Source organism: Lygodium microphyllum, chromosome 8 (genome assembly GCF_053477565.2).
Source record: "Lygodium microphyllum isolate KBCC chromosome 8, Lygodium_microphyllum_v1.1.10, whole genome shotgun sequence".
In the NCBI taxonomy this organism is placed as follows: Eukaryota; Viridiplantae; Streptophyta; class Polypodiopsida; order Schizaeales; family Lygodiaceae; genus Lygodium; species Lygodium microphyllum.
The window spans coordinates 120,298,230-120,442,408 of record NC_141142.1 but is presented as its reverse complement, the minus strand read 5'-3'; the positions used below and the strand labels follow the sequence as shown (position 1 = coordinate 120,442,408).

General features: G+C 41.1%; 1 protein-coding gene across 1 annotated transcript; it reads right to left on the bottom strand.

The window, feature by feature from the left end:
- Window positions 1-55,279: 55,279 nt before the first annotated feature.
- Window positions 55,280-112,054, bottom strand: LOC148032803 (vacuolar ATP synthase subunit H family protein). The gene is made up of 11 exons (XM_087683474.1): window positions 111,900-112,054; window positions 111,696-111,821; window positions 92,551-92,653; window positions 75,670-75,742; window positions 75,339-75,404; window positions 75,144-75,252; window positions 57,205-57,366; window positions 56,530-56,655; window positions 56,295-56,420; window positions 56,011-56,190; window positions 55,280-55,722 (listed from the first exon to the last, which is right to left on the bottom strand). Exons 1-11 carry the CDS (start codon window positions 111,927-111,929, stop codon window positions 55,474-55,476), a joined length of 1,350 nt encoding a protein of 449 aa, XP_087539600.1. The 5' UTR covers window positions 111,930-112,054; the 3' UTR covers window positions 55,280-55,473.
- Between the last annotated feature and the right edge of the window lie 32,125 nt (window positions 112,055-144,179).

The window sequence follows — 144,179 nt, the reverse complement described above, 5'->3', positions numbered from 1 at the left end:
CAAAATATAGGCGTAGCGCCTATCAAAATATAATCCAAAGGTCGAATACTCGCTAAACTCCAATGCTTTCCTCCGCCACTACTGCTATCTCTACACATCAACTGAAGCATTCACAATCGTTAGTAAAATAATACAATTAAACCGACAAAAGTGAATACCTAGCAGTCTTCAGCTACATAAATAAATCAACTGGTTAGAAATAAATCCTAACCTTAATTTATTACGAGTGCGCACTCTAAACTCATAAACGTTTATTAATTTAATATGCATTTTGCAGAATCACCCGCTATGGAATCACCCACGTACACACTAAATTAATGAAACGCCCGAAAAGGACAGGCGTCCCCATCAACTTCTCGCACAAAGAATCCTCTTTGTGTATGAGCCCCAGTCATCTAAGTTTACGGAATCCACTGTAAAACCTCACGGAATCCACCGTGGAATGTGCCTCCTGGCATCACTTCGGCCATGCTACCTTCTGGCTGAGCTCGTTGTCGCACAAAGCTTTTCAGGGTTTTCATGAAGTGCTCCAAGAAGAACATCCATCCCGTATGGGTAGGTCCAGCAATCTCCACTTCGTCCACAAGATGCACAAGAAGGTGGACTTGTATCGTGAGCATGCTAGTGGGCAGGTATTTCTCAAAGAGACAGACCATCTCCACTGCTCCCGCCTCATGGATTCAATAGAGGACGTCTTAATCTCTTTCTATGAGATCCATTGCACCAAAGTCGACAACTTGTAAATGGCCCCGCGAATTTCTGGAGTAAGGCATCCTATGATTGCGATCGATAGGACAAACTGCCACAAATGAGAAAGCATTATGAATAATGATCACTTTTCAAATTGCAAAATGCCCACGCTAATTACAATCCATTCGTAGCACAAACCTGACATATCTTATACCAATCATGGGATTTTAGCCCCGACAATTGGTCATCTTTAGAAAATGCGGACCTAAGAGAACGCATCATGCCTGTCGGAGTGCAGATAGACTTGATTACTTGCTTCACAATGCGCTCTTCTTTAGTGGACATAACCCAAGGAGCGTGAGGAAGCTCACGTGACCATCAACACTCAACTGCGGCCAAAGCGCCTCCATCTTACCTACCTCCTTCAAATCCATTCGTGCCCCTATAGTGTCTCTCTTTCCTGTAATGTGGTCCCATAGCAAGCTGCCCACATTCTTGAAAATATGTATGGGATCCAACAAGTGGTTGACCTGTAAGTGGGTCCAATATGGCAACTCGTAGAAAATTGAGAACCGTCGTATTCCATTTGGATGCGATTCCAGGTTTACCATTTTCAGCTCGTACTAGCTTGCGGCGTTCATACGTGTTGGAGGTCGTCCAAGGAAACCTTCCCTGAGTTCATGATCCTCCGGCAAGAAAGCAGCGTGTCCTTGATATACCATCTTCTTCATGGTTCGTGACCTTCGGGAGTCTAACTATGGCCCACACAATGGACATGCATGATAACCTGAGGTAACCAGACCTGTAAGGCGAGCCACGACCTAGTGAATACTTGATTGAATGAGATAAAATATAGATATTACCAACAAGAACGAAGGTCTGCTCACCTGAGCACTCTCCTAATCCCGGAAAGTCATTCATCGTCCACATGAGAATGGCTCGAATGTTGGCTGACCGCCGTCGACCATCACACCTGCTCATATCTTGCACAGTGATCCCGTCCTCCCACAAAATCTTAAGCTCATTGACTAATGGACGAAGATACATGCCCATATTTTTACTTTGTAGCGGCCTGGGACAAGCAAGCTAAGGATGAGATGTCCTTTCTTCGTAGAAAGCCATGGAGGGATGTTGTAGTTGACAAGGTTGGAATATTATTCTCCACACTTGCAAGTCATGGAACTTGTCTGAGGAAGGATCATCTTGTGGCCTTTTGTTGAGACATCATTTGCACATTCCTCATCCAACTCTTTCATTATCGATCCAAATTCTTATGATGCAAAGCTCAATATAAAACCCTTTTACGTGGCTCGACCCATTAGTAAAGAGAAGATAAAATTAACCTCTCCAGTATCCTCAATGGTCAACTATTTTAGTAGCCTTCTTGCTGGATTCATTTTCCTCAAGCCCTCAAGTCTTCAGAATGGAAACCTGCATGTGAATCAATTTTCCATGAATGTGCCCTATCAAGAATATGCTTTTGAAAAGAACTTCGTGCCCAGTCATTCATGTAGTTTGCAAATTAGAATCTATGCTATGCAATCAATCAAACGATGCTTCCACACAAAAAATTATGAATGCATTGAAGAAGTTGTGCCTAGCCTAACTACTTGGGCTCGTGCATCATGCAAATGCAAACACAAAAGAAACACACGACAGAAAATAATGACACTGACTTAAGAGTCCAAAATCTTGGTAGAAAATACCGCCCTTAGGTTTGCAGTGGTAGGCATGCAATGTCACGACATCTACCCCCTCCAAACTTGCACATTCTCCGAATGGGCCACAACTACCTATCCCCATCACCGCCAAGCTCGACGGTTAATGCAATCACATCATCTTCTATAAAAACATCTTCAATATCCACATCTTTATCTTCATCTTCTCCTTGCTCAAGTCCATCACAATTCTCATCTTCCAACTCCTCGATTGCATAGGTTGTAGCATCTCTTCTCTTGAAGAGTTTGATTCTCTTCCCTACAATGGGAATCCACAAGGTCGTACCATCAAGTTCTGCTAAGGAATATGTAGCATTGTCATGGACATGTTACACTAAATAAGCCCTAAACCATCATTTGGAAACTTCGCAGATAGCACTATACTGATTGTATAGACTGCTGTCATAGACCAACACCCAATCTCCCTCTTTAATCTCTTTAGGCCTCAATCTGTGTCTATTATCAAAGTGGTCTTTATTGCAAATTCTGGCCTCTTTGAGCTTTTGAATTTCTCTCTCAATATCTTCAGGTCTTCTCTCCAACTGACAAATACGAAGAGTCAAAAGATCTTCTCTAGACATGTCTTCTTGCTGCCAAGCACTCCAAGTAAATGTGCAAATCTCTGTAGGCATGACCGGCTTCTATCCATACATCAACTCAATTGGCATATATCCTATAGTCACACTGTAAGTAGTGCGATCAGCCCATAAGGCATAAAGCAACAACCTAGGCCACTCCTGAACCCATCCACCACATGCTTTGGCCAAGGCTTTCACAATCGGCGGTTGGCCTCTTTCGCTCTTTCCATTGCCTTCTGGATTATATGCTGAATTCAAAGTAAATTTAATGCCAAGGTGGGAGAAAAACTCTCTAGCCTCATCAACATCCAACTCACCTCTATTTGCAGTAACTTTCCCAATACATCCATACGTGCAAAAAGCATCCTCCAATAGAAACTTACAAACTACTAAAGTAGACTTTGTTCGTAATGCTCTTCCTTCCACTTGATTTGTGAGATCTTCTCGTGCAAAAACAATATAACTCATCCACTATAAGATATAGACCTTATACCGATGTTTAAAGTGATGAAAATACAAACAATAAAATTTGCCCCCGTCGTCGCAAAAAGCGTCGTTATTGACGACGCCATCGAAACGTCGCTATTGGCGTTGCTATATGCGTCGCTATATGCGTCGCATTTGCGACGCAAATAGTATAGCGATGCAACCAGTGAATTTGTGATGCGCATAGCGAGGCCAATAGCGACGTGAGCAGTAAATTTACGATGCAAATAGCGATGGTCAGGGAAAAAAAATTTGTCTATGTGATGTATGAGAGCCATAAAAAATAGTTTCTGCATTGCTGCATACAAAGCGCTTGCAAACAAAAAGAATGTATATTGAAATCATAAAACTGATACATTAAATAAATACATGATCACATAAAATGCGATTGGTACAATCATGAAAGGATATCACTAATACATAGAAAATGTTTACATAGATCAGGCGACTAAAAACTAAAGGTGTGTGAGCTCCAAGGATCCAAGGGCGAGCTAGAAATCCTCGTCCCCCGAAAGCTCGTCCCACCGCAAAGGAGCATCAAACGGATTCTACAGAAAAAGAAACAACATATCAATCCATCATACAATAATGCATTCAAATATCTCATGGTAACTACGGACAAGAAAGATGAGTAACTTACAGGGCCGCCGCGTCTATACAATCAGTCGATCAATGCATTGAGACCGTGCCTCTCTGCATATCGAGTCTCAAGGCCTTGCGGATCGCGATTTGTAATGGAGTGCTGCAAAGAAAACAAAATACTAACTGTTAGAAACATGATTGTTAGTACAAAGAATATTTCAAAAAAACAAATAAGCAAAACAAAAGAGAAACTTACAAAGTCCTCCAAATATGTCCTGTGGCCGCCACTCCCAAGATGATGGACCACTCTGGCCTCGAGTCGTGCTCTCGGCACCTCCCGCTGTTGACTCCAACGTCCTGGCGAATCTGTAGCCTCCTCCCTCAGTCGGCGCCAATCGTCTGCATCTAACCACTCGGGCTTTGCAGCCCCACTCTTGATTGCCTTGCATGCATCGGATCGTCTATGTGACATGTATGCACGCATGCAATCCATCATCCAGCCCGTAGAGAATCTATCTACTGCGGCTAGCACCGGAAACTCCTCGTGCAAGGATGCTACTATGTAGTCCTTGCTCCCCTCCGGTATGTTCTTCCAATGATCCAGGACGTTGTGCCGAAAAACTTGTTGGGACAACTCTCTCATGCGAACCATCACCCTCCTCCCCTCATCATTCATGATGATGGCTCCTGACCTACTATCAACTAGGTATCTATAACCCCTAGGAGTCTGCCTAAGATGGGTCCTCTCCCATCTCCGTCCACGATCCTGGGCATATCCAGGAGACCCCTGTACATCCAGTGTACCGACGGGGGTGACCTCTCTCGGAGTGGCACTCAAAGGGGTGCCACCAAAGGGGGTGCCACCAAAAGAGGTATCACCTGCTGACGGCTGTGCAAAAGCCAGAGTAACTGGAGTAGACGTCCCCATAGGTGTGACAAATCCTAGAGGTGACGTAGCTCCAGCTGAACAACGAGACGGAGACACCACATTCGTGTCTCCACAGCAGCACCCCCCTGATCGCAATGCACTCCCTCCCTTTGGCCCAAGTCATTAGCGTCGAGATCGTCTGCTCGAAGCTGAAGCATCTAATCGCGCTGAAGCAGATCTAGCAGAGCGCCCTGACGAAGAATGAGACAGCTCCTGGTCTGCCATCTCTCTGAATCTCGCGAGCGTGTCTGGAGACATGCGTGCCATCATGTCCTGAAACTCCTCATCCCTCATCCCTCGACTCATCCTGAAAATATTGTCAAGATTGTGGGAGAGAAGGAAGGAGTCTCACTTGTAGCTTTCTTGCTTGCACAATTGGGGAATACACACAATGGTGGAGGCTGAAAATAGTTTTCCTCTTCTTAGTTGTGTAAGCCAAAAGAACTCTCATACAAAGAAATAGAATAACCCTATATATGGGTCTCAAAACCAAACTCAAATAACTAAGGTGGCATACTAATTGAGCCACAAACTAGAGTAGATAAGGATAGCTATCATCTAGCTATTATTCATGGGTGGTGTACCAACCGCATCTGCAACTGACAAGTCGGTGACATAAATGCACAACCGTCACCCTGGCATATCACGAGTGGAGCTCGATATCTCAACACTCCCCCTCGAGCTCAATCCCAATCCCTGCACACCAAGCAAGTCTCCGAACTTGCGCAGCTTCTCTACACGCAATGCCTTCGTGAATATGTCAGCTACCTGATCCTCTGTGCTGACATAAACTAAATCAATAAGACCTAGTAAAACCCTCTCCCGCACATAGTGATAATGCACCTCAATGTGCTTTGTTCTAGCATGATAGACTGGGTTATTTGCCAAGTGTATACTACTCATGTTGTCACAATAAATGACAACTGGCCCATCTGTAGACTGATGCATATCATAAAGTAGCTTATGCAACCAAGCTACCTCACATGCAGCCATTGCTACACCCCTGTACTCAGCCTCTGTGCTCGACAAGGCAACTGTAGGCTATTTCTTGCTGCTCCAAGTGACTGCAGCACTCCCAAAAGAGAACACATACCCACTGGTAGATCGTCTATTAGAAATACTACCAGCCCAATCAGCATCAGTGTATCCATGCAACTGTATCTGAACCCCAGTCTCATAAAATAGTCCATATTGCAATGTGGACTTCACATACCTGAGTATGCGTCTAGCCGCATCCAAATGCGATTTCCTTGGAGCCTGCATAAATTGACTTACCAATCCAACACCATAGCTCAAATCTGGCCTGGTAATAGTCATATAAATCAAACTTCCTACTATGCGTCTGTACATAGTAGGGTCTTCCAGAAGCTCACATGCATCTGCGCTCAGCTTCACATTCTGTTCCAAAGGAACTGAAATAGGCTTACAGCCTGTCATCCCATATTTGGACAGCATGTCCAATCCATACTGCCTCTGCAAGAGCTGTATCCCACTTGGTGATCTAATCACCTCAATGCCCAAGAAATAACGCAGCTCTCCCAAATCCTTCATCTCAAACTTCTGCTTCAATAGCATTTTCACATGAAGGATATCTTCATCACTGTCACCTGTCATAATCAAATCATCAACATAAATGACAAGTAGCATGACACTTTTCTCTGTTTTTCTCACATAAAGTGAGAAATCTGCCTTGGAAATCTGAAAGCCAATAGTGACAAGATACTGTCCTATCTTGTCAGACCATGCTCTAGGTGCTTGCTTCAAGCCATACAATGTTTTCTTCAACCTGCAAACAAACTCAGGATGAACAGCATGCACATAACCTGGTGGCTGCTCCATATATACCTCTTCTTGCAAATCACCATGCAAGAAGGTATTCTTTACATCCATCTGATGTAAAGACCATCCCTTTGATGCAGCCATAGCAATGACTGCTCTTACGGTTTCCATCCTTGCAACCGGACTGAATGTTTCTTCATAATCAATGCCATATGTTTGTGCATACCCCTTGACTACTAATCTTGCCTTGTATCTATTCACAAAACCATCTGCATTGTGCTTCACCTTATAAACCCACTTACAGCCAATTGCATTCTTACCTTTAGGCAAAGGTACCAACTCCCATGTAGCATTTGCTTCCAAGGCATCCATTTCTTCATCCATGGCTTTCTGTCATTTTTATTTTTCCATGGCTTGCTCAAAAGAAGTGGGTTCTGGTTCATGTATCACTTTGACCATATATGCATAGTGGATGGCTATAAATCCATCATATTTCAGCATATCCACAGGACACCTAGCTTTGGTAGACCTATGCAAAGTAGGCTCACTTCTAGGTGCTCTCAAAACATCCCTGGTCTTCCTTACTCCAGGTGTAACAATAGAGGGGATACCCAACTCATCATCAATGCTCTGTTCTGAGCCACTGGATTCACCATCCATATAAGAGTGACCTACATTCACATCAAACATGGGCTGATCTACCTTCTCTTTTCCTTTTCGTGAAACCTGCATACCACTATCTGCATTGCTTTGAGAAGATTCTCCTGATCTCAATCTGCCTATCCATGGCGAAGAATGTGAACCACTGCTAGAGGACACTCCATGTCCACTAATATTTTGTGACTGCTGCTGTGAATTCTGTGCAGCATTACCATTTTGTGCATCTACATCATCAATCACATTTACTAGTTTATACCAGCTACTCATCTCATCAAAAACAACATCTCTGCTCACTATAAACTTATGAGTAGAAGGGTTATAGCATCTATACCCTTTCTGCTGCTGCACAGAGTAACCAATAAAGATGCACTTCTCAGCTTTTGGATCCAACTTGGATCTCAACTCATCTGGCACATGAACATAGGCAATGCAACCAAAGATTTTCAAATGAGAAATATCTGGTTTCCTACCAGTATACCTCTCCTCTGGAGTCATTCCATGTATTGCTGCAGTGGGAGTCCTATTCATTATGTAGACTGTTGTAGCAACTGCTTCAGCCCAATAAAAATCTGGCAAGTCTTTTTCATTGAGCATGGGATGAGATACCTCTCCAATATGCCTATTTTTTCTTTTTGCAATTCCATTTTGCTGTGGGGTATGACTGCATGAATATTGCTGCTTTATGCCATGCTCCTACAAGAACCTTGCAAACTCATTTGAGAGGTACTCTCCCCCTCCATCTGACCTTAGGCATTTTATTTGCAGGCCTGTTTCTTTTTCAACCATAGCTTTAAGAGTTTTGAAATGCCCAAAAACTTTACTTTTCTTTTTCATAAAATACACCCAAACTTTTCTGCTATAGTCATTAATAAAAGTAACAAAATAATGATAGCCTCCAAGAGATGCAGCTTTAGTAGTCCACACATCAGAGTGGATTAATTCCAATGGCTTCTTACTCTCTTGAACATGTCTAGGAAATGGTTTCCTTGCCTGTTTTCCAAACTGACAGGCTTCACATACCTTATGCATTTCTGCAACCTTGAATCTAGGCAATCCTGCAACAATATTTTGGGCCTGCATTGATTTAAGTCGCTGTACATTAACATGACCAATGCGTTTATGCCAGATATCAATATCTGCAACTACACCGGTCCCATGTGCAAACATTGCTGCACTCAATTCAGACATGTCTGCATCCAACGTAAACATTCTGCCCTTCTTCTTTCCTTTTACTATCAAGCGACCTTTATTTTTCATATCCTCAACAAAGCATCCATGAGGATTAAATCTGACCTGCAAGCCCTGCTCAACCATTTGACCAACAAAAACCAGATTCTTGGTGATATTCAGGACATGAAATACATCGGACAGGTATTTCTTTTTCCCATCCTGCATAAACAAGGGAATTTTTCCAATCTGCACAATAGGATGTGCAGTATCATCACCAGTCTCCACAAATCCTGGTTTTTCCATTTTCCTTGCATCCTCCATCCATTCTGCATGACTTGTCATGTGGTTTGATGCACCTGAGTCAACATACCATACATCGTTGCTTTCTTCTGCACTTGTAACAGAATTATTCATGTGCTGCACCATAAACAAATGCTCATTTCTGTCATCACCCTATCTACTAGAATATGCATAATTTCCTTGTTGCAGTTTTCCATTCATGATGTCATTCTGCTTTTTATAGCAGTCTTTAGCCATATGACCCATTTTACCACAGTAGTAGCATTCAACATTGATGTTTGCATTTTGCCCTCTTTGCCATCCACCACGACCTCTTTGGCTCCCCTTGCCTCTAGAGTTACCACGTCCTCCTCCATAGGACTGGTTTTCTTGAGTTTGCTGCATATTCTGATTTCTACCACGGCCTCCAGATCGGCCTCCTCTACCTCTGCCTCTACCTCTTCCAGCATTTGAGTAGAAGACAGCTTCTTTTGAAGTTCCTCCTGAAGAATATGCATCACCATTTCTTTGCTCCTCAGAAATTAGAAGAGCAATCAACTCCTCAAAATCAGGAAATCTTTTACGGACGGAAATGGATGTTCGAAACTGTGCATAATCCTTTCCTAGACCATTCAAGGTCACAGAAACTAAATCATCATCTTCCACTGGCGACCCAATGGAAGCAAGTGCATCTGCAATCTTCTTCACCTTCATGTGGTAGTCATTGATGCTCATATTTTCTCTTTGCACATTATGCAACTCTTGCTTGAGCTGTATTTTTCTGGCTTGAGTATTTGTGCTATACATTTTGACAAAGTATCCCATGCCTCCTTTGGCGTACTTGCATCCTGAATATGCACAATCATAGAGTCTGAAATACTGATAGACAGTCAGTACATAACTTTCCTGGCTCTCTCATGCCATGCTTTAAATGCCTGCATTTGCTGTTGATTGGGAACATCAGGAAGAATTGGTTCTTCTTCATTTCCTGCAACAAATTTCCAATATCCTTTTCCCATAAGGAAATTCGTCATTCTAAACTTCCATGCTTGGAAGTTGTTCTTGTCAAGCTTTCCAGTGACAATCTGTGAAAGAGAATCAGACGCCATTACAGAACACTGCAAAAAATTCTGTCACTGCAAAGAACACAACTTCAGTCTCACAAGGGTAAATTTGCAAAACTGACAAAAGTGGTATTTGACCACACAGTCACTTCCTAGTGACGATTTTGCATCAACAGGCAACAGGGATGATTCTGTAACTCCCAATGTCTCTACGCACAGGCATACAATGCAATTTCTATAGTAACTTTTCACTGACCTGTAGAACAGTGGCTGCACAGCATAAAACTGGGCCTTTTCCTGAGTGCATGCAGAAAACTTCCGCCTCCAAAACAGGCCCCGAAATGGCCTCAAATCAAAAAAACAGGGTCGTTAAGGGCTAAAGCCCTAACCGGCAGCATATACTACCCTCTTGCTTCACCGCGAAGGGCGTTTCAACCTGAGACAATGCACTCTTGCAATTTTCGGCTGTGCTACCTGCAGAGATCTGCTCCCAAAACAGAAAATGAAAGCAACACTGCTTCTCTTACCAGAACACCGCGAGCTTGGCTTGCTTTCTTGAGCTCCTTACCACGAACAAGACTCTGATATCATGTCAAGATTGTGGGAGAGAAGGAAGGAGTCTCACTTGTAGCTTTCTTGCTTGCACAATTGGGGAATACACACAAGGGTGGAGGCTGAAAACAGTTTTCCTCTTCTTAGTTGTGTAAGCCAAAAGAACTCTCATACAAAGAAATAGAAGAACCCTATATATGGGTCTCAAAACCAAACTCAAATAACTAAGGTGGCATACTAACTGAGCCACGAACTAGAGTAGATAAGGATAGCTGTCATCTAGCTATTATTCATGGGCGGTGTACCAACCGCATCTGCAACTGACAAGTCGGTGACATAAATGCACAACGGTCACCCTGGCATATCATGAGTGGAGCTCGATATCTCAACAAATATCACCTGCACAGATAAAAAATGGTGTTAGAATAATCAATTTAAACTATACAAAGCACAGTAATATAAATCATTTTTGAAAAATCCCTCTTAAAATGCATATCTTATATACCTTTATGGAAGATCTAAACAACGAATTGAGTAATACAATTCTCCAAGAATGAAGTATTCTATGGTCCCATGTTAATCTCCTGACACAACTCTGCATACACTAGAAGGTCGATAGATATGTCACCACAAAAGAACGAGTCTGCCTCGTTCTTAAAAAATTCTTGGACTACTATATTTCCATCATTGTTAGCCGATGCGGGCTCCAAGCTTGCGGTGGCCTCCACCCCTTGTAATATCAACCCCTCTATTTGCATATTTTCTTCATCTGTGCCCGGAACATCGCTTTGATCATATACTCTCGCACTTCGAGGAGTTGAAGGTATAACATACCACCATTGAGGTTGTCGGGGGTTTGGATAGAAGATTACATATTCACAAACACGTACAAAGCGAGTTCAAACCATTGTGACATAAACCATGTCGTATTACAATTAGCAAGCAAATGACTCTATGCACCTGTTCACAATGGGCCGGCAACACAAAGGTGTCACGCAAATCCGTCCATTTTTTTTCGGAATCTATTTCGAGAAATCCAGATGGACCTCGTTGAACTGTTGCTCCAGCTCCTCCAAGTACCACTTTGAACCACTACACATCGAATAGTATCATGGAGAAGCTATGGTAATCCACCGTAATAATACTTTGCAAGTTCCCAAAATACTCCATCTCATCCACAACCATGTTCGGATCCGTTGCTCGTCGCCGGCTCTCTTGCTCAAACCTTGCCATGATACCACAGTCCATTGTGGAGCGCAGTTTGTCAATATGCTCCACGCGAAAATGCCGTCCGTACGACCATGCTGCACTATATATTTTGTACTGTACATTGAAACACTCAAATTAGATGTCGCATATAAAATTTAGATACTACACATTCTAAACCCCTCATCACCTTTGGACTACATCCCCTCGAGAACTCCCACTCCTCCATTGAGACCTCTGTCCCTTCACTGGATGCTGCGGTCAAGGCTCCATGCAACCATCCTGTTGACATAAACTGCGGCATCTCCTCCATGCCTTCAGGATATCGAATCGGTCAATGACGCGTACTGCGTCGGAATTCAGCTCACGCTTCCTCTCCATCTTGCCTTGCAATCTGGTACTTGGCGAGCCACGTCTCCATGGAGGCATGGTGCAACATACAAAAGCGATTCATCTTCTCTTCCATTGAGGCATCCATTCTTTTTTCTACCCCATTTCCAACCACCACATCTCCAGTCAGTCTAGCATCGTCCTTCAGTGTCCATAGCATTTCATTGTCCGGTTCCACCGTTGGTAGCCATTGTGAGATATGCACTAACACCTCTGACACTAACCAACCTTCCGCCATGCTACCTTCTAGAAGAGCTCGTTGTCGCACAAAGCCTTTTAGGGTTTTCATGAAGTGCTCCAGGAAGAACATCCATCGCGTATGGATAGGTCCAGAAATCTCCACTTCGTCCACAAGATGCACAAGAAGGTGAACTTGTATCATGAGCATGCTGGTGGGTAGGTATTTCTCAAAGAGACAGACCATCTCCACTACTCCCCGCCTTGCGGATTCAATAGAGGATGTTTTAATCTCTTTCTGTGAGATCCATTGCACCAAAGTCGACAACTTGTAAATGGCCCCGCGAATTTCTGGAGTAAGGCATCCTGCGATCGCGATCGGTAGGACAAACTACCACAAATGAGAAAGCATTATGAATCATGGCCACTTTTCAAATTGCATGATAACCTGAGGTAACCAGACCTATAAGGTGAGCACAATGGACATGCATGATAACCTGAGATAACCAGACCTGTAAGGCGAGCCACGACCTAGTGAATACCTGATTGAATGAAATAAAATATAGATATTACCAGCAAGAACGGAGGTTTGCTCACCTGAGCACTCTCCCAATCCGGAAAAGTCATGCATCGTCCACATGAGAATGGCTCGAATGTTGGCTGACCGCCGACCATCGCACCTGCTTATATCTTGCACAATGACCCCCTCCTCCCACAAAATCTTAAGCACATCGACTAATGGACGAAGATAGACGTCCATATTTTTTACTTTGTAGCGGCCCGGGACGAGCAAGCTAAGGATGAGATGTCCTTTCTTCGTAGAAAGCCATGGAGGGATGTTGTAGTTGACAAGCACTATAGGCCACACACTGTAAGAAGTCGAGCGCAGACCGAATGGGTTCACGCCATCCATGGCGAGACTGAGCCGAAGATTCCTTGGCTCTCACGCAAAGCCTGGGAAGGTAGAGTCAATGTGGCTCCATGCACACGAATCCGCTGATATTCGTTGAACTCCATCCGTGGACCTATTCTGCACATGCCACGTTGTCAAGCTTGCCATGCCAAACGTGCGAAACATGTGGTTTATGCGGGGGATGAGCGGAAAGTGTCTGAGAACTTTTTGAGAGATGGTTTGCCCTTGCAAGTCCTGTCGATACCTGTGAGCACCACACTTTGGACATGTCTCCATAGTCTCGTATTCATCTCAAAACAGTATGCAATCGTTGATACATGCATGGATGTTATTGTATTCCATGCCAAGCTTTCGTAAAACATGTCGTGCATTATCACGAGACTCAAGCATGGTATTTGCAGGTGGTAATATATGATATTTCAATAACCTGAAAAAAATCATAAAACACCTTGAAAAAGCACAAATGTTTGCAATAATACTGTAGTAAAAAAAAAATCAATGAAGCCTATGTGCAAGGTACCTGAATAACTCAGTCACACTCGTATCGCTCCAACCGTATTTTGCTTGCACACTTAAGAGTGCAATCAATGTCTTCAACCAAGATACTCAGCACCCATCATATAATGGTATGGATGCTTCCTCTCTGAGCGGGTCAGATGTCTCAACATCCATGGGAATCAATGCATCGATCATTGCCTCCATCTCAGGCTCCAAGATTGTAGGTAGGTCGGGAAGGTTGTCTGTCTCGTCTGGCATTGACGGTATAGATAGGCCTTGCGAGTGGTGGATTGGCTTCTACAATCTATCCATCGCTCGTCCACGAACTCTTCTAATTGGCCGCAAAGGGTGCACTCCCCCTTGGGTCGAGACATCACCCCCCTCGATAGAAAATTTGCCAACAAGACCCAATCTTATTGTGTATGGTTTTCAATTAGCTTGCGAGTACAATACATGATTAATATTAACTTCAAATTACCGTTTGTTGAAAATCCGCAATCGCCTGATCAATTATCTCAGATTGAAACTCGCCAAATCATCGTACGTGTTCTATAGACAATCGACGTTTTCGTCTAATTGCCAACTTGCATTGAGAGCAAGGACCACGACAAGATATAGACCTTATACCGATGTTTAAAGTGACGAAAATACAAACAACAAAATTTGCCCCCATCGTCGCAAAAAGTGTCGTTATTGACGATGCCATAGAATCGTCGCTATTGGCATCGCTATAAGGGTCGCAAATGCGACGCATATAGCGGCGCCAATAGCGATGCATATAGCGACGCAACCAGAGAATTTGCGACGCTGATAGTGACGCCAATAGCGACGAGAGCAGTAAATTTGCAATGCAAATAGCGACGGTAACAGAGAGAAAAAAATTTGTGGCAGGGCAGCTTGCACTATGTGCTGTATGAGAGCCATATAAAATAGTTTCTACACTGCTGCATACAAAGCGCTTGCAAACAAAAAGAATGTATACTGAAATCATAAAACTGATACATGAAATAAATACATGATCGCATAAAATGCGATTGGTACAATCATGAAACGATATCACTAATACATAGAAAATGTCTACATAGATCAGGCGACTAAAAAATAAAGGTGTGTAAGCTCTAAGGATCCAAGGGCAAGCTACAAATCCTCATCCCCCGAAAGCTTGTCCCGCCACAAAGGAGCATCAAACGGTTTCTGCAGAAAAAGAAAAAACATATCAATCCATCATACAATAATGCATTCAAATATCTCATGGTAACTACGGACAAAAAAGATAAGTGACTTACAGGGCCGCCGCGTCTATAAATCGGTCGATCAATGCCCTGAGACCGTGCCTCTCTGCATATCGAGTCTCAAGGCCTTGCGGATCGCGATTTGTAATGGAGTGCTGCAAAGGAAACAAAATGCTAACTGTTAGAAACATGATTGTCAGTACAAAGAATATTTTAAAAAAACAAATAAGCAAAACAAAAGAGAAACTTACAAAGTCCTCCAAATATGTCCTGTGGCCGCCACTCCCAAGATGATGCACCGCTCCGGCCTCGATTCGTGCCCTCGCCGCCTCCCGCTGCTGACTCCAACGTCCTGGCGAATCTGTAGCCTGCTCCCTCAGTCGGCGCCAGTCGCCTGCATCTAACCACTCAGGCTTTGGAGCCCCACTCTTAATAATCAATTTAAACTATACAAAGCACAGTAATATAAATCATTTTTAAAAAAACCCTCTTAAAATGCATATCTTATCTACCTTTATGGAAGATCTAAACAACGAATTGAGTAATACAATTCTCCAAGAATGAAGTATTCTATGCTCCCATGTTAATCTCCTGACACAACTCTGCATACACTGGAAGATCGATAGACATGTCACCACAAAAGAACGAGTCTGCCTCCTCAAAAAATTCTACGACTTCTGTATTTCCATCATTGTTAGCTGATGCAGGCTCCAAGCTTGCGGTGGCCCTCCACCCCTTGTAATATCGACCCCTCTATTTGCATATTTTCTTCATCTATGCCTAGAACATCGCTTTGATCATATACTCTCGCACCTCGAGGAGTTGAAGGTATAACATACCACCATCGAGGTTGTCAGGGGTTTGGATAGAAGATTACCTATTCACAAACACTTACAAAGCGAGTTCAAACCATTGTGACATAAATCATGTCGTATTACAATTAGCAAGTAAATGACTATTTGCACCTGTTCACAATGGGCCAGCAACACAAAGGTGTCGCACAAATCCGTCCATTTTTTTTCGGAATCTATTTCGAGAAATCCAGATGGACCTCGTCGAACTGTTGCTCCAGCTCCTCCAAGTACCACTTTGAACCACTACACATCGAATAGTATCATGGAGAAGCTACGGTAATCCACCGTAATAATACTTTGCAAGTTCCCAAAATACTCCATCTCATCCACAACCGTGTTCGGATCTATTGCTCATCGTCGGCTCTCTTGCTCAAACCTTGCCATGACACCACAGTCCATTGTGGAGCACATTTTTTCAATACGCTCCACCCGAAAATGCCGTCCGCGACCACGCTGCACTATATATTTTGTACTGTACATTGAAACACTCAAATTAGATGTAGCAAGCAAATTTAGATACGACACATTCTAAACCCCTCATTACCTTTGGATGACATCCCCTCGAGAACTCCCACTCCTCCATTGAGACCTCTATCCCTTCACTGGATGTTGCGGTCAAGGCTCCATACAACCATCGTGTTGACATAAACCGGGGCATCTCCTCCATGCCTTCGGGATATCGAATCGGTCGGTGACACATACTGCATCGGAATTCAGCTCGCGCTTCCTCACGATCTTGCCTTGCAATCTAGTACTTGGCGAGCCACGTCTCCATGGAGGCATGGTACAACCATTAGGAGAAATATGGACTCTCTTTTTTGCCCCTTAAGGGGTTTCTCTCACCTCTCTCTCTCTCTAAAAAGAGATTCCAAAATAATATTATAAAAAGAGATCTTCTACAATCAAGAAAATCTCGTTTTTGTGTTTTCAATAGATTTCACCTATTATTTTATTCCCAAACTGCAGGATAAGGTCACTTTTTCTCAAAATCCTCATAACTAAAAAAATACAATTCTATTTTTTCTAAAAACGCAGCCAATCGTTCTTTAATGCCCTCATGACTCTTTAATGCCCTCTTTAGTGCCCTCATGACTTTTCAATCATTCTCATTCTCACTTCTTAAAAGGGCGGAAGTTAAAAAACGATATAAAATGACATACACATCATATTTTAAGATTATTTTTTACCCAGAGACACCTAGTTGACTTATAGCAAGACCATTGTTCCTTCACTGATAGATTCCTGCAGTACAAAAACAAAAGAAATCTTGGGTCAACGCATACATATAACTTATATAGGCTTTGTCCAAATGCGTTGAAATTTAACCATGGAATAGTAGTAAAAAATGGCAATATACCTGTGGCTTTCTCTGCAAAAAATCCCAAAGATGTTGTAGAAGTTGAGTTCTTAATAAATCATTGTTCTTCACCCTCGGAGATTCTTGGAGTAAAAAAACAAAGGAAAGCTCAGTATGCATGTAACTTGTATACATTTTGTCTAAACGAGATAAAATTTAACAGTGGAGCAAAAAAAAAACAAGACAATATACCTGTAACTTTGTTTACAGAGAAACCCTAAGATGTTGAAGAAGAAGTTGAGTGTTCAAAATCCCAAAGATGTTGTAGAAGTTTAGTTCTTAATAAATCATTGTTCTTCACCCTCGGAGATTCTTGGAGTAAAAAAACAAAGGAAAGCTCAGTATGCATGTAACTTGTATACATTTTGTCTAAAGGAGATAAAATTTAACAGTGGAGCAACAAAAAAACAAGACAATATACCTGTAACTTTGTTTACAGAGAAACCCTAAGATGTTGAAGAAGAAGTTGAGTGTTCAAAATCCCAAAGATGTTGTAGAAGTTGAGTTCTTAATAAATCATTGTTCTTCACCCTCGGAGATTCTTGGAGTAAAAAAACAAAGGAAAGCTCAGTATGCATGTAACTTGTATACATTTTGTCTAAACGAGATAAAATTTAACAGTGGAGCAACAAAAAAACAAGACAATATACATGTAACTTTGTTTACAGAGAAACCCTAAGATGTTGAAGAAGAAGTTGAGTGTTCAAAATATCACTATTCTTGACTGTAAGAGACTCCTAAAGCATCAAAACAAAAGAAATTACATGTCAGAGAATGCACATAACTTGCACAGGTTTTCTCCAAACGAGATAAAACTTTACCATAGAACATCTATGGAAGAGAAAAATATACCTGTAGAGTTTTGTGAAGAGAATCTTAGGGCTTTGGTAAAACAAGCTCTGCTATCATAAAACTCATGAAACTCTCTCTGTGCTTGTGCAAAGCAAATGAAATTTTACAGGGTTACAGACAGGGCAAGCAACAGTGAGGCTGTAAAATTTCGTCAGGAAAGAAGCAGCGGGGAAAGAGATATGACAAATTTGAGTTCTGCCTAAGAAAGAGGAGGAAACTAAAAAGGGGAGAAAAGAAAAGTCAAACATAAACAATAAGGAAATGAAAATTCGAGGCACAAAATCCCAAGAAGTGACAGCATTGTACTCCCCATATTTTCCCTTATTTTATTGCTAAGGGAAGATTTGGTCCAAGATATGGCTAGAAGATTCATGTTACATGAATCTGGAATCCCATCTCTCTCATTGATTAGGCCTATATTTGTTTATTCACTCCTTAAGGGGCAAAAAAGAGAGTCTATATTTCTCCTAATGATACAAAAGCGATTCACCTTCTCTTCCATTGAGGCATCCATTCTTTTTTCTACCCCATTTCCAACCACCACATCTCCAGTCAGCCTATCATCGTCCTTCAACGTCCATAGCATTTCATTGTCTAGTTCCACCGTTGGTAGCCATTGTGAGATATGCACTAACGCCTCTGACACCAACCAATCTTCCGCCATGCTACTTTCTGGACGAGCTCGTTGTCGCACAAAGCCTTTCAGGGTTTTCATGAAGCGCTTCAGGAAGAACATCCATCGCGTATGGACAGGTCCAGCAATCTCCACTTCGTCCACAAGATGCACAAGAAGGTGAACTTGTATCGTGAGCATGCTAGTGGGCAGGTATTTCTCAAAGAGACAGACCGTCTCAACTGCTCCCCGCCTTGCGAATTCAATAGAGGACGTCTTAATCTCTTTCTGTGAGATCCATTGCACCAAAGTCGACAACTTGTAAATGGCCCCACGAATTTCTAGAGTAAGGCATCCTACGATCGCGATCGGTAGGACAAACTACCACAAATGAGAAAGCATTATGAATAATGGCCACTTTTCAAATTGCAAAATGTCCACGCTAATTAAAATCCATTCTATTCACAAACCTGACATATCTTATGCCAATCATGGGATTTTAGCGTAGACATTTGGTCATCTTTAGAAAATGTGGACCTGAGAGAACGCATCATACCCGTCGGAGTGCGGATAGACTTGATTACTTGCTTCACAATGCACTCTTCTTTGGTAGACAAAACCCAGGGAGTGCGAGGAAGCTGCACTCCCCCTTCAGCACTCGACTGCGGCCAAAGCGCCTCCATCTTACCTACCTCCTTTAAATCCATTAGTGACCCTATAGTGTCTCTCTTTCTTGTGATGTGGTCCCATAGCAAGCTGCCCACATTCTTGAAAATATGCATGGGATCCAACAAGTGGTTGACCTGTAAGTGGGTCCAATATGGCAACTTGTAGAAAACTGAGAACCGTCGCATTCCATTTGGATGTGATTCCGGGTTTACCATTTTCAGCTGATACCAGCTTGCAGCATTCATACGTGCTGGAGGTCATCCAAGAAAACCTTCCCTGAGTTCATGATCCTCCGGCAAGAAAGCGGCGTGTCCTTGATATACCATCTTCTTCATGGTTCGTGACCTTCGAGAGTCTAACTGTGGCCCACACAATGGACATGCATGATAACCTGAGGTAACCAGACCTGTAAGGCGAGCCATGACCTAGTGAATACTTGATTGAATGAAATAAAATATAGATATTACCAGCGAGAACAAAGGTTTGCTCACCTGAGTACTCTCTCAATCTCGAAAAGTCATGCATCGTCCACATGAGAATGGCTCGAATGTTGGCTGACCGCCGACCATCGCGCCTGCTCATATCTTGCACAGTGACCCCCTCCTCCCACAAAATCTTAAGCTCATCGACTAATGGAAGAAGATACATGTCCATATTTTTTACTTTGTAACGGCCCGGGACGAGCAAGCTAAGGATGAGATGTCCTTTCTTCGTAGAAAGCCATGGAGGGATGTTGTAGTTGACAAGCATTATAGGCCACACACTGTAAGAAGTCGAGCGCAGACCGAATGGGTTCACACCATCCATGGCAAGACCGAGACGAAGATTCCTTGGCTCTCACGCAAAGCCTGGGAAGGTAGAGTCGATGTGGCTCCATGCGCGCGAATCCGCTGATATTCGTTGAACTTCATCCGTGGACCTATTCTGCACATGCCACGTTGTCAAGCTTGCCATGCCAAACGTGCGAAACATGTGGTTTATGCGGGGGATGAGCGGAAAGTGTTTGAGAACTTTTTGAGGGATGGTTTGCCCTTGCAAGTCCTGTCGATACCTGTGAGCACCACACTTTGGACATGTCTCCATAGTCTCGTATTCATCTCAAAACAATATGTAGTCGTTGATACATGTATGGATGTTATTGTAGTCCATGCCAAGCTTCCGTAAAACATGTCATGCATCATCACGAGACTCAAGCATGGTATTTGTAGGTGGTAATATATGATATTTCAATAACCTGAAAAAAATCATAAAATACCTTGAAAAAACACAAATGTTTGCAATAATACTATAGTAAAAAAAAAATCAATGAAGCCTATGTGCAAGGTACCTGAATAACTCAGTCACACTCGTATCGCTCCAACCGCATTTTGCTTGCATACTTAAGAGTGCAAGCAATGTCTTCAGCCGAGATACTCGGCACCCATCATATAATGGTATGGATGCTTCCTCTCTAAGTGGGTCAGATGTCTCAACATCCATGGGAATCAATGCATCGATCATTGCCTCCATCTCAGGCTCCAAGATTGTAGGTAGGTCAGGAAGGTTGTCTGTCTCCTTTGGCATTGACGGTATAGATGGGCCTTGCGAGTGGTCGATTGGCTCCTGTAATCCATCTATCGCACATCCACGAACTCTTCTAATTGGCCGCAAAGGGTGCACTCCCCCTTGGGTCGAGACATCACCCCCCTGGATAGAAAATTTGCCAACAAGACCTAATCTTATTGTGTATGGTTTTCAATTAGCTTGAGAGTACAATGCATGATTAATATTAACTTCAAATTACCATTTGTTGAAAATCTGCAATCGCCTGATCAATGATCTCTGATTGAAACTCGCCAAATCGTCGTACGTGTTCTATAGACAATCGGCGTTTTCGTCTAATTGCCAACTTGCATTGAGAGCAAGGACATGGGACATGCTGATTAAGATACGTCTCGCGGTTTTGAACAATAAGACCTTCTTTGTTTTCCATCTTATCTACATTACAGCAAACGAGGCTTAAATGGATAGCTTTATGGAGATGTACGTCAAGTTGCAAGTTAACCATAAATCTTGCATTGTATATAGTAGTTGAGAGATTTTCCGATGTTATATCTCGGCCTTGTATCATGCTCAAGGATTTGTTTGTCCCGGTAGATAATTATTTGTTATATCTCGGCTTTGAGTATAACTAACCCATTTTGAGCATCATTGAGGATCTCTTAGTCTAATAATAAATCAGTCTCAACAAAAAGCATCTTAGAAATGTGGTTTTTTTGTCCTAGGATCGCGTATTAAAATTAATGCCATCTATGAAATTTATCAACTATAGTAATAAAATTTATTTCAATCAATTCTACTCATAGTCATAAGACCTGAGAGAAAATATCATATACTCAATTTAAGGGATTCTTCTTCTATAACAATACTTTTGGGTTCATTTTGATGAAGTACGGTAATGACCATTAGCTAGGGTATCATTTTCTTTTAGTCCTTCCGTTGACTAGTTGGCATGATTTCTAATTTGTTATGCCTATAAAGTTAATACAAAAATAATGAATTATGCATATCACAATTAGATCCCCTACTTGGACATTATGAAGGACATGACCAATTTTAAGCCATCTTAAAGAGTCACCAATGTACGTGGCCCATGGCAAAGCACATTGCATACCATTATCGATAAGTCTATTATCTTAAATTTCCTTCCCCTCCCTCTCTCTCTCTTTCTCTCCCTCTCTCTCCCTCTCCCTCTCTTTCTCTCTTTCTCTCTCATTTCCTCTCCTAAACAAGCAAAAAAGAAAGTGATTCAAACAACAAACAACCAAACCCGTCGTGAGAGAGAGAATGCACTCTCTCTCTCTCACCCTCACCCTCTCCCTCTCGTTCTCTCCCTCTCCCTCTCTCATTTCCTTCCCCTCCCTCTCCCTCTCCCTCTCTTTCTCTTTCTCTTTTTCTCCCTCTCCCTCTCTATCTCTCTTTCTCTCTCATTTCCTAAACAAGCAAAAAATAAAGTGATTTAAACATCCTCCAAGCAAAAGGGAGAGGGAGAGAGACAATGCACTCTCCCTCTCTTTCTCTTTCTATCCCTCTCTCATTTCCTTCCCCTCCCTCTCCCTCTCCCTCTCTTTCTCTCTCATTTCCTCTCCTAAACAAGCAAAAAAGAAAGTGATTTAAATATTAAACAAGCAAAAGGGAGAGGGAGAGAGAGAATGCACTCTCCCTCCTTCTCCCTCTCTTTCTCTTTCTCTCCCTCTCTCATTTCCTCCCCCTCCCTCTCCCTCTCCCTCTCTTTCTCTCCCTCTCCCTCTCCCTCTCCCTCTCCCTCTCTTACTCTCTCGTTTCCTCTCCTAAACAAGCAAAAAAGAAAGTGATTTAAACATTAAACAAGCAAAAGGGAGAGGGAGAGAGAGAATGCACTCTCCCTCTCTTTCTCTTTCTCTTTCTCTCCCTCTCCCTCTCCCTCTCTTTCTCTTTCTCTCCCTCTCTCATTTCCTTCCCCTCCCTCTCCCTCTCCCTCTCTTTCTCTTTCTCTTTCTCTTTCTCTCCCTCTCTATCTCTCTTTCTCTCTCATTTCCTAAACAAGCAAAAAATAAAGTGATTTAAACATTAAACAAACAAAAGGGAGAGGGAGAGAGACAATGCACTCTCCCTCTCTTTTTCTTTCTCTCCCTCTCTCATTTCCTTCCCCTCCCTCTCCCTCTCCCTCTCTTTCTCTCTCATTTCCTCTCCTAAACAAGCAAAAAAGAAAGTGATTTAAACATTAAACAAGCAAAAGGGAGAGGGAGAGAGAGAATGCACTCTCCCTCCCTCTCCCTCTCTTTTTCTTTCTCTCCCTCTCTCATTTCCTCCCCCTCCCTCTCCCTCTCCCTCTCCCTCTCTTTCTCTCGTACTCTCTCATTTCCTCTCCTAAACAAGCAAAAAAGAAAGTGATTTAAACATTAAACAAGCAAAAGGGAGAGGGAGAGAGAGAATGCACTCTCCCTCTCTTTCTCTCCCTCTCCCTCTCCCTCTCCCTCTCTTTCTCTTTCTCTTTCATTTCCTCTCCTAAACAAGCAAAAGAGAGTGATTTAAACCTTGAACAAGCAAAAGAAAGAGAGAGGGAGACTCACCAATGAGATATGGCGAGTGTGGGGCGGCTTCTCTTTGCGATGAAGGCTCCTCCTCTCCTTCGCGAACAACGGCGGTGGCGGCGGCGGCGGCGGTGGCAAGTCTTCTTCCTCTTCTTCTCTCACGACATCGCTCTCTCCCTCGCTCTCGCTCTCAAAACTCGAAGCAAAAGAAATGAAAACCGCGCTCGGGTTTCAACCACATTTTTTCCCTGCGGCCCATCGCTATTGGCGTCGCTATTTGCATCGCAAATAGCGACGCAAATAGCAACGCTATTAGCGATGCCAATAGCGACGCCAATATCCGTCGTCGCTAATCGGCGTCGCTAATGGCCCAAATCATTGTAGTGGACATGGGACGCGCTGATTAAGATACGTCTCGTGGTCTTGAACAATAAGACCTTCTTTGTTTTCCATCTTATCTACATTACAGCAAACGAGGCTTAAATGAATAGCTTTATGGAGATGTACATCAAGTTGCAAGTTGACCATAAATCTTGCATTGTACATAGTAGTTGAGAGATTTTTTTATGTTATATCTTGGCCTTGTATCATGCTCGAGGATTTGTTTGTCCCGGTAGATAATTATTCGTTATTGTAAAAACTTGCACTAGAGGGCTTTGAGTATAAGTAATCCATTTATGAGCATCATTGAGGATCTCTTAGTCTAATAATAAATCACTCTCAACAAAAAGCATCTTAGAAATGTGGTTTTTTTGTCCTAGGATCGTGTATTAAAATTAATGCCATCTATGAAATTTATCAACTATAGTAATAAAATTTATTTCAATCAATTCTACTCATAGTCATAAGACCTGAGAGAAAATATCCTATACTCAATTTAAGGGATTCTTCTTCTATAACAATACTTTTGGGTTCATTTTGATGAAGTACGGTAATGACCATTAGCTAGGGTATCATTTTCTTTTAGTCCTTCCGTTGACTAGTTGGCATGATTTCTAATTTGTTATGCCTATAAAGTTAATACAAAAACAATGAATTATGCATATCACAATTAGATCCCCTACTTGGACATTATGAAGGACATGACCAATTTTAAGCCATCTTAAAGAGTCACCAATGTACGTGGCCCATGGCAAAGCACATTTCATACCATTATCAATAAGTCTATTATCTTAAATTTCCTTCCCCTCCCTCTCTCTCTCTTTCTCTCCCTCTCTCTCCCTCTCCCTCTCTTTCTCTCTCATTTCCTCTCCTAAACAAGCAAAAAAAAAGTGATTCAAACATTAAACAAGCAAGAGGGAGAGTGAGAGAGAGAATACACTCTCCCTCCCTCTCCCTCTCCCTCTCCCTCTCTTTCTCTTTCTCTTTCTCTCCCTCTCTCATTTCCTTCCCCTCCCTCTCCCTCTCCCTCTCTTTCTCTCCCTCTCTATCTCTCTTTATCTCTCATTTTCTAAACAAGCAAAAAATAAAGTGATTTAAACATTAAACAAGCAAAAGGAAGAGGGAGAGAGACAATGCACTCTCCCTCTCTTTCTCTTTCTCTCCCTCTCTCATTTCCTTCCCCTCCCTCTCCCTCTCCCCCTCTTTCTCTCTCATTTCCTCTCCTAAACAAGCAAAAACTAAAGTGATTTAAACATTAAACAAGCAAAAGAGAGAGGGAGAGAGAGAATACACTATCCCTCCCTCTCCCTCTCTTTCTCTTTCTCTCCCTCTCTCATTTCCTCCCCCTCCATCTCCCTCTCTTTCTCTTTCTCTTTCTCTTTCTCTCCCTCTCTCTCCCTCTCCCTCTCCCTCTCTTTCTCTCTTACTCTCTCGTTTCCTCTCCTAAACAAGCAAAAAAGAAAGTGATTTAAACATTAAACAAGCAAAAGGGAGAGGGAGAGAGAGAATGCACTCTCCCTCTCCCTCTCTTTCTCTTTCTCTCCCTCTCTCATTTCCTCTCCCTCTCCCTCTCCCTCTCCCTCTCCCTCTCCCTCTCTTTCTCTCTCTCCCTCTCCCTCTCTTTCTCTCTCATTTCCTCTCCTAAACAAGCAAAAGAGAGTGATTTAAACCTTAAACAAGCAAAAGAAAGAGAGAGGGAGACTCACCGATAAGATATGCGAGCGTGGGGCGGCTCCTCTTTGCCATGAAGGCTCCTCCTCTTCTTCGCGAACAACAGCGGCGGCGGCGGCGGCGGCGGCAAGTCTTCTTCCTCTCTTTCTCTCACGACGGTTGCTCTCTCCCTCGCTCTCGCTCTCAAAACTCACAATGGAGCAAACACGAAATGAAAACCGTGCTCGGTTTCGGCCGCTTTTTTTCCCTGTGGAGCGTCGCTAATAGTGACAGCACTATCCGTCATCGCTAATTGGCGTCGCTACTAGCTCAAATCCTTGTAGTGATCTACCATAAACCAACAAGCATAGTAATCAAATCAAGAACCCACTTGTAATGAATTCATAGCGGGTAGGTAGGATGAAGCTCATCTCTATGTCTCACTGAAGAGAACAACTGACAATCATGGCATGTCTCAATAAATTGTGAGACATCTCTATACATGCCTTTCCACCAATAACACTCTTTGATCTTCTCATAGGGCGCCCAAACAGCTCGATGCCCAGCCCAAAGGCTTTCATGGAATTCTTTCATGATACATACCTGACAAGCTCTATCACAAACAACTCTCAATGGCCATCCTCCTCGCTTTCATGGATGCTTCCAAAGGAGCCAAGTTTTCAAGAAGAAACCATAATCTTTTCTTCTAATCTTCTTGAAGTCTACATCAGTCCATCGATCATGTCTAGACATAGTACTCAAATAACGACCAATCTACAAATACTCTCCTGTATACAAAGACTCATCAAAGCTTTTCAAAGTAGTCATATGAAAAATATGGTTAGCATACATGGCTAAAAGATCAGCCCCATCATCAACATCATCAATGCAAGAAAAATCCATATCATCATATCTCGCTCATGAAAGCATATTAGCTACTAGGTTGTCTTTACCTGCTATGTGCCTGAACTCATGATTCATGGATTTTATGTACCCAATCCACCTAAGCATGGGAGTATCTAGAGTAGAACAACTCATGATCATATCTCAACCACCACAGTAGCTCCAATGAAGTACTCTCTGTCATTCTTGAGAACCATGACAACTCCCAACAACTCTCTTTTAATTTGTGGATATCTTCGTTGTCGCTCATTTAGGACTTCTGCCCCAAACCGAATAGCATACCTATTCACATCTGTATCATCTTGGCCAATAGCCCATCCAATGTCGATAGGACTAGTATCAACAGTAAGCACAATAGATCTTCCACACTCATATTTTGCCTTTCGAAGATTTGGAGGCGGCTCTCAATAATTTCTTCAGTTTCTGCATGGCCTTAGTATGTTTTATGTCCCAAAAAAAATGTTCCCCTTTTCTCAAGAGCTGATAAAGATCATCTGCAATATGAGCAAAGTGAGAAATCCAAATAATATAAAACACACAAGCTCCAAGAAACCTGAGAACCTCCAAAGTAGAGGTGCAAGTCTCAACAATCTTTTCAATGGCATCAACCTTCGTAGGAGAAGGATTCTTGCCATAATATCCACACATATGATCGATAATCATAACTTCTCTGGCACCAAAAATAGACTTCAACCCTGACAAGGTTAAATTCACTTCCTCCAGTCTGCAAAGAATCCTCTCAACATCTCTAATATGCGAAGCCACAAAGAATTTGCATTCATGATCATCTAAAGAATCATCTTTACCTTCTTCCAAACATCCCTTGATAGGTAAGTCATCAATGAAAGGCATAGTAATCTCAGGAGTAAAATCTCATAGAACCGTGTTCATCCCATTGATCATATGAGTAACTGAATTAGTAGCTCCTTGTGGAAGCGTACACATTCGGACAATACCTAGAGGTGTCTTCATCGTAGTCAAATCTCTGCTTTTTCAAGGGCAAGCTGGAACTGATCATATCTAGAATAAAGATCACCAAGACAATAGATAGCACGACCAACAAACTCATCCACAATAGGTCCTTCACCAACATTTCGAATAGTGACCTAGTTTATTGGTTGTAGGTCCTATATGAATCTGAGTGTCCCATTCTTTTTAGGAACTATGAACCACCTATTGGAATATGGAGCTAAAGATGGCTCTAGAATTCCTATCCTGATCCGCTCATTCAAGAGCTCTACTAGTTTGGGCAAGTGAACCCTTGGCACAAGAATAGGCCGTAGATTCCAAGGGACATGTGGAATGGTAAAAATAACCATAGGCGTCACAACCCTAGGATCAACGCATCCAATCTCATGTGGAAAGAAAGCAAAAGCTTTTTCATGTATACATAATATCTCTTCAAAACATCTTACCTCTTCAGTGTTGAGATGGCAAGCTCAACACGTGCGGACATTGATGATGGACCCCCTGGCTAGATGAGTCCACACGTCTACACTTAGCATGTTGGTGGTCATTATGATACTCACATAGCCCATTGACTTATCACTTATTATATTTATTTTGTTACACATACCTACAGCTGGCAAAAGATATAGCGCCAATCAATTAGTGTAGCCTGTTATGCACTATTTGACTTAGTAGGCCACTTTTCTTTATGTTGTATCTTATCTATACTTTGTGTACATTGTATAGTGTGTGGAAGAAGAAGAAGAAATTAGCAAGAAAACATTTTGGCCTCCATCTCTCTTCTTGTATTCTTGAGTGAGCTTCCTCTTGTGCATGCAGTGTGTGTTTGGCGTAGCAGCTCAAGCAAGTCTCCCCACCATGCGATTCTTGATATTTAGAAAGTAGAAAATCCTCAGTCCCAATCTTCATCTCTTTCAATGTCTCAACTGAAAACTTATGTCCAATGCATGCAGGATCTCGCAAAGGAGGTTGCATAGCAGCTCTTCTAATCATCTCATCACTGTCCAAATGTAGCGGTCTTGCAATTGGTCAAACCTTCTTGTCAATTGTCTTATATTTTGTCTAAACTCTGGCTACATTGCTACAACCTATAGATTTCATTCCTCGATAAAAATACCCTGGTAAACACAAATTTTTCTGTGTATAAACACCAACACCCAAATCTTTTTGCTGAAATATGTCAGCAAGGAATTCTTTTTGCTGAGAAACCTCAGCACCCAAATTCTTTTGAAGCATGAAATTAGCAATCTCACAATACATTGCCAGAGAATGAACTTGTAAGACATAGGACATCTCTTGATTTTTAGCATTTAGCAAAACCAAAAGTTCTTCCATGGTATCTGAGCATCAAAAGCCATCATAGAGACCATCTAACCGATCTTCTTCTTGCAAAACACCTATAATCATTAATTCATTTTCTTTTCTTTTTACATACTGCCTGGCAGCTCTAGGCATATCAGAAATATGCTGAAAACACAAAGTACTTGCAGTGGATACACCATAAACACATGAGGAAAAATTGCCACTGCCAGGAGGCAAGAGCTTTCCCTAACTCATACCACCATCGTTCGCAAGACAGTGGTACCTAGCAAAAATCTGGCTCTCCTACTGGAAGAGGGGAATCCCTCAAAGAATCTTTATTCTGCTAATGATTGATGCAAATGGTCATGAACTGGATGGCTCTCTTCTCATCCTTGCTTTGGATCCATGCATAGGCAGACCCATCTTCCAGAATCTTAGTCTCCATCCAAGACTCAGCAATAAATGGCTGCCCCAAAATAATAGGATAAGAACAAGATTTTTGTACAAAGAAATGATAAGACTCACCCACATCTCCAATAGAAATCTTCATATTTGGACAAGCAACATGTAAATCTCTTGCAGTGTTGTTGGCTGCACGCATGCACTAACCATGATCAACATCAAGTGGCCATCTACCAGTATCATATAAACCTCGCACAATTGTTGAGATATCGAGCTCCACTCATGATATGCTAGGGTGACCGTTGTGCATTTATGTCACCGATTTGTTAGCTTGCAGATGCGGTTGGTACACCACCCATGAATAATAGCTAGATGACAGCTATCCTTATCTACTCTAGTTCGTGGCTCAGTTGGTATGCCGCCTTAGTTAGTTGAGTTTGGTTTGAGACCCATATATAGGGTTCTTCTATTTCTCTATACTAGAGTTCTTTTGGCTTACACAACTAAGAAGAGGAAAACTATTTTCAGCCTCCACCTTTATGTGTATTCCCCCGTTGTGTAAGTGAGAAAGCTACAAGTGAGACTCCTCCCTTCTCTCCCACAATCTTGACATGGTATCAGAGCCTGGTTCATGGTAAGGAGCTCAAGAAAGCAAGCCAAGTTCGTGGCGTTCTGGTAAAAGGACCAGTATTGCTTTCATTTTTCAAGTTTGGGAGCAAGTCTCTGCAGGCAGCACAGCCGGAAAGTGGAAGAGTGCATTGTCTCAGATTGAGATGCCCTTCGCGGTGTAGCAAGAGGGCAGTATATGCTGCGGATAAGGGCTTTAGCCCTTGGTTGCTCTGTTTTTTTTATTCGAGGCCATTTCGGGGCCTGTTTTGGAGGCGGAAGTTTTCCACACGCACTCAGGAAAAGGCTATGTTTTTTGCTGTGCGACCACTGTTCTACAGGTCGGTGAAAAGTTTCCGTAGAAATTGCATCGTATGCCTATGCGCAGATACATTGGGAGTTACAGAATCATCCTTGTTGCCTGTTGATGCAAAATCGTCACTAGGAAGTGACTGTGTGGTCAAATACCACTTTCGTCAGTTTTGCAGATTTGCCCTTGTGAGGCTGAAGCTGTGTTTTTTGCAGTGATAGAATTTTTTGCAATGTTCTGTAATGGCGTTTGATTCTCTTTCACAAATTGTCACTGAAAAGCTTGACAAGAATAACTTCCAAGCATGGAAGTTTAGAATGACGAACTTTCTTATGGGAAAAGGATATTGGGAATTCGTTTGCAGGAAACGAAGAAGAACCAATTCTTCCCGATGTTCCCAATCAACAACAAATGCAGGTATTTAAAGGATGGCATGAGAGAGCCAGAAAAGTTATGTACTGGCTGTCTATCAGTATTTCAGACTCTATGATTGTGCATATTCAAGATGCAAGTACGCCAGAGGCATGGGATACTTTGTCAAAAATGTATAGCACAAATACGCAAGCCAGGAAAATGCAACTCAAGCAAGAGTTGCACAATGTGCAAAGAGAAAGTATGAGCACCAATGACTACCACATGAAGGTGAAGAAGATTGCAGATGCACTTGCTTCCATTGGGTCGCCGGTGGAAGATGATGATTTAGTTTCTGTGACCTTGAATGGTCTAGGAAAGGATTATGCGCAGTTTCGACCATCGATTTCCATCCATGAAAGATTTCCTGATTTTGAGGAGTTGATTGCTCTTCTAATTTCTGAGGAGCAGAGAAATGGTGGTACATCTTCTTCAGGAGGAACTTCAAAAGAAGCTGTCTTCTACTCAAATGCTGGAAAAGGTAGAGACAGAGGTAGAGGAGGCCGATCTGGAGGCCGTGGTAGAAATCAGAATCTGTAGCAAACTCAAGAAAACCAGTCCTATGGAGGAGGACGTGGTAACTCTAGAGGCAGGGGGAGCCAAAGAGGTCGTGGTGGATGGCAAAGAGGCCAAAATGTAAACAGCAATGTTGAATGCTACTACTGTGGTAAAATGGGCCATATGGCTAAAGACTGCTATAAAAAGCAAAATGACATCATGAATGAAAAATTGCAATAAGGGAATTATGCATCTTCTAGTAGACAGGGCGATGACAAAAATAAGCATTTATTTATAGTGCAGCACATGGCCAATTCCGTGACAAGTGCAGAAGAAAGCAACAATGTATGGTATGTTGACTCAGGTGCATCAAACCACATGACAGGTCATACAGAATGGATGTAGGATGCAAGGAAAATGGAAAAACCAGGATTTGTGGAGATTGGTGATGATACTACACATCCTATTGTGCAGATTGGAAATATTCCTTTGTTTATGCAGGATGGTAAAAAGAAATACCTGTCGGATGTATTTTATATCTCGAATATCACCAAGAACCTGGTTTTTGTTGGTCAAATGGTTGAGCACGGCTTGCAGGTCAGATTTAATTCTCATGGATGCTTTGTTGAGGATATGAAAAATAAAGATCGCTTGATAGCAAAAGGAAAGAAGAAGGGCAGAATGTTTACGTTGGATGCAGACATGCCTAAATTGAGTGCAGCAATGTTTGCACATGGGATCGATGTAGTTGTAGATATTGATATCTGGCATAAATGCATTGGTCATGTTAATGTATAGCGACTTAAATCAATGCAAGCCCAAAATATTGTTGCAGGATTGCCTAAATTCAAGGTTGCAGAAATACATAAGGTATGTGAAGCCTGTCAATTTGGAAAATAGGCAAGGAAACCATTTCCTAGACATGTTCAAGAGAGTAAGAAACCATTGTAATTAATCCACTCTGATGTGTGGACTACTAAAGCTGCATCTATTGGAGGCTGTCATTATTTTGTCACTTTTATTAATGACTATAGTTAGTAGAAAAGTTTGGGTATATTTTATGAAAAAGAAAAGTGAAGTGTTTGGGTATTTCAAAACTCTTAAAGCTATAGTTGAGGCCTGCAAATAAAATGCCTAAGGTCAGATGGAGGGGGAGAGTACCTCTCAAATGAGTTTGCAAGGTTCCTGCAGGAGCATGGCATAAAGTAGCAATATTCATGCAGTCATACCCCACAACAAAATGGAATTGCATAAAGAAAAAACAGGCATATTGGAGAGGTATCTCATGCCATGCTCAAGGAAAAAGACTTGCCTGATTTTTACTGGGCTGAAGCAGTGCTACAGCAGTCTACATAATGAACAGGACTCCCACTGCAGCAATACATGGGATGACTCCAGAGGAGATGTATACTAGTAGGAAACCAGATATTTCTCATTTGAAGATTTTTTGTTGCATTGCCTATGTTCATGTGCCAGATAAGTTGAGATCCAAGTTGCATCCAAAAGCTGAGAAGTGCATCTTTATCGGTTACTCTCTGCAGCCAGTAGAAAGGATATAGATGCTATAACCCTTCTACTCGTAAGTTTACAGTGAGCAGAGATATTGTTTTTTATGAGATGAGTAGCTGGTATAAACCAGTAAATGTGATTGATAATATAGATGCACAAAATGGTAATGCTACACAGAATTCACAGTAGCAGTCACAAAATATTAGTGGACCTGGAGTGTCCTCTAGTAGTGGTTCATATTCTTCGCCATGGACAGGCAGATTGAGATCAGGAGAATCTCCTCAAAACAATACAGATAGTGGTATGCAGGTTTCACGAAAAGAAAAAGAGAAGGTAGATCAGCCCATGTTTGATGTAAATGCAGGTCACTCTTATGTGGATGGTGAATCCAGTGGCTCAGAACAGAGCATTGATGATGAGTTGGGTATTCCTTCTGTTGTTACACCTAGAGTAAGGAAGACCAGGGATGTTTTGAGAGCACCTGGGAATGAACCTACTTTGCGCAAGTCTACCAGAGCTAGGTATCCTTTGGATAGGCTGAAATATGATGGATTTATAGCCATTCACTATGCCTATATGGTCAAAGTGATACAAGAACCAGAACCCACTTCTTTTGAGCAAGCCATGGAAAAAGAAAAATGGGAGAAATCCATGGATAAAGAAATGGATGCCTTGGAAGCAAAGACTATATGGGAATTTGTACCTTTGCCTAAAGATAAGAATGCAATTGGTTGTAAGTGGGTTTATAAGTGAAACACAATGCAGATGGTTCTGTGAATAGATACAAGGCAAGATTAGTAGTCAAGGGGTATGCACAAACATATGGCATTGATTATGAAGAAACATTCAGTCCGGTTGCAAGGATGGCAACTGTAAGAGCAGTCATTGCTATGGCTGCATCAAAGGGATGGTCTTTACATCAGATGGATGTAAAGAATGCCTTCTTGCATGGTTATTTGCAAGAAGATGTTTATATGGAGCAGCCACCAGGTTATGTGTATGCTCTTCATCCTGAGTTTGTTTGCAAGTTGAAGAAAGCCTTGTATGGCTTGAAGCAAGCACCTAGAGCATGGTCTGACAAGATAGGACAGTATCTTGTCACTATTGGCTTTCAGATTTCCAAGGCAGATTTCTCACTTTGTGTGAGAAAAACAGAGAAAGGTATTATGCTACTTGTCATTTATGTTGATGATTTGATTATGACAGGTGATAGTGATGAAGATATCCTTCATGTGAAAATGCTATTGAAGCACAAGTTTGAGATGAAGGATTTGGGAGAGCTGCGTTATTTCTTGGGCATTGAGGTGATTACATCACCAAGTGGGATACGGCTCTTGCAGAGGCAATATGGATTGGATATGCTGTCCAAATATGGGATAACAGGCTGTAAGCCTATTTCAGTTCCTTTGGAGCAGAATGTGAAGCTGAGTGTAGATGCAGGTGAGCTTCTGGAAGACCCTACTATGTACAGACGCATAGTAGGAAGTTTGATTTATATGACTATTACCATGCCAGATTTGAGCTATGCTATTGGATTGGTAAGTCAGTTTATGCAGGCTTTAAGGAAACCGCATTTGGATGCAGCTAGATGCATACTCAAGTATGTGAAGTCCACATTGCAATATGGACTATTTTATGAGACTAGGGTTCAGATACAGTTGCATGGATACACTAATGCTAATTGGGCTGATAGTATTTCTAATAGACGATCTACCAGTGGATATGTTTCTCTTTTGGGAATGCTGCTGTCACTTGGAGCAGCAAGAAACAACCTACAGTTGCCTTGTCGAGCACAGAGGCTGAGTACAGGGGTGCAGCAATGGCTGCATGTGAGGTAGCTTGGTTGCATAAGCTACTTTATGATATGCATCAGCCTACAGATGGGCCAGTTGTCATTTATTGTGACAACATGAGCAGTATACACTTGGCAAATAACCCAGTCTATCATGCTAGAACAAAGCACATTGAGGTACATTATCACTATGTGCGGGAGAGGGTTTTACTAGGTCTTATTGATCTAGTTTATGTCAGCACAGAGGATTAGATGGCTGACATATTCACGAAGGCATTGGGCGCAGAGAAGTTGCGCAAGTTCAGAGACCTGCTTGGTGTGCAGGAATTGAGATTGAGCTCGAGGGGGAGTGTTGAGATATCGAGCTCCACTCGTGATATGCCAGGGTGACTGTTGTGCATTTATGTCATCGACTTGTTAGCTGCAGATGCGGTTGGTACACCGCCCATGAATAATAACTAGATGACAGCTATCCTTATCTACTCTAGTTCGTGGCTCAGTTGGTATGCCACCTTAGTTAGTTGACTTTGGTTTGAGACCCATATATAGGGTTCTTCTATTTCTCTGTACTAGAGTTCTTTTGGCTTACACAACTAAGAAGAGGAAAACTGTTTTCAGCCTCCACCTTTGTGTGTATTCCCCCATTGTGTAAGTGAGAAAGCTACAAGTGAGACTCCTCCCTTCTCTCCCACAATCTTGACAACAATTACATTAATCTCGGAACCATGATCCAAAAGAGCAATACAAGGAATCTCAGTCTCACCAAGCTTGATGACAATTTCTGTAGTCCCACGATCCCAGTGACTTTGAGAAAAATGGCTACAAGGCACCAATCTAGGCGCATCTTCACTCTCATCATACTGTACAGGCTGAAGTGAAGGATGAAGAGACTTCTTGGACTGCACACATAGAGCTCCATCTGTAGGCTTCTCAAAGGTCTCTTCTTCAGAATCAACCTCCTGAATTTGTAATCCATAGGGAATAGCCTTGGCAACAGGTACAGCCTCCCGATGGATCATATCATGTGTTGGCTCTTCAATAATTTGGCGCTTTCTTTTTATGATGTCAATGATAACATCATGGAACTCTCTCTTGGAAATCCCCAAAACTTCTCCAAGTGTAAATTCAATTTTGCAATTAAGAATTTGATCTCAAGTACCTTTTTCAAGTCTATGAAAGTCTCGATGTCAAATAGCAGCTTGAATCGAGGTTGCTTATTCGGCTTCGAATCCTTTAACTTTGGGGCCTTTTGGTTTTCTTGCACTTTTGTCTTTTGCACTCAGCCATATTCTGCTCCGGACCTGAAGAAGAAGACTGAAGAATTGGCTCACTTCTCCTAGTTGTCTTCTTTGATCCTTCAAGTTGATCATTATCTCCTTTGCATTTTTCTTCAACAAGTGCTTCAAACCCTTGAGATTTTGCAATATAAGCATAGATAGAGAAGACATTTGCCTGATCATTCCATCCATTTCCTTTTCTAATGGCATATCCTATGAATGAAAGTTCAGAGGATGAAGCTTTACCTTTCTTTTCTGCATGTAGTGCATAGGACCATAAAGGAGACTTATCAGAGGATGAAGCTTTACCTTTCTTTTCTGCATGTAGTGCATAGGACCATAAAGGAGACTTATCTTTCGATAACTACTCTAATTGAAGACCATAGGCAACAACTTCTCTTGCCACCTCTTACTTCATATAAGAAGAATGTAAGAGAGTTTCCTCCAATAATTTCGTCATACCTCCTTTGCCGAATTTTGTTTTGAGTGGTTGCTCTATGTCTCCGAAACATATCATCTAGTCCTTCCACACCACCAACTTCAGTCTTTTCGCCTCTTCAAAGTCTTGATAGTCCTTGCACTCATGGTCTGGACTATCGCACCATATACAACGGTGTACTCGATCAATCCTGGAAGAATTCATAGGAGTAGAAGAGGATGGAACAGAAGTTGGAGCTGGGTTAAGTAGTTGTTGATCTCTTCTTGCCATCTTTATCTAAAGATCCTTCAAGTTCTTTGAAATTTCTTCCACCATGTCTTCAATAGTTGATTTGGCAAATGGCCTGACAACTGCCACAGGAATAGGCATAAAAGTAGGCATAGACATGGGATGTGAAGTAGGAGAGGAAGTGGAAGGAGCAGCAGGAGAAGTAGGAGAAGTGGAGGTAGGAGAAGACATCATTAGGGGAGTTTTCATACCGTTTTGTAGGCGAGCCTTCCATCTTTGCCTCTTCGTCAATGTGGAAACCGCATCAACAGTATCTTGCCAATCTGGCTTCAATCCCATAGGTTGCATATGATCAACTACCTGCAAAAATAACTCCGCTTTCTCCGAGTATAAGGCTCTTTGCTCAGGTGCATCCAACTAGTTGTAACGTTCTTCAAACTCACGTAATAACTCAGAAACAACAAGTCTTTTTTTGGGTTGATAGACCCATTCTCTAAACATCTTCCACGTAGCAATACCATAATTCTCCAAAAAATATTCATCTTTGAGCACCTTCTTGAAGACATTCCAGTTTGAATCTTGCACAAATAAATCATTCACTCTAACCCACAAAGCAGGCATGACAAGAAGTAGGAAATAGTTTCTTGAGTTGTTGGTAGGAACTCCAAAGAAGTGCATCTGGCTTTCAAAAGTTTTAAGATAAGCTGAGACATTCCGGCCATCAAATAATTTACATTCACTTACCATGGTCTCGATCGCTTTGGTTGCTCCATGTGTATGCTCTTGTTCTTGATGCAGCATTCGTTGTTGATCCAATTGTTGCTAATGTAATTCCTGTTGCTACTGCATAGATAACTGCATATGCTGATTCTGCACCATAATTGTCGAAGAAAGAGTTTGCAATAAATTCTTCATCTCATCAGTCAAAAAGGAAGAAGCACTCAATGATGAAGTGGGTGGAGTATTTGAAGATTCTACCATCTCAACAATCAGAAGCGACACTTTCACATCGGGTTCACCAGGTGTCCCACAGGTTTATGCGTAGGGGTTTGTGAAGTCGCTCGCCACAGGGACGCTTTGAGATGGGAGAAAAGATGATAAAGAGTATCAAGTCAAATTCATGAAGAAAAGAAGTTTAGATGAAGTAAATTCATGAGCTAGAAATGATCTTGTTTGAATAAGATGAAGCCAACATAGATTTATGTTTTCTTCAAGGCATAATTTGTCGAAAAGACATACTCCTCCAATCATAAAGCTTGGACCTTCTTAAATGTCAACAAATTCATACAAATCTTCTTTGAAGCTCTATGAATCAAGGTCCAAAACAAGGTGCTTTCACATTATCAAATTTGCAGTATAAAGAATACCCATCCTCAAGCTACATAAACCCTTCACAAAATCAGGATATCAAACTTTGAAAATGGCATAAAGAATATTCACAAAGGGGATGATGACTTTTGAACTTCTTTATTGTATCAACAAGACTAGGTACAAGATGCGGCTGAAGTAGTGATGACATCCATAAGGTAATAAAAAGTCATATTCTTTATCAATTCCTCAGGTAGTTGCTTCTCAGACTTCTAGCAAAGCAAATATAAAAAATACTGATGAAGGATCTCAGACTTCTAGCAAAGCAAATATAAAAAATACTGATGAAGGAGATCCACTCTACGTGTGTGTATAAAGGAAAGATGATATAAGCTTTCAATGATATTGCTCTTGCTGCTCCTATTCACATCCTTTGCTGATGACAACGAGGATGGATCGTGCCAATCCTCAAAATTCCAATCATCAACAAGACCTGGTGTTGTCTGCTTTTTCTGCTATATTTGGAGCTTTCTCCGCCTCTCCCGTTGTTCCATCAGGAGTTTGAGCACCTAAGCAATTCCTCAAGTGTAATAAGCTAACGCAAGAGAGCCTAGTGGAGCCCTGAGACTCTTCCAAAAACCAGGTTTCTGTTCGTGAATTGCAAACCCTTGGTGGAGCAGGGGCCTACCATTAACGGTAGACGATTCGATTTTTCCATAACTTGGGATGGGCGACCGTTGGCCAGTACAAGTGCAGTTGCCTTTGAGCTTCGAAGCCAAGCTGCAGAGAGAGGCCCTTGCAAGAAGGGCGAGTACACGAGATCTTATGTCATGGAGCAACAGGTACCTGAACAAGGTGCTTCATGGATTCACAGCATGAGTAGTAGCTTCTACTTTCCCGCATAGCAATGAGGTTTAAAGAGGAGTTACGCCAGTGTGCATTGCAGCATTTGATGGCGTGGAAGGATACAAAAGCATGCACCATCGCAGCATTGGAAGATAGCTTCAGGTCCGTCTGTCACCTCCTCCACCTCAGCTACAACTTCGCCTTCATCATCCGTCGCGGCCACATCAGGTTGATTCAGCTTTTTCTCCTCTGATTCGTCATCGACGTGTTCTTCTTCTGCCACCTTTGTGTTCTTCTCAACAACAGTACGGTGTTCTCCTTCCGCAATGTACAAGCTTAGACCAGCATGGCCTTTCGGAGCTCACGAACTCTTTGATTTGTTGATGTTGTCAGCTTCATCATTCTTTGGCGCTCGTTGCATGCTTCCACCCTCAACTTCATGTGTGCTGAAGAAGACGAAGCCTCGGTTGTTGCCTCTTCTTCATCATCGTCATTCCTCCGTTTGATCTGCGTCTTCTTCTTCGCCATCTCAATCACAGCAACATCCGCCGCTAAGATCTCCCTTCATCACCTCCTCCTTTTAAACTTATTGGCCGTGCCCCTCGTCCCGAATTGGAGTTCATGGCTCGAAAAAAAATTCACCGCTTTCTCCTCATAACAAGTTTAAGAAAAGCTTTTGGCGTTGAGGAAAATTCTTGACGTGAGTGATTACATGCAATTGCGATCTCTCATAATGCATTGGAGCCCGCTTTTTCTCTGCTTTCTTCTTCATATGTCTTCTTACGTATCAATGCCATTGAATTTTTCGTCCTTAGTCTTGAAGCCTTTAGTCGAAGAAAATACATTTTGTTCTAAAACAATGTTTTGGCGTCTATAAGCTTTTTAAGCTCTATAAGCATAATAGTTCTTGTTGTCTTGGTATCCCCAAACTAATACAACACTTTGGAATATCATTCTCCACACTTGCAAGTCATGGAACTTGTCTGAGGAAGGATCATCTTCTGGCCTTTTGTCGAGACATCATTTGCACATTCCTCGTCCAACTCCTTCATTATTGATCCAAATTCTTATGATGCAAAGTTCGATATGAACTCCTTACGTGGCTTGACCCATTAGTAAAGAGAAGATGAAATTAACCTCTCTACCATCCTCAATGGTCAACTATTTTAGTAGCCTTCTTGCTGGATTCATTTTCCTCAAGCCCTCAAGTCTTCAGAATGGAAACCTTCATGTGAACCGATTTTCCATGAATTGTGCCCTATCAAGAATATGCTTTGGGAAAGAACTTCGTGCCTAATCATTCATGTAGTTTGCAAATTAGAATCCATGCTATGCAATCAATCAAACAATGCTTTCACACAAAAAATTATGAATGCATTGAAGAAATTATGCCTAGCCTAACTACTTGTGCTCGTGCGTCATGCAAATGCAAACACAAAAGAAATACATGACAGAAAATAATGATGTTGACTTAAGAGTCCAAAATCTTGGTAGAAAATACCGCCCTCATGTTTGCAGTGGTAGACGCGCAACATCATGACAGCGGAACTACTAGTACTTGAGAGTATTCGATTCCATTGATATGAATCTTCTTCGCTTTCTTGTGATGTGGTTCTATCAAATGGTATGTTAGGACCAAGCAGTTCCACGTTTGAGCTTGATGCAATGTCTATTCCCAAATTTAGCAAAGCATTCGCCCTTTCCAACCTCTCTAGCACCCATGCCTCCTATCTGTCAAGCTGCTCGTTCCCTTGCACATTCGTCTCAAGCTTCAGTTTGTTGTTTCTATCTTTCCTCAGAACTCATCCACCACTAATTTAGTACCCACTAATGTCATACTCTACAAATTTCTTGTGACTTATATGTTTTTTCTAAAACTCCAAAGCTAGGGTTTTTGCAGTTGCATATGTGCCCAATAATTTGAGAATAGTCAACAATTCTAGATCTACTTCTCCATACGATAGTTTCTTCCGCTCCAGAATTAGACCTAAAATTTTAGCTACCTCTCTTGTGTCTTTTCTGTCAAAAGAAATTTTCAAGCCTCTGGATATACATATCTAAGGCATTCCATTCAGCCCTTCTAAACATTTAATAAGCTGTGCGATAATACCAATCAAAGTGGTATGACACACTAATCGTATTTATTTCAATTTCATCGATCAGCCCAAAATGTGCAGCTAAGAAAACAATGGTTTGTGCACATTCATTATACCCCCCAACTCCAAGAGGATAATTGTTCAACATCTACCGTGAACTGTGGACCAAAATATTTGTCTCCCTCTACTAATTCTGTGTCACTTGCCCAATCTAACACTTGCCTTTGGCAATCCTAGGGCAAATTTGAAAAATAGTCTCTTAAGAAAGAGACTTCGTAATCACTCATTAACTTCATGAAAATGTACTTAGGATTTAAATATCCTAGGGAGATTTACCAACCATTGGAGTGCACTTGACTCGTGACAAATGCACCAAAAAATAACGAGCCAAAGACTACCAAGCCACTTTTAGCCCAGTTTCCAAGCCAACTCATAAGAGTTGTTCCACTTGATTGGTATGATTTATCACTAATTTTTATACTTTTTCTAAGCCTTCCAAATATTTATTACACTCTTTTGTTGTAGTAGTCTAACAAATAACGCAAATGTCTAGGAACTAAGTAAGCCCACTCAGTTCTTTTTGTTTCCCTTTTTATAATGACTCACAACTAGGTCTCTAGATTAGGCACTAGAATTCTATCCTAAGCTAGCCATCATTTTTCCCCCATCTTGTAGGGGTGGCTCCTCATAATTTGCTTCTGCCATACTTGTGGTGATTTATCCAATTATTTATTTATTTGACTTTGAGAAGTTGGTTTCATAATATAGATCTAGTAGATCTATCAGTGTACTTCCGTTTAAGTTCCTTTTTAATTATTTTCTTTCTCCACCTTTTATATAAGTAATTGTTTTTATTTATTTAACACTAAACATTCAAAGAGATCAACTAATGTTTCAAAAATCCATCAATATTTTTAAAAAAATTCAAGTCAACCCTCTCCATAAAATACAATATTATTTTTTAATAATTAATTTATTTTCATTTTCGATAGAGACGTCCTTCTTTCCTTTCTTTGATCTAAATCACAAACAAGATAAAAACAATTTTCTTTCTCACTCTGGTGTGTATACATACATAATTCATCTTAAAACGTAGAATTTTTTTCTTAATTAATAAGTTATGCTAGTGGTTCTCCTCTCTTTACTTACTTAATTAATAAAAGTGATGTTTATATAAATAAAATAGGAAAATTTAGCATTGCTACTTTGGCTATCCTCATGCCATCACATTAATGAATTATCAATTCAGGTTTTTGTTCATGAAACATTTACATTTAATTTTAAAACTATAACTTGACCATACTATTTATTCTTATAGATAATAAACAAACTTATAAATTCCAATATTATCAAGAGGTACTTACACACTCTCCCAATTCCCATGTGTCACAAATTTATTTCTATAAAATCGTGAAAAAATCATTGAAATTCAAGAATGAATTTTTTGAATTTTTCATAAAATATCATAATTTTCTAATATGTATACATAATTATTTACTAATAAAAGCTCTTATTTTTACTCACAATGATGACTTTTTGAATTTTAGAAAATAGTGAACCTTATTAGAAAATTATCAAGAAAAGTTTACAAACTTTATATCATATAATTTATCAAAAAACATCAAAATTGATCAATATTCATTTCATAATTTTATAAAAAAATCCAAATGTAATTTCACAGTAATTTTTAAGTATTTTTGTATTTTTAAAATTAAATCAAAGATCAATAAATATCAACAATCGTTTAAAGTGAGAAATCAGGCTTTGGTGCATTGTATAAAAATTTTGAACTTAAAAAGAATTAACATCATACCATTTATTTTTCTTAAACAAAGTGAGACACTTTACTTATGGATCTTCAATCTACTACGCTTTACTTAGGGATCTTCCAGCTTCCACCTTGAATTGTGATCTATATCCATGGCAATGGCCTCTAGCTTCTCCCATGGGAACTAGGCTTTTGAAAGTCTTTTACTTAGACGGTCAATTTCAAAGGTTTGAAAAGAGGAGAGAGTATTTTCTTGATCCTCTTTCTCATGACTATGAAGGCATCCCATTGCAGGACATGGAAGACCACAACTGAGAGATTTTTCACAGCATGCAAAAACTTAATCTACGATCAGAAAGATTTATGCTTTCAATCGCTCCATGCCTCGATGAGAATGGCTTCTATTTGCAAGATGTCCCTCATGGAATTATGTTCTTGAAAATGAGATGATCAAGACAATGATGGTGAGGATGATTGTGGCAATGCCAAAGAAGAAGCCGATGATAATATGCAACAAGGCAATGATTCTTTCTCTCATCTCCTTCTTCAACAAAATGAAGACAATGATCTTAGAGATGGAGGCAATTATCATAAATATTTCCTCTCACTTCCCCCCTACCAGACAGGCACCTTTTTCTTCGTGCCTTCTCTCTCTCTCTTCATCTCGACCAAGATGGCGCCCCATGAGATCATGCCTTCCCTCCATCTCTACGATCTTTAATGGCCTCTCAATGTTTTCATCAAATTTTTCTTTTCTTTTCTAATTTTTATTTAAAACCTTACCACTATAAACACTATAATCATCCCCCTTTTAATCAATGCAAATCATAGGTGTGTGTCAATCTAATTGAATGTCATTGAATCTCATCCATACATCATCATTGAATATCATCAAACATAATCACATATATCTTCAAATATATGTATATAATTTCATCAAGTAGGTCCTTTGGTTATTTTTTTTAAACACTCTTGTGAGCTTTCCCACCATTAGGAAGGACATTGTAACTTAGATCTCTACCTTTGGTCGTAGTAAAATTCTTAATCGGTTATAGCTTGATGCATACGCTAGGAGAGCCAAGCTTCATTTCGGTAAGGTACTAGTACGAGTTGTTTTACATGCTAAGTTACTATTTGTCCTTTTTATTTTCAAGCTTATACATAGAAATGCAACTCCCCTTCTACCCTATAAATATGTCTTTCATATACACAATGGGCACAGAAATTGCCAATCCTTGAAAACATCATCAGTGATTAAAATATCACATCTGATAGTTGTAATTCGACTCATTTCCCCTACTACTACCTAGGCCATACCTGACTATAATTCTAAACCATCTATGGTTATACTATAATTAATGGATTCTATATAATACTTTCCTAAGTCCACTCTTCGTCCTAGTTCGAAACTCATTTGCATCAAAATACTAAACCCCATGAAGCTATGGCGTGCATCCTAAGCTATGGTGCAAATACTAAACCCCATGAATTTCATGTGGTTTTTCATGTGTAGTGCACTGCATGCTGCGCCCGGCTTCCTTATTTTAGAGACCAAGGTCCGATCCAAAGGCGAAGTTGCCATGCGAATGAAATTGTGCTGCCTCAGTCATAATATTGTGCTTGGTTAAAAAAACATCACAATCATAGCGTAGGTGGATCCATGCGCCGTATATAGATGCATGCAGCCATATAGCAATTCACGTACGTTAAGGCTCAGACACAACTCCGATACTGTTAAGGTTTGCGATCATCACGAGGCCTATTTACATTACGATGTAGTTTTAAAAAGGAATGGGCTGGCTTGCAGATGATCATGAGCATGTCAACCTGTGATCACGCCAATCGATAAGCCTTTAAGGTGATTAAAACCGTAATTGCAAGTTCATGGTGATGGACGTAGAGGCAAGCCGCTTCTGGCTGGCTTCTCAGACATACCATATCTCGAATCTGTCAGTCAGACGGTCAACTCATACTATTTTGAGCAAGAGTTGAGCTCCTTTCCGATCTTATATGGTTTCATGACGCGTAGGATCGGCATAGTATTCACAAGTAAAAGCATCTGCATGCATGCAACGTCTGCTCCAAGCCGGGGTGGTAACATGCATCGCCGAGCTCTACGTTAATGATTTGAGATGATATGTGAGATGCCACTCTCATGACCCACACTTTATCCTATACGAGAAGGCGCGATCAAAGCATGTGATTCCAATACCTATCTCAGTAATGATATGTTGAAATTCTATTGAAAAGCCTGATCATGAATACGCCGCCTGTGAGATATGCGTAGATCGCATAAATTCCTGATTGGAGAAGTGTAACATGATATCAGATATGTATCATGAAAGGGAAACCCGGTTAGCTAAAGTTGGAGTCGGGGGTATTACGCTCCTCACAGGCAACTGCAGGAAGAGGCTCACTCGATGGAGTTTGTGCGTATCTTCAGGAGAAGAGCGATGTAGGAGCAAAACATATCTTTTAGTATCATGTGTTGTATTCGGTATTTCCATCACAATGACTGGCCTAAATCATCTCCAAGTACCTTCAAGACTTTCCATCCACTAAAGCGTGAAATAAGGGGGGTCACCCATCATGCATACATCATTAACTACCACCCCAACCTTGGTATGCATACATCATCCACTAAGGTTGGAAATAGGAATGTCCTATATGCCTAATAAGTTCTTTACTCCCATATTATTTAGAATGTGAAGGAATTCATGGCTCGGAGTTTGTTTACTCAATGAACTTAAAGAGATATAATATCCATTTTACCTATGAGAGCAGGTGTACCTTTTGCTTCAGGACGTTAATTTTGATTGCTCAAACAATAAGGTTACCTTGCACACTGTGTGTGTGTGTGTGTGTGTGTGTGCGCGCGCGCGCGCACGTGCGCGTGTGCGTGTGAGTGTCATTTTGTGTTTGTAGATGTCTAGAGAACAAGCAAGGTACAATTGTGTATGTGTCTGTGTCTGTGTCTATGTTTGTGTGCGTGATAGCACCCCAAAGTGTAATGTTTCTAGATATCTCATGATGTAAGCAGTGCATCCTATAAGCATATGAGGTGTCTTAAAGGAAGCCAAATAAAGCTTTCTTTCTTCCTTCTAGTTTCTCTCTCCCCACTATTCTTTCTTTCTTTCTTCTTCTCTCCCCTAGACTTGAATACCTAGTCAACTTGACATATGATATTTGAACAAGATCTTGAAACTCAAGTGCTCTCTTTCTAATTTTGCTTTCCTCACCCATTTGGCTGATATAATCTCAAATCCTTTCTTTTATCCCCCCTATTAAAGATATTGATGTCCTAGGAGCGTCATAGCCCATATTTTTGTGGACTACTTTGTTTGATGGTCAACATTTGATGGCATATTAATCAATTTGGTCTCTCTTTTCTTCAGTCTTTGTATCCTAACTTAGTTAATAAAGGGTGCTCTTCTCCATAAACCTTGATTGATGGCTTGCCATTAAGGTTGAATAAAGTGATGTTTTCCTTCTATGATGCCTTTGATGCATGTTTGTTTTTCCTTTCCATGCCAAGTTTGATTTATTTAGTCTTTCATTGTGTCTTTCCACTTTGAAAGGTTGCCTTCTCATTGAGATTTTAGGTAAAGTATCCCCTTTGATAAGAATTTTGTTGAGAGCTAGGCACGGGCTAGCCTTGATTTGCCTCACTTGTATGGGGGCCTTGGCCTCAACGGGTGCACTCATAAGAAGCCCTCTATGTTAGATGCATTCAAGGATGTTTTTTAAAAAAATCCTCTATTTGATAAGAATGTTGTTGAAGTATCCCCTTTGATAGGAATGTTGTTGAAGAGCTAGGCACAGGCTAGCCTTGATTTGCCTCACTTGTATGGGGGCCTTGGCCTCAACCGGTGCACTCATAAGAAGCCCTCTTCGTTAGATGCATTCAAGGATGTTTTTTAAAAAACTCCTCTATTTGCATGTTATCAGGTAATAAAAAGACCCCTTTGTTCTTAAGAAACTTATAATGATTTTTCCAGAGTGCAACAAGATACGCCCTTCCATAAGTGTAGTCTTAATGTAGATTTTCCCTATTTTTATCAAATAAAATATCCATCCTAGTGGATTTATTGTAGTGCACCCCTTGAGGCATTGGCACCATAAAGATGTAGCATTTAAACAAAGTATCTATTTCAAACCCAAAGTGGCTCTACCACTTTTTGGGCCATAGACCCTCCTTCAATTCACCAACCCAACTAAGAATTGGTTGGGTTCCACTCCACGTGCATTCTAAGCCCTCAAATCATGGCAAAGTAATGTCAAAATCCATTGAATCTAGCACATCAATGCCTACCCTCATTTATCTGGCTATTTGGGTCTCCCATTTGGTTTACATGTTTCAAGTTTTCAAATTTCGTACAATTTTATGTTTCCAAATTAAAATACTAGTGCTTATAAGAATTCATGGTTTCCCCAAATTCAACAATTTGCTAGCACTAAACCTCATTTTTTCATGAACACTATTGAAGCCTCCCTTTTCATCTAGACCTGCCCCAACTACTTAATACTCTCTATAGACCCACCCCCAAGGTGCTCCATCTCTCTCAGATTAGCTAGATAAGACAAAACTTAGCCCATTACATGCAACCATGGTCTTCTGCATGGGCGATCATGGAAGACCTATGTTACTTAACCCATTACATGGTCTTTTGCATGGGCAATCATGGAAGACCTATGTTTTATGCTAGCCTAAATTGAAAACATTAGGATAAATCCACTATGTTTTAATTGACGAGAGTTAAAAGTGGTAAACATGAACCCATTTTAGTTATATGTTTTTAAAATGCCTTTCTAGGCCTTGGTAACAATTTAAATTATTTTAACTTGAAGGTCTCTATATAATGTCTTCAAAAATCTTTTCCATGAACATTAGGATTTTTAGATATGCCAAATGCTACCAACCTCAAAATTTGACTAAGATCATGGCTCCATGTGGAATGTGGAACTTGGCAATATGGCCTTGCTTTTTAAATATTCTAAGAGATATATTATTGAGCATTGAAAAAAGCCAAGGTCTTTCAAACATTTCTCAACTTAGGATAGCCCCACTATTATTCTATCCTAGCTTTTAATGGTTGGTTTTGTTTTTGTTTTTTGAGTTGGGTGCCTAATCAGGCTTAAAGGCGAAACCCTGTGCCACTAGCTTATGATTTCGCTACTTCCATAAGGAACATGTTCCTTGGAAGATACCACTTACCACCTAAATAACAGAGTGTGGGTAGGCACCTAGCACCCTAGTTCAGGGGTGCATGTAGTGTTGGACTCTCACCATCTAAAACCACCAATCCTAGAAAATTCCCTTAAAGGGATGCCATACCCCAAGGTTGGGCATCAGCTCGAAGTTTAATAGTTGGTGACATGGACTAAATCATTGTTCATTGTAGTAGCTACTTTGCTAATCCCATAAATTAGAGGATTCTATATTCAAATTTTCATTCTCAAATGATTAGTTAGGATCGTTTGTGTAAAGGACTTTTAAGCACAATTATCATGTAGAAAACAAAGTATCTTGTTAATATGCTAGCATCCCAAGGGATCCACCATATAGAACATGTAAGATACCACGTGAGTTCAAAAGAAATGCTATTATATTTAGTAAAATTTACAAGATTATATTTGCAAAAATGGATTTTTTTATTACAATTTGAAAAAAAAATGTAAGGTTAATCAAAGTAAAAGGGGTCATTTTAAGAGCTGCTAATTTTATATTGAATCATACTCCTAGAATTTAATTTCCTTTATATTCCCTTGAATAAAGTGTGAGTTTTGAAACCAAATAGTGCTTGCTTGAAGAGATAATTATAGTAATCATGTTTGATGAAAATTTTCCTTGTGGCATAAAATAAAAAAATAACAACCTTAAGAATGAATACAAATATATTACATTGTTATGATATCCTTACTAAAGAAGACATTATAAAAATTATATATTCTATCTCCTATCAATTTTTTGCTAACTTTAGTATCAACATAATAAGGTGATCCCTAGATCTTTATATGAACATACAAGTAATCAATATGGAGAAAAAATGGCAACCCACATGATTTAACTCATTTCACTCCTTATTTATTGAACATTCTAAACTACACTACAATTTTTTTAAAAGGATTACGTCTAGACATATTATTATCACACGATCATATCCAATCTTTGTTTATCCAAATCAAATGCCATTAAAAGGCATAACAATTATATAACTTGAGCAAAAGAAGATCTAAATCATAAAATTTGCGTTTATGGGAATAATGAAACTCGAAAAAGAGCAAAAGTAAGGGTTGTTTAACTTATGCTTGTGGAATGCACATTGAAATTTCAACGATAATTTCCGCAGTAATAATAGTAAAACCAAATATTCTTAAATTTTTGAAAATGTACATGAAATGTCAAAACTCACACAAAATATGCATCTTAAATAATACATGCAAACCCAAACACCCACAAGCAGGAGTACCTCCCTACCAAATATTAGCTAAGAGAGTGTGCAAGAGACACATTGGCAAAATCAAAGGCTCTAATGTGCAAGAGCCGTATTGGAAAGAGCCATAATGGCTCTACTGTTGATCTCTTGTCCTAAGTCTACAAAGCAATTAATGACTTTCATTTGGAAGGTAAAGCATGTATCCATGTCTGTTCCATAATGATATGGTAGAGGAGTGCAAGGAAGTGTTCTTGCAAGTAAGGCAAGTGTTTGAAGTTTCAATAGTTTCAAGCCTCCAAATTGGGAGAAATTTTTTTATGTGAATCCCTTTGTAGGAATGAATGGAATTGGAGTAATTATCTTATAAAAAAAGAGGGGTTCTTTGTATATGAGGCCATTTTATTATGCTAGCATGGTGATTACCAAGGCTTGGAGCATCGCAAATTATGGTTAGTATGGTGTTTGCTTATCAAAGGTTTTAGGCATATCTCTTGCCCAAGCCAAGTTTTTTCCTAACGAGCTACTTTGTTATTACACCTAATAGATAATGCCAAGTTGTTAGAGATATTGATTAGTTTGGTAATATAATTTGAGGATTTTCAATTTTCATTTCTATTATAGAGGAGAGCAATAGAACTATCTTGGTAGATATGTGTACCTCTAGGTAAGCTCCAAGGATGATCAAGGAAAAGGAAGTCCAAAAACCATCACCAAAACCTCTTGACATTGAGGATGCTTATGTTTTTTTATGGGTCCTATAGAAGGATGCATAAAGAATTTTCAAGAGGCCTTGCACTATATAGCCTAGATGAAAATTTGATTAGAAAACAAGGGTTTGATTTGGAAATGCAAAGAAAAAGCAAGATAAAATTTACAGTGCTAGAGAAGACATTACAATTGGTTCACCACATGGAAATTAAAAGGTTGAAGTTCATGGGAATGCTTTGATAGTTGTAAAGCAAGTTTTGGGAGTATGACAAGTGAAAAAGTATAGTTTGCAATTGATATGCAATGGGATAATAAAACTTTTGTAGAGGTTTGAAGCCTAGAGCTTAAGGCGCATTGACAGAAAAGAGAATGTTATTAATCATGAAGCAACACAATAGGTCATTGACACAATTAGGTTTATGGATGCGATGAAAGTTCCTTTGTATCAAGGGAGAGAATCATTAGCCTTAGAGGAGGAATTTATTCTTACAATTGTTGTTCCTACTAGGGTTGTGGAGAAGGGGAAAAAGTATTCCTTTATCAAGAAGGTCGACAACTATTTCATGGTAAACCACAAATTGTTCTTGAAGAGAGAAAATCTAGTCTTAAAGAAGAGTGCCATGGAAAGAGAAACTCTAGAAGATTTTGGAAGATGACCATAGGGGCCATTTTTCCTCGAAAATTACGCTTCAAAAGTTATTAAAGGAAGAGTACCATGGAAAGAGAAGCTCTACAAGATTTTGGAAGAGAACCATAATGGGAGTCTTATGGGTCATTTTGGCCTCTAAAATTACTCTTCAAATGTTGTCAAGGGCCATTGGTGCAAGCTCGGTTTACAATATCAAAGGTGGGTCAGAAGATTTTGAAGTATGAACTCAAGAGCTCTATCTTGGCTTACAATGTCTTTGAGAATGGGATATTTATGCCATCAAGCCCCTATCTATTACTACTAGAAAGAAGGTGTACACACTTATAGCAGTTGATTATCTCTCTAGATGGGTAGAGGCTAAAACTACAACCACTACTACTATGAAGAAAGACATTGGGATTTTCATCTATGAGAAGATATGTTGTAAGTTTGTGGTATCTTTAGAAATTCTATCTAACAAAGGGCCTAGTTTCCAAGGAGATTTGGTAGATTTTGTAGGTGAGAAGATGAAGATCACCAATAGGGATAGTATCTCTTACTATCCATAGTATGATGGCATGAATAAGAGGTTCAATGGAGAGTTGATTTCCTCTTGACTAGCATGACCATGGAGAATAAGTATTGGGATTTGAAATTACCGAGTGCAATGTGGCCCTATAGGATTAAAGTGGCACAAAATTTTCACCTTTCCAAATAGTATTTGTCAATGAATCTCTCCTTCTAATTGAAGTTTAGATTCCTTCCTTGAAGTTGTGGATGAATATGCATAAAGGGATCAAGGAGGCACATCACAAGAGGCTTTTGCAACTATAAGAGATGTAGCTAAGATAGAGGTTTAGCTTTAGATCATTATTAGAATATGCAAAAGAAGTGGGATGAAAGGATGAATTCGTGATACAAAGATGAGGATATCAAGGAGAGCAATGTAGTGATGTAGTAGAACAACAAGTTGGACCATACTTTCCAAAAGAAATTATATGTGAGATGGGAGGGTCCATTCAAATTAGTGAGAAGATATGATAATGGCACCTATTAGGTTGTGGTTTCAAGGTTTAAACTATGTAACAAAAGGGTAAATGGATATGAGTTGAAGAAATATGAATCTAGACCCAATCTCAGTAGTAAAGCACACATGGATGAAAGAGCGAGTATGGAGGCACCTTCTTTGGTAGAAAAGGAGTTTTCAATATATTGCCTACTTCTTTAAAACTAACACATATGTTATAACAAAAAATTGTGGGGGAAACTAAGTGAAAGAAGAAGTTAAGAAATGATTTTTTGAAGCTAACATTGAACCTTTGTCCAAATTTACATTACTTTCTACTATGATTAATAGTGACTTGCTTCTCCAAATCCCATAGTACTAAAACCATCAATGTCAATATGAGGCTTTTTATTAAACAGTACGTATGAATAGATTCATTGAAGCAAAAGAAATACATGAAAGTAATGAGAAAGCATGTGCAAGATTTCATTCAAGAGAACCCAGTGCCTAAGCAATGCAAGCAATACTTGAAAAAGCAAGCACCATCTAGCTTTATTAATATGCAAAAACAAGTGAATAATGAGGTGATTCAAGCTCTTGAAACACTATTATATGTTGCAAACATGTACTCTACAGTTGAGGGAAAGAAAAGGCCCAAGATGTAAAATGAGGGAATGTATAAGGCTTTCCTTCTCCAAGCAAGAAGATTTGTTTGTACACCAACTACAAACAATAGTCATAGAATGTGTGGGGGGGATCCTCAACAATCAAATAAAATCAATGGAAATATGCACATAATGCAGTGGTTAACTAGAGCAATAGTGGGTTGAAAGAATGAGAAAGGCTAACATATGGAGATCCATTCATTGTATATTCAAAAATTGTCAATTAAAAATGGTGGTGTGATAGGATTATGATGTTTTTTAATTAGTTGTCTTTTCTATGTTTTATGAGCATCAAAGCCTTTGAGCTACTAATCCAAGCTATACTGTGGCATTTTCTTCTTGCAATTGGCAGTGCCTTGGTTTTTGCTCTAGTGGTTATTCTTTTGGTGCTTCACAATAGCAAATAGACTAGACTTTTCCATGCATATAGTAGGAAGGTAGTATTGTTCACTTTGGATTGTACATATTTTGTAAATGCATCTATTGGATGTTTGTGCACTAGCTATGGTCATTACTATGAGTGTTTAACTTGGGCCTTTATTTGTAACACCACATCCATAAATTAATGGAGGTCTTACAAACATCTTTAATAAATCCCACCCCTCATGTACCATATTTTTTAATTATAAATCCTACCCCTCATGTACTATTTCGTACAACATTGTGCTTGATAGTGAGTCTTCTGTATTCCTTGAGTACACCATATTGATAACCTTCTATATGTTTTTCAAACCAAAGTGCATGATTATAGATAATGTGCTACCATAGTGAAAATGGTTATATAGTGGTAAAGCAATTTCTAAAGAAATATATTAAAAGTCTAAATTTATTGAAGACCCTACCATTCTTAAGTGAGCAAGTAGCATATCATGTAAGGTATGATTTTTTTATTTTTCTATACAACAATCATATTTCTCTTAAAACCATCAAATGCATTTAAAAAGCATCAAAGTCCTATCACGCCACCACTTTTCTTGAAAATTTTGAAAATATCTCATTCTTTCAACACACCATTGTTCTAGACAACTACTACATTGTGTGCATATTTCCATTGACTTTACTTGATTGTTAAGGAAACCCCACGCATTCTTCTATTATGACTAAGTTGGTGCACAAACAAATCTTCTTGCTTGGACAAGGAAATACTTTTACATCCTATGCCTTTTCTTGCCCTCAAGTGTAGAGTACATCTTTTTCAACGCATAATGGTGTTCCTACAGCTTGAATCACCTCATTAGTCACCTGTTTTTTCATATTACTAAAGATAAATGGTGCTTGCATTATCAATAAAGGCTTCCACCTGTTAAGTACTTGTTCTCTTGGATGAAATCTTGCATATAACTAAAGGTAGATTGTGCTTGCATTATCAAGAAAGGCTTGCACCTCTTAAGTACTTGTTCTCTTGGATGAAATCTTGCACATGCTTTCTCATTACTTTCATGAATTTCTTTTGCTTTAGAAAATCTACTCCATACATACTATTTTAACAAAAGGCTTATATTAACCATTGATGGTTTTTGTACTAAGCGATTAGGATGAAGCAAGTTGTTATAAATCACATTGAAATTTTATTTTAGATAAGAGGTTCAATGATAGCTCTAAAAAATCATTTTTAAATTTCTTCTTTCACTTGTGTAAACACATGTGTGCTAAGTTCTCCCACAATTTTTGGACCATTTCTCCAACCCAAGAGGTATAATTCGTTGCTTTGAGCATGTTATGCATACTAGTGCACAATAGCTTTAACTTGGAAATTGAATCTTGTGAATACAACCTACCATCCATCCCTAAGTGTTTATATATTTTTCCTTGATCATCTCATTAGGACGTGTTTTTGAAGCCTCCACAAGTTATATTTCCTAAAAACGATGTCTTCTGTGGTTTCCATGTTTTCAAGTCAATTGAACCATTGATCTCAATCATGATAGGTCCTAAAGAGCTTGTTAGAGTCTTTAGGGGATCTATACTCACCAAAAGAAAAATAAATTCAAGGAAATACCCAAAACCCTCAATATTGACAACTAGCAAAGGGTGGGCGAGGAGAGGGGGGATATTTTGCAGGTTTTCTATCATCTTGTAGCTAAAATGACCCTAGTTTACTAAAATAGTAATACTCCTCATAATTTTCAAAATTTTATTCCAATTTTAGCAATTTTTTAACACTAAACCTCACTTTTTCATGAACACTATTAAGGCCTATGTTGTCCTCCAACTCCACACCAACTATTCAATACTCTCTACGGCCTTTGAGTCACTCATTTACTATCAAAGAAGACAAGATAAAAACCTAACCAATTATATACCACCATGGTCTTATGCATGGGTGTTCATGAAAAACCTAAGTTTTGCACCATGTGAATTGCAACATCTGGGACAAATTCTCTAAATTTAGTACACGAGGTTCAAATCTAGTAAAGATGAGCTCATTTTAGCTACATTTTTTGAAATGCCATTCCAAGCCTTGAAAAAAACCTAAAGTTTTGAATTTTGAAGTTTTTTATAAACATTATAAAAAATGTTTATGTGAACATTAAAACCCATATATACCAAAAGCTACCAACCTCAAAAATTCTATTTGACATTAGAAAAGTCCAAGTCTATCTTGATCTTTAATTGTTGAGAAACAAACATCTTACAAAAACAAAACCTTCGTGGACCCTAAAAGATATTCATATAATAAATAAAAAAAGATTCCTCTATTTATCATTGACAAATCATTGTTGCTTAAGTGCAAAAGTTAGATTTGAAAATATTGTCCAACCATAAAAAGAAAGTACCTTATCTTTCAATTAGAGGTTTTTTGCAATGTTTCAACCATGGTAATTTTATCAACCTCCAAGATAAACGAGACATCAAGTTTGTACTTGGCCTCCTCTTTTGTATAGCTTTGAAATAAGGATAGTCTTCTTGTCCAAGTGGTATGCATGAACTAATTGATCTTTGTTGGTTTTAGTGTAATTTGCATTCATGAAAACCCTATATTTAGTCCCAAAAAAACCTTTTAAAAAATGTCATTTTGATCCTTTAAAAAATCATACAATTCTTTAAGTTGAGGATATTGTTAATTGATTCTCAAAAATACAAACATGATGTGAAAACCACTATAAATTATGGGCTTTTTTATGAGGTAGGTAAGGATGTACAGGTGTTTGGATACACAAATGCAAATTGGGCTAGTAGTGTGTTAAACAAAGATCTACTCACGAATTCATGTTTTTCCTTAGTAGTGTAACAATTACATGGAGCATCAAAAAGCAACCTATCAACTTTTTAAATCGTAAACTTCATTTAAATAGCTTAAACTAGAGAAGCAAACATAAATAAAGCTCTCTTTTGAGGGAGGCTTTGATGTTTGAAATTGGAAGAACCATTGTTTTTTAGTCTTTTTTTGTTGTAAGGCATGATTTTGTACCAATGTATATGATTTTCCCAAGGGACATATAATTGCGTCTCATGGTTGTTCGTGTTTTCTAAAAGCTTTGATTATTTAGCTTTCTTTCTTGACTTGTCGGATGCTCCACCTCAACTTGCATGATACTTAATGCCCATGGTTAAGAAAACATTTCTATAATGAACCTTCTATCAAAATTTTGCAATACTTTAATACTAACAATTTTGGGGATCCTCAAATCTATACAAAGAAAAAACGACAGCCCACAACTGATAACTTCACATTGCACACCTTGCAAGGCATTATCCATTATATTGGTTTTCAATAATTATACAATCTTGCACTGAATTGGTTTGAACTTAGAAACATTCTTTACAAGTCTTAATCTATGTCTTATTTTAACAATGTCTATGTTGAGCCCCTTCAAACAAAATCAACAAGCCTCATGTCTGCATGAATCAATGTTTGACTTCGATCGCATTATTAAATGCTCTGCAACAGTACATCAGCAAGCTTATGATACAAAGCTTCGTGATAACTCATGTTCATTGGCCATAGGCGGACCAAAACTTGATTGTTGGTTAAAGAAAAGAACAAACCACCCAAACTAAGGAATTACAAAAAACTTTCAAGCACTGCAACTTTTATGATTGCAAAAAGCTTAGATACTTTGCTCGGAGCAAAAGCATTTGGACACATAACAGAGCTTGTTTGCGAACTTCAGGATTATCATGCTCCATCAGATGCATTATGCGGTCCTTTGCTTTCAAATCTAGCACAATCATCCTGCCAGATGGATGATGCTGTATAAACTGACAGAGATCATGGCAAGCAACTGCCAGTGTCTTTGCATCCTTGGATGTGTTCAGAAGTGTCACAAGGATGCGAAGTACCTGAAATCACCTCTATCTCAGTCCAAAATGTTTAACCACAGGAAATCCCACATTTGTAAAACATAAGAAATAAATGCCAATCATGATTGATAGTTCGCTAATTAAATCATGTGAGCACAGATGGTGGCATGTATGGTAGTCTGGAACTTGGAGCCTTGTGTGACTATACAGATGAAGAATCTACTCAGCAGAAGCCATTCTCCACAGAAACAAGCAACTTTACTTATTAGCAAACATACCAAAGATGTCATGGCACTTGAAGAAACTTATGTTTTGAACCACCCATACCTGGAAGTCATTGTCTTCAAACTTGTTGATATTTTCACGCCAAAACCCTGGATCCTTATGCATGGGTGTCCAATCCAAGTTTCCCAGCAAAACTTCTTGCTTGTACTTGTCAAAGGAGCTCAAAGTCTTTATACTATGCTTTAGAGATTCTTCTAAAGCTGAAAGGGCCTCTGCCAAGTCCTATTGTGCAAAATAAGCCATAGAAGTGTTATCAGTACTGCCAAGTTATTGATAATAATTGACTCCCTGAGCCCAAATTAGACCCAGTAAAACGTGATTGCTACCTCATCACTCCAAGCCTGCAGTTTCAAACTCTGTACAACCTTTGTCAATCCAAGATCTACCATCTCACTGGCAAAATTAGCTTTTCCCACAAGGTTCCTCAGTGTCAACACAGCCACGCGGACAACCTGCAAAAGCATAACAAAGTCAAATGAAAGGAATTTGTCAAATGTTTTATCGCCCATAATATAACCAATCAGGATAATGAACATGATTGTAAGAATTTCATTTTCACACTTTTTCTTTTGTCGATGTCTTGGCAACATCTACTAGTCGGGGTAAAACACGATTGGCACTGACAGATTCCACAGCTGCATCATAGAATGAGAGAAGCCAAATGCAGAGTGTGGCTTCATAAAGTAGCTGCATTGGCAAAACCAATGTTCAGGACACAATCCAAACTAAAAATTATGATGAGGAGCAAAGGGGTGCAAAAATTCGTGTGTTCGTGCTTCAAGCTTCACACAGACTAGTGGACAATGGTTTAGTTTGGTTTGTTGCATGTGCATGCAGTCCTTTTCATGTAGTCCTGTTTGAGCATATATGCATGTCTGTGCACACATGCTAACATAAACAAAACTTGCAACAGTTCCTTAATGGTTACCACACTGCATCTATGTATGTGTGCATGAGTGCATGCAAGTGTGTACCTCTGGCCTCAAATGCAAGCACAAGCATGCAAAAGACTTAATTCAAGAAACGATATTCTTGGAATGGACTGAGTTATCATCTTAATATTGCTTAGAAAATATGGGCCTAAAACTATTTCACTATAGAACAGGACTTTTAGTAGCAAAAGACAAAAGGTAGCCCTTGGTAAACTAGTCCCATTTCCCACCAGATTCCATTATCCAAATTCTTGATACTCTGTAAATAACTGCACAATAAAATATTTGAAGACGAGGTGTCCACCTGAATGTTTTGCTGACTAGAGGCAGGTGCAATAAGAGGCAACAACAGTTTTACACCATCGGCAGCTACAAAAAGTTTGCGGACATTTGTTTCCCTTAATATGGTTGCCAAACAGCTCACAGCAATTGGTACTCCTCTTGTTGGATGTGTCGGCTGCTTTAACTGCAGAGAATCAACTATAAAAAAATCACTCCCCTGCATTTCTCAAAACGAACAGAGCAAAAGAAACAAAAAAAATGAAAAGAAGGCCCCTTTCTGCCCTCATGACTTTCCAACTCCTCCCCCTTCCCCACATATTTCCTTATGTAAATAATACATGGAGGTTAAAGAGTTTTCTTCTCTGAAGATCAGGCTCTATCACAAATCACATGCAAGAAATTATCCTAGATGTATGATAGCAAAAACTGCTTCCAATCAAATTGACAACATGAGACAAATGCGTAAGGCATATTCACCGGTAAATTAGGGTTTGACTGCTGCCTCTGGATGCATGCTCAGAATTGAGGGCCTAGGACTTGAACTTTAGCAACTGAAATTAAAGAACTTCAAGGAGATTTAAGAGGCCAACCAGCCAATATCAAATTTTGGGCTAAATTTGTCTCGCAAGGACCAAGATGAAGGCCAATCCCCAAGCAAAACAAGGGGCAAATTGGTTTAAAGGCTTGCTGGTTATTTATGACAGCAAGAGACACTTGGATTAGTGGAGGAGATTAGTGAATCTCAGTTGTTCTCCATCCATTTGCAATTGAAGATAAAGAAATACTGCAAGGAGCACTAATTTTGGGGCCAACAGGCTGTCCATTGTCCAAGATTAAGTAGTAACATTTGCATTTTCAATTTATATGAAATAATTTATTATCTTTATAATCTATCTAAGGGTCGATTTTTTGAGGATAACAAAGAGAGAAGGGTCTTAGCCATGGAAGTCCATTTGCCAAAAATAACCAATAAGTTGTGGTCACTAATTATTTCATTGAACAAAGGGGTCTCCAATTGTCAAACAATGGGTTGCTAAAAACAGCAATAGACTTAAATTCAAGATCAACTATCAATTTCTATAAGTAAACCTAAAAACTTGTAAGTGCTTGACAAACAAGCAAGCCAATTTGTGGCTTCGTGAAGTTTGTCTTGCAAAGATGAAACGAGCCATTGATAGCAATTAATCCATGAGGATATGGATTGCATGATGACCAACAGTATACAAAGCAATCCTATCAAAATCCATGGATATGCTAATCCATCAAGAATTGTAAGGAATGTAAGAGCATCCTATTTGTGTTAGCCGGCTTCATGGGAGTGAACTGTGACACAAAGGCACTTTCCCACATGTTAGTTATTTACGATCTCTTTGTGTGAATACACTTTATTGTGTATTAGTGTATGCATATACGTGTGAACACCTTCTACACCACCTAGTATTCAATAAGGATCAAAGGTTTGGATAAGTAACCAACCTATATATTGACACCCTATCTTCTCTACCTTCATATCCATTTGGCTTGGCCTTTTATACTTGTGCCACCCCCCCCCCCCCCCCGGGCGATACATTCAATAGCACACGCACACACTCACAATAAACAAGTGATCAACAAGAGAAGAGAGTGCTTGAAAGTCACATCCACTATGTGAGAATGAATGAAAGTACAATCCCTAAGGTACTTAGTGCCACACCTACTAATGGGTGTTTACTCATGGAAAAAACTCTTCTCCAGCTAGAAGGTAAAAAGTGCACGTGAGATCCAGCATTCACACCAAAACACAGAAGGAACACGATAAGTTTAACAAATCCCCTTGAGTGAATGAGGTGAAACTATACAAAAAATAGGCACATCAATCTCCAAACGGTATCAAGTCGAAAACTTTACGAAAGGCTTCAAACTTCTCTCTAGAGAGAGCTTTTGTAAACACGTTTGCCAAGTCATGCTATGTAGGGACACAAACCACATCAGTCTCCCCTGCATGGAGCCTCTCTCTAACATAATGATAATGCACCTCAATGTGCTTAGTGCAAGCATAAAAAACTTGATTTCTTGCAACTACCATGGCACTCTAACTGTTAGTGTAGATAGGAGCAGGTGACGGCTATCCCACACTAAGATTGACCAAAAGGCATATGAGCCATACACATTCCAATGTAGCTATAAATGCTGCCTTGTATTCAACTTCACAGCTCAATGTGGCCAATTTAGATTGCTTTTTACTCGACCAAAAAAATGCATGAATCACCAAGCATGAACAATTGCCACTAGTGGATATCCTCGAGTCAAAACAACCAGCCCAATCACTATCTGTAAATGCAAGTAAGTAAAGAGTAGTGCCTTAAGGATAAAAAAGGCCAAATGTTTGAATGCCTTTGAGATAACGAAAGACACGTTTAACTGCTTCACAATGTGTAGCACCAAGGCTGTGTATAAAACGTGCCAACTGAGAGACCCCAAATTGAATATCCGGCCATGTATTACACAAATACAATAAACAACCAACAGTCTGCTACTAAAGAGAAGCATCAAATAGTTATTCTGCATCCTCAAGTGTAAACCTATGGCCTATCTCAATGGAAGTAGAGATAGGCTTGCAATCTAGCATCTGAAAATGCTCAAGGAGCTACCTAATGTACTTAGACTACTACAAAATAATGCCCCCCCTCAACTGCAATAAACTATATGCCAAGATAGTAGTGCAAGTGGCCAAGACCTGTCACATCAAAAGCATACTGCAATTCAGCTTTCAAAGCTGAAATATGTGTCTCATGAAGTCCAGTCAACAACATGTCATCCACATAAAGAATGAGAATGAGAATCGAGAGGCTATCCCCATCCTTGCTGACATAAAGTGTGCTCTCAATGTGTGAATTACTAAAGCTAAGAGCAATCAAGTATGCATGTATCTTTTCATACCATGCCCTAGGTGCTTGCTTTAAACCACAAAGGGCCTTATGCAAACGGCACACTTTGATTTTTGACCTTCTTTGAACAAAGCCAAGAGATTGAGTGGCATAAATCTCCTTGTGAAGATCGTCGCTATTCAAAAAAGTAGTCTTCACATCCAACTTATGCACATGCCAATTACAAAGAGCAACCAAAGCAATGACGTTACGAATGGTGGTCATACATTAAGTGGGTGCAAACATCTCATCATAGTCAATCCCATGCTATCGGGCATACCCTTTGGCAACAAGACATGCCTTGTAGCGATCAATGCTACTGTCAGATTTGTGTTTTGATTTGTAAACCTACTTAGTACCTATAGCACGCTTGCCAACAAGCTAAGTAACATAACTCCCATGTGCCATTTTTATCGATAGAGTTTAACTCTAATTGCATAGCTACTATCCAAGGACCAATATTCGTTTTATAAAGCATCGTGTAAAGAAACAGATTCTCCATTGTATGCAGTAGCTATAAGTGCCTATGTAACCAAGTTACCTGTACATATCCTCCACCGACAAGACTTTTGTTAGTAGAGATGTGGTATTCGTTGAACATGTTGGTCAGCCCTTCATGGACTGCAAAGACCAGTCCAATGTGGGGCCTATGGACATGTTTGTTGCCTTTATTTCAGCAAGGTGGACTTGATTTGTTGCCTTTATTTCAACAAGGTGGACCTGATTTTGGTCAATTTCAGCAACCTATTGAGGGGTTACATCACCAAAATCAGCAGCAAACACATGCTGAACAACAGATCTTCAGCCGATTGATCAAGGCATAGCTGATTATTAAGTGGCCGATGAGAGGGTTGCTATTCGGGAAGCTAAAACAATCCATAATTAGCTTTCATTCAATTGGAAGGAGTACAACTTGAGATTCTTCAATCTCCTCCTGCTAACCAATTGCTCTTGCTGTCATAAATGACTAGCAAGCCTTTTGGGTCATTTGCCCCTTGATTCACCCAAGACTTCTTCTCCAATTTGACCCTTGGCTGGCCACATGCTGCCCCAAATCAATTCAGGATGGGCTGGCTCCTGAAATCCTTTGATAATCTTCAAGTATCAGCTGCTGATTTCAGTCCCTTGAGCCTTCAATCTCTGGCACGGATCCCAAGGTGACTGCTAAACCCTAATTTCTGCTGTAAATTAGGGTTTATTGCAGAAATTACAGATCAGCCCACCAAAAACGGCTGAGATCTCCTTCGAACAACTAAGAATTGCTCAGAATGGCTAAGCATAGACTGAAGGAGATGAGAGAATGCTATAGAGAGAGAAAATTCTGAGATTTTTTGCGAAGAACTAATCAAAATCTGCTGCTGCCCTACTGTAACAGCCCCAAACGGATGCACCAACTATTGGGTATTTGACTCACGCCTTACTTACGCCTACGCTCATACGGGAGTGTCGGTGATCAGTAGGACACTGGGGCACTTTTTACTCTCGGTAGGAGAGGTTTTTTCCCCCAGACTTATGGTCTTATTGTCGTATGTACTTATGTGCTTATGTTACACACATTAGGGCATTTAGTGTGTGTCGGGTGTGAACACCCCCCTACAACCCTAAGGTTTAAGGGTTGTACTTTGTACTTTCACATCACACTCATTCAGTCTATTATCTTGGGTGTCGTGCTTCAACTCTGTCTCTCACTCTCACACTATCTACTGAATCTCTGCTGTACCTTGATCCTCTGCTCTCACATTTGGTATCAGAGCGGTCCTCAGTCAGCAGCCAGGAATCCCCGCCAGTTTTGCCCCCGGGTCGCCAGCTCCAGACCTGCCCAGTTCTGCCCTGCGCGCAGCTCCAACAGTCAGCGCGCAACACTGCCCTGCCCAGACGCCACCTGTACCTGCACGCGCCCTGGCGCTGTTCCTCTGTGCGTGGCCTTTGCTCGAGTGACCGTCCCGTCGCCTGTCGTCCACGTCAGACCTGCCCAGACGACTCCTCTGCCAGCGCGCTGTTCGACAGCGTAGTCCTCGTCAGACGTCAGCGTCGTCAGCAGTCAGATTCCGCCACGTCGTCGTCAGATTCCGCCAGCTGCAGACGTCACTCAACGTAAACGTCTGCTCGCGACTGTTCAGCCTGACCCGCGCAGCCCGCCTGCCCGCCGTTTTAAAACGTCAGCGTCAGCAACGTCGTCTGTCAGACTCTTCAGTCAAGTCTGACATCAGCCCGCCCGTCCTACCCGCCGTTTTTGACCACGCGCAGCCTGCTCGTCTGACGATCACGTCAGGTAAAATTTTCAACAAATTTTTTTAATTTCAGCCCAGAACACAGTTCTGGAAGCGGAGGTTCACACGCGGCAAGCACAGAACAAGTGGGGGGATAAATTTCATGCAAATTTCTGGACTGGATCGTCAGAAATTTTGGGGCTTTTGTGTATTTGGAGGACAGTTGCATTTGAACTGCTGATACAGTCACAGAAAGACTGTTTTTGACAGAAATTTTGGCAAAAATTTTGGGGATTTTAACATAACAGTGTTGCAGTGCATTGTTTCCACCTTGGGAAGCGTGCATTAAAAGACAGTTTTCTGACAGAGTACGCCCTTGCACATTAATTGCAGAAACGTATTTGCTGCAATTTCTGGAAATTTGCAGATTTCCAGTTCGTACTGCTTTGACATTGCTCATTTTGTCTTTGGAAATTTGTCATCATGGCAAATCAGGGAGGTGATGTTTTTACGTATGTATCCAAGGAGGACAGACTGGACGGAAACAACTATTCCCTTTGGTCATTCATGATGAAAAATGTATTAGTGGCCAAGAATTTATGGGATTATGTCAGTGGAGAGGAAACTCGACCGGGAGTTGTAGCTCCCGTTACTCCTCCTCCCCCAGGCGCACGTGGACAACGGGGACCTCAGCCCACTCCACCTCAGCCACTTCCTCCAAGAACTGCAGCTCAAAAAGCTTGGGATACCCGTGATGCACAGGCCTTGTCGCTGATTGCTCTGGCAGTTCAGTGGTCCATCATACCTCATATCCGTTCAGCATCTTCTTCACAAGATGCATGGTTGACTTTGGAGCATATGTTTGCAGGAAAGAATGAGACTCGGATCTCTTTTTTGAAGAAAGAGTTGGAAACTCTGAAGATGCATGAAGGTGATTCTATGCAGGATCACTTAAACAAGATTCAGGACTTGAGGGAGCAGCTCATGAATGTAGATGAGTATTTTTCGGATACACTGTTGAAATCCACCACCTTGAATTCCTTACCTCCTTCGTACTTGTCTTTTCATACTGCATTGAACCTCACCATGAGGATTGCTGAGCACCCACTCACTTTTATTCAGCTGGTTAGCTTGCTTCTAGAGGAGGAGCAAGCACGGAAAAATAGTGGTGTGGATGCTATAGTCTCTGAGCAGGCTTTTGTGGCAAGACAGAAAGGCAAGAACAGCAAGGTTAAAAATGCTCCACAGAGTTCTGGCACTTCTGGCACATCGCAGAATCAGTCACAAGGGGGGACGCAAGCAAAGAAAGGAAAATGTCATTATTGTAAGAAGCCCGGCCACTATATCACTGAGTGCAAAAAGCGCATTGCCAAAGAGAAGGAGTCAGGAATGTCTGTTTCTACTACTCCTTTCACTGCTAGTGAGTCCGCGTCCTTTGTTGTGGACAGGGACTATTGTTTTTACACTTGCAGTTATGACATCTCTTGGGCCGATAGAGCACTTAGCTCTACAGAGGATGCTGACACTTGGTTCTTTGACAGTGGTGCTTCTAGACATATCACATCTCGCAGAGATTTGTTTGCTTCAGTTAGTGCACCTCCCGTTGGGAAATTGGTACAGTGTGCCAATAATGCATCATACCCTGTTCGTGGTATTGGCGAGATTCAGCTCACAGCCATTGATGGCTCTATTCTCCGCCTGCAGGATGCTTTGTTTGTGCTTGGAATAAAGAAGAATTTGCTTTCTATTTCTTCTTTGGCACGTTGTGGTATGCAGGTCACTTTTGATGATGACCGTTGCATGGTTCGAGAAAAAGAATGCATGACATTGGTCTTGACAGGATCTTTGTGTCATGGTTTATATGAGTTGGATACTCTTTCAGTAGATCAGTCAGCATACTTGACATCCACTCTTACTCCTACTATGATACAGGCGGAGTTATGGCATGCTCGTTTAGGGCATGTAAACTTGGGCAGCTTGATGCTTTTACAGCGTATTCAGATGCTGGATGGCTTACCTCTCTTGGAGAGACCTCCTGAGCACTTATGCGAGGGATGCATTTTGGGGAAAATGCATCGGTTCTCATTTCCTCGTGATGTTGCTTTCAGAGCAACAACCAGATTGCAGTTGGTGCATTCAGATATTTGTGGGCCTATACAGACCATGTCATTGGGTGGTTGTTATTATTTTGTGACATTCATTGATGACTTTACACATTTTTGCTGGGTCTATTGTTTGAAGAAGAAGTCAGAAGTGTATGATACATTTTTGGCTTTCAGTGCACTTGTTGAAAACCAATCTGGATGCCACATTAAGACTCTCCGTTCGGACCGAGGGGGGGAATACATGTCCTCTATGCTGAATTCTTTTTTGTAGCAGAAGGGCATAGTACATCAGTATACTACAGCTTATACTCCACAGCAGAATGGGGTAGCAGAGAGGAAAAATCGGTCACTCATGGAGATGGCCAGATGTATGCTGAAGGCAAAGAGCTTGCCTCATAGTTTTTGGATGGAAGCAGTCATGTGTGCTTGCCATATTTTGAACAGATGCCCTACCAAAGCCTTGAAGACCATCACACCATTTGAGGCTTGGAACAGCCGTAAACCTTCTGTTGGTCACTTTCGTACCTTTGGGTGTCTTGCCTATGCCCATATTCCACAGGTACTTAGAAGAAAATTGGACAACAAGGCTATTACGTGCATTTTTATGGGATATAGCAATGAGAGCAAAGGGTACAGACTCTATGATCCCGTTACTAAGAAGGTTTTTGTCAGCATGGATGTTGTTTTTTATGAAAAATCAGAATTATCCTTGGCTGGTTTGGACACATATCAGGCTGCCCGTGATGTTTTTGAAGGGCTGCTGCCCATTACTTTTGGTGATTCAACTGGAGGTTCACAAAATGAACCTAATGTTCAGCCAGCTGCTCCTATGGAAAGTGCAGAAATTCAGCCATTGGCTGATCAGAATATTCAGCATCATGCTGAAACAGAAATTCAGCAAGAGCTTGCACACAGCCAGGATGCTAGACAGCTACCTAGATGGTATTTGCAGACTATGCAAGATAGTCCTTTGGATGCACCCATGGCTGGTCGTACTAGAAGGCAAACTCATTTGCATGATTCAGCACATACCATGGAGTTTATTATGGCAGCAAGTACTTTTGATAATGAAGAGCCTGAATGTTATGAGGATGCACAACACAATGTGCATTGGATGGCAGCCATGCAAGCTGAATTAGATTCTATTACTAAGAATCAAACTTGGGATTTGGTGTCCTTGCCATTTGGGAAGAAAGCCATTGGAACAAAATGGGTCTACAAATTGAAAAGAAAAGCAGATGGATCCATTGATAAATACAAGGCATGGCTGGTAGCTAAAGGCTACGCACAGAAAAAGGGCATTGATTATGAGGAGACATTTGCTCCTACTTCCCGTATGACGACCATCAGGTCTATGATTTCTTTGGCTGCACATTATGGTTGGACAATACATCAGCTAGATATCAAGACTGCATTTTTACATGGGGAACTTCAGGAGGAAGTTTATGTACAGCAGCCCATTGGTTTTGCAGTTGAAGGCTCAGAACATTTGGTATGCAAGCTCAAAAAGGCACTATATGGTTTAAAACAAGCTCCTAGAGCTTGGTATGAAAAGATAGATGCTTTCTTGCTTGGTCAGGGGTTTCTAAACAGCTCATCTGAGTCTACCCTTTACGTATGTAAAGAAGGGGGATCTATGCTGATTTTATGTCTTTATGTTGATGACCTTTTGCTCACTGGAACACATGCTGATCAGATTTCAGCATTCAAACAAAATTTGCAACAAACTTTTGACATGTCTGACTTGGGAGTTTTGCATTACTACTTGGGCATCCAGTTCATACATAATGCTCGAGGTATTGGGTTATCACAGTCAAGGTATATTGGGCAGCTTCTTGAGAAATTTGGCTTACAGGATTGCAAGCCAATTAGTACTCCCATGGAACATGGACTGAAACTGTCATTACATGATGACAGTGATTTGTTTGATATACATACATATACTCCTGCAGTTGGATGTCTTATCTATCTATGCAATACTAAGCCGGACATACAGTTTGCAGTTTCAGCTTTGAGCAGGTATATGCATCAGCCACGTATGTCACATTGGCAAGCTGTCAAGTGTGTTTTTCGCTACTTGCAGGGTACTCGTTCTCTTGGGTTGCTTTATGCCAAAGGGGGACCACTGCAGTTACATGCTTACAGTGATTATGATTGGGCTGGTGATTATGATACACGTCACTCTACTAGTGGCAATTGTTTCTTTCTTGGCACTTCTTGCATTTCTTGGCTTAGCAAGAAACAATCCACTGTTGCCACATCGTCATGTGAAGCTGAATACAAGGCAGCTTTCACTACCACAGTTGAATGCGTATGGCTTAGACGCTTGCTAGCTGATTTGGATGTATCTGTTACTGAGCCTACTCCATTGTTCACTGACAGTCAGAGTGCCATTGCAGTGGCACGGAACCCAGTGTTTCATGCTCGCACGAAACACATTGAGATTCACTATCACTTTGTCAGAGAGAGGCTACATGCAGGTGATATCAGCCTTGTCTATTGTCCTACCACCAGTAATGTGACAGACATCTTCACCAAAGCTCTTCCTCGTGACAAATTTGAAGCATTTCGCGATGCTTTAAATTTGATATCCTTTGGTGGCGGATGATCCTTGTACTCTTGATCACTCTTCACTCCAGGGGGGTTTGTTGGGTATTTGACTCACGCCTTACTTACGCCTACGCTCATACGGGAGTGTCGGTGATCAGTAGGACACTGGGGCACTTTTTACTCTCGGTAGGAGAGGTTTTTTCCCCCAGACTTATGGTCTTATTGTCGTATGTACTTATGTGCTTATGTTACACACATTTGGGCATTTAGTGTGTGTCGGGTGTGAACACCACCCTACAACCCTAAGGTTTAAGGGTTGTACTTTGTACTTTCACATCACACTCATTCAGTCTATTATCTTGGGTGTCGTGCTTCAACTCTGTCTCTCACTCTCACACTGTCTACTGAATCTCTACTGTACCTTGATCCTCTGTTCTCACACCAACAACAATAGAAGCATCAGAGACTGTGATCTTCAGGAGAAAGTGCATCCGCAGCGATTACCAGCTTCCCAAGGTCAAGAATATGCAATCTCCATCACCAAAATGGTCTCCAATGGCTGGGAAATGGCCCCAAAAGTTGGTAGCAACAATCCAACCCCTCTTCCCAACAGCTCCAAAATGAAATAACGAGATTTTCCTCTCCCTTCAGCCCTATTTAGCCTTTCCCCCACTTGCATGGGAAAGCTTTGGCAAGTGGCAGCTTTTTTAATCCATTTTCAGCAATTTCCAGTCATTTAATAATTTTCAGAATTAATTAATTCTGAAAATTAATTCAGCCCTTAATCCATGCCCAGAAAATTGGCCTTGCCTATCCAAAACTTAATTGGCTAGGCCATTTGCAACCCAAAGTGGTCCCATGCATTAATTGACCCTTGGACATGCATTAATCCATTAATTAATGCCTAGGCCCTAGTATCACCACTGACACTTAATGGCCAATAATGGTTCTAGGTGCAAATTGACACCATAGTTCGCCTAAGAACCTAACGAGTATAACTTGTTACAACTTTTTGCCTTTAACACCCATCTTTTTCACAGGGTCCTTGGGCCTTCAACTATAAAAAAAGTAGCTTGCACCTCACATGTGCATATTTTAATTGCACATTTGATTAATCCCTTAATCAAATGTCAATTAAATATAAGCAAAGCATCAAATTTTCACGTCCTCGCGACACCTACAGTTTCAAATGGGATCACTAATTATTGTACACTCCACACACCTTGGCGAAAAGCCTTTGCATTCATCATTCTCCCTTGGATGGGGTGGTCAATATCAAGCTGCCATCGCACCCATTGATACCCAAGATCTACACATTTTGTCTACGTCAAGGCCTTGGATGTTTCAGCCATGACTTGATGCCTATGTCTTCACATTCTTGAGCTAGCAGCTTCTCTCTCTGAGGTTAAGTTTTGGGCATGATTAACACCCCCTGCCTACTATTCTTCCTTACAGATGTCCTTTCAAGTGGAATACTTGGATTACAAGGTGGAGAATGTCTCTTTCACTCCTACGGTGAGCTAGAAAGAGGGTGTTCAGATATCAAAGGCATTAACCTCATTATATTCCATTGATTCCTATTTTGGTTTCCATTTACAGCTCCAAAAAGGCTTTATTTGTATCATCTATTAGTGTCTAGATACCACCTCAGAGAATCAGGGTGCCACCCTAGACAGTTAAATGACTCATATCCCTATAAATAGGCATGGGAATTCATCCATCTTTACTCTACACTTACTCTCTCATTCATTCTTCAGCATTCCTTCATCACATCTTCAACCTCAGCCCTCCACCACTACTATCTGCGCCTCTACCTTGGCAAATATCTCAATTCGTGGTGCTGTCCAGCTGATCATGATGCCTTACCAATGGCAATTTCATTTTGGCAATCTTCTTCACATCCCCGTCAACTGCACACACTCCACATTACTGCGTTTTGAGTCCACACAACCTAGCAGCTTGTTCTTCATCATCTCCATTGCTGCATTTGCTGGTTTCACTCCTCCCTGGACTAGTAAATCAGATCATCTTCATCATTATTGTGTGTTTCTAGTTCCTGTTGCCATTCCAACACCCGCACGACAATTCCCCACGATTACCCACTTTATGGAGACTACATTTGCAGCATTTTCAAGCCATTTGACCTTCTACAGTAGGTTACACCTTTATCAGCCCTACATTGGATACCTACGTTTTTGTGTTTTCTTCACTCTTGAAGGGCTGCCCAACAGTTGCCTTGATAGCAGCCATCATACTCAAGAGATTTCAACATATCCTACATCTCGAACAGCTCCTAAGGGCTACATTTCAATCCCTTCATTGCGATCTTCCATCTTCCAACTTTTACTCTAACATTTCATTGCCCAAAGGACTACATTTCGCTCCCTCCATAAAGCAGCCCTTTTTCCTGTCATCGACCCCTCTACCCAAAGGATTGCGTTTCACTCCCTTCATAGTGTAGATTCCTTCCTGGTGTTGCCGCCTAATCATACAGTGCAGTCAACTCCAAGCTCCACCATTGTATAAGATGATTCAATGTTAATCATCTTTCATTCTTCTTCTTTGTTTTGAGTTTTCTTTCGTCATACCCTCTATGTTTCTCCCCACAAACGCTACATGGTATGAGAGCATACCATTCCATCTCTCAACAATTCTATCTGGAACTAGTTGTGAGGACCTCTTTTGACAACAGCCTATCAAAAAAAGATACTAGTCAATCAAGATTGCCAAAAAAGATAAACCAAAGACCTCGATGATGTTGCTAAGAGCATCAACAACTACAAGGTTGTGCCTCATAGTAGCATATCTCACAATTGAACTCTGAGATGAGTTCCATCAATCCCAACTTACAACCACGAAGGTTGGACTAAGTTGTAGAGAATGATACAAGAAATGGCGGTCCATCCATATAATGGATGCCACATGACAGCAAAATTTAAAACGTGGATGACCATCAACGACTTCTTTTCTAGTGTGGTAATTCATGTTAGCAAGATTCTTGACTCATGTGTGAGTCTGTGCATGCCAGTTGGGTTGGGCACACTAGCCATTATTTAGGGACTATTTTAGTGATTTTTATGTGGCATTTGTGGCATTTTATGCCAGTTGACCAGCATTAAATGCTGACCGACCAGCTGCCATTTTAGGCCTATCATATACCTATTTATTATGTGGCTCCTCCTCCTCCCATTCAGTCATCATCATTCTTCACATGGTCTTCCTGTTGAGAGGATCCAGTGCTAGTGCCCATGCAGCCAGTGACTCACTGTTGCATGTGTCAATCTTGTGTTTGGTATATGGATTCCATTTCTTGAGCACATCTTTGAGTTCTCTTCTTTTGCAATGTTCTCCTGTTTTCCTTCTCTTTTGTCTTGTGTTCAACAGTTTATTTCAGCACTCGTCTATACTTCCATTGCTACACCAATTCTGACATGGTATCAAATTTCAAGATCTAGGTTCTTGCTGCGATTTTTCTATTGATTACAAGTCTTTCATCCCACCATTGATCAAGCTTGCATTTTTATTTAGGCATTATTTTAGAGATTTTTGTGTGGCCTTTGTGGCATTTTATGCCAGTCGGTCAGCATTAAATGTTGGCTGACCAGCTGCCATTTTAGGCCTACTTTTTGCCTATTTATTTTGTGGCTTCTCCTTCCATTCAATCATCATTTTTCACATGGTCTTCCTATTGGAAAGAGGAGCCGGTGCCAATGCCCACACAACCAATGACTCACTATTGTGTGTCTATTCTCGTGTTTAGTATATAGATTCCCTTTCTTGAGCACATCTTTGAGTTCTCTTTCTTTTGCAATGTTTTTTTGTTTTCTCTCTTTTGTCTTGTGTTCAGCACTTTATTTGAACACTTGTCTATGCTTCCATTGCTACACCACTTTTGACAATTCTGCCATCTTGAGTGAAGATGGCATTACTAAGAGAAGTCACTCAAAGCATTGTACAATATAACACACATAAGGAAAGAAATAATACTAACGAGCAAAGGCATTGTCAAGTAAAACCTTAATGATTTGACCAAGTATGTGGGCCAAACAAGGAATTACCATCATGACAATTCCAATGTTTACATGTGTTAATAAAACAATTCTTCGGAATAAAAAGAAATCGGGTACATGGAAGTTTGATCTTCAAAGGCCATAACGCAAATAAAGAACAAAATCAACTTAACGAGTCTTGTGCAATCGAGATGTAGGCAATCAATTTCTCCAAGTAGTAAGTGTAGGAACAGTTGTGCCATCATGCTCTCCTCATGCCAGCCTCTTCCTTCCTGGAACCATGGTTGACTAACTTTCAACTGCTGCAAGGCTGATTGCCAAATGATGCTTGAAAAGAAAGGTCTTTGATCAACTCGGCCCTTGTAGGCATTCATAGATGTCTATTGAGAAACCCTTCACCCGCAGTTTGTGTTTTTGCGTTTCTGCGTTTTGCGTTTAGGGTTTGCAGCCCCAAAAAGGGGCGCCATCCTAAACTGGCTGTGCCTATTTATAGGCCACTCTCTCATTCATTCCTCATGGCTGATTCATTCAGTCTGTCACCTCTTCTCTCCATCCTCTCCACTACCCTCACACCCCTTCAGGAGGACATTGTGGTTCGTGGTTCGTGGCTGTCCTCATCATCTTCCTTGTGCTACAGCACCCTTGTTCCCTTGTATCACATTCACTCCATGATTCAGATCTTCATCATTCCATTCATCAGAGTTTCTTCTATCTTCTCTTCTCTTCTTCATGTTTGCCGAGTTCACTCCGTGTCCCTCCCTGCAAACCCTACTGTCTCGCTAGTACGTCATCTTTTGACATGGTATCACACCTGGTTCTGCTCAAACAGTGGCAAAGATCCTCCACTCCAATGACGACAAAGACCGGAGGCAGGTTCGGCATCCACTTCTCTTTTTCTTCCACTGCATCAAAATCTCATTTTTGCAGGTTTCAAGTGTTTTCAGCTTACTGCCCACACCCCTTTCGCGGAGGACATCGCAGTCTCAGCTGTCCCTTGCTGTTATCTACAGTCTGGCGCCTGTTTTCAACCTTCCACCCGCAGTTTGCAGCTGTTTATAGCCGAACGACTGTTGCTAATCACTCTCCATTTAGAAAACAATCTCGTTTTTGCAGATTTCAAGTATTTCAGCTTACTGCCCACATCCCAAACGCGGAGGACATCGTGGTCCAAGCTAGCCATTGCTATCTACAACAGTCTGGCGCCTGTTTCTAGCCTATCACACACTGTTCAGAGCTAATTTCAGCATATTGACTGCTACTGCTGTTTTTTCCTGCGTTTTTAGTCTTTCTGTCTCCTGCAGGTTGTCTTTCCTGCATTTTTAGTCTTTCTCTCACCTGTTGCCTACGTTTTTAGTATTTCTCTCTCCTACAAGCTATCCTACCTACGTTTTGTCTTTCTTTCACCTGCTACCTGCATTTTTAGTCTTTCTCTCTCCTGTAGGCTGTCATGCCTGCGTTTTTAGTCTTTCTCTCTCCTCACCTGCGTTTTTCTACTGGTTGCAACCTCTTACTGCTGGTCGCATCCTCCTCCCATTGACAGCTCACTTCCAGCCCTTCCACTACCCTCCCACCCCTTGAGACCGACATTGCGGTTCATACTTCGCACTACCCTCACACCCCTTGAGGTGGACATTGCGATTCGTGGTTCATAGTGGCTGACCTCTTCCTTCTTCAGCAAGGCACAATGGTATAAATTCTTTACCAACAGATGACCAAACTACTGGGTGCTCCTACTGTGGCATCACCGGACACATCACCGATGCTTGCCAACTTCGACCTTTGCTCCCCACCCCCCGGAGTATACACATCTTTCACCAGGCACTCCTTGTGCCACCTCTCCTTTCTGGGCCACCGAGATCGTTTTGCATCGGCTATCAGAGTACTATGCTCAAGGCAATAAGACGCATTCGATGCACACTAAGTCCTTTCAAGCACATGGAGGATCGATTGGCGCTACGACCTCCTAGAGATCGTCGCAATGCCAACGGCAGTCTTCTTCCACTTATTTTCAGGTACAATGGCTTCCACGACCTACAGAACTGCGGTCCGCTCCATAGAGAGACAGTGATTGTTTGATACTGTCTCCTCATCAATCCGCTCCTTCGAGAGACAGTGGCTGCTCGACTCCTTCCTCTTCTTCGGCTACCCAGTCTGCTCCACTGAGAGACAGCGATTGTTGCCCACCTCTTGCTCATTCTGAGCCCCACCCTTCCCCACCCTCGACTACTCAGGTTCGAGAGGCTACCTCTGGGAGCTCTTCAGAAACCCAAATACCTTCTTCGGCACAACCGGCGGCATTTCCTTCGTCATCAAACATCTCGGAGTCCGTGATCCATGAGTTTTTGGATTCCCTATCTACTTCAGAGGGGAATGTTATTTCTTTGCTCTCAGAGGGGGCATCTACTTTTTCTTCGACTTCAACAAGAGCCCGTCCATCTCCCACCTCAGAGGGGGAACCTACTCCACATCTACTGTTCTTTACTGCAACACCCTTCACCCGCAGTTTGCGTTTTTTGCGTTTCTGCGTTTTGCGTTTAGGGTTTGCAGCCCCAAAAAGGGGCGCCATGCTAGATCGACTGTACCTATTTATAGGCCACTCTCTCATTCATTCCTCACGGCTGATTCATTCAGTCTGTCACCTCTTCTCTCCAGCCTTTCCACTACCCTCACACCCCTTCAGGAGGACATTGTGGTTCGTGGTTCATGGCTATCCTCATCATCTTTCTTGTGCTACGGCACCCTTGTTCCCTTGTATCACATTCACTCCAAGATTCAGATCTTCATCATTCCATTCATCAGAGTTTCTTCTATCTTCTCTTCTCTTCTCCATATTTGCCAAGTTCACTCCGTGTTCCTCCCCGCAAACCCTACTGTCTCGCTAGTACGTCATCTTTTGACAATGTCCTCCAATATATCATGGGTTTTCACAATACCTTATGATATATTGGTGACGACCCAAGATACAAGTAGCTATAGTTCTAGATCCTTGAACCCTCACCTATATGTGCCAAGGTCACTTTTGCTCATGCCCATTTTACATATTTTATTATTATGCTTACTTATTTCTTAACTTAAAGCTGCTATACCTTTCCCTTCATTGTGATTCATAATACATAAAAATCAAACACATCAGCCACTTTGATGGTCATGTATCAGTGCTAATTAAGCATCCATATGACCACACATACAAATTGCTAATAAACAAGAAGGCCACTATGGTAGAATGGGGAAACGCATCCCCATTGAGTACACAAGAAATGGTGCTACAGCAGATGGTGCTTTCATCATCATGATCAAAAAATAATCTTTGGGACCCGTGTGTGTGTGTTGGTTGGGGGGGGGGGGGGGGGGGGGGGGGAGAGTTGGGAGTGTTCATGTGAAGAACCTCCATGCGTGCTACAGTACTTCTCAGATGGAGAAGCTTTGTGTGAAGCCATGATAGCTTAGCTAATAAGTGTTGGACAGGACTGCCTTTCCCAAACCAAATGTGCTTGGGTTCAGCAATGCAGAAGGGAGTCCTTATTGAGGAATGGACAATCAAGGCACACTAAGACACATACAAAGATCTCTCACTGACTTCTTTCAGACCAGAGCCACCTGGACTAGCACTCTTACTAGCTCTCAGACAGCAGACCTACCTGCTCATTCTAGACCTCAGATATGAAACCCAACTCTCAAAGTTGAGAGGAGCAACGATAGACAGAGCAATTGAGCTATTCTCAGCCAAATGCCCTGTACCACAAGGACTTTGCACACATGCAAGACCTTGACAAAGGAAGATCAGGGCCACCGTTGCAGATTACTGTACAGCATAGAACTTTCCCATTGTCTTGGGCCCACTACTTTCACCTCCATGCCATAGTGCCACATGACATGTATTTCGGATGATAATGTATGCATTGGAGATTTGTGATATTATTTCAACTTATAGACACCCAGGAGGACTACTTGTGCATCTCCATTCCAGAGATCCCATTTATCAAGTTCTTCTTAATGCTTTTGTTACAGTGACTGACATTTAATGGTTGCCCGACTTACTGTAGCAGCAGCTCTACAGGAATATCTTTGTTTATAGAATCCGTTCAAGCATATTTGATCAGAAAAAATGTCCTAATATTACAGTGTAGCATACATTCCTTTTCTGAAACATTGCACTGTATGTGACACTCTAGAAAGCTACCTGGTTGCAAAGCCAATCAACAAGACCCAGCATCACATCATCAAGTGCAATGTGAGCTTGTTTGCTTGATGCAGCTTTCTTAGTTTCATCTTCACCTTTTGGCCTTGCACTACAAGAATCCAAAAAAATGACAACTCAAACAAATCTAAACATGAAAATCGAATAAAGAACATGTCACATGGATAAGCAGAGAACCTTATTATAGCTGTGAGTATCTTGCAGCTTCTTTCCTGGATAAACCAATTTTTTTTTGACAACAGCCTGCAGCCAGCAGTTTGCAACCATATCCGGAAACAACCAAATCAAGCTCCTCAATGTACTTTGTATACAGGAAATATAAAACAATTATACATGTACATACAGTTGAAAAAAACCAGAATGACAAGAAAAATACAAGTCCTCATAAAAGAAACGAAAAGCTTAAGGCCTCACAAAACCAGAAAACTGATATATAATCTATAGCTGCTGTTCTCCAAAAGAACAGACTTGGGAATTTCTTTACTGTAAGTTGAACTCTGATGCCTACCTCAAAAATGGACTGTAGATATCTTCATTTGCAAAGGATTCATTATGGAACAATCTCGCTCTCTTTGGATTTGCTGGTTCAAAAAGCAAGTTTCAATCAAATTAGTCCAAAATAGACATTTAAAACTGTTGTCTTATAACTTTCTATCCTAAAAAGACACCGGTCAAGATTAATACAACACCACAAGATGTACATTGGAATTTACTTTTATTCCCAACTAGCAACTCAGCCAGGACTTATCTGTAATGCTGACATTTAAAATACCAACTTGCAATACTAAATAGCTCTTTTGAGTAGGTCAGGAATTTTGGTACATTGAGGTATCTAAGCCTCTCTTTGACTGTATCAGGGGATGAGCCAATATCCAACACTCGGTGGATTCTGTAGGGTTGTGGTTCAGTGTTGCTTAACATAGATGCATCCTCATGTTAGAATGAATCTGGAGGCAAGGCATGGGCTGAAAAGAAAAAAGCACTGATAACAAAGGCATTGAAGAAAATATGAATAAAAGCTAAAAGACATTACTGGTGTTAACATGTTGTGCACTGGCAGTGAGTACCACTGGCAGTGAGGGTACTCACAATACACGATTGCAGATGTGGGTGGCTGCAAGAATCAGCAGAAGTGGCTGATAAACATCAATATCTGAAAAGTGAACACAAACTAGGCGGCCCAAAATAGCATGGCCATAGAGACCAAAAAGAGGATATTGTCCAATACAAGAGCTTAGAGGACAGAGCTCCACTAACTCAATGATGGGGCTCACTAGCAAGAGATCACCATATTGCTCGCACAGATTCTGAATGTGCCAAAAACCCTGAGTATAATTGATGAAGAATCCAAGACAAGAAAGACATCCAAACTCATTTCCCCCTCGCTACCAAAGATACGTGTTAGAGGTCACCTCTGGACGGGCAGGCAGAGAGGTGCCAGCAGTCAGACAGAGCAGGTGCTGGCAGTACAGGTAGCATGGGCACCAGGGTGTCAGGCAGCAGGATTGCGGGCAGGTCAGGCAGACATGCCAGTCAGGCTGCCACATCAGGAGGGCAGTCAGCCAGCAATTATGGGCTGACCTGCTCCTGATTTTCCCCTCCTGCCAGCCTATTTAAATTTTATAGGCATCTGTTGTACAGTCTCCATCATCTATTGCATAGCAGCTAAGAAATGTGTTTCTTTGAATTTGAAACTTACGAAACGTTTCTTAAAGTATGAAACATTTCTGAGAGTAAAAAACGTGGGTGTTAAATGTTTTTTTTTTTAATTTTGGTGAGTTGGAACCCAAAACATGGATTTTTTGACAAAAACTTTCGGGCAATGTTAAATATGATGATGATGATGATGTGTAATGAATCGTGAGGGCTCAAGATTTTAGATGAGAGACTCATTTTTTTGTGATTTTGTTTAGTTATTGGACTTTGTCAATCTAGTATCTATTCTTGTCTTGAGATTTGAATATTATACGACTTTAGTGTCATTTATGAGTTATTTATGATATATTACAATTTATTCTCGATTTTGACATTTTGTCAGTTTGTTTTAAAATGAGAATCATGATGTTGCAACTTGACTCAATCCATATTATAGATAGGCTATTTACATGTTAATTTCAGTTTTCTTTGTATGATATGTATGAATCATAATGTTTGAGTTCTAAACCATAAAGCTTGTCTAACTTTGACATAAGTAGCAAGTCAATAATGGTTCATGGATATGTAACTTATAATGTATTATTCTCAATTGACTCTATTATCACTCAAGCTCAATTAGCCATTCTTTGTTTAAGAGAGAGTTCCATAGAGGTTTAGAACCTCTTTCCCCAGTCAAAACTACTTAAAATCCCTATATAAAAAAACCCGTGCTTCTTATTTTACCCCCTCTTGAAAGAAACTTACGAAACACGTTTCTAACGTTTTGTTTCTAAACGTTTCTGGCTGCTATGATTTGTTGGTCTTTGAGACTGTGAGATTCGTAGGCTGAGAGTAGACATGCAGACACAGAAGTCCCTTGTATATTTCTGCCCTAATCTATTCAGCCTTCAGCATGCTTCATCTTTGAGTTCTCTTGGTCTCATTCTCTTTCTCTCTGTCTCTCTGCATTCTTTAATGTTGAAAAGTCATGAGGGCATTAAAGAGTCATGTATCAATTATTGGCTCCGTTTTTAGAAAAAATAGAATTGTATTTTTTTAGTTATGAGGATTTTGAGAAAAAGTGATCTTATCCTATAGTTTGGGAATAAAATAATAGGTGAAATCTATCGAAAATACAAATACGAGATTTACTTGATTGTAGAAGACCTCTTTTTATAATATTATCTTGGAATCTCTTTTTAGAGAGAGATAGGTGAGAGAAACCCCTTAAGGGGCAAAAAAGAGAGTCCATATTTCTCCTAATGGTCTCCACATCTAGCCAATAGCAATTGAGGACAATTGCTATCCCACCCCGGGGGTATGTTGCCAGGTGGCTTTGCACACACACACACACAATGAGGTACTTCTTTTCCCCCTTCTAACACTGCACTCTAACATGGTATCAAAGCAATGAGGGGCTGATCCAAGGTGGACAGATTTGAAGAGGAGGTTTAAGCACAACACGAAGATTGTCTTTTCAGGTATGAGTGTGAGCGGGAGGGCTGCTCATCAACCTATGACTGAAGTGAGCGGAAGGCTTTAGTCCCATTCAGGAGTTGAGTTGGGAGTACCCAATGATTAGCAGATGGCATCTGGGCAAGCATAGGCAAAGCATGGTAGAGCAGGCAATGCAAACAATTAAACGACGAGATACACTACCATTTTTCCAACCATATGGTTGGGATTGGCCCATACCATAACAGTTTTCCAAACTCATCATTCATGAAATCATAAAATCCACGGAAAAGAAAAGCATAAGACTTGACATGATTACATCCTAATCTAGCATGCAAAGTACAGAGTGTGAATTTTTCTGAACCAGGTAGCATTCACAAATCCATTTGTAATTACAATGCTTGAAATGATTCACTTGTAAGAACTGGGACTATTGTACTTTAAATCTCAAAAAGGCTAGAACTATATATGATTCAAGCCTCCATCTAGAATCATACTCCAAGTTTACTTTTTACTTCTTGTGCATGACACATGAGAACATATGAAAAGACCTATGCTTGATACTGATGTTAGTACAAGATTTGCTAATCAAGGGTTGTGGTTTGAGTTGTGTCTTAAGAACAAGCATCAAGTAGCGGATGTAATAATTAAGGCTTTAGTCCCATTCAGGAGCTAAGTTTGGAGTACCCAATGATTAGCAAATGGCATCTAGGCAAGCATAGGCAAAGCATGATAGAGCACGCAATGCAAACAATTAAATGACAAGATACACCACCATTTTTCCAACCATATGGTTGGGATTGGCCCATACCGCAACAGTTTTCCAAACTCATCATTCATGAAATCATAAAATACACGGTTAAGAAAAGCATAAGACTTGACATGATTAAATCCTAGTCTAGCATGCAAAGTACAGAGTGTGAATTTTTTTGAACCAAGTAGGATGCTTTTCGTGTGCCTGGTTTGAATGGACACCTGTTAATGGCTATTTCTGGCATACAACTTGACATGATTACTGTTATAAGGTCCGAGATAAACCCTCAACTTTCTTATATACTTAAAATATATATGGTGAATATTATGCTGGCGCAGAGAGAGAACAAATGAGAGAAAAGAAAGATCTATAGAGAGAGAGAGAGAGAGAGAGAGAGAGAAAATTTGACAACACACTAGGGACTAGAAGATGGGCCAGTCCCCCCCCCTTGTGAAGTTATATTATTGACAAGGAGCAAGCTCCTCCGCTACACATAAACCAGTTCTTACTTGTAGATCTTGGAAACAAGATCACAATTCCTTGCACGATATACAACCGGCTAACACTTGCACAACTTGAAAGTTGGCATTTTGATCCTTCTTGAGTCTCCTTCTCTCCTACACAATATGTGTAGGGCTCTCCTCTTGGTACTTGATTTCAGCAAAGCTTCCGCAGCACTTGCACCTTCTCTTCTCCTCTTGGAACTTGATTCTAGCAGAGCTTCCGCAGCACTTGCACCTTCTCTTCTCCTCTTGGATGCATGCAAAGTGATGCTTCCTTCACCTCCCTCACACCCAAGGAGAGCCTCCTCTTTTATAGGCTTTCAAGAGCTTCTTTTCTTGGAGAGAGACTTGAGTTGATCTTCATGCAAGATGTGGCTATTCCAGGACCTACTCTGCAGCACCAATTTCGAGATATCTCTTTGTGTGTTGCTCGGATGAAAAAACATCCAACACGAAAGTTGTAGATGTCGTTATTTCCAATAATCCGCACGGCCCGTTTTTAGAGATCGTCTTTCTATCGCGAGATATTTTTAAAAAATGGATTCACCATGTCTTTTTTTTAAAAAACAGCTTCTGAAACTGTACTCTTAACTTGTGGTCCATGCAACCACCTTAAGGAAAGTTCATTAAATTGCCTTGGGCCTCAACCTTAAGTTTGACTTCCACACAAAAGCTTGTGTCATTTTAGACCTTAGAAAGAGAAAATCACTTCTCTCCTCACTTCTAGAGGATCATGTCTCTTGTCTTTCTTAGTGAGAGAATTACCTCTCTTGTCTTTCTTGATGAAAGAAAAGACCTTAAACCTTGACTTGTAAGGGAGAGGATGATCCCAAATGAATACAATGCTCATTACACACACAAGTAAACATTCCCAGGCGTCCCCGCATGCACACATAAATATATATATACAATGCTAATGCACTTCCTTTTCTTAGAACTCAATCCATCTTCATTTATGTGTAACTCCTTGGTTCTTGTGTACACTCTTACACTTGGCAGACACTTCTTTTCCCCTTCATGAATCATAACTTGTACTGCCTGTACCAAATATCCCTGTCACAGTGCTCTGATCACCCCATTAAGTGATGCACTAGGAATATTGGTCTCTAAATGGTCTCATGGCTATGCTAGATTATAATCAACACTTAAAGAAAAGTGAGTCATTAATTTATTGATATTTTTAAAAATAGAGAATGCGTAATAAGCAATCAATTTAGTGACATCTCTCTGGCTTCTAAACAGTTGACCTCAACTGTAGAGGGGATACATAGTCCTTAAGAAGATCTGGAAAGTCTTGTAGTTCTCTCTCAGTCATAAACTGAGCGTCCAATGAGGGATAATTCTTAAACTTAACCAGATACTTCCGTAATACCTTACCTAACCTTAGAGTATTGTCTTGATGGTGTAAAATTCTTTCAGGCACAAGGAACTCTTCTGTTTCTTCTATGTCAGGTAAATCTTCCTTGATTGGTTCCATTGGAGGTTCTCCAATATAAGGACGTAGCAAACTTATATGTAAAGTATTATGAATGTTCCAATGACTTGGGAGATCCAAACAAAAAGTCGCATCATTTATCTTATCTGTGATCTTGAAAGGGCCATAATAGCGATTAGAAAGCTTAATCACTTTACCCTTTTGACATTTCTGCTTCTTCAAGCGAGCCTTCTCAAACTTAAGAAGAACATATTGTCCCAACTTGAGATCTAACTTACGATGATACTTATCAGCTTCGCGTTTATGCTTCTCTTGTGTCCTTTGGATAGCAGCTTTTACTTGAGTGAAAGTTGTATCAATGTCTCTAACAAACTCATCTGTTGCAAAGACCCTTATCCTTCGTAAGAAAAATGGGTAGTAAATGAGGCTTACCATAGATGATCTCAAAGGGTGCCTTACCAGTACTAGAGTGCACCGTATTATTATATACAAACTCTACTAAAGACAAATACTTTTCCCATTCTCTTTGATTATCAGAGACATAGAATTTCAAAAGGTCCAAAACAATAGAATTAGCACTTTCACTTTGCCCATCCATTTGAAGATGATAAGAGGATGAAAACTTTAACTTTGTCTCAAGGTTCTCGAAGAGAGCTTGCCAAAAGAGGCTGGTCATGCGGGAATCATAATCACTTATAATGGACTTAGGCATGCCATGATGCTTGAAAATATGAGCAATGAATAGCTTAGCCATATGATCGGCTTTGATTGTCTTTCGCACAAGTATAAAGTGAGCTTGCTTACTGAATCTATCAATGATAGTCCAGTTGCATCGTTGCTTGCTTGTGTGAGAGAAAGCTCCATGATAAAGTCCATAGCTATACTTTCCCAAGGTTCAATGGGAATAGATAATGGCTTCAATAGACCAGGTGGTTTATACCTGTCATACTTTACTTTTTGGTACATCTTGCAGTCGCACACATATCTTTCAATGTCAACTCTAAGAGTGGGCCAAAAGAAATATATTTCCAATGCTTGAGTAGTGGGTAGAATACCCCTATATTCAACATATGGAGATGCATGTGCTTCATCCATTACCTTGTGTCACAATGATAATGCTATATAAATTGCTTGATGATGATACAAATAACCATCTCGAATTGAGTAAGGTGTAATTGACTGACCTAAGTTAAGTTGATCCCATATGGTTGAGAAGTTGGAATCAGTTGCATACATTTTGGGTAAATCCATGAACTCGTTATGGTAAACAGTTGTAATTGCATTCACTCGAGGTCGTCGTGATAGAGCATCTGCTACCACATTCTTAGTTTCAGATGTATGAAGGATTTGAAAATGAAACATAGATAAGAAATTTGCCCAGCGCATCTGTTTCTCTTAGAGCTTCTTCTGAGTGAGGAAGTATCTTAGACTTTGGTGATTTGTTTTAATAACAAAATCTGCACCAAGTAAATAGTGTTTCCATACTTAAAGAGCATATACCACTGCCATAAGCTGTTTTTCATATACTGGAGCATGTAGCTCATGATCCTTCAGGCGTCGGCTCTTAAATGCTATTGCACGATGCTCTTGGTTAAGCATAACTCCAATGCAATTCCCAGAAGCATCGCAATGAACTTCAAAAGGTTTTTGAAGGGAACTATGAGAATTGGTTCTTGAGTTACAACAAACTTAATTCTTTTAAAGGCTTGTAGTTACCTTGATCCCCAACGAAAAGGCATTCGCTTCTTAGTAAGGTCATGTAGAGGAGATGCAACATACGCACAATCTCGTATGAACCTCCTGTAGTATGAACATAGGCCCAAGAAACTTCCAACTTCATGTACAAAAGTAGGTATAGGCCATTCAACAATGGCTGGAATCTTCTTAGGATCCATTCTCACCAAATTGTGAGAAACAATATGGCCCATGTAATGAATTTCCGAAAGGAAGAATTCACTCTTCTTAGCATTGACCTGTAGTCTATGCTTGCGAAGCTCTTGAAAAACAGTAGATAGATGTTTTCTATACTCTTCTTCAGACCGTGAAAATATTAGAATGTCATCAAAGAAGACACCTGTGAACTTTGAGTGAGGTCTGAAAATTCTCTCCATCATTTGATTGAATGTGACAGGTGCATTAGTCAAACCAAATGGCATGACTAAAAACTCGTGTAGTCCAAATGTTGTACGAAAAGCTGTCTTATGAACATCTTCAGGTGCTATTCGTATCTGGTGATAGCCACTCTTGAGATCAATGCGACTAAAGATACTAGCCCCTTGCAACTTATCCAAGATATCATCTATCCTTGGGATAGAAAAACGATTCTTGATTGTGATCTTGTTCAAAGATCTGTAGTCTATGCACATACAAAAAGAACCATCTTTCTTTTGAACAAGTAAGACTAGAGAGCAATATGGAGAAGAGCTAGGTTGAACTAACCCTTTTTCCAATAGTTCGTTTACTTGTTTTAGGATCTCCTCTTGCTGACTTGCACTTACTCGGTAAGGCGGTTGATTAGGTGGTGAACTGCTTGGGATAAGATCAATTGTGTGATCTTTCGGGCGCTTAGGAGGTAACTCTCCTGGGAGTGAATCACTAAAACAATCTTCATATTGTTTAACAAAATCATATCTGGCTTGATCAATTAAAGAGAGGGGTTCTTTTAGAGCCTGAGACTTAGAAGCATTAGTTGGTATTGCGTGTTCATTAGAGACATCAAGTGCCCTTGAGTCATTAGCTTCTTTTGACTCTCTCACAAAAATCATATACCCAGAAATAGCTTTCTTCATTTCTTTAGAAATGCTAACATGACTAACCATTGGCACATCACAAAAATCATGTACCCAAAAATAGCTTTCTTCATTCTTTAGAAATGCTAACATGACTAACCATTGGCACAGGTCAATCTCCAGCATCAGCAATGCATACTATGTTTTGATCCTTGAATTGAAATGCAAGGGTCTTCTTAACAAAATCGGGAAGAGGTCTAATCTTGTAATGCTAAGGCATACCTACGATAACATCACAATTACCAATGGGTGCAAGCAAAAAAAATTCTTGGTCACGGTAATCCCCAATTCTAAGATTCAACTTCCCCTAGATAGGAGTAGAATTGGTTATAAGTCCTTCAAATGCCGAACCTGATCCAATTGGTGTTCCCAATCAATCCGGTGGAATTTGTAGTCTTTCAACAGTATCTGCTGATATAAAATTATCTGTGGACCCTAGAGCAAAGAGTATCAAAACTCGTTGATTGTTGAGTGTTCCCCAACCCTTTAAGAGTTGTCTTTTCTTCTCATTTGAATGAGTGTTGGCTTGCACATCCGGAACAGAATTTCAGGATGGCGAAGGAGGATCTTTAACCACATTTGTTTCCTTCCTTTTGTGAGGACAATCAGGCTTCATATGCTCTAACTCACCACAAAGAAAGCACCTTCCTTCCTCTTTGTATTTTTATATCTCAGAGGGTGAGAGATACTTATGCTTCTTCTTGTTACCCTCTGGCTTTAAATATTGGTCATGGGTAAAGATAGATCTTCTTCGATTAGTCCTGTCTCTTGGTTGATCATAGAGCTACTCTTGTCTAGCTCTATAAAAACTCATCTCCAACTTTCGAGATATACCAGGTGTATGCAAATTTTCAGCTATGATAGCAAACTCCATCATGAGAGATAAGGTTTCATGTGAATACACCTTCATGGTTCTGTGTAAATGAGGGAGTTGTTAGCGATCAGATCAGATCCTGTCCGTACAGTCGGACTGCCCAGTTGGACTGCCACGTGGCAGTCCGACCTGTTTCTGGACAGTCGGCTGCATTAAACCTGCATTTACTGGGCAATTTTATCCTAGCTATTTATAGCCGATGTCCAACAGTCTTCTCCCACTTTTGTTCGCAGGTTTCAGGCTGGAGACTCGTGCAGATTTCATCTCTATCTGCAGATTTCAAGTTGGAGATCGTGCAAACTGCAGCTGACTTCGAGGTGAACAGCAGGTTGCATCATCGAGGTGGAGACACGCAGTCCAGCGCACTGCGCCCGTGTACATATCTGCATATCTTTGTATACAGCACACTTTATACAGCAGATCTTCATCTTCCACTGTCTCTTTCTCTCTCTTCTCTCTGCGTTCTCTCTCTCTCAGTCTTGGTCCCACGCTTCCGCACCGCTACACTCTGACATGGTATCACAGCAGTGTAGAAGGGCTGGCTGAGTGAAGAACCAACCTGAAGAGGAGATTCCATCGCGACACAAGGCTGCGTTTCCAGCGTTCGTGGACGAGCAGGAGGGCTGCGCTTCAGAACAAGGCTGAAGCGAGCGTGGGCGTGCGGGAAAGGAGTCCAGTTGGTGGATTTGCTGCTGTTTACTACTGTTTGAAGAGGAGGAAGTCTGAGTTCTCAGCTTTCAAGTGCAGGTTTTGCTTTTTTCATCGCCTCCGGCGGGTGAAGAAGGTTCGGGATGCGCAAGAAAGAGCCCTAGCAGGCTGCGTTTTCACAGTCAGAGGGGGCTACTTTTGCGTTTGTGAAGGCATTACAGGTGAAGATGTCTACAGAGATTGACTTGGAGTTCCAAACGATAATGGACCGGAAGGTGCCTGTCTTACCGGCTCTTCCTGCAGATCAAAAGCTCGATGGCGACAATTACCGCATTTGGCGCGTGATGATGTTGGCCATCCTTGAGTCCTACGATTTGGCGGAGCTTGTACAGGAGGAGATCGACCGGCCCTCGGTGAGAGATGAGTACAAACTCTCTTCCGATGCTCGTGCAGAATTGGCCAAGGCACAGTCTCACTGGGACAAATTGAATGCCAGGATTCGTTCCTTTCTTTTTCTGTCTTGTACTACAGCCGTAATAGCCCACATTGAGCACTTGACGGTGGCTCGGGAGATATGGCTGGAGCTTGATCAGATGTATAACCAGATGACCCTTATGAAGCGGGTTTTTTTGGAGATGCAGATGCGGACCTTGTCCATGAACAAGTCTTCTTTGTTGCGGGAGCACATCAACAAGCTTCGACAGCTTCAGATGCAGGTTCAGAATGCAAGAAAGCCGATTTCCTCCGAAGACATGGCGATTATACTATTGTCCCAGTTGCCGCCACGATTCGGTGCTTTCTACTCCGCCCTTATTGCTTCGGGACGTGAGTCCACTCTTCGGTGGGAAGAGTTAGTTCCTATGGTCTTGGACCAAGAGGAACAACTGAAGGGACAAAATGCTTCCAAATCGGAGGCATTGACAGGTCAAGCCTCTCAGAAGAAGGGGAGGGACCAAAAGAAGAAAAAGGGGGACAACAAGTCAAAGAAGGACAAGGACAAAGAATCCACATGCCATATTTGTGGAAAGACTGGCTATTGGAAGAAGGATTGCCCTGACAAAGACAAGAAGGACACGAAGTATTCTGGAGCGGTGGCTGCACCCTCATCAACTGCGTTTCTTCATCTAGCTGTCATTGAGGACTCTACACCGAATGCTTCTGATGTTGCGATGACAGCTCCCCAGGCTCGAGAGTAGATCATTGACAGTGGTGCCTCCCGGCACATGACTCCTTCATCAGTTGGTGTTGCTCAGTTGCGACCTTGGCGTGGGCAGATTCTCATTGGAGATATCTCTTCGGTGTCTATTGCAAGACGGGGTGAGATGCAGCTTATTCTAGATGGACGTGGTGGTACCCATGCCTCAGAGGTCTTGCATGTGCCAGGTTTAGGGTATCATCTACTTTCGGTTCATAAGATTTGTTCACTTGGACTTTTGGTGGAGTTTGACAGTGATTCGATGCGAGTCCTTGATCGTGGGTCAAGGAAGGTTCTCTCATCAGGATATGAGGAGAACGGCATCTACAAATTGATGTCTTCTACCGCCCTCCCTACTCTTCTTCTTACCTCTCAGACACAGTCAGAGCTATGGCATGCTCGGTTTGGTCACCTCAACTATGATTATCTTCGGAGGGCGTCACATGGACAGCTTGTTCGAGGGTTGCCGGACATAGTGGTGAGCCAGCAGCCATGCGTCTCCTGCATTCGTGGGAAACAGCATAGGGATGCGATTCCCCACAAAGCTTCGTGGCAGTCTACTTCACCGATGGAGCTTGTATCTACGGATCTTTGTGGCCCTATGAGGAACGAGTCCTTGAGAGGAAGCTCGTACTTCATGTTGATCGTAGATGACTACAACAGGATGACTTGGGCCTATTTCTTGGCGTTGAAGTTGGAGGCCTTTTCCCACTTCAAGGATTGGCTTCTCTTTGAGGAGAACCGATTAGGCCGGCGATTGAAGACCTTGCGATCCGACAAGGGTAGTGAATTTGTTTCTAATGAGTTTGCTCGTTTTTGTACAGATAAAGGTATTCACCAGGAGTTTGCTAACACCAACACTCCTCAAGAAAACGGCATTCTTGAACGGAAGAACCAAAGTGTGATCGAGATGGCGCGCACCATGATGGAGCACCGACAGACACCTCAGTTTCTGTGGGCCGAGGCTGTGGCTACTGCAGTCCACATCCTTAACCGATCCCCCACTTCGGCCGTTGATGGGATGACACCTTTTGAAGCTTACTTTGGAACTAAGCCTAATGTTTCTTATTTTAGGGTTTTTGGGTGTGATGCCTATGTTCACATTCCCAAGACTCATCGTGATAAGTTTGAAGCAGCTTCTCGAAGACAAGTGTTTGTTGGCTACAGCTCTCAGTCCCAAGGCTATCGATTGTATGATCCCGTAAAGCGGGATGTGTACACCAGTCGAGATGTGCGGTTCGTGGAGGTTCCGGCCATAGCAGCGGGTGAGGAGCATCCCGTTCTTGGAGATCCAGGGGAGAGTTGGGCTCCCGAGACAGTTCCTTTGGAGCCAACGCCTTTTGATTCCGATTCTGTTTCCGAGACAGAGTCTACTGTTCCACCGGTCACCCCCGAGGAGTTACCACCGGTGGATATCCCAGAGTCTTCAGCTGATGGAGAGAGACGAGGAGAGGTCCGGCCTCCTCCTCGTTGGGCCCGTGACACACTCCGAGATTCAGGGATCGAGGGGGTCCCTGAGGAGTGGGGACCGCAGGATGGTCCGCGGCGGTCACAGAGGCACCAGGCACGTTCTACGGAGCTTGTTTGCTCTAACTATTGTTTGATGACCCGTGTTATGCAGGATCGAGAGCCCACCTCCGTGAAGGAGGCTTTACAGTCCGCACCATGGAAGAAAGCTATGGAAGCCGAGTTGGAGGCTATTGAGAGGAATGGCACTTGGTATCTCGTGCCTCGCCCCCCGAATAAGAAGGTGATTGGCGTCAAATGGGTCTTCAAGACCAAGTACCTTAGCGATGGTTCTTTGGACAAGCACAAGGCTCGCCTTGTTGCTAAAGGTTTTGCACAACGCCCAAGGATTGATTGTCATGACACTTTTGCCCCCACTGCTCGTATGGCGACTATTCGAGCTGTTCTTGCCTTGGCTGGCCATGGGAGATGGCCTGTTTACCAGTTGGATGTGAAGTCGGCCTTCCTCAATGGTGATTTGAAGGAGGAGATCTATGTAGAGCAGCCTCCTAGCTTTGGATCTTCAGATGGGAAAGTCTACAAGTTGAAGAAGGCCTTGTATGGCCTCAAGCAGGCTCCGCGTACATGGAACGAGAAGATTGATTCGTTCCTTCAGTCACAGTTGGGATATCGGCGCTCCAAGGCTGATCCGCAGCTTTATATACACACTTCCGAGGCTGGTTGTGTGCTTTTTGTGTTGTATGTTGACGATTTGATTGTCCCAGGTGATCATGCACAGACGGTCAAAGAGACGAAGGCAACTTTACATTAGACGTTCGAGATGACAGATTTCGGTCTACTCCATTTTTTCTTAGGCCATGAGATTTATCAGTCTCAGAGGGGGATTTTCATCTCTCAGCAGAGATATGTACAGGAGCTCTTGGTTTCTTTTTCAATGGAGGATTGTCAGACCATTTCTACTCCTATGGATCCGAACTGGAAGGCCACTTCACATTCACCTTCTCCCTTGGCGGATGCTTCCCGCTATCATCAGCTGATTGGATCATTGATTTGGCTCCTCAACACTCGTGTTGATCTTTGTTTTGCTGTTGGTCTCTTGGCAGGGTTCATGAGTGAACCTCGGACGGTGCATTGGCAGGCTGCCCAGAGGATACTTCGGTATTTGAGGGGGACATCTGATTTAGGGATTCATTATCCAGCAGGCACAGGTGGTTCAGATCTTGTACTTGTAGGTTGGAGCGACTTGAATTGGGCTGGTGATGTGGACCACACGCGGTCTACAACAGGTTACTGTTTTACCTTGGGTGCCGGTGTTATCTCATGGAGTAGCAAAAAGCAGCCCACGGTAGCCCTTTCGTCTACTAAGGCGGAGTATCGGGCCGTGTCTTCCACCACCTATGAGGTTGTGTGGCTTCGGAGATTGTTGGAGGAGCTTGGCTGCCCCCAGACTCGTCCTACTTTGCTACAATGCGACAATGAGAGTTGCATTGCCTTGGCACGAAATCCTGTTTTCCATGCCCGGACGAAGCACATAGAAATCCAATACCACTTCATCAGAGAGAAGCTTTTGGATGAGACCATCGCTGTGGAGTACTGCAAGACGGAGAACAATCTTGCAGATTTGTTTACAAAGGCGCTTCCCCAGGCTCTACTTCGGCGACATGCCAGATCCCTCAGGCTTCTGCCCCGTCCAAGCTCTAAGAGAGGGTGTTAGCGATCAGATCAGATCCTATTCGTACAGTCGGGACTGCCCAGTCGGACTGCAACATGGCAGTCTGGACAGTCGGCTGCATTTAATGCAACCAACCTACATTTACTGGGCGATTTTATCCTGGCTATTTATAGCCGATGTCCAGCAGTCTTCTCCCACTTCTGTTTGCAAGGCTAGAGACTCGTACAGATTTCATCTCTGTCTGCAGATTTCAGGTTGGAGATCGTGCAGACTGCAGCGGACTTCGAGATGAACAGCAGGTTGCATCGTCGAGGTGGAGACACGCAGTCCAGCGCACTGCGCCCGTGTACATATCTGCATATCTTTGTATACAGCAGATCTTCATCTTCCACTGTCTCTTTCTCTCTTCTCTCTGCGTTCTCTCTCTCTCAGTCTTGGTCCCACGCTTCCGCACCGCTGCACTCTGACAGGAGTAGGCCAGCTTCAAACTTCCTTTTCTTCTCTTCATCACTGATCTCCATGAAAGGAGTAACCTTGAGAAGAGTAGACCAAAACTTGTCCACATAACTAGTGACTTTCTCGTGCTCTTTCTAGCCTAGTCAATCCCACTCCTTCTTGACATCATTCTAAAAATCAGAGGACAAGAACTCAGCATAAAACTTCTTCTTGAACTTTTCCCAAGTCGTAGGTTTCCTTCCCTCCAAAATGAGAGTCAACCACCAATTGCTAGCATTGTCTTTCAAGTGCATGCCTACATGCCTTAGCTTGGACTTTTCTGAGAAATTAGCATCAGAAAAAACAACTTCAAATTGCCTGACAAAGACTAACGCCTTAGCAGGATCTCTCAACTTTGTCCTTATCCCTAGACTTGAAAGTCTTAGTCTTCTTAAGCTTCCTTTTCTTATGGTCCTTCTTTGTCCGTTTGCGAATTGTACGAGACTTAAAACCAAGAGAGTAGGAACTAGAAGTTGATGAGAAGGAGGAGAAACTTGAGTAATCAGGGGAGTAGCTGGTTGTTGAGGGAGATGACTCCATCCTTATCCACCTCACTCGAGGTGAGGTCTTTTTACTCTTCTTGACCCGAGAGGCCTTCCCTCTAGGAAGCTTCTCAACAATTGGATGCTTTGCACCTTCACCATCAATTGGTGCAATCGTGTTTCTTCCAGTATCACCATCTTTTAGAGGATTCGGTCATTCATAAGTAGCTTCTTCCCTTGCCCTTAATCTATTAATCAATTGACGTACTTCGTGAATCTCCAACAAGCTACGATACTCTATTAATTGAGCTTGTAATTGCTCACTTGTAAGTGCTTCATCAGTCGCCTTGTGTCATTTTAGACCTTAGAAAGAGAAAATCACTTCTCTCCTCACTTCTAGAGGATCACGTCTCTTGTCTTTCTTAGTGAGAGAATTACCTCTCTTGTCTTTCTTAGTGAGAGAATTACCTCTCTTATCTTTCTTAATGAAAAAAAAACCTTAAACCTTAATTTATAAGGGAGAGGATGACCCCAAATGAATACAATGCTCATTACACACACAAGTACACGTTCCTAGGCATCCCCGGATGCACACATAAATACATATACACAATGCTAATCCACTTTCTCTTCTTAGAACTCAATCCATCTTCATTTATGTGTAACTCCTTGATTCTTGTGTATACTCTTACACTTGGCAGACACTTCTTTCCCCCTTCATATCTCGTACTGCCTGTATCAGATATCCCCGTCACAATGCTCTGATCACCCCATTAAGTAATGCACTAGGAATACTCGTCTCTAAATGGTCTCATGGCCATGCTAGATCATCATCAACACTTAAAGAAAAGTGAGTCGTTAATTAATTGACATAAAAAAAATTTTAAAAATAGAGAATGCGTAATAAGCAATCAATTTAGTGACAATTACATCCTAGTCTACCAAGCAAACTACAGAGTGTGAATTTTTTTCAACCAGGTAAGATGCTTTTCATGTGCTTGGTTTGAATGCACACCTGTTAATGGCTAATTCTGACATACAAATGGACAACTAACACTCAATGTGGTCGATGATTATTATCACACACAAAAAAAGGTAAGTTGTACTAACTTCTACTAGAGAAAAAAATGAACTAAGAGATCCAAATGTTAAATACAGTTGATGCATGGTATGTCTCATAATGGATAAACAAAAGCAAAGCCCAGTATCCCAAGCAAAGCCTGGTATACATAAATTGTTTAATCTCTACACATTCGTTATAGCCCGGAGTAGAATCATAATGAGAAGGTACCATGGTATGAACCATTTAGTGACCTTGGTTAAATCCCTAGAACAAAAATCAAATCTCTATTGGATTGTTAATATTCACAATAGGGTCTAACATTACCCTTAAGTCCAGAATTGATCAAGTAAGTATATCCACTAATCCAAGGAGCCTCTGGACGTTCATTGCAAGACATATGGCGCTTGTGTGTACTACTGCAAGGCATATAGGAGGTATGGGTACTGGGCAACCTACTGGTCTGGCAAGCCAGAAAGCTGGTTACTTCCTCAAGAACATGCTGAATGGATAACAACATAATGGACATAAAAATAGGTTCCTGCAAGTCCTATTTATCCTCTGGTATTTGAAATGGACTTCATCCATTTACCAGATCAGAAGTGACAAACTAGACCTACTGGATACAAAATGGTTTGTGATTGCAGCAGGGCTCCAAACACATATCATTAACAATGCCAAACATGAACCCATTGTGGAATGCTGAGACAAATGACTCCCTCTAACACCATATTTGCATGTAACAACATCCCCAAGAGCATCTAGTTTTGAAAACTTAGACTTTCATGGTGCACACGCTGCAATAGAGGCTCAATGCTTGCACTGCAAAGAAGAAATTTCAGTATATAGACAACTGAGATTTGTGAATTTACTCAAAAAGAGTAAAGACATGAGAGAGTCCTTTCAAAGTACAAAGCAATATTACCTGAGAGCATTTCCTCAATAAGAGCAAGGACATACTCCAAAGTTTCTTCCTTAGTGATGTCACGAAGTATCCCAACCAACACACGTACATATGCAGCACCATTCTGCAAAGGAGCCACAATCATGATAAAAAATCCATATGCCATGCAGTAAACAAAGAGCAATGGAAACCCACAAAAATCTTTGTATACAAGAGTACATGGTGCTGTGCAACTATTATTCTCATTTTTCTTTCCAGAGAACTGTTCTTCAAGTTTGTGAAAACCTATGTTGTTTTAATTGGATTAGAGAAAAAATCCCATGAATTTAAAGTAAAACCTGCAAACTCATCAAGAGACCGATGTTGCACACAATATTTGCATCCTGATTGATGTGTTACACCCAGTTATAACCTGGGTCACCCAACTACAGAGAGTCAGGATTTGATGTAACCCAACTTACCCTGCAGTCAGGATGTGATCTCACCCTGGTTAGGTGAAAGTTTCTGCCAAGGCTGCCAGTTGTGCTATGGTACAATGGATAGAAAAGACTCTATCCTGATATGTGAGCTGGAATACACACAAGTGGGCTGTCTGAAACCAGTCCTTCTTGGAGAGGGTGGTAATTCCCTAATTAAGCACTTAATTATAGCAATCAGCAAATAAACAGAAATTGAAATGCATATATTAGCTTAATAATCTTGGATAGTGGACACCTTGTTGGCCCCAAAACTATTTGGTATTTCCTTAACATGTATTGCAAACGGATGGAGTACAACTGAGATTGTTCAACCTCCTCCACTAATCCAAGTGCTTGTGCCTCTTGCTGTCATAAATGACCAGCAAGCCTTCAAATCAATTTGCCCCTTGATTTGCTAGGGGATTGACCTTCATCTATGCTCCTTGGGAAATATGATAGCCCCAAATTAAATGTTAGCTAGCTGGCCTCTTGAATCCACTTGAAATACACTGATTTCAGCTCTGAAAATTCAAGTCTAAAGCCTTTAAATCTAGGCACGCTTCCCGTGGTGGGTAAAACTTGGAACAAAGTTGGAAAATGGCTAGAAAAGGGAGAGAATACTATAGACAAAGAAAATTCAGAGAACTTGGTGAAATTGAGTTGTTGATCTAGTTTTCCAGCCCAAAATGGATTCACCAACAGCAAAGGAGCATTAAAGTCTGTAATCTTCAAGAAAAATTGTATCAATTGTGATCATCAGCTTCCTGTGGTCAGGAATATACAACCGTCTTTACCAAAATTATCTCCAATGGCTGAGAAATGGCCCCAAAAGCAAGCAACAACATCCCAACCTCTTTTACCAACAACTTCAAAATGCAAAAACGAGATTTCCTTCTCTCCTCAGTCCCAATTCAGCTTTCCTAAACTTTCACGGGCAAGTTTTGCCAAGTGGCATCCTTGTAAACTAAATTTCCAACATTATCCAGCCCATTAAATTAATTTTTAGAATATTAATTCTAATATTCAATTTAATTATTATTTTGTGCCCATAAAAATAATCTAACTAACCAACAATTAAATTGGCTAGGCCAATTTATCACCCAAGTGATCTTGAGCACTCATTAGTCCCGAACTGACATTAATTAATTAACTAATGCCAATGCCCTAGTGCCACCACTGACACTAATGGCTAATTAAATTTCTAGGCCAAGTTCTCACACCCAGTACCACCTAGTATCTGTCACGCATAATGTAATACAACTTTTGCCTTGAGCACCAACTAATATCTCAAAGTCTTGGGTCCCACACTGTGAAATAATTGATGTGCACCTCACATGTGCAAGTCACATATGCACATTTAATTAGCTTTTAATCAAATACTAAGCAAAACAATAAAATTTCATGTCCTTAAGACAATGGCTGAGGACAAAAACATAGCACGTAGAGGTCTTCATGAGAGTATGATGGGAACACTTGTCAGTTGACGATACCAATGGCTGCAACAGTGGCACTAGGTGAAGTTGGATGGAACCGTTGGATGACTAGGCAAAACCTTCAATAGGCTGACGGCTGCATTGACTCATGGTCTACAACAATAGTAGCACAGCCAAGTCCTCCAAATAATCAGAATGATGGAAAGCTTTGGCACTATATTGTGATTCGTGAATATTGAGAATGAATAAACAAGGATGATGATGGTATTGAAAAAGCCATTGCTTCCGTATATCCATTACAGTTAGGGTTTCACACTAACAATCCCAAAAAGGATTGGTGCCCTCATTCTAGTCACTTTATTAGTGGGTACCCACTCGGTGGTGCGCCACCCTAGATAGTTGAGGCGTTCTACTACCGAGTTCTGCTACTGCATTCTATTGCAGCGTTCTACTGCATCGTTCTCCTACCACGTTTTATCGTGGCGTTCTATTGCAGCATTTTACTACCACGTTCTACTATTGCATTTTGTAGCCTAGCCCACTTCCTGGCATCTGAGAACTATGCTTCACTCCCTCAATAATTATCCTTCACCCTCTAGTAATTACTTCGATAGCCCATTGCCCAAAGGACTGCATTTTGCTCCCTTCGTTGTACAAATTCCCTACAGGTGCTACCACCTAAGTCAAATAAGATAGTGCCCTCGTCTTCTACGCTTCGATTCCGCTACATCAGCTTTTCTTCTCATAGCATGATTCAATACATCATCATCGTGTTCTCGTGTTTCTAAGTTTCTCTTCTCTCTCTATGTTTGTTGTACACGGTGTTTTTCTCTGCAACCCTACTATCAAAGTTCAAAGTTTAAAAGTTAAAACAATAAATTTTAAATTTAAATGTTATGGTTAAGTGTTTAAACTTTACCTGTTTCGGACTACCCATGCTCATCATAGCTCTCATCATGTGTAAGTTAGTGCGGCAATAGACTAGCTACTCTAACTATCGTGTGCTAAGCCGATTGTGAATCTTTGTGTGAATGAGAGAATAGACACTCCAGTTTCTCTCACATGCAACCGAAGAGCAATCCTGGGCAAGGACCCTCATGGCTAAGGGCTGAAGGGTCTCCAGTGCGTATCCAAAGTTTTGCCACCAAAATAAAGGCTTCACAAGTGACTCTCTCCTCCAACAAGTGGGAGAAGCAAAAGCCACATGCCCTCTCTAATCTACGTAGCATCCTAGCTCCTCCACCACTGCATTGTGGTCATCCACAGGGACCACACGAGTCAAATAAGCAAGCTGGTCCAAACGGAACTCTCTATCATCCATGACCGCCGGTGACTTATAGGCCGGATGTACCAATGCGGCAAAACCATGGATGGGCTTATGCATCCACGCCCATCTCCTCTCTGCTATCTCTAAAACATATGCACGTTGTGTCTCTATAATCACTGTACAAGCACGTGCCTCCACCAATGCGGCTCTAAAGAAGTGAACGAGAAGGCCCATAGTGGACCCCTCGCAATCACTCATATGTAACAGCCTATAAAAGGGAGTCACGACAATGACAACCACAGAAACTTTTTGCCAAAACTGCTCATTAAGGCACAAGCACTACATGGCTTTGGCCTCCTCTGTCTCATGCTCATTCCACTCATTCCATAGAGTGGACACCACTGTCTGGCGCAAGGTGGACCGCACCTCATAAAGGCACTCCAGCAATAACGACATGTAAGCAAAGCGAGTTGAAGAAGGCTTCTTCAACTCCAATGTGCTATGCTCGGGATACATCACAAGCACCTTTACCTTTACCGTGAAGAATGTGACAATTAATGTAGCTTTGTGGACCACCCTCTTCACCCACTTGAGCTTCCCAATTTTCTCCATGAGCAAGTCCAAACAATGACTTGCACATGGAGTCCTCACAATCGTAGGGAACTCGGACTTAAGTAAATGGCCTATGCGCCGACAATTCGATGCATTGTCGGTAACAACTTGCACCACATTTGAGGGGCCCACCTACAACCACAATTTACAAATTACAGTAAGTATACTTATTACTAACAATACTTGGAAATTGGAGGTTAGAGAGAGAAAGAGTCCAGAGAGAGTTGAAACTTGAGTCTTTCAAGTTTCAAGTTTTAACTTTAAACTTTCAAGACTCAAGAATGAAGAAAGATGGGGCCTGGGGTTGGGGGTCTTGCAGCCCGGGGGGAAAGAGAGAATTGAGATAGATCATAGATATCAAAGAGAAATTAATTATTATAATAGGGAGATAGATAGTTATGCATAAATCAAATTTCAATTATGAATCATGATATTATCATAATGAAAGAAAGTGAAACAAATTTAAAAGGCAAATTGCAATGTATACATCAATGATAACTTGTCGAATGTAGCGGTAGATGAATGCACCCGTCGTTTTTCTCCCCGTCTTACCGATATCTACGGCCTGCAAAAAGTAAGTGCCAAGTGGACATGAGACGAGTATGTTGATGATGTCTTATTTCTTACAATCACTCCATCCGTCGGTGAGAATGGAGCAACTATATTTTATCCATACGGCCGAGTCCTCTAATGATGAGGATGGGGAGACACCTATGCCTACACATATGGCCGATGATCAAGATCCTTTGGAACTTGCAAATGCTCATTTTGATGATGATATGGCTTTCTTAAACAATGTGGATGATAGTCCTTTGGATAGTCTTGCTGCTAGTTGCAGCCATGTATGATCCAATGGTTACTTCGAGAGACTTTCGAATTCCAAGTTGCCATATTTTGTGAACTAACTTGTTACTTGATGCTTCTTGACTCTTTTATGTAGTATAATCCTAGATTATCATCTATTTTGGATCTTATAAGTTATGTGCCATTTCAATGTAACCATCCTTTCATCTATGAAAAAGACTATCATGTTTTGCAAATTGTGCATGTGTTTTTCAAAGAGCTTTTATGAAATATATAAATGAATAGTTTAAAATATATAAATCATATATATAGTACAAGTCGTTCCCCTTATGTTCCCGTTCCCCTTGGGGCTTCGTTCTCGTTCCCTTAGGACCCCTCATTCCCGTTCCCGTTCCCGTTCCATTGCTACTATGCACTCAATCCCTTGATTTGGTGGCCACGAGGTACCTAATTGAAAGTCATAACCTTTGCTCTAGTATTGAAATTGTATTCAGCTGAGCATTACAGCAAGAATGTCTTCAGATAATGAGATGGGATCAAGCAAGATGATGCCTCTTCCTGGAGTTTGGTGGTTCTTCTGGTGGTTGGTGACCCTTCTTGTGGTCATTCTTCGGCATCGGCACAGTTTTCTTTGGTGTTTGGTATTTTGCAGATTGGAAGATGTCTTATCATCAGTTTACAGGTTTTGATGACTCAGATGATGAGCTTTTGTCTCGACATTCATCTGAACGGAGGCGTGATTTCTATCGCGAGGATCGTCATATGGAGTCTATTCCTCGTTCCCGTCCCCCTTCTATTCATGTATCTCGGCGATCCCCTTCCAGTGGACCGACGATGCAGCCTTTGGTACCCCCTGTACAGGTACCCGTACTTCCTCAGCTGCCCAAAGAGGACCGGTTGGATGGCTCCAACTTTTCTCTATGGTCCTGCAAGGTGGAGTGTATCTTGGACTCCTTTGATCTTTGGGAGCTTGTTTCTGTTCCTATTCCCCGGCCTCAGGTGGATCCCGCAGATGGGACATCTATGGATCGTGCAGCCTTATGGGATCAGCTCAATTCTAGAGCCCGATCTTTCCTCTTTCTGAGTTTGCAGGATTCTGTCCTTGTTCATGTTCACAGGTTGAAGACTGCAGCGGACGTGTGGAGAAAGCTCGCGTCTCTCTATCAACAGAAGACGTTTGCCCACCGGATATCTCTCGAAAAGAAGTTGCGGATGCTCGCTATTGATGATAGTCCTTCCATGAAGGATCACATCAACAGATTACAGGATATGAGGGATGAGCTTGCATCCCTTGGTCAGACGATATCTTCTGAAGACATGGCTATGATTCTTTTGACTCAGCTGCCATCGCCTCGGTTTGATGTCTTCTACACCAGCCTTCTTACATCGAGGACCCGTGAGAAGCTTCTATGGGAGAAGCTATCCCCGCTTGTCTTGGAGCATGACGAGCGACTCAGAGAGGTCAGTGCTAGTGGATCCGACTCCACTAGAGCCTTTGTTGCAGGTTCGGGAGGACAGAAGAAGAAGACGAAGTCAAAGGCTAAGAAGAAGGACAATTCTTCAGGCTCTGACACAGATTCAGAGAGACCGAAGTGCCCACACTGTGGGAAAGGGACACATCCAGAGGAGAAATGTTGGAAGCAGTACCCTCACCTTCGTCCAGGAGCGAAGGGTGGATCTACATCGGAGCCTTCTTCTACCTCTACACCAGCTGTTACCCATGAGTCAGTGTTCCTTCATATCCATGCTTTGGAGGAGGATCCTTCTTCCGTGGCTGCAGTGTCTTCTACCCAGCCTTGGTTAGTGGACAGTGGTGCTTCGAGTCATATGACTCCCCGAGGCAATTTGTTACAGGATCTCCGTCCATCAGAGGGTTCAGTTACTATTGGTGACATTTTATCGGTGCCTATTAGTGGTGTTGGCACATTGCCTTTGTTTACTGACCGACCTTCGAGCTCCTTTTCACAGGCCCTACATGTTCCGGATTTGGGCCTTCCCCTCCTCTCAGTTTATGGCCTTACGAGGCTTGGCACACGAGTGATCTTCACCGAGCATGCCGTTGTTATTGAGGATTCTCTTACAGGAGCTGTCTTATCTACAGGTTGGCAGGAGAGCGGGCTTTACAGGCTCCATTCCCCTTCTTTGATGCAGGGTCCTCCGAGGCAGTCTATTGCTACACCCGTTCCCGCTTGTGCACCTTCTATTCCACAAGTTCCTTCCCATCCCCCACCTTCTCCTCCGGTGGTTCCCTCGTACCCTCCATCCCTTTCAGAGGGGGACGATCTCGGTGATGCGGCTGTGGATTAGCAGTCATGTTTGTCATGCCTTGTCATCTCCTGCCTGTGAGCCTCAGTCTGAGTCAAACGAGGATATTAGGAGCTCTGACATGTCCGTCATGTGTTATGATGGAGGAGGCTAGTCACAGTCGGACTGGCTGTCAGTTTGCATTTCTATGCATTCCCTTTATTTGTCGGGGTCCAGTGTGTATTTTTAGGGCAGTTTCTGCATTTCCCAAGCTGCCCACACCTGCCAGGCATTGTCCCCCTGTTTCGGGATTTTTTGGCCCCAGATGTGCCACGTCAGCATTTTGCGACTGCATTTAATGCAGTCGGACTGCATTAAATGCAATCGGCCCATTTTTAGGGCCCCTGGGGCAGGTCGGCCAGTTTTGGGCTCTTTTGGCTATATGTAGCCAGCCCCCCACACTTGGCTGATTATCTCTCTTCAGCAGGTGCACACTCCGACGTCCTTCTTCTCCGTCTTTGGTGCTACCATCGTCTAATTCCCTTACTGAAGCTTCGGGCTGCGTGCAGGGACTGATCAGTCCATTTCAGTGTATTCAGCATTCATTTCAGTCAGTGCAGATTTTCTTCCTTCATTCTCTGCTTTCTCTCTCCTCTCCTCCGTGTTCGTATTCTTCTTCCGTTGTGCACTCTCACAGATGGAAGAGGATGACTTGGCAAACCATCCTCAATCGTTGTTTGCAACTTTACCAAGATGCCTTTCAGTTACAGCCAACTTCAATTTGGGCTCAATCAAGTCAACAAAGTAAGAGTCTGAAGTATTGTTTGATGCTCAAGGGGAAGGTAGCACTTCCACTCCACCAGTTATGGACAACTCTTGTATGTAGTGGATCTCGCATATATTCAGCATGCATGCAAGGTATTGTGTTGACAGTATCTTTACCATGAGGTCGCTGCTTGGTCTACTAGTCACTGTGAGACATATGCAGATTAGTATGAGTTTCACTCAAGCATTGAAACTATACTTTTGCATCAGCTTATGATCAATTTGGCATGAATTTTGCCTCAAATATAAGACAAAATTTCTGATCAATTTCAGCTCAATTTTTTAGACAAAAATTTTGATTAGTTTCAGCTCAATTTTTTATCAACTTGAGAACCATGTATGGTCACTTTTGGGTGTTCACATGAAAAAAGAGTAAAATTGTGTAAGAAAATACCCATAAACACTCAAAAATAAATAATGACTGACCCCTACATCGGAAGGATAAGTTGTAAAAAGGAAAAGTGTTCGAGAGAAGGGGAAAACGAGGGCTATCATGTCAAACTATAGTTTCGGTGCAAGAAAGGCATGTTCGCATGGAAACACATTAAATTTGTGTAAAATTTTTCAAAATTTAATAACAGAGGAACCGTTGTGCGGAACAAAGGGCAGTAAACAAAATGTCAAGTTTGAAGGGACGAATAGGGTTACAAGGTCAGATTTCAATTTTGATGAACATAGGATGCATTCACATAGAAGAGTAAAAAAATGGGAAAAAAGGCTAAAGGGGCTAGGAAAGACCATGGAAATGCGGTAGAACATGATGGTTGGGTGAGGAAGGGACCTCAACAAGACCTAAATAAAATTGGGTATTATTTAAAGATCAAATATTGGTGTGTTTATGGATAAATATATACAAGACACGTAGTACGCATCCCCACACTTAAAACCTTGCGGATTGGTTTGTTTAATTAGCAGGGGCATAACACTTGACCATGATCCACACCCTTGTATCTCCACACTTAAGACATGACCCATATATATAAACGCAAGATTCAGGGTGGTTAGAAACACTTGATCCATTCAGGTGGTCGATATGGACCATCGTCGATGCATAGTGAGTCGGAGTCCTTTGTAGGAGGTATCACGGCTCGCCACAACATGTGTTCAACATGGTAAGGACCATACAACAACATCCAAGAAGGTAGCAATGGCTTACATCTGGTTCCACGGACAATAGCATATGTTATGATATCATTGATGTTTTAGCCATGGTTTATGCTTGGTTATACTATGCTATGGTTTGGTTTTGCTAGATGAGTTGAGCTCATGAGAAATAGACATGTCACATGATAATCTAACAATGTTTTTGAGATTCTTTGTGAGTCTTAGGTTATGTTATGATTGGCTGGTAATTTTCAATATGTGTTGGGCATATGGAATGGTTGAGCAATAGTGCACAATGTTGTGTTAACTATGATGCCTTGTGGAAATTTCAATCTACTATTTTGCTTTTGATGCATCTCGCAGTGCAATCAAGGATGATTGCAAGGATTTTAAAGGGGAGGGTTGTCATGAGAACATGTATTTTTGAAACCTCACTTAACATGTGGATTAAATTTTAATCACATGGTTAAGTAAATGTTGTAGATGTGAGGTGTAACTAGCCTTTAGAGTAAATTTACGAGCCCGAGACTCAAGGAAATCACGAGATGTCAAAGGCAAAAGTTGCTATAAGTTATGCCGCACAGGTACTTGGTGGTATTTGGTGCCAATTGTCGGCCTAGCTCATTCATTTGGCCATAAGGGTTAGTTGGTGACACTACAAAAGTGGCGTTTAATGGTACCTAATACCAATCTAATGATCAAAGATGGCGCAAAGACACTCAAAAATGAAAGTTGCCTAGCCAATTTAAGTATTGGCCAGTCTGATTATTTCTTTGGGCACTGAAATAATTATTAGATTAATTTTTAGTATTTAAAGACGAAAATTTAATATTTAATTATGGATAGTACTGCAAAAACCATTTGGAAAGGCTGTCACTTGTCCAAAATGCCCATGCAAGACTGAAAAACGTCTTTAGAGGCTAGAAAGAGGCATTTTAGTACATTCAGCTTGCAAGAGAGAGGAAGATGTTGTTGTCTAATCTGCAATCATTGGAGAACCTTCTGAGGCAGTCAGGGGCAGGAGAAGACCAATCAACAGCAAGAGACAGCATCCACAAGCTATTGAGACGGGACAATAGCAATAAATGACTGATTTTCTTCGGTTCTTCATAAAGAAAGTCTGAATTTTCTCTCTCCTCAGCATTCTCTCTTATCTCCCAATCTTTCTACAACCTTCCTCCAAAGATCACAGCGTTGAGATCACCACATGCTAAGAAATTTCAGATTTCTCTACTATCAACCCTAACCTGAGCAAAAATCTGGATTTAGTAGCAGCCTCGAGAAGCATGCCAAAAATTGAAAGCTCCAAGACTTGGATTCAACAGGACTGAAGCTGTTTTTAGTCAAATTCAAGTGGAGAGACTAACAAATCAATGAATTTGGGGCATTTTCCATCTCTGTCAAAGCGAATGAAGCCAATTGACTATCCGAATCATGCCAAAAATTGAAAGCTCCAAGACTTAGATTCAACAGGACTGAAGCTGTTTTTAGTCAAATTCAAGTGGAGAGACCAACAAATCAATGAATTTGGGACTAATCAAACACAACCAATGGCCACGCCTCTTGATCCCACTATCCATCTATATAAAGGATATCTCATGTCATCCTTTTGATGATCATACCTAACGTCCTGTTGTACGGAAACTACTTTGGTTGATTCATACTAAGCCAAATTTTCCATACTCAGTTCGTTTGATTAGTCAATATTTTAATGCACCTAGAAAGTCTCATCAGATTGCTTGTCTTCCTGTGTTAAGATATTTAAGGTATACCTATAATTATGGACTAACATAAGATCATGGTTTATGCTTGCAAGGGTACACTAATTCCAACTGGGTGGGAGATCTTGACACCCGGCGTTCCCACGGTGGCCACCTCTACACCTTGGGCATGGCACCCATCTCTTGGGCTAGCCGTACATAGGAGACGGTGGTTCCACGGTCGAGGCAAAGTATCGGACTCTTTTCGATGGTACTACTGAGGCCATCTATCTGAGGAACTAGGTGGCCGTACTTCAGTTTCCTTGTGAGACACCTACAGTTGTCTACTGTGACAGCCAAAGTGCCATTGCCCTTGCAAGCAATCAAATCATCACCCCTCGAACACGGCATATGGCAATTCATTTTCATTTTACCAAGGAGCGGGTTGAGCTAGGCACAATTCACCCAGAGTTTGTCTTCCAATGACAATTTTGCAAATATTTTGACCAAGGAGGTCAATAGGCCGGTTCTATCGTACCTTCTACCATGGATCGGCTTGGATACACCCTCCTCTACTTCTTCAAATTGACAAGGAGAGGGTGATTCCCTCTTACTTCTCCTTTTAGTTTAAGAGGCCGCGGTTTCCTTCTCTTGATAGTAATGATGATGCTTACAATTTTTTTTACTTTCAGACATTTATCTACTTTGTATTATATATTATGGACATTTGTAACTTCACCCGCACTATCAGGATGACATGATTGTAAAAGGACACTTTGGCAAATGAATAATTCTCAAGTGAGGGCACTGTCCAAGTGGCATCGTTGCATCGCATTCTACATGAGCATAAATACGTGCATCTTCCTTTGCACTATCCCATGCATTGGCATTTTATTCATGTAAACATATATCTATGCACATTTATCCCTTTTCGGTCACCCTTGGAATGGTCACCTCTGGATCCGCCATACTCATGCCATTGCACATGGTAATCTCCAAACACAATTCGTTTTTGTTTTCTCCCTCTCCTTGCATGCTAGCTTTGCTTGTCTTGCTTGATCATCCGTCGTATTGCTCTCTCTCCACATATTCTCTGAATGATTGGCACACACACACCCTTAGGAATCCCTAAGCACTTATCCTAGTAGTGTGTGGGATTGTTTTGTCTGTTTTCTAATGGTAGTGGGGCTATCCATCCTTATTTCTTGTACTTCGGGGCACAATGATTCAATGGGACGAATATGATTTGAAACCCTCACTTAATGCTAAATCTTGTGACAAAACTAACACAATGTCCTCAAAAAACCAAAAAAAACACACAAGACAACGAAAGTCCATTGTTGATTCCATCTGCCTTTGCAGGACTTGGTAGGCCCCTAGGCAATCAACTAGCACCCTTGGTCCGATGCCCTAGCCTCTCTGGGCTGATCACTTGGGCTCCTTTGGTAAGATAACCATCGCCTTTGTAGTCTTGGTAGGTCACTAGGTACCAACGTGCACCCTTTGCCCAATGCCCTGGCTGCTTTGGGGTGGGACACATCACAAGATTTAGCATTGGGGGTTTCAAATCAATGTTCATCCCATTGAGTCACTATGCCCCGAAGTGCAGGAAATAAGGATGGATAGCCCCACTACCTTCAGAAAACAGGCAAAACAATCCCACACACTACCAGGATAAGAGCCTAGGGATTCCTAAGGGTGTGTGCCAATCATATGGAGAATATGTGGAGAGACAAGTAATACAATGGATGAGCAAGTAAGAAAAGCAAAGGCAACAAGCAAACAGAGGGAGGAAAAAAAAACACACACATATACACAAAACACAAAAGAATGAAAGTTCATTGTTGATTCCATCCGCCTTTGCATGACTCAATAGGTCTCTAGGCAGTCGACGAGCACTCTTAATCCGATGCCCTCGTCTCTCTAGGGTGATCACTTGGGCTCCCTTGGTAAGATAATCATCGCCTCTATAGTCTTCGTGGGTCACTGGGCAACCGATGTGCACCCTTTGCTCGATACCCTGGCTGCTTCTTGGGGTGGGACACCTTGGGATAAAAGAAAATAAATAAACGCGCTTATTTCTCATGGCTCTATCTAAGAGGGAGTGTTGAGCTAAAAATGCATTAGCTTGACTTAAACAGCCCCAAAACGGGTTTAGTTAATGAATAAACCTTATTATTTTAAAAAGAAACACAATCCTAGAGAGTTACTCTGTCCCACATGCCAAACCCTAATTTGGGTGCCCCAAACTTTTTATAAATAGATATGCAGCCCACGACTCTCCCTCAATCTCGTTTTTGCAGGTTTCAAAAGTCATATCTTTGCTGCCCACACCCCGTTCACGGAGGACATTGTGATCAAAGCTTCCCATTGCTATCTATTACTATCTAGCGCATGATTCCACCTACGGCCTTAAGTTGTCATGTGTATCTAGGAGTTATTGCCTAGTACTCTGGAGCTATCACCTACTATCTATACCTTGCATTGGCTGCTGATGTCATCAGCTGGACCTGTCACCATTAGTCAAACAATGTCGCCATCATCCAAAATCTGTGTTTGCCAAGTTTCCCTCTTCTCCAATTGTCGCCTCCTACACTTCCTGCACAGTTATCTACTGTCTCCAGCTATCGCCTAGTTTCTCTCTCCTAAAGTACCTGCATTCTCTCTCTCTCTCTCTCTCTCTCTCTCTCTCTCTCTCTCTCTCTCTCTCTCTCTCTCTCTCTCTCTCTCTCCCGCCACTGCTTATCTACATCAGATACAACCTCTTTGGCTATGTTTGTTGATATTCAACACACAAAGGCTGCCTTGATGTGTTTCAAGATCTAATTCACAATACGACACACTCTCTAGCTCATAACCTCTACCTTGATCCCAAAGATACGAGAGTTGGAGATTCAGTATTCACTACATAGTGTGTTTGCTGTATGAGCATTGTATATTCAATAATCATTCACTTCATTATTTATTGTGTTCACTATCTCTGAGTTACCCTAACCCTAACTGAGTTCTGTGTTATCAATTTGAGCTTTGTCATACAATCGGTTTTGTGTTTTTTGCATTAGAGTATTTCTTCATACCCTAAACACACGTCGACTCCCTCACAACACAGCTAATGGCATGTTCACCTCCCTATTTGCCCGAAATAGCAATCCTACCTTACGTTTGTCATGGCACAAACTTATTTGCCCCGCCGCAACTACACCATCGCGCCCCTCCTAAGACTATACCCACCACTCCCTTTCTCACTGTTGTTCATCTCGCCCACAACAATCCATCTGTCAACATCCATCTTCTCTCTCATCTACCTACATCATTCTCTCTCCACAGCTCATTTTTCTCTCTCCACAACTCAATAGTCTTTCTCTCTCCACGCTACAAGGTGTCTGTGTTTCTCTCTCCCTGACACCCACATCCAAGATGACCACAAACTAAGATTAGTGTTAATAAAAATTAAGGCTAATTTCACATTAATGAAACGGTTAACATTAAAATTAATGGTAGCATTAAAATAAACATTAAATATTACATGACACTAATATTTAAGGTTGTGCTAACATTAACATTGAATGCTAGTTTATTATCAATGGAAATTCTCTAATGCTGATTCGGGTCACAGTTTTCATTTTTCCAACAATGATCTTGCTATAGCCCCAAAGTAGCAGCTCCCTGGACTCCAATTGTCGAAATAACCAAAAAACTCTTGCACACTAGCATTACCCCAATACAAAACCCAAGCATGCATACGAAACATACCTTATTCTCGTATCCATAACCCGCCACAACATGGCCCCTGTGCATGCCTCTCCCATCAACAATGTCCCATAGCACCCTTAACAAGAAAAAGGCGTACTTGTCAAGCACAAACCATATTACGGTTCCGTAAGCAAAAGTGGTTTTACACACATCATCGAGTCTGGAACCCAATTGCATGTTGAAGCTCTAATACCAATGTTAAGTTCCCCCCTAGGATCCAACCTACACATGAGACACGACAAGCCAAACTCGCGATAAAAGGGATTGGACATCAGACTCACCTCCCAGTAGAGAGCCAAATGGGCTCACCCCCGAGTCTAGGAGCTAGCAACACTCTAGGCCACAACCACATCGCAAGGGTTGGTGTTGCATACCACCAACCCACACCATCCCAATGTACGAATGCATTGGCCAACAGGCCAAGAGTCCAAGAGTGGTGATCACACAATGAATGTGCACAATAGGGCCTTGAGTCCTGTTTATAGAACTCATATGCCCTAACCCCGATGTGCCCTTGGTGCATTCACACTAAGTCACCCCATGACCACTGTGACTAGTGCTACTAGCGCCCATCTGGATGTACATGGACATAACAACATGGGTAAAGCTTAAAAGTGTCGAGGATGTCTTCGCCCTCAAAGCATTGCCCACTCCATCGAACTCTAAGGGGGGAGATTGTAGAATACTGTTCCCACAAGATGTGCCTCTAAAAGAGCAGACTGTATTTGTTGAAGCTAGTCCTGTGCCTATGTAACACGGAGCAAAAATAATTGAATAGCATCCTTATTCTCGAACTTCATCTACTAGAGCTGTCCATAGAGTGTCACTGCACGCATGGTGAAAGGTGTTTTGTACAACATCTGAAGCTTCGACCATACTTCTAGAGATGTCCTGCAGGAGGTAACCGCCGGTAGAACTTCTTTAGAAATACATCAACGAAGAGCAAAATAGACACGCGCATCATCCGTATCCCATGTAAGCACAGCTTTCTCCCGATCATCTTCATCAAAACCATTGTGAACAGGAAAAGGACGTTGTGCACGTGGAATAGGTCCACAAATAATGTATCATAACCGCTCCTTATTAAAATATACCATACATAACAGTTGGTCGGCCAACATTTTAATGCTCGATGACTGGCATCAAAATGCCCCAAAAATGCCACAAATAATACATAGTAAAAATGCCTAAAATAATTGACATGTGCCTAGAATTTGGCATGCACAAACTCACACATGAGCTAACATATATGCTAACTAGATGCCCATAACATATCCTTATAAAGGGAGTTTCTAGGCATTTGTCCTACTATCAAAATAAATTTTCTTTTTGATGAATCAATCTTTTTGGGGCTATTCTTGTGGAGCTAAACTAGGACTAAATGCATGATAATTTTGTGTCGATGCAATCTTTAAAATTTAATAGCTCAATAATGTGATCCCCAAGATCCCACGAGCTATATTGCATTGTTCCTATGCATAGATAGGAAAGCTCACAAGCCAAATGAACAGCAAAACTTGATCACACTAGGACCCTCCTCCTAGTGACTATTCTAGAGTATTCAAGAGAGTAAGAGATTTACACAGAGGACCTAGTGAGTGTTCAAAAGAGCAAGACATGTTTTTACACAAACACATTGTATTAGCATGCTTTCAATAGGTAAAACATGAAGAAAATATGCAAAGAATCTGGTGCAATGGACCAAGTCAGTCATCATCATCAAAAAGCACTAGGGTGTTATTTGAACCACCTTAAATTCCTCCCAAAACCCAACCTTATCAAACACCCTTTAAAAAATTCATCTCATAGTATCTTGATTTCTAACATCCTCTATTGAGGCTCAATTGATCCTCATAATAATTAAGAGATTACAATGGTAAAGAAATCACAATTATGTTCTAATGATGGATAAGCCCATAGTTTCATATGCCTCGAGACAAAAAACAACTCCTCAACGCTACAATAAGGGATGAAGAACACCCCTACCAACATGATCCACCAATGTACTTAAATAATCAAAATACGAAGCAAGGTAGTGTTAGCAAATATGTCAACTCGCGTGAGTTTGTGCATGCAGAGACTGGGCACACTATTCAGGATATTTTAGGCATTTTTTATGGTCTTTATTTAGTCATATTTAGTATTTATTGTTGGCCAACCTGATCATATTGAGGACATATTTTTGTCCTATATATTCAGGCTCTTCCTCCTCACTCAGTGACTCATCTGCCATCACACATGTCGAGACTCCGTGGAGAGAGGAACCAATGCTAGTGCCCATGCAACCAGTGACTCCCTGTTGTATGCAACTATCTTGTGTTGGATATATGGATTTCATTTCCTGAGCATACACCTGAGTTCTCATATGTACAATGTTCTTTAGTGTTCTTTCTTTCCCTTTCTCTTTTGTCTTGTGTTTTAGCAGTTTATTACAACATATGCTTGCACTTCCATTGCTGCTCTACTTCTAACATGGTATCAGATTTCATGTTCTATCCTCCTACTGTGTTTTCTTGGCTGATTTCAGGACTGTTTTGACCATTGCTGATCAGGCGACTGCTGCTCCAACCAAGCGACCTGTTTTTCCTGCATTATTGCTGATGTCAGCATCTGTACACCTTGCATCAGCCCCTCCCTTGCCTGGGTGTCGTTTCTAACCTGCATTTTGGTGTTTCTACATCTCCTCCTGGCTAGGTGACTGCATTATCAGACCATTTTTGCTGTTTCAGGCAGTTTCTAGCTGATTTTTTGACTTTTTGCAGCAGATTTCTTCTTGTTCTGGTCAAATTTTGGTGAAAATACTGCATGTGAACTCTCATTTTCTGCAGTCTGTGCTTGTGGTTTGGCTATGTTCCCTCTCCAAATACCTTCTTTTTTCTACTTCTCTTCTAGCTCCTTCATGCGCATCCCCTGATGATAAGTTACATGGACCTTATTATCTTACATGGAGTGCTGTGATGAAGGCTTGGTTTATACAGAAGTGGTTATGGTACATGGTTTGCAAAGCTACTATTGAACGTCCTTAGCAGCCTTCTCCTGTTCCAACCGATTTTGATGAAGACAACCATGAGAAAGCAGTGCTTACATGGGATTCAGACGATGTCCGTGCCTACTCGGCCTTGCTTCGTAAATTTCCAAAGAAGTCCTACTGGTGGTTACCTCCTGCAGGACATCTTCTGAAGTATGGATAAAGTTGCAACTGATATATACGGCACCTTCAACCATGAGGGAAGTTACTCTTTATGGACAACTCCAACAAATTCCGTTTGAGGCCAAAGATACTATCCAGTATTTTCTACTTCGTGTGACCCAAATCTAAGACTAGCTTCGGCAAATGCAATCTGATCTCCCAAAGGCTCATCTTACTGGACTCGTACCCTCTAAACTCCTTTCGGTGTTTGATGGAGTGGCAAATGCTTTGATGGCGCAAACATCATCAACTCCTATCAGTTTTACACATATGACCTCAATGCTACTTGAGCATGAGGCATCATTGTGGTTACAGGGAAGACTTTCGTCAGGTTCTAGTGAGGCTCTTACAGCTTGAAAGAGGGGTTTGAAGAAGAAGTTGAAGACCCAGTGTTACCACTGTGAAAAGAAAGGTCATTTATGGAAGAACTGCAACAAGTTAGTGGCTTCGAGGAAGAAGAAGAAGAAGAAGACAAAGCAGGATTAGCTTCTTTGGCTCGAGGAAAGGGATTGATGGCCCCTTTCTCAACTACTTTCTAGTGGTGCTGATGATGGCATTCCTCACGACTCTCCAATGCTAGAGAGGGAGTGTGAGAGGGTGGTAAGATGAGGCAGCCGCGCCTCATCTATACATCTATACAGATCCACAGAATCCAGAGAGGGACTTCCCTGACGCATCGATTGAAGTCTAGCAAGTTCAAATCTTGGAGCTAGGATTGACAACCACGTTCATGATGGGTTGTTTCTTTGACAAAGAGCAGGATTGGTTCCTAGTCATGAGCTCATATGAGGGGACACTTTGGCGGTCTGGCCAAAGGTGGGGAATCCATGGTCACGTATGTTCTAGAGGTATTTTTGACAAGATGGTCATGTATGCTACTACGAGATATTGGGACAAACACAAAGATATGCTATGATCTTCTCTATTTTCAGGAGCTAGTACATTCGACATCGACATTAGGTTCTCTCCGAGGCACCTTGTGGTGGCTTGATCACCCACTGCTTGGGTATCCATGGTTCTACTTGGTGGTTCTGTTGTATGATTTATTATTCCTTCTCATTGTACCATTGTATTGCATCAAATCACCCATGATCTGAAAGAGAGTGTTAGCAAATATGTCAGCTCATGTGTGAGTCTATGCATGCAGAGGCTGAGCACATTATTTAGGATATTTTAGGCATTTTTTATGGTCAGCACACCATGAGGCTCTTGGAGCTTCACCTTAATGTTATCAGCCAATCAATTTGAGTGTTGCATCTGAGCATTTACACTCCTTATTTTCATTCTAAGTCTCGTGTTGAGATCTGAATACAAGAATCAAGATTGGTGTATTTCCTTTTGAACAGCTTTGAAGACGTTTTAGTATTGTTGAGTCATTGATGAGTCGCTTAACAGACTCCTTAGAGATTCTAGCACCATTTGCTAGACCATCTGAGCAAAGTCAGATATGTCAGACCAATAAATCTCCAATCTAGATTACATTCACGATAGACAGAGCTGAAGTAGAAGTGTTAATTATACTGGTCAATTGTATAGCACCAATTAAGTCTTCAACCTGCCCACTTTGGACTGAGGTCAGAAGTGACCCAAAAAATCACTCTCGTATCCCGAAAGCGAGTACTCAGCCTGATTTTGCCGCAGAATTCGCATGTTAAACAACTATAACGCCTTGCTCCTGAACTAGTAAGGATGATATGATCGAACTGGCAGTAGGATCAAGCAACGGACAATCGAAAGCATCCAGATCTACAATGGTGTTTAAAGGACCGTTCTTACCTCATCGAGCAGAGCGGCTTGCACATTGGGGGGGCGATGGTCGTACCTACGCAGAAGCTGCATTCCGGTCCCATTGATAAGTTTGGCAGAGACGTAAGCCTCCCAAGGGATGACTCTTTCGAGGACCTGCAAAGATGCGGCAGTTGAGACCACGGTCGAGAAAGGCGGTGACGGAGACGAGATGCTCTGCAAAGAAAAGGGGACCTGTTCGGTCGTCAGCTCCTGAGCCTCCATCGCGTCTGGGATCTCCTCTCTTCTTGCTTTTTTCTGTCTCTCTCTGGCACTGTTGTTGTTTTAAGGGTCGCGTGTAATCATTTAATAGAAGAGACGTCAACCCACGAATAGCCAGCATCTCACGAATGTTCAATAAATAATAAGACAGCTTCTCATAATTAAGAGTCCAAGTTCTACCCAAATCTTTAGCCTTGCCCTTTAGCGCTTGTACTTTCTCAATAGTATGGTGGCAAATGGATAAATATTTATTCGATGGAAGAATTAATCCTAGTTTTATTGAGTTAAGAGCCCATGTGGTGCAGCTTAAGATATGCTATTTGAATAAACTCTCTCCTCCTTTTTAAAAGCAAGGAAATGCGATAACAAACGGGCAATGCTCAGATGCATACATATGTGCAATTGCTCTTCTTTTCAATACTAATGGATGCCAAATGTCTTTGTTTTATAATGGAAACAACCTCTTTCAAGGGATAGAGGGAAGATGGTTGAACTTATGTGCAAATTTTGGGTCATTATTGGAGTTGAAATCTCTTGAAGCTGATTTCTGTTGATGGTTTGACACCACCTACCAAGGTAAGGCTAACCTTGTCCAATTCAAAAATGTTGGGAAAGACTTCTATTTGGCATTGTCAGGATCCAAAGCAGAACATGCTTGGGTGGTAGCTTCTACTCTTGGGTTGAGAGGAAACCTAGTATATGATTTGTCATGGTTGTCATATTTCTCTCCTAATGGTGTTCTCTCTCATGAGTGCCTTCTCTGGATTGAGTAAATAGATATGCCTCCTTGGTTGGTGCATGAAGCTACTGCTATCGTGTCGACATTGGCAAATTTTAATACTATCCATCTCCTACAACTTGTTGGGGGCCTCCTCAAGTTAACAAGCTAAGCATGTGCTTTTGGGATAGGTGCAACAAGCCCCTGAAGTTTCTACAACTTCAAGATCCTAAGGTTATGGAAGTCCTCCTTAGTGTTAGGTTCTTAGTGTCCTAAGATACCTATTACCACTACAAAGGGAATGGCCACTTTGCCCATAACTACCCCATTAAAGCAAGCAAGGGTGATTTGAACCAGTCTCCACAAAAAATGGAAGAGAAGAAGGGAGTCAATAATATCACTCCAAAGGCGAACAAGCGAGATGATGGTAAGTCCTTGAAGGATGAAGTTCGACCTTCTAAACTAGCGTCAGCCAAATAGTGGTAAAGAGAGCTCTATGCTTCCTTCTTTTAAGGGGGGCGGGGGAAGGGGGGGGGATCAAATAAGGAAGGAGGCAATTGTGCAAAATAACAAGGAGCATGTTGCTCCAAGGTCACCGATAACAAAGGGAATGTCAAGAAAATTAATGAGAAGCTTGCTCTAAACTCCCCCTTGTGGATCAAAATTTCTATGCCCCAATCAATGAGCAAAAGATTCTGGATGAAACAACTATAGTGTGTTGAGAAGACATCATTGTCTTCTAAGCTCTTGGGACGTTAGGGGGTTCACCTCATTGTCTTCTAAGCTCTTGGGACGTTAGTGTGTTGAGAAGACATCATTGTCTTCTAAGCTCTTGGGACGTTAGGGGGTTCACCTCAGCTCTTAGGAAGCAAATCACTTATGGTCTTGTTAGAAGCCATAAGCCACCTTTTATAGCTCTTTAGGAGATTAAGATGGATGAGGAGGCTTCTAAATCATTCCAGATTGATGTTTTCACCACCTTCTACAATGTAGCAACTAGGGGTAAGGGCGGGACTTTACTATATGATTTGTTCTGTGTATGCAGCAAACTGCATTGCCACCAAAGTCAAGCAATGGGACTACCTTCAATAGCAGCTACAAGAAAGAAATGTATTAGTGGGCAATGAATGACTAGAATATGACTTGCAAGGAAGGAGATCATTCACATAAGAGTTGTATGATCCTATCTAAAGCAAGAGAATTGTGGAAACTCCTTACTACCACATGTGACCTGGGAGTCTTGGTAGTAATGGCTTCTAAAGGGACTAAGATCAAATTCACATGGCATAATAGGCACGTGGTATCTACCTGGCAAGGAAGTAGACTAGACAAATTCTATGTCATGTGCTAGGGTAAAGGTGCATGTGCCTACACCGCCCCTGTATTCACTAAACTTACAGCACCCACATCCTTTGTACATTGCAAGTGGCAGGCACCCATCATTGTCACTTCATTCTTTATTCTTTCAGTGACTATGAATAAGAGAAGGCATGTCACACATTGTAACTGTTGGAGTTCCCACATCATGTGTTTCTCTATCTCTTGCTTTCTTGTGCCTTCCTCCATAGCTCATCTCTCTCTTGATTATACTTGTTTGTGCTTCTACTTGGGCTCCACCTTTCAATTGGTATCAAAGCATTGATTGAGGAGCTTCACTCAACATTCCTTCGGCCTGGATTGAATCCCTACAATTCACATTCATGGTAGCCATGGCTCAAACTTGAAGAGGTAACCAATTTCTTTTTCATCTTGCTCCCGGTCTTCTTGGGCTTCTTCCAAGCAATAAGGAGGTTTGTTTGAGCCTCGATTGATGCTCCATGGTAGCCATTTGATTTAGCAAACACATCAGTGTGTTCAACAAAGATTGAACCATTTTCAACTGACCTTATCCTTGAGTCTTTAGCACACATTACTCCCTACACCACTTGGCAATTATTAGACAAGAATTGGCTACTTCCTTGGCATTATGAAGGCTTGTTTGAGTACTCATTGAGTGCTCCTTTGTGGAGATAACCTACATCCATTATAGCAACAAATAGTGTGCTATTTGCACTTTCTTTCTCAAGCTCCTTCCCTACTTGACAGTGGTACACAACAACTCATATGGCTCTTAGTACTTGGATAACTAACTTAGCAAACTCCTCGACATCTGTGACATGTGTTTCGACATCACTTGGAGCTCCCTTACTTCATCCATTAGCTAAATATTTAGACAAACTTGTTGTTATAGACTTGTAACTGTTTCTTTTCTCATAGGAGCTAGTATATAACCCTATTGATGCCAAATTAGTACCTCGATGACAAATTGAGGTTATGATAGATCTTGGTATGAGTTGTATACATATTCACCACTAGTTGCTCTTACATATCCCATTTGTTGTAAAATATACCTAATAGTGTGAGCTTGGATTTTCTTGATCAATTGCCCACACAACTGATCTTGGATTCACTATTGCATTTATTATAGTAGTGCTATTTTTGCATGTTTATGCATTCTTATGACAGTAGATGTGTTGATTAGACAGTTCATTACTGGCACAACTAGTGGACAGCCCTACACTTTGGTGTTTTCTTTTGTCTAGACCTTGACTTGGCTATGATTTGGGGTTGATTTGTAGTAATTTATAGTAGCTTGTTTTCTTATATTGTGCTTTCATTTATTGACATGATGGCTTGTGGATGAAATGGTACTATTTGTTTAACATTGACAAATTGGATGGCACTAATTGTAGCTACTAGAAGGCACAAATGTGGCAAGTTTTGGTGTAGAAACGATAGATCAAGCCATTCAAACACAAGTATAAAGCCCAAAGACTTTAATGCACAAGATTGGGCTAAATTGGATGACTTATATAAATCTACAATCATTTTGTGAATCTCTAAGCATGTATACTACAATGTTATCTTTGAAGGGTAGAATGTATGGCAATTATGAGAGAAGATCCATAATGTATGTGATAGGTAGAGCCCTACCTCTCAAATGTATTAGGCTAAAACGACCCATGGACCTTCGTATGAAGGAGGGAGCTTGCATGTCCACCCACTTAAATGAGTTTCATTCTATTTTTAGTCACTTATCTTTGCAAGAGATTGAATTTAAGGATAATCTTCCACCATTTCTCTTCTTGCTTACATTCGATACTGTTGTGTGTGCACAAATATGCCTATTAATGGGTTGAAATTGCAGGATGTAGAGGCTATATTGTTGGATGAAGAAATATGGCATTACACGTAGTTCACATTAGAAGTCTGGCATTATGCACATGGGTGAGCCTTTTGCTCTTGTTCGTTCTAATGTTTGTGGACTTATGCCCTGTTAGTCATTAGGTGGTGCTAAGTATTTTGTTACTTTCATTGATGATGACTCACATAAGGTCTGGGCATATCCCATAAAGCAAAATTTAGATATATTAGCTACTTTTTAGCATTGGCTTGCTCTTGTTGAGAACTAGTCTAGGTATAGAGGGGTGAGTATGTATCTAAAGCCTTTGAGTGGTTTTGTAATGAGAAGGGCATTAAGTGTCAATTGATTGCCCTATATACCCCACCCCAAAATGGTATGGTTGAGTACATAAACATGATGATTTAAGATAGAGTCTATAGTATGCTTAGCCATGTAGGCTTATCACAACAATTTCGTAGTGAGGCAATTACTACTATTGTACATTTGATTAATAGATCCCCATGCACTGCTATTGGCTATAGGTTGCAAAGGAGGTATGGTCTAGAAAACCTCCATTATATGCTCACTTGCGTATCTTTTCTTGTGAGGCTTTTTGCCATGTTCCCAAGGATGTGTGATAAACTAGATCCTAAGTTTGCAAAATGCATCTTCATTGGTTAGGGGAATGTAGGTGAGATGGGCTATTATCTATGGGATATGCAAGCTTGGAAGGTCATCTATAGCCATGATGTTATTTTCCACAAGGAGAAAATGCATAAGCAGCTTGAGCAAGTAGTTGAGGTACATAGGGTGATATTTCAAGAGGAGCCTCTCGCTTCCATATAGCTAGCTAGATGGCCTATAGTTGATGCTCTAGTGGCCCATGACCATGATGTTAAATAGGATATACATGCTCCTTAACATGCTTTGAGACGTTCTACCAGAGATAGACATCCTCTTGAGTAGTTTGAGCCCTCCATGGACTATGTTATGGTGAAAGATACCAGTGAGACCCTTACTTATGATGAAGCTATGCACAGAAGTGATAGTCACTCTTAGGAAAGGGCCATGCAGCCAGAGTATGACTCATTGCACAAAAATCATACGTCAAATTTGGTTTCTTTGTCTAGTGGAGAGAGTATGCTTTGCCATGCAAGTGGGTGGACAAGTTGAAGAATATCCTTGGATGCTCCAAGCCAAAATAGGCCAAATTGGTTGTTAAAGGGTTTTAAGTAAGAACACAGTGTTAACTTTGATGAGGTATTTTCTCTTGTAGTCAAGATGACTACCCTACACTTGGTATTGGCTTTGGTTACTAAGTTAGATTTGGACCTTTCTCAAATGGATGTAAAGATAGCTTTCTTATATGGAGACTTGCATGAAGAGATTTATATGCAATAGCCTAAGGGCATTGAGGAAAAAGGCGAGAAACACTTAGTTTTGTAAGTTGAAAAAGAGCCTTTATGACCTTAAGTAGGCACCTAGAGAATGGTACCACAAGTTTGATGATTTCATCATTCACAAGGATATACTTGGAGTGATATGGATCCCTGTTTATACACAAAGAAGGCCCATGATGGCAACCTTATGATTTTTACACTCTATGTGGATGATATCTTAATCATCGAGAGAGCTCATAATGAGTTGGATGCCTTGAAAAGTTAGCTCAAGAAGAGCTTTAGGATGAAGCACATAGAATAGGCCTTACATATTCTTAAGATGCACATCACGTGTGATTGCTCTAAGTGGCTCTTTTACTTGTCAGACAAAAGTACATCTAGAAGGTCCTTGAGTGGTTTCATATGCAAGATATTAAGCCTATTGGTTGTCCTTTAGCTTCTCATGTGAAGGTTAGTTAGGCTGATTGTCCACAGTCTGACGAGTAGAAGGCCAAGATGACCAAGATCCCTTATGTATCCGTAGTGAGAAATTTGATGTATGCCATGATAGCCACTCATCTTGACATAGCATTTGCAGTGGGAGTTGTAGCATGTTGTATAACTACACTTGGTAGGTAGTATTGAGATGCCATGAAGGGTATCATGAGGTACCTTAAGGACATTGTAGATATGTGCATATGTTATGGTAGACAAGATATAGGAGTCCACTGACTCCAATTATGTAGGCATGCAATTAGTAAAAATTCCACCTCTGGTTATGTTTTCGCCTTTGCTAGAGGTACTATTTTTTGGATATCTAGGGTGCAAAAATGCATTGTCCTATCTACTATAGAGGTAGACTGTGTTGTAGCCACTAAGGCTTGCAAGGAGGCTCCCTAGTTAGGCAACCTTGGTTTTACTGATGTGGTCTCTACACTACATTTAGATTCTATGAGTGATCTTCACTTGGCCAAGAATTTGATCTTCCATGCAAGGACAAAGCACATTAAGGTGCGTTGCCACTTTATTAGAGAGGTCGTTGAGGAAAAGTCCATTGAGTTTGTCAAGATCTCAACTAACCAAAATCCTAGAAATCTGCTCACTAAAAATCTCTCAATGAAGCAAATTTTTTTCCTTAGAAAGATGATGGCCATTTGATGAGACGGCATCTATCCCTCATCTTGTTATACTTTATGTACATTTGTTCTTTTCTTTTTTCTTTTCACTCCTCACTCAAGGCATAATCGCCTTTAAGTGGGAGGTTATTTGGGGTAAAGGCTCCTGTGCCTATGCCGCTCATGTATTCACTACACTTTACAGTGCTTGCACACTTGTACACTATAGCTGGCGGGGGTGCCCATCATTGTCACTTCATTCTTTATTCTTTCAATGACTAATGAATAAGGGAAGACCAGTTCCACATTGTGACTGTTGGAGTTCCCACATCTTCTCTCTCTCTCTCTCTCTCTCTCTCTCTCCTCCATACTTTATCTCTCTCTTGCTTCCACTTGCTTGTGCTTCCACTCAGGCTCCACCTTTCATCGCGTAGGAGCTGGATGGCTCAATGCCAAAATAAAGTATTCAATTATTGATGATTTTGCGGCCTCTGATCATATGCCTATCTTGATTTTTTGTAGGGTGATTCTACTTGCCAGATTACCCTACAACAGCAATGGACCACCTCCATTCCAACTAAATGCCTCCTTCTTGGAAGATAAGGGTAGCCTTACTATGTAGTCCATTGTAGGTAATAGCAATGAATTGGTTAAATGTCTCCTTCTTAGAAGGCTATCCTTACCAAGACGTCCCATGCTTGGGAACGAGCTAGAGACCCTCATATCACTCCTAAGTATAGTTGGATGAGATGTCAAGAGGCTATCACTACTATAGCTAAGGATCATGGGAGATGCAAAGCCACAGCTAGGAGGAATACACAGGATTTGGCCTACAGAGTAAGGCATGTGTGTTAATTGCCCTCTCAGGCTACCCATATGATGCAATATTGCAAAAATGTTTAAAGGACATCAAAGATTTTATCAAGTCTAAGCAAGATGAAGCAATAGGTAGCAAAAATCAAGTTGAAAGGACGATGGGGACTCCTTGGGAAAGGACTTAATTACTTCTGCTTCTCTAGGCTAGGAGTTAAGTTGAAGAAGGAAGCAATCATATGTGTGGAGAATCAACAATGAGAACTGGTGTACAATAAGCCTTCATAGTTAAAGTGTTGAAGGATAGCCATTATAGGAATTGAGGCACTTGTTGTCCCATATTATAAACACAAGCTCCACAATTTTCTAACTGACATAGTGGTCCCCATTGACACTAGACAAACACTCCTACTAGACAGGTCTTTTTCTTGGAAGAAGTCAAAGAAGTGGCCTTTAGTATGAAGGCTAGCAAGTCCCCGAGCCCTGAAGACCTACCAATAGAAACATTTCAAAAGCTTTAGCCCATTTATTGAACCAATTTGGTGACATTACTCAACTATATCAGGCAATCTAGCCTCATGCCCCAATTCATGAATCAAAGAGTTATCAAATTGATCCTGAAGTCTTGGGATTGCACAAAGGTCTCCAATTAGAGGTCTCTTACCATGCTAAGCTTTTCTTGTAAGGTACTTGAAGCAAAGGCTCTAACCCTAAGAGTCAATCACCTATTCACTAAGCCTATTCATTGGAAGCAGTTTGGATTCATCCATAACAAATGATTTATTGGCACATTCCTAAACTTGGTGTACTCCATGGACTATGCTCTCAATTTGCAAGCAAACTTTATAGTTTACATGTATTGGGATAAAGCCTATGACAAAGTTAACTAGGCTTATTGTTTTGGTGGTCCTTTCAGTTATGAAATTTGGCTCTACCTTCATCAACCTAGTGGCTACCCTCTTCAAGAATTCTTCTACTGCAATCAACATCAATGGAGTCTTTACCTTCTTAGTTCCCCTTCACAAGTGCCCTTGGCGCCCCTATTGTTGTGCTCATCACAGATCCGCTCCTTTTTGAAATTGACAAGTGCATCCAAGATGGCACCATCAATGACTTACCCCTACTTGATGGGCCTCCAACTCTAATCGTAATGCTTTAATCATGGATCGTAATGCTTAATCATATGGGCTAATAGAGCTTCCATTTCTAGATTCTTAGAGGTATACTAATTAGAATTCTCTCAACTTTCTACCTCCAAGGTGAACTAGGCAGAAAACAAAACTTTTTAACCTATCCTAGAAAGAACCAAAACTATGGATCCTTTAGCTAGGCTTCAAGGTTGTGAAGCATGGAGAGTTGATATAGTACCTTGGGGGCCCAATAAGAGTTGGGGTCACTTTGACACAAAGATTTAAGTGGTTTTTAATAAATTTCAGGTGAAAATGAAAGGTTGGCTAGTGTGTCATCCTCTTTTATAGGGAAGTTGACAATTATTAAAAGCTTGTTGGCCTCTGCCACTATTTATGTTGCCTCACTACTACATTCAAACATGCAACCTAGGTGAAAGTAGAGAAGCTTATTAAAAGTTTCACGTGATCCCATTCAGATAAAAGGTCCCTACCCAAATTAGGAATATGTTAGTTAAGGATAAAGGACATTGAGGGGCTTGTCTAGAGGGCCTATCCATCAAGGCATTGAGTTGGAATATGGCATTGCTCAAGAGAATGATTTCCTTGACTAAGATTAAAGAAGGGACTTGGAATAGTCCTATTTGGTAGGGTTTTATTTCATGCCCCCTACTAGTCATTAAAATTCCTTGATTAGATGTAGCGCAAGATTAGTGGTGGCTAACTGGCAGAAAATAATAACAATGCCTCTTGGAACTTGAGGAGGCAAGGAAGGGTGACTCCTCACTAAGTCGTAGCATTTGTCTCTCCCCCTTTGCTTAGTGCATGTATCCATAGGAATCCCATGCTATCTAGGGCGAGTCTAGGGCTCTACACAACAAAGGTGTTACAATGTGTGTAGACATTTGGGATAATTAGCAGAGCAACTAGTAGTCAATTGAATTGATACTAGAACGCTTTATGTTGATAGATCATGAAATCGGGAGGCTCTCCTTTGTGACCTAACAAGGAAGAGAGGATTGACCCAGTTTCATAGTTAGGAAGGAGGACACAACCCTAATGGACCTAGTTAGTCCTTTCGGGTAATTGGTCTCCATTCCCTTACGATCCTACTAAATTTGCAACTGAAATCGAAAAAGGAGTCTCCAATGGCCAAGATGTGTGTGTGGAAAATAAGAATCTAAAGACTTTGGAGGACTACTCCCTCCTACAAGATAAATGTGTTAGGGTGGAGGCTAATTTGAAGAAATTGCCCCTCCGCACTATGCTCACCAAGAGAATTAGACTATCTCCCCTTTGTCTATTTTGTGGTTGGTATGAAGAGACAAAAAAGCATCTATTCTAGGATTTTAGCTTCCAAGTATCATTTTGATGGATGGAATCAATTTTTTCCTTCATTGGTTCCACCCAACGATCATATAAAAAATCATCTTTATAGCATAAAGGCTCTTTATTGCATGTTGTAGCCACTAATGAGCGTGCAAGAAGGTTACCTTCTTCTTTTTGAGTGTGGCAACTCATGTGTGAGTTCTTATTTTGGAGATGGAAACCTTAGGACTATAAAGAGAGATGTGATAAAGTTTTAGTTAGCTGGCTATATCAAGCTAGAGCTAAAACAACACTTCATAATTATGATAATAACTAATGGTATTGGTATTTAAGATCCTAATGGAAATTCTAAAGCACTGATGCAACATAGCAATCCTTATACAAAACTAGAAGGGACTAGAAGAGGTTCCCTATATCCCACCATAAGTTACAGATTCTAAGAGGGAGATGATATGGATAGCAATTTACAAGTTGGAAATATCATAGAGAATAGCTATCCAAGTGGTTGTTCCTATGAGAATGTGTTAATACTAGGCAAATATGAAAGCAAAAATGGATGAGGGCTTGCAAAATGGTCTCAAATTTCACACAAAGTCTTAAGTGACTTTCAAAAATGAAGCATAAATTACATCAATAGAATAGAGTAGAAATATGCAAACATGCTTTTGGATGAGGGGAGGTGCCTTTTACCTGCAAACGAAATAGAGAAAATATTAGTGAGAAATAATATATCATCTTGTGTTGCAGTTGTTGATAGCACTTTCGGTTGCTATCCCATTCACCTACCATGAACAAAATTACCTTTTTTCTATCCATATTGAAAAGAGAGAATGTGTATGTAGAGAAATCAGAATAGTCCTTGTGCTTTTGAAAGAACATTTCCTTCATAGGCTTGAAGGCCAAATGGATAGTATAGTGGGTATGAAAGGAAAAATGAAAAAATGGAAGAAAATAGCAAAATAGCATCGACTAGAGCACAATATCTTCCTTTTATAGAGTGTGGGAAAAATCTATGTCACCAAGTAGGAAAAGTGGATAGATGCCTATGGTATGAGTAGTTTATAATCACAAGGCTAGAAGTGAAAAGTAAGGAGAGTGAAGGTATGTGCTCTTTAATTCAAAGGAGAATGATGACATTGTAGTTAAGATGTGAGAGAATACTATGGTTAGTTTAAAATAAAAACATTGATAGAAACAACTTATGGTGTAAGTTTTTTTCGATCGTACTAGATTAAATGTGCCTAATATTAACAAACAAAGTACATATTCAAGCAATTATACAGGGTTGTACCCAAGAGAAAGTAGTTACATAAGCTTATATATAGTGTTAGGGCATTGCAAGAGTAAGCAAGTAACTTGAAGATTTTCAATACATTATGAAGGAATAAGTGCTAGTCTTGTTACACACAACATGCATTATTATGAAGTTTCCATGAAACAAAAAATACCAAAATCATGCACGAATAAAAAATGGGGTCGCAACAATGCAAAAGAACCAAAAACATTTATGTGGTACAAAAAAATTGCATCATATGTATGCAATTAAGGGTAATGGCTAATTTAACAATAAACCAAACACGGATGCAACATATAAAATGATGTAAAACATGATTAATGTTATGTCACTTAGTAATAAAGACACCTTACTGATTGTTATGCATTAATCAAGAGGTCGATCAATGTAACACTAGTTATAACATAACATTAATCATTATCTTGGAAAACTTAACATTAGGCCAATTTTTAATACAACTATAGCTAGGCTTAACAAGAGGACTTATATTAACTAGCTTTAGACAATATCTTAAATGTTATCATGATGAAGCATTAATATAAACCAATTATCGATGAAAATAAAGGGTGAAGCAAAAAACATACCTACTACAAAAGGATGTTGTAATTGATGGATGGAGGCACACACTATTGCACCATTTGTATGAACAATAAGACATCATGCAACAAAAACATTGAAATCCTCGATCCAATGCATAAAAAAATAAGAATCAAGTAGCATAATAGAGTAGATCTACCAATAGCATGCATTAGGGTTTTAGAATAGTGATGAAGGATAAATGAACACACCATCGATGTGTCAGCAGAAGGGATACATGCTGATCTTGGTAAAAGGAGTGGATTTATCTACAAAAAGTTTATAGGGTTCCATTCATGGGGATCAAAATAGTGAAAGAGTCATCATAATGCCTAATGAAATAGAAATTTCTGGTAGATGTGGGAAAAGCGTTTTCAAAATCACTTAGTTAAAATAAGAGCCATGGCAGCATAATAAAGAAGCAAAGAAACACAATGAATCAATTGAAAATCGAAAACAATGAAAATCACATTCTAACTATTAGGATGAACAATTCTATTTTTTGATTCGTTTTTCAAGACACAATCACCTTCATATGATTTGGGAGCTCCAGTTGTAGGATATATAGAAGATCTATTATAAGGAACAAAGTCCATGTTAGTGTGCTAGATACCAAGGCTTGCAAAGGGCACTACAATGAGAGTGCCATACACATGAGATATCTCAGGGATTCCATGTTGAGGCACTATGACCATGGGATTGAGGATGCTTAATACGTGATTTATTTTAGATATTTTAGATATTATCCAAAAAAAAGATATGGAGATTTCTAGAACTAGATGTCATTTAAAAGAAAAGACAAGTTATGTTTTAGTTAGTTTTGGAAATTTTTTAAAAAGAAAAATAAAGAAAAGTGACTGGCAAAATCACGCCCACTGCAATCCAGTCCACAGGCAGAAACAACACTTCAAACAGAGAAAAGAAGAAGGAGTGAACTAAGAGCTTTCTAATCAAGTGTCTTGAAGTTTTACCCCCCTTTCGGAGCCAATAGAACCATCAAATTTATGATCTGAGCATCAAATCACCGATCTTTCCAAGATCCCCCTCCACAAATAGCTCCACTTCTCAGCCACAAGCTCTCTTCTCTAATTCACTATAAATATGAGGTATGGGGAGGCACAAGGGAGCATAAGGAGACCCTGAGAGACTGCAAAAGAGAGGTAGAGAGAAGGATATCCTCCAAGATATTGTGAGAGAGCTATTGAGAGAGAGAGAGAGAGAGAGAGAGAGAGAGAGAGAGAGAGAGAGAGAGAGAGAGAGAGAGAGAGAGAGAGAGAGAGAGAGAGAGAGAGAGAGAGAGAGAGAGAAGAGTCACCCCGAGAGGCTGCACAATTCCCTCTATCTCGATCCTCAACTTAACCATCTTCTCTTACGCTCTCCCATCTTGAATCTATTCCACCTTCTTAATCTCCTGAGTCTACTTGCGAACAATAGCCCCCAAGTGAAGAATGTCACGTGCGGATGGCAATCCTATAACCAGCAACGAAGCTTCGGGCGAAGGCATCACTATCAATCCAACTGCGGTACCAATCATAAGTAATGTATTTCCAAATTGATAGATGCTTGTTTTGATTCTCGTATGAGATATGTTAGGCCCCATACTATGATGCATGAGTATAGGCCATCAAAAAGGATAAATTTCATCTCACCTACTCAAAAGATGGAATTTGTGAAGTGCATATATCAAGGGAAGTTAATTGCACCTAGTTGCATATGGCTTATTTACTGGTAGAGCAATTACAAGGAAGAATTAGTCAAGGGTTATGAATGGTATAGTCGTCAAAAGAACGATATTAAAAGATTGTGCATACAAGTGCTAGGTTAAAGCATAGTCAAGGGTCATAAATAGCATACTTGCTAAAAGAATTTGCTAAAAGAATATGGCATTAAGAATCATGAATAGAGAGTACTAGTTTAAAGTTTAAATACTTCAAAAGTACTTAGCTTAAGAGCCCAAATATTAAGAAGAACTAGATTCTAGCTCAAGGCAAGGCCTGTTGGAGTCTAATTACTTGAGATCATCTCGCACTTATCTTATCAAGTATTTACACGTTATGCCTATAACATGTTTTGATATATGAGAATAATTTCTTGTTTGTCTCATGACTTAACTAAGAGCTAGTACACGAAATTAATCATAAGGATTAAAACTAAGATGTTTTGAGATCCGTTGGATAACTATAATCCAATTCGAGGTTGGGTCATCGATTAATGTAAGTGACCTATAGAACTTACGTCATGAATAGTGTTTGAACCCTTAACATATGCCTTAGCCGAAGGAAGGACGTGCTAAGAAACATTTTGCATAGTATCGCTCTTAGATCCCAAGGGGAAGAGAAAATATGCAATGGAAATGTTATATCGTCTATTCTTGCATTGTTTGGAAACAACACGATTGGTTTTTTTGTTAGTTGATCGAACAACATCCAAAATGCTTTTACATTCAACTGGTTGTTGGTTTGTTGTTTGGATGATTATTCCAAGTGCTTGTGATTTATGGTAAATGCATGGCAAGGGTCTGTGATGACAAGTTGCCATGGGAATAAAGGAATGTTTTCTTGGAAAAGGATATTAGGGCTGAATGCCATGTTTTTGCTTGATTCTTAATAAAAGATTTAATTAAGGATGGATCACGCTAGGCTACCCCCAAGCTAGCGGCGAGACCCTACTCCAAGGGGATCATGATTATCGCTACGAGAGGCTTGGATTGGCTCCGTAGGTGAAAGGTCTATCAGTAGGGATAGTCTCGGACAATAGGAAATGTGGATGCCAGAGGGGGCTCTGGCTGTAAATCCTGCATTGTTCCTAGAATCTGACGAGCCCCTTCGTGACCCAGGATGGGATCCTGGAACCCTAAATACTAGTTACAAGGGTGGAATCTTGGTGGGCAGAATACCCTCGTGGAATTCTATGTATCTTCCGCTGGGTCGGAAAGATATGGAATTTGTGGTGCTATGTGATTTGGAGCAGTTACTTCTGTTGGACAGAAGGGATACATAATTTCTCCTGTATGGGTGGGAGACAAAGATGAACTTGAAGATAAGTTAAGGAACTTGTTTGAACTTGTTTGCCAAAGGATTGCTTGCTCTGTTTTCATGTATGTGCTACAAGTTACGCGAATAAACCTTGTTCTTAGAAGGCTTAATTAATGAAGCTGATTTTAAATGTTGCACATAAATGTGGTAGGATCTAATTAGAAAACTAAAGCTATCAAGGGAAGCGGGTGGGCAGACCCCTGACGGGTCTGTCCTATGGTAGGGTGGTCCCAGAGAACTGGGAGGCTTCTCACAAGGTTTTACTGACGTTCGACGACCCTTAGGAATTGTTAGATTAGAACCCTCATTCATGTCGTTTTAGGGGACTGGAATGGGACTATGCCCTACGGGCAGAGAGGTTGAGCAGTGCATCCCTCTCGTTTCCCATTCTCTTTGAACCAAGTGCGACATGGGTCTGCTTTGGCTTGGGTATCTTTGCGTAAAGTAGGATGCCCAGGATTCGACGCTAGAATGCTGTTAGGAGATCTTGGCCACTAGGAGCCCAAATTTCAGGTCGATCCTAGTGGGTTCGGCTGTGAACGTTCCGTTGCGAGACAGATTTGAGAAATACCCTAGGTGACAAAACTCGAAACATTCCATGGGAGTGCCGGGTAATGACGCTTAGATTCGTTTCTCAATAGACCGCTAAAAGCGTGCCTAGATAGCCTATGGGTGGGCACCTTACATCAGGGCCATTGTCAACCTTCCACCCCCAATGGATTACAAGGGCATTCAATGCTTCTGAGGACATATAGGGTATTATCGACAATTCGTGTTGAACTATGCATTGATTGCTAGACCTCTATACAAGATATTGATTATCTTCGAATGGACCGAGTAATGCCAATGCGCGTATGAGGCATTAAAAAAGGCTCTGACTCCATTGCACCAATTCTACGAGCCCCAGATTGGGCACTCAAGTTTCATGTGCACATTGATGCTTCGAAATTCACCATAGGAGCACTATTGTGCCAACCTAGTAAACACAACATGGATTACCCAATGAGCTTTTATAGCACACAACTCACTGAGATCGAAATGAATTACCAAAACATGGAGAGAGAGGGCTTGACCATGGTGTTTGTTGTAAAGAAATTTTGGCATTCTCTTTTGGCTATGTCTTTTATCTTATTTGTTGACCATCAAGCCTTGTTGTATCTTGTTAACAAACCACGCACTATAGGACGCATCACTAGATGGCTACTTTTGCTTTTGGAGTTTGAATTCTCCGTGGTGGTGCGTAAAGGGAAGCATCATTACATGGCTGACCATATGTCTCGCATTCCCACAGGAGAACCTGTTGGACAAGGCATTGTGGATGAACTACCAGACGCGCATCTATTCTACTTATCCAATGAAAAGGATTTGTTTAGAGCTGACATGATGTCATATTGGGAGGATGACATAGTTCAAGTGCTCGGATTGCCGGAATGACCAATAGGAAAGGCCCGACTTAGGCAGCCCATCCTGAAGATCCAACCCTATCAATTGATAGTAGGCCAACTTTACAAGTTGGAGCAAGATGGGTTATTGCATAGATGTGTGTGTGAGTATGAGATGCATGACGTGCTGACAGAGGCACACAGTGGAATCGCAGGAGGACATTTCAACAGAGATGCGATAGCCCACAAAGGGCTGCAGTCCCAACTGTGGTGGCCTACTCTCTTTCGAGATGCACCACGATATGTGAAGGATTACAATGAGTGCCAATGAACTAAAGTCCCTATTCATAAAGATCACATGGAGCTAACCCCAATTATCACACAACAACCCTTCGAGAAATGGGGGATTAACTTCATCGGACCCATTAGTCCTGCAAAACAATATTCACAAGCCAAATACATCATTGTGGCCACTGACTATCTAACAAAATGGGCACAAGCATGAGCTACAAGAAAAAATGACACTAGGACCACTGCCAAGTTCCTATGGGAGCAAGTGATCTCACGGTCGGCTACCCCATCGAACTAGTCAGCGACCAAGGCACACACTTCATCAACGAAATGATAGCCCACCTCCTATCCTCCATCCTAATCATCCATTGAAAATATTTGCCTTACCAAGCTGAGTCCAAAAATAAAATCTTAGTAAACGTCATGACCAAAGTCATCTCTGCCTCATGCAGTGATTGGGATAACAAGTTGATGGCGGCCTTGTGGGCCTATCGCATGGCTTACAAGACAATTGTAGGATAGTTCCCTTTAGATTGACCTATGGTACGGAGGCAATTCTACCCTTGGAGTTCTTTGTACCTAGCCTCAAGATAGCCCTTCAAGAGAGATGGGATGGGAAAGAGCCATGGATGGAATGCTTAATTGAGCTCAAACGCTTATCGGAATCCCGGCTTCTAGCCACCCATGTGCTAATATGTGAGAAGGCAAGATGCAAACATTGGTTTGACAAGCATGTCAAGCAGTGCAACTTTGAGCAGGGAGACAGTGTGTTACTATACTCAGTGAAAGGACATAAGCATAAACTGAAGTTTTGAGGGCTAGGCCCCTTTAGGGTTCAAACCATTAGCTGAACTGGCAATGTAGAGTTTGAAACCCTGGAAGGTGAGGGCATAGGCTTCTTCAATGGTAGCCACATAAAGAAGTACTTCCCTCCCATGCACCCATTGCATGAGCCATCAATGCTGGCACCCCCTATCCAAGTATGAGTAGCCACTATCACTGAAATGGATGATGAGGATGAGGAAGCTATAGAACCAGCTTACCTAAGCATGACGGTCACTACCAAGCACACATGCACCATCAATGCATTGATCGACGAGGGAGCTGACTTTAATGTCTTCTGCCATGAAGGAGCACGACGAGATTAAAGTCGGCTCTCCTCAGGCAACCCCCCACACTAGAAGAGTACCATCTTTTGCCGCTCTTTTTTAACATTAATGTGGGAATAGATGGATTGTGTTGCTTTACTCCCATCATTTTGCATGGCCCTCCTTGAGGACATGAACGACAGCCATTTCATCAACTATAGCCATCCATTTTTTTCCACCACCCCTCTCCATGTTAGAATAGGCCAAAAAGGGTACATGCTAAGTAGGCACTTCCTTAGTAAATCATTAAAGCTCCCTACCTCCCCATCCCACACTAAAGAACCCGAAGAATAAATCCTCTATCTTGTACTACCCCAACAAAGTCAAGGCTCTATTTATTTCCAAAAAAAAGAAGAGAGAAATGGGAAGAGATAACACACAATACACCGCAAGCTGCACGTCGATCACAATTGTTGCACCTAGGGGTTCTCAAGTTAGGTGCGTTCGGTGGCCTCAGTTGGTCTGCTCGATGTCTAATCCCCTAGCCATTTTTGATCCCCCATGACACATGCTTAGGGCACATCAAGGGCAGGACATACCTAGGAAGGTAATTCTTACCTATGGTTAGACCTGTCACCCTAAGCTCCATGCACTGCACCTCCCTTATGCATAAACTGGGTCCTCAAGTGTGGGACACCACCAAGGGCTTAGACCCATCTCACAGTTCCACAAGCACGCACATCATGCACTCTACAGTAAGGAAAAAACACCCCTAGGTAGTGAACCTTCTTTTCTTTCCAGGTACAAATATAGGCCCTGACCACTAGCTCTAGAGGCCCCATCATCCATGCAATGCACTCCCCATCTTATGAGACATGTCACCATGCAGGTGCAACAAAGCAAGAGCAAATGCAACAAGCCTAGTCGAAAAGTGAAAGAAGAAACTAATTTGCAACAATGCAAGAGAAGCTGATCGCGGAGAGCCAGTAGAGAGATCCATCCAACCTGATGTTCAAACTCAAAGGCATAAATCCCTCCAACACACCTTCAACTAGGGCTCATATACAAACTCAAAAAGCCTTTCAAAGGCATAAATCCCTCCAACATACCTTTACCCAATGCTCGTATACAAACTCAAAAAGCCACCTGGCTACACCAACAACATCGTCCGACTCACCACCCAACAGTGCCATGGGACTGGTATTCAACTAGGAGGGGGTAATGTTTACTGCAAAGTGAAGGAAGCAAAAAACAAAGCATCAAAAGGAAAATCACAAGGCAGAAAAAAGGAAAAGGCACCCTATTAGAGAGTGGGCCCGGAAAAAATCTAAAAGCATGGGAACAACCACTAGGACTCCAAGATGCAACCATGGAAGTTGCAAGAAGCCAAAAGCAAGAAGGCTCACCTTTAAATATAAAGGCATAGCCAAAACCTTTGTAAAAGAGTGCTAGGCTCTCTCTATGAAATTTGTAACAGTGAACATGGAGCTGTAGGAAGGAAGCTAAGAAGATAGGAGGACAATGGAAAAAAGGGCCATGTAAAAAGGGGATGGATGCCCATGGAATTTTAGGGCATGTATATAAAGTTCAAAAAGTGAATGAGAGCTCATTCTTTGGTGTGTGGCAAAGTGGACTCTTCTTCTTCTCTTCTTCTCTTCTCGTGCTTGCTTGTGAATGCTTGAGGGAGGGAGTGTGAGTGAGTGAGGGTGAGGGATCTTGGAGGTGAATCCCTCCACCATCTCCTCTCTTCTTCTTTTTCTTCTCTTCTCTTCTCTCGTCTCGCGCATGGCTATGGAGGATGGAGCTTTGAGGAAGAGGCTTGAGGATGCTTGAGTGTGCATCATGAATCGTGGAGCTATCAGAGTGCTTGAGAGAGGAAGAAACTTAATTGGGCATCAGGGTAAGCTCACTACACTTGTAGAGAGGGATAGTGCATCGGCTATGTGAGAGGTAGCCATTAGTGCTCACTTGAAACGCTTGAAAGAATAAGTGGTCCGTGGGTCTTGGCGGTTGAGCTAGAGCTCCTAAAGCTCGTCGCCTCTACATACATGTATAGACCTTGTTTTGGACTTGAGAAGCCATGATATGTTGTAGGATATATCTTGCTCTTGCATACTTTCAAGTAGCTTTTAAGAAGCTTCCACTCTTAAAATGAAATTGAAAAAAGTTACGAGACAAACATTTTTGGCTACCTAGTGCTTTGAAAGGGGATAAAAAGTACTTTGAAAAACCCTACGAAGGGAAGATGTTGAATCCAATGCTTTGATTCATGTCAACAATAAGCTTGGATAGCCTTAATGACCCAATTGACTCAGATTGTTTAACTTTCTATTATGAGATGATAGGTAGAGCTAAAGACAATTATGTGCTTGTGAAAAGCATATATGTTGCTACTTCTAGAAAGGGACTTGTTAATTAATGTGGTTGTTGCTATATGACATGTAGCTATCAAAATGACTAGTCATAGAGCATTGTCTTCCAATGGTATATTGGTGATTTCTATGAACACAATTCAAAGCCATATTGACATGGAGATAGCTTCATTAGGTAGTTTTCTTATAGAAATAAGTAATCTTATGGTAATTAAACATGTTGAAGGAACCAACATTGGGACTCAACATTTGCAAAAATGTAGAGCCTCTCTTCCTCTATAGAATAAAAAAGTGAAACCACAAACTTGTTTCTTGTAGGAATCGGTGTCATAGCTTTATGTGGTTTCTATTAGAAAGAATGTTGATTTAATTCCTTATGCAAGTGCCATATTCCTTTTGTATGGTCTTTATGCAATGTTTATTGGGGACAATATTGATTTAATGTTTTACACACTCATTACATTCCTTCTTCATGGTTCCTATAGTAAATAGTCCCCTTGATAGGTAAACATGCCCAGATATCCACCTACTCTTCAAGTGAAGGATAATATTGTACGAAATGTAGGGAGACATAATCTTGTGAGCTTTTATTCACTCAATATGCATGATAAAATGAGCATCATGCCTTGTACATACATACATACATACATACATAAAATACTCTCTCTTTCACTTCTAAATACTTACCCTCCCTCTCTCACTTTTGAATAATATGGGATACAAGGCTTCTACCACTACCTTTTCTAAGAGGAATTCAAATCCATACATCAAATCATGGCATCCTTTGATGAGAGATGCATAGAACTCCATATTTGGAGATTCCTAAATACATCAAGATTCACTTACTTGACATTGAGTTGAGTGTAGAAGTCATGGGACCATGCACAGTAACGTACATTTTTTTGTGACTATAGATAGAGCTATAAACCTATTTAGAGCCAAGAGGCCCCACCTACTAGCCAAAAGGCATCAATGAGATTATCCAAGGATTAAGGCTATCATCTCTCCCCATCATTGGATTTTCTCAAGGAGATTCACTTATGTAGTAGCCTCTATCATACAAGATTTGAGATACCTCCACCATCATCTTATGCTAGACTTAGTAGGATGGTAGTAGAGCTAAGAGATTTTGTGTACATTGATGACATTATTCATTCTATTCTTTTTTATATCCTTGGTGAGATATATTGTGGATTACTTATGCTTATTTGGTAGCTTTTAATATGACTTCCTTCCTTCACATGCACAAAAGAATATTTAGTTGAATACATATTTTATTTTGGAACCACATCTATTACATGCTAGAATGTATCACATTCTAATTAAAATAATGCAAATTTTGCTCCCAGTAACAAACATAATATCTTGGGTTGTTTGTGTAGCACAAGCTCAAGAAAGTTGAGCATGTTTTAGTAAGTTAGTCTTTGGAGACATTTAAGTTTTTTTTTAAAAAATTAACTATCAAAGACTTATATATTCAATAATGCTTATATATACATCTATGTTTGATGATTATATTAGGCAAATAAAGTTGCTTGTTTCCAAATATGACTAATCATTGGAACATGAAATCTAAAGTACTATAGGAGATCTTACTTTCATAGTAGGTGAAAGGTGCAAATAAAAAACGAATTAAAGTAGTTGAATTTCATTTTCAATGGAAATGGAGAACATAGAAGAATGGTAAGATCAAAGTCATCTAGGAAATTAATTGGGGCAAAATGTTTACCTTTAATTGATGACAATGGGGTTAAACTTATAATGAAGAAAACAACAAAATCAAAACATATTACATTCGGATCTTAGAGAGACTGTCATCAATATCATTAAGAATGTTGTATGAAAGGTAACTTAGCCTCATTTTTGACACCAAGCTAGATTGAGTATTACAAGAGTGATATACAAGGTGAAAACTAAATGAGACAAAATTCATTGGCCTAGTTTATGTTGCAAAGGTATTTTACCAATATAATTTGACTAGTTAAGATGAATATGTCCATAGAGCCCCTATGTATCCACACCATTCATCTAGGATTTTTAGATGCTTAAGGGTAGTGATCCATTTTAAGACTTTTTTTTGGAGTAGGTTCTCAAAAATATTGAGTTTTTATGTCCATGCTCAAGGATGTTGAGGGGGTACCACAAGTGTAAGATATGATATATTGCATAATCCAACCTTTGTATTATCGTTATATAATGACATGCACATCAAATGTATTAGGCTTCATGGGAGTTCACTTTGATGATACCTTCTCTCATGTGGTCAAGATGACTACCCTTTGCTTGGTTTTTTCCTTGGTTGCACAATTGGATCTGGGATTGTAGCAAATGGATGTTAAGATGGCTTTCTTACATGGGGACATGTCCTCCTTGGTGGGTGACCCGAGGAGAAGGATCCTAGTTCCAATCAAGCTCCATTTACTTGGCTTGTAAATTATCATTGGTGTCCATATAGGAGATGCATGTATCATGGCTAATATTTGGAGGGGGGCATCCCCCCAAGTTCCCCCATGGGCATTTGAGTGTGTGAGTCTAACAAAAAAAAAAAAGATATGGAAAAATCATTGCCCCATGATTTACCATCCTCAAAAGAAAGGGAAAACCTTCACATAGGGGAAGCTCAAATGTGTAATTTTGAGAAAACGAAGGTTGCTAATGTTGTACCTCTTATGGACACTAATCAATACTGTTTATATTAATGTTAGTGATGAAGTAATAAGTTTGATCTTGTTGCAAAATGAAGGACAAATAGCTTTGGAAAGAAAAAGTCATATTATGCACAAAAAAAGTATCCTACATATGTGAAGGTATTGTAAGTTGTTGTTTAAACTTTGAAATAATGGTGTCCCTAGCTATATAGTTCATCATTTGGCATTTTATTCAATCATGAGAGACTAAGTTTTTGACTAATTGATCGGATCTTGTCAAGATTCTCAAGTGTATGTTTTTGAGTTAAGATCCAAGAAGGGAACGCTTGATGTTGTTATTCCATTAGAATGCTTGTATTTCCTAAACTTAGCTTCATCCAAATCATAAGTGGTATGTTTGTGGTAGTAATCAAGATTCCTAAAATCAAGAAGAAGAAAAAAAATTGTAAAAAGATACAACTAAAATCCATTAGTGGTATAGATAATAGGGATGCATTAATCGAAAGGTAGAGTACTTTGGCTGGTAGTCATGAGAACTTGGATGAAAGGTCACAAGAAAAGAATTACATTCTCTTGTTTAAAACCCCTTGCAACCAATTAGACCTTATATGCCGGCTTTAGGCAACTAGGGGTACTCTTTAGCTTATACACTTGCTTGCGTGGCAATGCGTGGTTTCCATTAGGCAAGGAAACCAAATCCCAAGTATGATTCTTTTGCAGTAAGTCAAACTCAAATTGTATAGCCCTTTCCAAAGAGGAACTATCACCTTTGCACATAGCTTCCTCATAATTAAAAATCTCATTAGAATCTATAACCATGATATAATGCATAGTAGGCGCATAGAGATCAGGAGGATGTGAGGCTCAAAGTAGAGGATCTTAAGACTAGTTGGGAAGTTGGTACATCTTGTCCTCTCTATCCATCATCAATACGATCCTACAAAATAGGATGATCCTAGGCCATTGGAGCATCAACAATAGCCACAGTCTGTATAATTGGGATTGGTTGTGCGGTAACAGGAGCCTCCTCTTAAAAGATCATCCTATGCACCTTAATCACCTACTCAGGTTGCTTATATAGCTTTTCCTGAAACACAACATCATGGCTATTGATAACTTTCCTAGCATGTGAATCCCAAAGGCAATAGCCATCTCACCTACATCACCATATCCATGAAAGATGCATTTGACACACATTGGATCCAACTTATTGCGCTTGCCTTTCAAAATATGGCAGAATGCCTTACATCTAAAGACTTGTAATAAGCATGCATATGAGGAAGGTTTACTAGACCATATCCCTAAATTTTGGGGATTATTTAATAATGCTCTCCCTTGAGTGTTGAATCTATTACTAACTTAAACCTATCCTTAGGCTATGTCTATTTTGGGGAGACATTTTGTTGAGTATGGCTAGAGTTAGAACTATTGATGGTGGAAAGGTAAGGATATGTGTGTGTGTGTGTGTGTGTGTGTGTGTGTGTGTGTGTGTGTGTGTGTGTGTGTTACACTTGACACCTAAATTTCATCTTTTGTCATTTTTTGGAGAGTCATTCATGATAGAACTTCCTTGTGGGGTCAACCCATGTCTTTCCACACTCATAAATAACAAATTGAATAATTTTGTTCATATTAAAACCTTGACAATAACATTTAGATAAGAATTAAACAAGATCAACAAGAAGTTGCCTTGACCTCTCTCTCTCTCTCTCTCTCTCTCTCTCTCTCTCTCTCTCTCTCTCTCTCTCTCTCTCTCTCTCTCTCTCTCTCTCTCTCTCTCTCTCTCTCTCTCTCTCTCTCTCTCTCTCTCTCTCTCTCTCTCTCTCTCTCTCTCTCTCTCTCTCTCTCTCTACACTTGATTCCTAAATTTAATCTTTTGTAATTGTTTGGAGGGTCATCCATGATAGAATTTCCTTGTTGTCAACCCATGCCTTTCCACACTCATCTAACAAATTGGGTAATTATGTTCATATTAAAACCTTGACAATAACATCTAGATAACAATTAAGTAAGATCAATAAGAAGTTTCAAGGCAACAAAAAAGATCATTATTATACAAATGACATCATATCATAGCTGATTAAAATGGAAATCTTATTAATATTTTAATAAAAAAATACAAAATGATTAATAGTCATTTATATCCATAATAAATAGTAAATTAAGTGTCATTCTATTTAGTCCTCACAAAAGGTACTCTTAGAGGCCTACATCATCCCTAATCAATAGATAACACATATGTAGCAAGTCAAGTTCTAATATCATCTACAAATATTTATCTTGGAACATTTCCACTCATCTTTCCAGTTCATGACCTTTGTCGCACTCCAAAAATGTACAATTGGCCCTTTCATTCATTCTATGATTGGTCTTGATTAAGCGTGCTATATATTTTTTGTGATTGTAAAGTCCATCTTCAATATAAAATAGATCCCTTTCATAATCTGTAATGTCCTTTTTCAAGAGAGGCAACATTGAGACAAATCCCATATGTATTTATACTCTAGATGTAACGAGAGAGAGCTAATGCCATGGACCCCAAACATATATGGCCCACAAAAGGACATGCAAGTGACCTTTGAATTAGGTGGCACGCGAAGATCATGTGAAATAAATTAGAGTGACCTTTGAATTAGGTGGCACAGGAAGATAATGTGCAATTAATGTATTGCATCTTGCATCCAAACTATACACATTAATACTAGTGATTAATATAGCTCATAAGTCTCGCTCACATTGTAACTTACGTGAAGGGTGGCTACGGTCCTTGTCAATCCGAGAAAAATATCGAATTTACGATTCTCGATTTTTTTAAATAAAATATTTTTTTATTAAATAAAAATCATTAATTATTAATGTTAGTTAGTTTTTACCTTAGTTAGTCTTTAGTTAGTAACCTTACTAACTTATTAATTGACTAACTAACTTTTGAACTAACCAACTAACTTTTATTGTGTGGAAATATTACACTTGATCTTTGAGAAATCTGTGGTAATGCCATTTTTTGACATCACATGTCCTAGGATGCATCCATGCTTCACCCAAAACTGGCACTTCAAGGGGTTCAACAAGAGAGACGATATATTCGACATCGTTTAAATACCACTCGAAGTCTGTCTAAGTGTTCTCTCCAAGTAGAGTGAGCACACAAGTCATGCACGAAGACCTCTAACTCCTTCCTCAGCATGTCCTTGAATATTGTACACATCAGTCGTTGGAAGGTGGGTGGTGCGTTAGTCAACCCAAAAGGCATGACTATGTAGGCAAAGACTCCCCATTTAGTGGCAAATGCGGTCTTATGCCTATCTTTAGGATGCACTTGCACCTAATTGTATCTAGAGAAATCGTCCAGAAAACTGTAGGCCTTTTTGCCAACCACTCTCTTGAGCATGTGCTCGGTGTATGGCAGTGGGTAATTATCTCTCTTCATAGCTACATTTACCTTCTTGTAATTGACACATATTCTAATCTTTCCATTCTTCTTTAATACGATGACTATGGGGGAAACCCATTCCACGTGTTCAATTTTGTAGATGAATCGTGCTCTCATCAGCTTGTCAATTTCTTCCTTGATGGCGTGGGTGTGCTTTGGATTCATGGGATACGGTCGCTACTTGACCGGTGTTGCGACAAGTGTCATGGGAATGTTGTGAGTCACCACACTTGGGTCTTCCCCTTTGAGCTCTTCTAGGGACCAAGCAAAGACATCTATATACTCTCGCAAGAGAGTAACAAGACTCCCTTCATCTTGCTCAGCTAAGTCATTGGCTATAAGGACAGGTCATGGGGTTTCCCCTTTCCTTGCTAAATTGACCTCTTTGACCTTGGCAGGTCCCTCGATTGGTTCGCTTGCTTGACCCTATTGTTTGGCTCCCAGCAAGATCACCACCCTATCTCCTTTTTTGAACTTTGTCAATTGCTTTGGCAGGTATTGCAATTTTCGCTACTTTTCTGTCTATGTTTCTTTAGGCAGCTTCCATCATTCCTCCCTTAACCGTCGGCATCTTAGGTGGACGGGTAGGTCCCCCTTGATGCATCTAGTCTTGGGAGGTCGAGGTATTTCAAGATTACTATCTGAATCAAACTCTTCATCTTCGCTAGAAGAGAGGCTCTTTTTGGGTGGTCGTAGCTCAGAAGGTGATTCTGTTTGTAGAAATGGTGCATCACTCGATTGGGTTAGGCCTGCCTGCTCATAGTTGATTGTGCCTGTGTGCTCCAACCAAGTTTGATCGCAATCCTTATGCTTGAATCCTTTCTTTACTCTAAGGGCGCTCTGCTTGCATGGTCTCTTGGGGTCCACTCATATTTATTTGATTATACATCCCCTAGTGTCACATTCTATAGTATCGATTTTCCTTTTCCTCTCATCACTGAAGGAACAATAGTCTACGTATTCATTGTCAAAGTTGTCTCTATCCGATCGCACATCATTCTCCAAGTTCTAATACATCTCTTCTTGCTAGTCTAGGATTATAGCCCAATTGTACCTCAAGTTTAAATCGTGTACCTTGGACCATCGCCATTCAAGCTCGTCTAAGAGATCTTGGAGTGGCTTAAGATTCATTTGCTGGATTGCCAACCAACTTGTCGATCAAGTACCCTAGGATCTCTAGGAGCTCTCGTCTATTGTTCAAGACTTGTAATGCAATAGGGTTGGGTCTTCCACGTAGGATTCCAGTCATCATGCAGATTGGCACTGAAGGTGTGTCCTTGGCTTGCCAGTTGCCTTGATGGCTCATGGATTCCTGCAATCTTCATTGGCTAATTTTTCAACACTTCGAATGGTTTTACCTTCATTCCATTAGCTAGTGTGATGTTGAACCTAGCTAGCAATCTCAACCAGGGGATTACCCCAAGTTTGGAGTACTGCATGGCTGAGCACACTCACTCCTGCCCCCATGTCCACGATTCCCTTTCTTGTAACATCCCCTAGAGCTAAGACTAGTAAGACTGCATGGATTTCTATGCCTTTCCAAAAAGCATTGACATGCAAGGATTTAGGCATGGAGTGGAGCGTTAGACTTGGTATTTGCATTTCTATGTCGTGCTCATGCAAGTCTATGGTAACTATCGACCCACTGTTTTAGCTCCTGCCATAGCATTGGATGCTGCCTAAGCAGGTCGCCTAAGCTTAGAGTCACAGGGGTCGTCACCAATGTATTAAGGAGGTTGCTAGCCGCTTGCCTTTCTCCTAATTTTGCGATTCTTGGCCAATGGCCTTAACTGGTTTGTTGGCCCGGAGCGTTTAGACTTTGTCTAGGTGGCCCTATTTGTGGTTCCATCAACTCCCTTGATTTTGGTCGTGGGAGAGAGACTGGCGCGCTTATGCTTGAGAGATCATCAATCTCGTCTTCTAGTATGGACTCCGCGTATTTTAGGTGCTCCTGGGCCTCCTTCACCCACTCTTTCACCTTCTTGATGGCTTCTGGTTGGTGCTTTGGGTTGGGGTACTCCCCGACCTTAGCACTTCCCTTTTTAGCTGATGAAGCCTAAAGATGCTCAAAATTTAGCACCCTATCGCATCTACATTAATAATAACACATATCAATGTAGTCTTAATATGGTTTTAAAAATGGTATATTCATAAAGCAAGCATGTAAGTTTTGAGATCCCCAAGGAAACAATGGCTAAGGCCAATGTAAAAGAAAATATTATTCATTAATAAATTTTATACAAAAGGGTGCATGTGGGGGATGATTGGGTGTGCTTCTTTCGATATACACCCCTTCTCTCTCTCATGCACAACCCCCCATTGTGTGTCGAACAAGAAGTTCTCTCTCTCTCTCTCTCTCTCTCTCTCTCTCTCTCTCTCTCTCTCTCTCTCTCATGTGTTTCTGCAAGGATAATTATGGAGAGTGATGAGGATGAAGAGAACGATGATGCAGATATGTGTTCTTTTCTTTATGTTCCATGGGCAAGAGAGATGAAATCTTGGCACAGATTTTGCTTTGATCGTGTTCCCGAGAGAGTCATTCCTTCCATGGCTCCATCAGCCATCCGTGGAGCCGATGTTTCTTCCTTTGCGTCAATGACTTTCCTTCCAACAGGCAGTGTTGTGGCACTTTCTTCCTGCTTCACCCACTCTTTCACCTTCTTGATGGCTTTGAGTTGGTGCTTTGGGTTGGGGTACTCCCCGACCTTAGAACTTCCCTTTTCAGTTGTCTGTGGAGCTTACATTTCTTCCTCTACGTCAATGACTTTCCTTCCAATAGGTAGTGTTGTGGCACTTTCGGTTTTGAGGGTGACCTTAGTGTTTGGTCTTTTCTTCCTTCGTCTCCAATTCTTCTTTCCAACTGAGGTTGCATCAAGGTTGTTAGGCCCTAGCAATGATATGCCAGCCTGCTTCGTCTGCGTGCAGGTCATGACATGCAATGGGATAGGCGTGGTCTCCCCATCAAGTGTCTCGACACCGAACAACCCCAATGGAACCGATGGCTTGTTTGCTGAACTAGAGGATGGCCTCTGCCTAGGGCAATCAACAAAGAGATGAGTGATTCCACACTCAATGCATCTCAGGTCAGCCTTATCTCTATTTGCTTTCTCCCTCTCGCGGTAACGCGAAGAAATGTGTCCTGGGTAACCACAAGTCCAACACACACGATTGGCTCTTGGGTCTGTGCTCCTAGGCCTCTACCTCTCCCTCTACCTAATGCCATCACCACTGGTACTAGTCGGTAGGCCATAAGGATTGCGTTGCCTTTCTCATCGTACGACACATATGGGTTTACATAAGGCTCGTCCGCTACTAGGCTCGTCGTCCACATAGTGGACTAGAGTATCACTCAGTGGGTGGGTCGTGTAGGGTACAGGTGGTCTAGGGATACCTATAGGATTTATTTCCATCCTAGGGATGAACGGCTTAGCATCATTAGGTGTAGGGAGGGCCAATGGGGCTCCCCTTCCAAATAAGTTTGGTGGCATGTTTTTGCAAGGTAGGGTTGACCGTAAGGCTGCGGGTATGGGAGTCTTCGAGGTAGTCAACAATGCATGGTGTCATGGCCAAACCTACCACAATTATCCACGGTTGTGACCTAGGGTCCTAACACTCATCTAGCAAGTGGTTTCCGCTGCAATGCACCCATTGGACATGTGGGTGCGTTGGTCATCTCATCATTTCCTACAGTTTGGCTATGTCCATCCTAATCTCTGCTAGCTCTTGTTCCGAATCAGTGCCCTTCCCTTTGTCCTACGGACTTGGACTTGCTCTCTCACTCAAGTTGAGGCCCTCTCAAAACTTCTGGCACTGGACTCTTCTCGATTCGAACCTCTAGAGCTTCTTTCCTTGAGTTGGTCATCTACTCTAATAGCTTCTTCAAAGACCCTTGCCAGTGCGTCTCGCTGCAAGAACTCTTCACTTCGTATTCTATTGAGGAATACCTTGGATACCGCTCTTTCAGTTGGTCTCTCACCCATAGGGATTCTCTTGAAGAGGCTCCTCACATGGGTCACATAATCTCGAATATCCTTTTTCTCTCTCTGCTTGATGTTCATGAGTCGCACTAGCAGGTTATCAGAGTACCCAGGTTCGAAAAATCTCTTAATGAAGAGACTTTTCAAGCCATTGAAAATTGGCACACTCTACAACATCCAAACTCATGTACTAGGTCCGACCATTGTCACCTAAGCATAGTCCAAAAGCTTGGGAGTGTTGAGTAGGATCAGTGAGGCTGTTAGCTCGCAAACCTGCTCGAACTGCTCCACAAGCTATACGGGCCGTCGTTTGCTTGGTATTTGTCCAACTGCTTTGCCACCACATGAATTTTTTATTGGCTCTTAGAGACTTGGTTGACTCCTAACCCCGCTAGCAACAATGTTGTTAATGTTGTAGCGCATTGCTCTACTGCCGTCTTATCTAGTAGGCACTTTGTCAGGAGCTCGCTCGGTGTGAGGTCTCCTTCTAGCACTCCCTCACTCTCCGATTGATTTCTATCTACTACGGCTAGCACTTTCTGGATCTCTCGCATTTCCATGCTCTGGTGCAAGCTCCTAGTTTTCTAGTCATGGTTGTACATGGCTAGGCCTTGCAGAGTCCTATGTGCCAGCTTTCTCTCCTTCTCGAGATTTGCTATGATGTCCTCTACAAGTCTATCGCGGTGTTCTAGTTGGATTTGAGCATTGTATTTGTTCACTAACTACTGGACAGCCTCAAAAATTTCTCCTAGGTCAAGTTCCTTGTTGCTTCTACGGCCTGAGCTGCCCTCTTCCATGTCTAGGACTTCTTGTTGCACCAAGTTGTCGATCAGGTTGATGAGGTTGCGTAGATCCACTTCCTCGATAGTGTCGGTCCTCACTGTGTCTGACTCTTCAATCACGTTCCTCGGCTAGTCCTACTTTTGGGGATTCGATCACCCTTCTATGTCTTGGGATCTTCTCCTTCTGGTGGGTTCCTTCAAGGTTTTATGTCTCTGTGAGTTCCTTGTGTCCCATCGGACAGCTCCGATTGGGATATGTCCAATTCTCAAAATCAGACAATGGTACTTGGTTTGATTCGAATGTATGTCTGATTGGAATGGTCACTGGGTCTGATTTTGTGGTTCGATTGTTGCGATTGGACGGGCGAGCGTTCGATTGGATGGAGGTGATGTGTCTAATTATGAGTTGGTTTGATTTTCAAAGTCGGACGGGTATGTTTGATTGGACTGGATGGGCTTGTCTGAGTCTGATTCTAGGAGTCAAACCGTTCGAGTTCGATTCTGGGAATCAAACACTGCGAAAAAAGTTTGATTTCGCTTGCCCAAAATGCGCGTCAATCGTGTTTTACCAAAAATCTCCACTCTAGTGTCACCACCACCTACAAAAACTTCTATGAATCAAGCAGGGGTATAGACCAATGGCATCCTATACCTAAATCTTGCCAAAAGCTCCGATATGCTCCAATCGATCCGAAGTAGACTCATGATCTGCAAGCTCAATCTCTCTCTCTCTCTCTCTCTCTCTCTCTCTCAAGGCTAGAACTACAAATGAGGCTTTCCCTGATCACCCAGGATCTTAAACCCTTGTTGTGTACCACCTTAGCCTTCCCGATCACTCCCCTTACGACTTCGACACATTTGAGGACTCTTTTTTTTCATTTTGTCCCTGTTAGTGCCATGTTCATGCTTGTTTTACAACAGCAAACCCTAAGCTTTCCACTCCGATTTTTTTCTCCTATCCTACTCCAAAAGCAACAAAAATCAAAAGAAAAGTACTGAAATGATTTCTCCGACTCAATTAATCATCAAAAACCAAAGATACTCACTTATAGCACATATTAAAAACCCAAAACCTCCTATCTATCTCAAGCTTCGGTTCAGGAATGAAACCCTTACTTCGATGCTCGATTTGAAGTGTGCAATTGCTCAAGTTTGAATCCATTGGTCTCAGCAAACGGAACCAAAATGTAGAGGCGAGCTCTAGCTCAACCGCCAAGACCCACGGACTGCTTATTCTTTCAAGTGTTTCAAGCGAGCACTAATGGCTACCTCTCACATAGCGGATGTGTTATCCCTCTCTACAAGTGTAGTGAGCTTACCTTGATGCCCAATTGAGTTGCTTCCTCTCTCAAGCACTCCGTCGATAGCTCCATGATTCATGATGCACGCTCAAGCCTCCTCAAGCATCTTCCTCCAAGCTCCATCCTCCATAGCCACGTGCGAGACGAGAGAAGAAGAAGAAGAAGAAGAAGAAGAAGAAGAAGAGAGGAGATGGTGGAGGGCCTCACCTCCAAGATTCCTCACCCTCACTCATTCACACTCCCTCCCTCAAGCACTCACAAAAGCAAGCAAGAGAAGAGCAGAAGAGAAGAAGAAGAGAGCTCTCATTCTCTTTTTTGAACTTCATATACATGCCCTAAAATTCCATGGGCATCCATCCCCTTTTTACATGGCCAGCCTAGGCTCTTTTTTCCATTGTCCTCCTATCTTCCTAGCTTCCTTTCTACCGTC

Bases quoted from the DNA above. Each gene is read 5' to 3' on its own strand.
- LOC148032803 (XM_087683474.1), bottom strand. From the start codon at position 111,929: ATGGAGGCTCAGGAGCTGACGACCGAACAG. The intron at 57,367-75,143 runs GTAGCTTTCTAG...GATTCTCTGCAG, and splicing joins TTGATTGGCTTTGCAACCAG to TTAAAGCAGCCGACACATCC. The intron at 56,191-56,294 runs GTAGCAATCACG...TTTGCACAATAG, and splicing joins TGCAGGCTTGGAGTGATGAG to GACTTGGCAGAGGCCCTTTC.